This window comes from Trachypithecus francoisi, unplaced genomic scaffold (assembly GCF_009764315.1).
Source record: "Trachypithecus francoisi isolate TF-2019V2 unplaced genomic scaffold, Tfra_2.0 Lachesis_group10, whole genome shotgun sequence".
NCBI classification, from domain to species: Eukaryota; Metazoa; Chordata; class Mammalia; order Primates; family Cercopithecidae; genus Trachypithecus; species Trachypithecus francoisi.
The window spans coordinates 43,850,355-43,984,736 of NW_022681455.1; the positions used below are offsets into that span (position 1 = coordinate 43,850,355).

The 134,382-nt window shown below is 49.5% G+C and overlaps 4 protein-coding genes and 1 long non-coding RNA gene across 11 annotated transcripts; 3 read left to right on the forward strand and 2 right to left on the reverse strand.

The window, feature by feature from the left end:
- Positions 1–390: 390 nt before the first annotated feature.
- GTPBP2 (GTP binding protein 2) lies at positions 391–11,091 on the reverse strand. Of its 3 annotated transcripts, none has more exons than XM_033217285.1 (12): positions 8,787–9,089; positions 6,796–6,822; positions 6,103–6,287; positions 5,636–5,744; positions 5,243–5,440; positions 4,768–4,942; positions 4,390–4,609; positions 3,811–3,946; positions 3,619–3,677; positions 2,519–2,690; positions 1,903–2,067; positions 391–1,690 (listed from the first exon to the last, which is right to left on the reverse strand). In XM_033217285.1, exons 1-12 carry the CDS (start codon positions 8,970–8,972, stop codon positions 1,514–1,516), a joined length of 1,809 nt encoding a protein of 602 aa, XP_033073176.1. In that variant the 5' UTR covers positions 8,973–9,089; the 3' UTR covers positions 391–1,513. The 3 variants fall into 3 exon arrangements, with proteins under 3 accessions (XP_033073176.1, XP_033073177.1, XP_033073178.1); XM_033217286.1 differs by lacking the exon at positions 8,787–9,089 and adding an exon at positions 10,799–11,091 and having other exon boundaries at positions 396–1,690; XM_033217287.1 differs by lacking the exon at positions 5,243–5,440 and having other exon boundaries at positions 398–1,690; positions 8,787–9,090.
- Positions 11,092–15,317: 4,226 nt separating this feature from the next.
- MAD2L1BP (MAD2L1 binding protein) lies at positions 15,318–21,068 on the forward strand. Its single transcript, XM_033217291.1, has 3 exons — positions 15,318–15,378; positions 15,847–16,112; positions 20,142–21,068. The coding sequence occupies exons 1-3, from the start codon at positions 15,333–15,335 to the stop codon at positions 20,652–20,654; spliced, it is 825 nt and encodes a 274-aa protein (XP_033073182.1). The 5' UTR covers positions 15,318–15,332; the 3' UTR covers positions 20,655–21,068.
- Positions 21,069–24,773: 3,705 nt separating this feature from the next.
- RSPH9 (radial spoke head component 9) lies at positions 24,774–49,686 on the forward strand. Of its 3 annotated transcripts, none has more exons than XM_033217288.1 (6): positions 24,774–25,093; positions 30,475–30,640; positions 33,132–33,261; positions 34,144–34,290; positions 45,097–45,193; positions 49,462–49,686. In XM_033217288.1, exons 1-6 carry the CDS (start codon positions 24,867–24,869, stop codon positions 49,589–49,591), a joined length of 897 nt encoding a protein of 298 aa, XP_033073179.1. In that variant the 5' UTR covers positions 24,774–24,866; the 3' UTR covers positions 49,592–49,686. The 3 variants fall into 3 exon arrangements, with proteins under 3 accessions (XP_033073179.1, XP_033073181.1, XP_033073180.1); XM_033217290.1 differs by lacking the exon at positions 45,097–45,193 and adding an exon at positions 46,542–46,626 and having other exon boundaries at positions 24,775–25,093; positions 49,462–49,566; XM_033217289.1 differs by lacking the exon at positions 45,097–45,193 and having other exon boundaries at positions 24,776–25,093.
- Positions 32,217–32,957, forward strand: LOC117087277. The gene is made up of 2 exons (XR_004438744.1): positions 32,217–32,248; positions 32,433–32,957. It is a non-coding gene; the product is annotated as an uncharacterized LOC117087277 (long non-coding RNA).
- A 174-nt stretch (positions 49,687–49,860) lies between the features above and the next one.
- On the reverse strand, positions 49,861–67,881 carry MRPS18A (mitochondrial ribosomal protein S18A). 3 transcript variants are annotated; one of them, XM_033217293.1, is made up of 6 exons: positions 67,630–67,881; positions 61,072–61,103; positions 58,189–58,296; positions 54,530–54,653; positions 54,239–54,308; positions 49,861–50,567 (listed from the first exon to the last, which is right to left on the reverse strand). In XM_033217293.1, exons 1-6 carry the CDS (start codon positions 67,739–67,741, stop codon positions 50,423–50,425), a joined length of 591 nt encoding a protein of 196 aa, XP_033073184.1. In that variant the 5' UTR covers positions 67,742–67,881; the 3' UTR covers positions 49,861–50,422. The 3 variants fall into 3 exon arrangements, with proteins under 3 accessions (XP_033073184.1, XP_033073185.1, XP_033073183.1); XM_033217294.1 differs by adding an exon at positions 63,345–63,431 and having other exon boundaries at positions 49,968–50,567; positions 54,239–54,653; positions 67,630–67,761; XM_033217292.1 differs by having other exon boundaries at positions 49,968–50,567; positions 54,239–54,653; positions 67,630–67,787.
- Positions 67,882–134,382: the final 66,501 nt, after the last annotated feature.

Consider the following 134,382-nt stretch of genomic DNA (forward strand, 5'->3'; position numbering starts at 1 on the left):
TAAACTTGAAAAGTATAGGACCAGATTACCTTTTGTCTCTAAATTCTACTCTAAGTAGCTGGCACTGTGTCTCTGACAGGGCACAGAAGTGGGCTCCTTACTATTCTGACCATCATCAAGTGGCCAACTCTTCAAATACAGGGTAGCTATCTATTTCACGTGAAAGGTCTCAGTACTCTGCTCACTTGAACTACAGAAAACGGGCCACAATACTTGGTTACAACACTGGAACTCTGAACCTATGTGAAGGAGAGAAAAAGAATGGTGAATGAGATACCAGCTGGGTTCTTTCCACATTCAGGGCTCAGCAATGTTGGGGTTTCACTTGTCTCTAATCCTGGAGAGATATCTAGCCCTGGAAGGAAGCTGAGCCTGTAGCTAACGCATAAGCACACTGTATTCAATAAAACATTTTTATTCTGTACAATATATATGTGTATTTAAATATATATACATATGTATATATATATATATATGCGCAGAGAAACCTCAGCCAACAAATCCCTGAGTCCATGGGAACCCAGGACACTAACAAAGGGAAAGAAGAGTCCATGCCTAAAGAGTAGGAAATATGGCAACATCTTTCCCTTTCCTCCTGGTTCCCTGCAACAGAGGGAAGGGAACAGTCACTACAGATTACTAAAACAAGAGGGTTTAGGTGGGGCAGGAAAAGTGGGCTGAGAGTGGTAGGATGGGGAACTCAGATGCCACCAGTCTGGGAAAGTAAAACATTTGATCCAGCATGAAAGCCAACATGACCACAGAGGAAAAGGACCAGACTGATGGGCATGCAGCTGGCCTTTGGTATATGCCAAGCCTTTGCTTGGTAGCCCCACGCCTGGGCCAGCACAACAAATAGCACCTGTGGGGCCTATGAGCCGGGAGGGGGTGAGGGAGATAGGGACTGGGGAAATGGCCCTTGAGTGAAAGGGAGATAAAGCTGAGGAAGAGGCCTCAGGCCTCAGCACAGGGTGGGAACACTACCATTCACTGTCCCTGTGCCACTTCTTCAGACTCTGAGCTGCCACCACCAGATGGCCAAGAGCAGATAACCTTTTGTCCATAGCCAGGTAGAGATGGGCAACTTACATGGCCTTGAGAAGAGGTATAGAAAAAGGAGTGCTTTTGAGGGTCACCCCGTTGTGACAATTCCTGAAGTGCAGAGACCACACCAGCAAAACATGCCCAGTCTTAGTAGTGGGGCCGAGGAATTGATGAGTGGATGTAGTCAGCTCCAGCAGACAGGCCACAGGGTTGCCAGGTTTGATGAGCCAACCAGGTGAGCACACAGCTTCTGAGCACTGCCCTGAATCCTGTCTTCTCCCTCAGGACTGCCCTTTCCTGGCCACACCAAGTTTGGCACCTCTCCAGAAAGCTGGCAGGGAGCAAGTGGCAGACAGCACCCCTCTCTCCCTAGCCTATTAACACAGAGCCGCCAATGGCAGGGCAGCATGGCCGGAAGTCACCTTATATATTGTAGGGACAGCAACAGAATTGTCCCTGCCTGAAGGATTCAAAAGCCCATGTTGGCCTGGGCTTCTCCTGCAGTAATGGCTTGTACATCAGTGACATGGCCGATGCCCTTGGTGACACCCTCCCGGAACAGCAGTTTGGCGCCCACCTTCAGGTACTCTGGGTGTTTCAGGAAGCGGAAACGTACCACTGCCTTCTCGCCTGTCCGCAGTTTGTCCTGCAGCAGATAAATGGTCACTCCCCTGGCCAGTGCCTTCTGTCCCATTCTCTGCCAGCCGTGGCTCTCCACCCTCCAGAGGCCTATCAGGCCGCTACCCACCCTAAGTGGGGTTTTATTCCCATTGTGGGATCAAGGAGTTCTCTGCCAGTCTGGGGCAGGCCTCCCTCTTTTCTGACCTCTGGAGAAATGGAAGGCCAGGTCCCTCTCACCTTGGCATGGATCTTTTCCACCACTGCCGTCTGACGTACGTTGCCCACGTGTACTGTCACCTGGAATCCTCGTCGGAAGGTGGTGGCATGGAACAGTAAGACTATCTCTGCCTCAAACACCGAGCAGATGGTAGGATTCATCTCTGGGCTCACCATCACCATGCCCTGGGGAGGAACAGACCCCAGGCCCAGAAGGGCAGCTCTAACATCAGACTCTCCCTCCCCAGCCATCCCACACCCTTTATAGCTCTTGAATTTCCTCTTCCTCTACACAACTCTAAACACAAAGACTTCAAAAACAATAATCAAAACTCTCAGAGGGAATGAGTCTTTACCCACCTCCTACGTCCTCTAGCCCATCTAACGCTTTGCATTTTTAGGGTCCTGAACACTAAAAATAGTGTTCACTAAAAATAGTGTAACATAGTGATTCATATTTCGTTATCTGCACTTCATGAGTATGCTAAGCTGTTTTTATAGTCTCTGTAACTAGACCAGAAGCTTCTTGGGTCAGAGTGTGTTTTCTCTGAAGCACCTTAGATAGGTGCTCATTCAGTAGCCAGTCTCCTAGGCACTTCTGTTAGTGTTCCCTCTCCAACCCATGCACCCACCTCACCTTGCGAAGCAGGGCACGGTCAAAGTCCCCAAGCGCCAATGTAGCAGCCTGACCAGCTCGCAGCACACGACAGGCAGAGCGGTTGCGCTGGATGCTGCATACTCTCAGTTCCAGGAAGCAGCCATCATCCGTGGGGCCCACCACCAGCTGGTCTCCCTCACGGCAAATCCCACTGCAGCCCAGAGGGCAGGTGGCACAGTGTCAGCCAAGGTCCCCATACCTACTTCTCTATTAGGATCACCCAGAGCATTCCTTCCCTTCTAGGGTTGAGTCCCTCAAGTGGGGAAGAAGAACCCTAAATTCTGACTTGGATATAGGGGGGAATCACTGCCAGAGTTCAGAATCAGAAAACTAATTTCAAAAAAGGCCAGCAGTGATGGCGGACAGAGAAGCACTTGCTGGTTTAACACTGAACACCTAACCCCTGAAGAAGCAAGTTATCCCCTTGAGTTTCACTCTCTGCTTTGCAGTCTTAGGCCAGGTGCGGTGGCTCACACTTGTAATCCCAGCACTTTGGGAGGCCAAGGCGGGTGGATCACTTGAGGTCAGGAGTTCAAGACCAGCCTGGCCAACGTGACGACCCCATCTACTAAAAATACAAAAATTAGCCAGGCATGGTGGCAGGCACCTGTAATCCCAGCTACTCGAGAGGCTGAGGCAGGAGAATTGCTGGAACCCAGCAGGCAGAGGTTGCAGTGAGCTGAGATCACGCCACTGCACTCCACCCTGGGCAACAGAGCGAGACTGTCTCAAAAAAAAAAAAAAGAAAAGCAAGCAAAGAAGAGTCTTAAGTGACGCCTCTCATTTCCCTATGTGAGACGAAATCAGTTGAATACACTCTAGTTTTTTTCCTGGAGCCCAAAACCCACACTTCTCTGTCAGGGGCCTGAGATTCCCAATAGGCAGCAATACTGTTTCTTCCCTCCAAAGCCAACAGACTACCATTCTCCAGCTCTTCTGATAGTGAAACCCTAATCTGCAAATAAGCACGTCCTTTAAATAGGTTCTGTTCAATTCCAGGGTCTCCTCCTTTGAGCCAGAATGTCTTTGAGTATATGGGTGAGGGCTGAGTGGGGAGGGTAGCAAGCAAGACAATTCACCTGGAAAGGGTCCCTCCAACAACAGTCCCCACCTCTGGTACTGTGTAGATTTCATCTACCTGAAGCCAAAGAAAACGCTATCAATGGCCTGCCAAGTAGGGCTGGTGGGTCCAAAATCTCTAAACAGACTCTGGGTTTGGTCTGAAGTAGCCCCTCCCTGTTTGCCAGCCTATTTGCTGGGCAGTCACCTACCTGGAATTCCGTCAGCTGCTGCATGAGTTCCTCCTGCTCTTTGCTGTTGGTGAGTGGCGGCAGAATATTCAGAAAGACTTTGAGGAGGTCCAGACTCTCTCCAGACACACTGGACAATGTGAAGATGGGGGTGACACTATAGAGGGAGGCATAGAATGGACAGATGAAGACAGTCCAAACAGGAGGCAGAGGCCAGATCCCCATACATGGAAAGGTGAGCTTGCTCTTGGCTGGGGACCCCTCTCTCCTGTCTGCAAATGGCTCAGAAACTCTGGGCCTTCTTGTGAGCCAGTCGAGCAATGTCACACAAGAAGCCCATCCCAGAGCCCAAGGGAAACAGCAAATGCCTGGTATAGCACTTCATCCCCATGGTCCCAGGCATCAGCAATGCTCCAGGTTGACTAGTAGGGAGGGTCAAGCCCTTTAGCAAGATGTCCCTCCACAATCCCAAGCTGAAACACCCACAGAACTAAGCCAGAACTGGTCTGGCCCTGGAAGAGTGGGATATCATGCTCCTGGGCCCTGGGATCTGTGGCAGCCTTCCTAGTGGATCAGGGCTTTACAGTAAGGTGGGCTTACTTGGGTGACTGAGCAAACTGCTGGGCAGCAGTGACGGCATCATCCTCAGAGGTGACTAGCATGGGGACCTTGTGGCAGCCAGGCTGCTTGAGGACCCGCTCCAACTGTCGTACTGTCCTCTCCACTGTGGTCTTGGCACACAGGTCGATCTTGCTGACCACGATGAAGAAGGGCACTTTCAGGGCCAGGGCCAGCCCCAGATGTTCCCTTGTGGTGCCAGCTGCCTCAGAAGGACAGCAAGCAGCGGAAGAGAAGAGTGAGAACGCAGAAGGCAGGAGAGGGAAGAAGAGAAGCATTGGTGTGTCTCCAAGATTTGAGGCCCAGGGTAGGAGAGTCAGCACCCCCCTTCAGCCCTGTCCCTGCCCTAATGCCTCGTACCAATCCCAGTGTTGGCACTGACGAGGAGCAGGGCGCAGTCGGGGCAGTATGACGTGAGGCCAAAGATGGTGGTGTGTAGGTACTTATGGTGGCCTGCCAGGTCGATGAAGGTGATCATCTTGGAGCTGCTCTCACAGATCTCTTCTGCCGTCCGTGAGTCGCTGTAATTCACCACCTGGCCCAGGGCCCAGGGCTCTCAGTGCCCCCTGCCAGCCCTTCCAACCCCTTCAGAGTTGCCAGGACCTAAACCATTCCCTGGGTGACCCTGCCTCTTAATCCTGACCCCATTTTTTATTTAATTCAGTTAATTCCCCATTGATTTCCTAAGAGGGACAGAGCTTGTTCACAGTCCCCTCAGGGCATTCATCTATACTATTTCAAAAAGTCTCCACACTCTGCCCCCATCGTATGTCCTTCACTACTACCATCCCATCCTCAGAGTCTGGCCCCATTGGGTCCCACTGATCCCATGCACCTCTCCCTTGCTGTTAAAGCCCAGGATCTCGAAGCTGATGCTGGAGGTTCGGCCAGACTGAATCTCATGCAGGTGGCGGAAAAGGTTGAGCCGAGCCCGGCCCCGCCCATTGTCCAGCTCTCCCTGGGTCAGGACTCCAAGCAGAGTCGACTTCCCTGAGTCCACATTCCCCAGGACGGCCACACGGAGGTCTAGGAACTGTGGATGAATTGCCAGAGATAAGGACTCCAATCCCTCACCCCTCTCACTGAAGACTGGGTCAAGGGCAGTGACGTTCCCTAGGGAGCAACTGATGAACTGGAAGCCCCCAGGATCCCAGGCCAGGAGTCAGCCTGCCACCACAGGGCCCTTCCACAGTGTGGACATGAGGGACAGGGATGGGTGTGTGCTCACCTGTTGGTTGTCAGGGACCTTGCGTACTAGCACCTCAGTGATCTTCCGGGGCATGTCACTATCATAATCCACTTCTCTCTCTCGAAGAACGGTGATGTCTGCCCCAACCCTGTCACAGCAAGGCCACAGCTGCCGTATCTCACCTGTCCTTCTATTCCAGGCTTGCTCTGGACCTACAGACTTCCTGCACCTCCCACAGAGCTCCCAATACCTTAGCGCACTTCCTACCACCCTCCACTTTATTCCTCATTCACAGTTCCCTTTAAAACAAATACACATATCTTAATTCAAGGATCTAAACAGCCTAGGTCCAGTGAGGAGGGGACCAAAACACTAACCCTCCCCACTTCAGCTCTTTGTCAAGAGAAGGAAAGTCCCACCTTTGCCCCTCAGGCCCTAGGTAACTGGGTATGCCTGGGTCCTCCCAAGTCAAGTAAAGGAGAACTGGTGGGGAAGGGAAAGCATACTTCTCTGCCATCCGGTGCAGGGTCTTGAGTGAAGCTCGCATTTCCTCCTCAGCCAGCCCCACCAGCAGCCCATTGTCCTCTACCCCAATCTGGTAGACAGCCTCACCACGTCCCTCCTGGAGTCGCCACTTCATCTGTGTCACCAGGTGCTCAAAGCGGTACTGGGATGGATTCACCAGCTTCAACTTAGGGCAAGCGGGGTATCACGAGGTGAAATCAGAGGTGTTCCTCCCAAACCTACATGGTCCCCACCTGTTCTGCTGCAAGGACCAGAACTTTCCCTTTCCACTTAAACTCATACCTGATCCCCCTCCAACAGAACAAGGTACAGAGCCCTTAACCTGAACCATATCCTTAAACTGCTATAGACTATGAAGTTGGAAGGGTCTCAGAGAAATTATCCCATGCTGGTGGATCACCTGAGGTCAGGAGTTCGAGACCAGCCTGACCAACATGGAGAAACCTCATCTCTACTAAAAATACAAAATTAGCCGGGCGTGGTGGCGCATGCCTGTAATCCCAGCTACTCAGGAGGCTGAGGCAGGAGAATCTGAGATTGCGCCACTGCACTCCAGCCTGGGCAACAAGAGCAAAACTCCATCTCAAAAAATAGAAAGAAACAAAAAAGAAATTATCCCACACTGGCAAGGACAACCTACCCCAGCCCCTGCTTTTCCCCAGCCTAGGACTCACTTTATATTCAATGTTTCCATCTTCAGCCTGAAAAGAAACAGTGAGCAGTTACCATACACTGTCCAGACCCAATCCCTACTTCCCCTCAACTCCCACTGGGTCCAGGTAGCTAACTTGAGAAAGCAGGAAGCCCCACTGGCACTTGCTCAGGCAAGTGCCTGTTAAAGGTCAGTGGCAGACAAGATGCTCTATTCAACCCCAGCATGGCCTCTATGAAGGGAAAGCCTATAAGGAAACAAGGAGTCACCCATTTAAGCCAGGAACAGAACCCTGAATCAATCCATTCTTTGATCACTAGCAGCACGTTCTTCCTAGATGCAAGATCATCCCTTCCTCCCCACCTCCAGGGCCTCAAAAACCCGCTTTTCCCAGAAGTCTGTCTCCTCTGTGCCCAGGCTATTAAAACCTTTCTTTGTCACTGGTCTAGGAAACACCATTTCCTCCCTGCCTGCCCCTCTCAGCTGATGTCATCTAGAGTAAGAGGCTGCAAGAGGTTCTGGATCAGAGCCAAAGGGTGAGCTCAGCAATGGTCACTACAAGCCTGATGACCGAGAAGATCTAGGTGAGAGAGGAGCAGAGCTCCAAAGTTGGGGCTGAGAGGAATAGAAAAACTCAGAAAATGTAATGAAGTGGACAGACTTGCTATGGCCTTCACCTCCTGCCCCTTAACCTCAGTGGAGGTGAAATCCTGAATCCACTCCACAGTATCTTCTAGCTCCAGTGGGTAGCACAGCACAGAAGCACCCTGTTACCTGAGCCTTCCTCTCCCAGGTGCAAAGGGATATGGGATTTGCCTGTTTGGCCAGTCTGCATTTTTCTACCCCTCTCTCTGGGTATTTTATTTTTCCTCTTCCCTTCCTGTCATCATTTCATCCCTTCAAGGCTCTCTGGCACCCAGGCCCTAACAGGTCTTCACTCATAATCTCCACCTCAAGGTGTGTTAAGGAGATTTTTTTCCCCATCAATAAAAACCTTCCAAAAACCTTTTAATCATTTTTCTGGGGATGGGTGGCTTCAAAAAATGTGGTGCAAGAATGAGAGTCTAGGGCCTAGATCAGTGGTTCCCAAAGTGAGGTCCTGGGACCAGCAGCATTAGCATCACAGGGGAACTTGTAAGAAATGCAAATTCTCAGGCCCATCCTCACTAGTAAGAAAGAATCAGAAATTCTAGGCTGGGCATGGTGGCTCACGCCTGCAATCCCAGCACTTTTAGGGGGCCGAGGCAGGTGGATCACCTGAGGTCAGGAGTTTGAGACCAGCCTGGCTAACATGGTGAAACCCCATCTCTACTAAAAATACAAAAATTATCTGGGCGTGGCAGGCACCTGTAATCCTGGCTACTAGGGAATCTGAGGCAGGAGAATCGCTTGAGAACCCGGGAGGCCGAGGTTGCAGTGAGCTGAGATAGCGCTACAGCACTCCAGCCTGGGCAACAGAGTGAGACTCCGTCTAAAAAAAGAAAAAAAAATTGGCCGGGTGTTGGGGTCCAGCAATCCGAGAGATTCGATACATGCCAAGTTTGATAATCACTGGTTTAGGCTGTGTGTGAGGAACACACTGCTCTTTTCCCGGGTACTCCCCTTCTCCCTGTGGAACAAGTTTAGAAGAAGTGGTGGTTACTCTGTCTGCCTCTCGTCCCAGGATGCAGTCTCTCTTCCCCTATGGCAGCACACGCAGTTGGCTGGGGTGCTCTTCCTGGGATCCCCTTTCTCTACTTCTCTCCTGGGGTAATCTAGATCAGAAGGGGGAGTCCTCCCTCTCCACTCTTCCTCCCTCTCCACTCTTCCTCCCTGAGATCCTGTCACCTGAGTCCAGTCTTTGCCCTTCCTCTCTGGGGTTCCGGGACCGGAAAGAGGGGTTCTCCCCCCGTGCCCCTCCTCTCTGGGGTCTCGACACCGGAAGGGGGGATTAATTCTCTGGGTCCCGCCTCCCTGGAGTCATGGACCGGAAAGAGTGGCTTCTTCCCGCCCCACCACTTCTCAAGTGCTCACCTCGGGGGGCAGGTACGGGGGGTTGTTGGCTTTGCCCCCTCTGTTCCTTCCGTTCTTCTTCTTTCCCTTTGGGCCCCCGCAGCCGCTGGTGCTGCCGGCACCCCTAGCCTTGAGGGTTCCGCCCACGGCCGGGCCCCCTCCGGGCCGGCAGCAGCCGCCGAACAGCTCCGATACCCGCGAGTCCATTCGCCGCTGCCGCCAGCCCCCCGCTCGGCCCCTCCCGCGGCCGCAGCCGCCGCCGTCGCCGTCGCCGCCGCCCTTACTGCCACCGCCGTGTCCGGCCGGCCCGAGCAGAGTGGGGTGGGGCTCTGCAAAAGCTACGCCCCCCGCCTCCTTGGCCTGCGGGTCGCGTCAGAAACAGCCGCGGGGCACCACGGGATGTAGAGTCCCCAGGCCTGGGAATTCGCTGAAAATGACACGCCACCGCCCTACAACTCCCAGGAGGCATCGCGGCGCAAGTGGCCGCGGGAGTCGTCGGAGGCGTGGGGAAGGAGCGCGCCTTGGCGCGCAAAGGCCTAAGGGAGCTGTAGTCTGGATTGCAGTCCCCGCGCTGTGGTCTTTTTCTAGGGCTTGGGGGCAGTTTAGAGCCTCGCAGCCTGGGTGGCGAGGACACCAGCGTCGAAGAGCTTACATCAGAATCGACCCTTGTGGGCGCTCCGGGATTTGGCCCTTTAGCGCGGATCCTAGACAACAGGTTTTGGACCTCGAGAGCCGCAGAACTGAGGCTACTGGTCCCGCCAGCCTGCTGGCTCCGCCTCTGCCTCAGTTTCTTCCCCAATGGCCCGCGTGCGGCTGGGGTGAATCAGGGCTAACCCTAGGGCGGAGGCGGATGGTGATTAGCCAAATTACGGCTGTTATTGTTGCGATGACTATGCTACCTTTACATAGTAGTCACTGCTTTATTACCATCCAGGGGCTGGTTTTAACAGCCGGAGGCATCGCGGTGCCTGCGACACGAGACCCGAACCCGTAAACCAGCTTGCTGCCCGCAGGCTGCAAGCATACTCAAAGCGAGTATTCCTCCTCCCCTTTGTTTTGAAGCAGAACCAATCGGGAAGAACCTAGTTTGGTTTTAAACAGCCAAGACTGTAGGAGGGGCCTGGCCCCTACTTCGGGCGGGGCTGGGGCTCGGGTTGCACCAACCACCACGAGGGCGGGGCAGTGGCCGGGAATAGAAACTTGGCCTAGGGCCACAGGGGATTGTTGGCTTTTGACTTTCTTACGAAGCAATCTCCTGTTGTTTAGTGCTGTTGCACTCTACAGAGTACACACATTCAGCGACATAAGCCAGTGCACAGAACACCAGAAAGGCAGGGCGGAAAAGCAGTTACGTTGCTGAGCTGCGAGTCAGGACGCTAGGGCTCAATTCACAGCCGCATGGCTGTCTCATGACTCACACCACTCACAGTGTGTTCTCTTCTCCCCTCTTCTGGAACTGCGAGGTGCTCATACACGGTCAAGAAATTAAACAACTCAGCTGGATGCGGTGGCTCACGCCTGTAAATCCCAGCACTTTGGGAGGCCAAGGTGGCCGGATCACCTGAAGTCAGGTGTTCGAGACCAGCCTGGCCAACATGGTGAAACCCCGTCTCTACTAAAAATACAAAAATTAGCAGGGTGTGGTGGCGCATGCCTGTAATCCCAGCTGCTCCAGAGGCTGAGACAGGAGAATCCCTTGAACCTGGGAGGCGGAGGTTGCAGTGAGCCGAGATCAGGCCATTGCACTCCAGCCTGGGCAACAGAGCAAGATTCCAACTAAAAAAAAAAAAATGAGCCTGGCATGGTGGTGCACATCTGTGGTCCCAGCTGCTCAGGAGACTAAGGCAGGAGAATCACTTGAACCTGGGAAGTAGAGGTTATAGTGAACCAAGATCACGCCACTGCACTCCAACCTGGGTGACAGAATGAGACTTTGTCTCAAAAAAAAAAAAGAAAACAAAAAGAAATTAAGCAACTCTTCTCTCTAGACTTCAGTTGTCCTTGGAAAACTAGAAGCAGCAACAATGACTTACCTCTGGTGATCCCTGCGGGGGTTCAGACTTGGTAGAGTCCATGGCTTCCTCCCAGGGCCACAAGGAGGGAGGCAGGTCTACTGATCATGCTGTTCACATAGCATAATTTTCCAAAGCAGTGACAGCAGAAAGACCAAAACCTACAAAAGGGCCTAGCTGACCCTAGGCCAATTATGTGGGTCTTCAGTGGTTGAAAGCACATGTGACTTTTCTTAGTCCTGTGCCACTGAAGGAAAGGTTATGCTGTAGAGGTCTAGCCAGGGGTACAGGCCTACTAGGGAAACTGTGGTTTAGAGACAGAGACTAGAGAACTCAGTGAGAGATCTCAAGAAGGATGGGAATTGGAAGGAAGAGATAAGACCATTCTCCCAACATTCTCACATGACCAGCCTTGGGCCCTCTTGATAACCAGGGCCTGCTGCAGTTGTCTGATAAAATGTGTCCCTTCATGTACATGGATTTTTTAATTTTTATTTATTTATTTTTTTTGAGACAAGGTCTCCCTCTGTCACTCAGGCTGGAGTGCAGTGGTGTGATCACAGCTCATTGCAGCCTCAACCTCCTCTGCTCAAGCAGACCCTCCCACCTCAACCTCTGGAGTAGCTGGAACTACAGGTGCGAGCCACCACGCCTAGCTAATTTTTGTTTTTATTGTTTGTAGCGATGGGGCTCCCCCATGTTTCCTAGGCTGGTCTTGAACTCCTAGGCTCAAGCAATCCTCTTGTCTTGGCCTTCCAAAGTGCTGGGATTACAGGGATGAGCCCCACACCTGACCCAGTATTTTATTTTATTTATTTATTTAAAGACAGAGTTTCACTCTTGTTGCCCAGGCTGGAGTGCAGGTGTGATCTTGGCTCCTAGCAACCTCTGCCTCCTGGGTTCAAGCGATTCTCCTATCTCAGCCTCCCGAGTAGCTGGGATTACAGGTATGTGCCACCACACCCGGCTAATTTTGTATTTTTAGTAGAGACGGGGGTTTCTCCGTGTTGGTCAGGCTGGACTCGAACTCCTGACCTCAGTTGATCCGCCTGCCTCAGCCTCCCAAAGTGCTGGGATTACAGGTGTGAGCCACCGCGCTCCCGGCCCTATTTATTTTTTAAGGGTGGCAAGGAGGAGGAAGAGAGAATGATTGATTGATTGATTTCTTTCTTTTTTTTTTTGAAGTAGGCTCTCCTTCTGTCACCCAGGCTGGAGTGCAATGGCACAATCTTGACTCACTGCAACCTGCATCGCCCCAGAGCAGTTTTTCCACTTCAGCCCCCCAGGTAGCTGGGACTACAGGGGCGTTCATGATGCCTGGCTAAGGTTTGTATTTTTTGTAAAGAAGGGGTTTGCCATGTTGCTCAGGCTGGTCTTGAACTCCTGGACTCAAGCAGTTCTCCCATCTCGGCCTCCCAAAAGTGCTGGGATTACAGGCGTGAGCCACCATGCCCAGCCAGACCCAGTATTTTAATCATTGTCCTTTTATAGTATGTTTTGACCTCTGGTCCCTACTTCCTGAAACATACCCTTTTCTTGGCCTCCATGACCTGACACTTGTCTTTTTTTTTTTTTTTTTTTTAATAAAGACCCCATCTCTACTAAAAATACAAAATATTAGCCAGGTGTGGTGGTGGGCACCTGTAATCCCAGCTGCTTGGGAGGCTGAGGCAGGAGAATTGCGTGAACCCCGGGGACAGAGGTTGCAGTGAGCCAAGATCATGCCATTGCACTCCAGCCTGGGCAACAAGAGCGAAACTCCATCTAAAAACAAACACAACAACAAAAAAACTTTTGGACTCAATCAGTCTCTCCACCCTCAAGCAATTCTCCCACCTCGGCCTCCTAGAATGCTGAGATTATAGTCGTGAGCTACTATGTCCAGCCAGACCCAGTATTTTAATCATTGTACTTTTTTTTTTTTTTGAGGCGGAGTCTCACTCTGTCACCCAGGCTGAAGCACAATGGCGTGACTTCAGCTCACTGCAACTTCCGCCTCCCAGGTTCAAGGCATTCTCCTGCCTCAGCCTCCCAAGTAGCTGAGATTATGGGGATGCACCACCACACCTGGCTAATATTGTATTTTTAGTAGAGACGGGGTTTCTCCATGTTGGTGAGGCTGGTCTTAAACTCCCTTCAGGTGATCCGCCTGCCTCAGCCTCCCAAAGTGCTGGGATTACAGGCATGAGCTACTGCACTCGGCCTCTAATCACTGTACTTTTATAGTATGTTTTGACTTCTGGTCCCTACTTCCTGAAACACACCCTTTTCTTGGCCTCCATGACCTGACACTTGTCTTTTTTTTTTTTTCCTGTAGGGACAAGGTCTCATTATGTTGCCCAGACCAGTCTCAAACTTCTGGATTCAAGCATTCCCCTTGCCTTGATTTCCCAAAGTGCTAGGATTACAGGCATGAGCCACCATGCCTGGCCCCACTTGTCTATTTTGGTTTTGGAGGTGGGGTCTCACTCTGTCACCCAGGCTGGAGGGCAGTGGTGCAATCACAGTTCACTAGCCTCAACCTTCCAGGCTCAAGCAATCCTTCCACCTCAGCCTCCCAAAGTGCTGGGAGTATGGGCATGAGCCACCTTGCCCGGTGATTTGTCTATTTTTCTTTATCCTTCTGTGGGTACTCCTTAGTCTTCTCCATAGCTTCTGTCTCTGTGGTCATCCCCTAAACATTAGTGTCTTCAATATCCTAGCCCATTCTCATTCCACACCCTCCCTAGGTGATGTTACCCACTCACATGATAATGGCTCTTAAATACATGTCGCTATTCCAAATGGCATTCCTAAATATTTCTATTCATTGTCCTTTGGAGATGTCAAATTCAATCTGTGAAAAGCTGAACTCATCTTTTCTCCTCCTCACCTCCCACCCCAATAAACCTGGTCCTCTTTTAGTGTTTCCTCCATCCTTTTTTTTTTTTGGAGTCATGGTCTCACTCTGCTGCCCAGGCTGAAGTGCAGTGGCTTGATCATAGCTCACTGTAACACTGTAACTGTCGAACTCCTGGACTCAAGCAATCCTCTGCCTCAGCCTCCTGAATAGCCAGGACTACAGATGTGCACCCACCACACCTGGCTAACTTTTAAAATTTTTTTTTTAATTTTGCAGAAACAGGGTCCCCAATATTGTCCTGGCTGGTATCAAACTCCTGGCCTCAGCACCCTGCTTCCCTCTTTCATTGAATGGCACAACTGGCCATACAATTGCTGAAGTCAGAAACCTGCTTGTTTTCTTGTCAGTCTTCTTTTCTTTTCTTTCTTTGGACATGGACTCTTGCTTTGTCACCCCGGCTGGAGTGCAGTGGCGTGATCTCAGCTCACTGCAACCTCCACCTCCCGGTTCAAGCGATTCTCCTGCTTCAGCCTCCTGAGTAGCTGGGATTACAGGTGCATGCCACCATGCCCGGCTAATTTTTGTATTTTTAGTAGAGACAGGATTTCACCATGTTGGCTAGGCTGGTCTCAAATTCCTGACCTCGTGATCCACCCGCCTTGGCCTCCCAAAGTGCTGGGATTACAGGTGTGAGCAGCCGCGCCCGGCCTCTTGTCAGTCTATTTCTGTTCCTCCTCCTCCTTGTAAATCAATCACCAAGTTATGTTCACTGGACCTCCTAAATGTATCGAGTTACCCAATTATCACCACCCCACTGTGACTACCCTAGCAGTTTAGGCTCCTTTCATCAAGTACTCAAGTAATTGCACTACCTCTAACTGGTATCCCTGCCTCCTCTCTTATCCTCTCTGTAATCCAATCTCTACCCTGCAGCCAGGGTAGAGATTATAAGATGTAAATTTAATCATGCCACTCTCCTACTTAAACCTTTCAAAGCTTCCCCATCTGACTACAGGATCAAGTCCAAACTTTCACATGGCTTACACGGTCCTGCCATGATCTGGCTCCTGTTGTTCACTACAGCCTTAACTCTTTATAATATGAACTCTTTTCATTCCTTGAACAGAGTATGCTCTTGTCTCAAGGTCTCCTGGAGCATTGGGCCCTCCTTTTTACCTTGCTGACTTATCCTACAGGTCAAAGCTTCACACATTTCTTCTGGGACCACTCCTTCCCAGCTCCTACCCTCTCTGGGCAGGCACCCTTGTTTTTCACTTTCACGCCCCGTGTAAAATCCTTCTGTATAATTGTATCGTATCTACAGGCAGTGAACCCCTTGAGTACGGGGTCCGCGCCTGGCTTGTTCTCTGCTGAGTCTCCAGCACCTAGGACAGGGCCTGGCACGAAGTAGGTGCACAGTGAGTAGAGAATGCTGGAGTGAATGGATGCGTGAGGGTTGGTGTCTTTTGGAAAGCAGCGCTCATTGGCTGAGAACGCCTGGGTTCTTGCTGGGCAAGGGTTAGGCATATATTTGCCAGGGTGTTAAGGAAGGACCGGAGGGATCAAATCCCAACTCCACTTAGCCTCCCCCACACTGCCGTGACGCCGCGCCTTTTTTCCGGCCCAACTGAGCCGGAAGTGGAGGCGCGGGCTTCCCATGATGCCCCGCGGGACCTTTATTCTAACCGCAAGGAGTAGCGGGAGGAGGTCGTGATGGCGGCGCCGGAGGCGGAGATTCTGTCCCCAGCCTCAGTCCCTGGTAAGGCGCGGGTCCCAGAGTTTGAGGAGCCTTGGGGACCCGTTTCTTCCCTACCTCCGCGCCCTCCATTTATCCCTTGGTCCTCTCCCTAGCCCATCTTCCCTGTCTTCCGGGTGTCCTACACAGCTCTAGCTGTGACTCCATCGCTGTGGGTCGCACTGGACCCTGCTTGACTACACTTTTGACTCATTTCCCCAGATCAAGTCCCGCTGCTTTCTGAGCGGGGAGCCCTAGTTACTACCTCCGAAATACCCTCACTATCTTTCAGTCTATTAAATCTCCTCAGGCAACAGGGATCAGGAATCTCTCCCTGCCACGGCCCACACTCTAGGCTGCGGAGGGTATGGGCGTATGTCGAAGTGCCTGCTTTCTCAGGGTGGCTGGTTTGGTGGCCACAGGGAATGAGAAGACTGACTTTGGCTTTTAGGTTTTTAATTTTTCTCTCTTGTCCCTCTTTTCATCTACCAGATTTGGAGTGGTATGAGAAGTCAGAAGAAACTAACGCCTCCCAGATAGAACTACTTGAGACAAGCTCTACCCAGGAACCTCTCAACCCTTCGGAGCCCTTTTGCCCAAGAGACTGCATGGTACCAGTGGTGTTTCCTGGGCCTGTAAGCCAGGAAGGCTGCTGTCAGTTTACTTGTGAACTTCTAAAGCATATCATGTACCAACGCCAGCAACTCCCTCTGCCCTATGAACAGTTTAAGAACTTTTACCGAAAACCTTCTCCCCAGGTAGGCACAGGCTTTGGGAGCAAGTTGGTGGGAAGACTTTGTGGCTCTTAGATGGGAGGCAGGTAGAAGGGGGGTCTAAGAAATCTTCAGAGCCTGAGAGACTAAGCAGCTTCCAGGGCTTCAGTCACTTTCTCCCCATTCTAGTCTTTGGTAGCCTAACCCTCTGGCTTTTTCTCCTGTTCTTTCTTTCTGAAACTCGTGTTGGATTTGGACTTAATGAACTGGCTGTTTGCATTTTTTTCTTTTGAGACAGAGTCTCGCTCTGTTGCCCAGGCTGGAGTGCAGTGGCGAGATCTTGGCTCACTGCAACCTCCCCCTCCCAGGTTCAAGGGATTCTCCTGCCTCAGCCTCCTGAGTTGCTAGGATTACAGGCTCCCGCCATCACACCCAGCTAATTTTTGTATTTTAATTTTTTTATTTTATGTTTTGAGACAGAGTCTTTCTCTGTCGCCCAGGCTGGAATGCAATGGCGTGATCTCTGCTCACTGCAACCTCTGCCTCCTGGGTTCAAGCAATTCTTGTGCCTCAGCCTCCCCAGTAGCTAAGAGCACGTGCCACCATGCCCGGTTTATTTTTGTATTTTTGGTACAGATGGGGTTTCACCATGTTGGCCAGGCTGGTCTCGAACTCCTGACCTCAAGTGATCTGCCTGCCTTGGCCTCTTCCAAAGTGTTGGGATTACAGGCGTGAAATACTGCGCCCGGCCTGCATGTTTCTTTTTAATAGCATCCTGTTGTTGAATTTCTGTATGAACTTCTTTTTGCTTTGTTGTTGTTTTTTTTTTTTTTTGAGACGGAATCTCACTTTGTCACCCAGGCTGGAGGACAGTGGCACTATTGCAGATCACTGCAACCTCAGTCTCCCAGGTTCAAGTGATTCTCCTGCCTCAGCCTCCCGAGTAGCTGGGATTACAGGCATGCACCACCACACCTGGCTAATTTTTTTGTTTGTTTGTTTGTTTTTGATAGGGAGTTTCACTCTTGTCACCCAGGCTGGAGTGCAGTGGCGCCATCTCAGCTCACTGCAACCTCTGTCTCCCAGGTTCAAGCGCTTCTCCTGTCTGAGCCTCCCAAGTAGCTGGGATTATAGGCATGCGCCACCATGTCCAGCTAATTTTTGTATTTTTAGTATAGACGGGGTTTCACCATGTTGGCCAGGCTGATCTCGAACTCCTGACCTCAGGTGATCTGCCTGCCTCGGCCTCCCAAAGTGCTGGGATTACAGGCATGAGCCACCATGCCCAGCCTGTTTGTTTTTTGAGACAGAGTCTTGCTCTTGTTGTCCAGGCTGGAGTGCAGTGGAGCGATTTCGGCTCACTGCAACCTCCACCTTCTGGGTTCCAAGCAATTCTCCTGCCTCAGCCTCCCAAGTAGCTGGGATTATAGGCATGTACCACCACACCCAGTTAAATTTTGTATTTTTAGTGGAGACGGGGTATCGCCATTTTGGCTAAGCTGCTCTCAAACTCCTGACCTCAAGTGATCTGCCCGCCTTGGCCTCCCAAAGTGCTGGGATTACAGGTGTGAGCCACCACGCCTGGCCTACCCAGCTAATTTTTGTTTTTTTAGTAGAGACGGAGTTTCACCATGTTGGCCAGGCTGGTCCCAAACTCCTGACCTCAGGTGATCCACCTGCCTCCGCCTCCCGAAGTGTTGGGATTATAGGTGTGAGCCACCGCACCAGGCCATGAACTTCTTTTGCCTGAGGATATTAATTATTTAATTTTTGAAGTTTTTCTTTGTTCTTTGCGGCATCTCAGTTTCTTCTAGAATCCATTCCCCATTTGTTTTGTTCTGGTCTTTGGCTTTCATGTTGGAGGATTTTGTTCTGTGTCTGGTGAATATTTAAGAATAAATCGGCCGGGCGCGGTGGCTCAAGCCTGTAATCCCAGCACTTTGGGAGGCCGAGACGGGTGGATCACGAGGTCAGGAGATCGAGACCATCCTGGCTAACACGGTGAAACCCCGTCTCTACTGAAAAAATACAAAAAAACTAGCCGGGCGATGTGGCAGGCGCCTGTAGTCCTAGTTACTCAGGAGGCTGAGGCAGGAGAATGGCGTAAACCCGGGAGGCGGAGCTTGCAGTGAGCTGAGATCCGGCCACTGCACTCCAGCCCGGGCTACAGAGCGAGACTCCGTCTCAAAAAAAAAAAAAAAAAAAAAAAAAGAATAAATCACGGCAAGCTCTGTGTGCATGCCTGGGCCTTATGCCTTATGAGCTTATAGACTTCACTAAAAGGAGATTAGGTGGGAACCTGGTGATCTCTTTGGGGGGATTCCTTAAACATAGTATTGGAAAGTCTTCCCTCTGGATGGGGGAGAAATTTGGCAGATGATCTAAGCATCTTGATACAGATATTCATTCATTTCCCCTATATTCACTCTTGCCTCTGTGGTGCCTATATCACCACTTGGTAAACCTTTCTGGGGTTCTGCTGTGTGTATCAGTTTGCATCCCTTGGGGGTCCCTTCTGTCAGCACTTGGTATTCAGCTCTCTTGAACTCTTAACTCTTCACCTTCTTTCTTTTCTTTTTTTTCTTTTTTTTTGAGACAGTCTTGCTCTGTCGCCCAGGCTGGAGTACAGTGGCACGATCTCGGCTTACTGCAAGCTCCGACTCCCAGGTTCATGCTATTCTCCTGCCTTAGCCTCCCGAGTAGGTGGGACTACAGGCATCTGCCACCACGCTCAGCTAATTTTTTTTTTTTTTTTTTGAGACGGAGTCTTGCTCTGTCGCCCAGGCTGGAGTGCGGTGGCGCGATCTCGGCTCACTGCAAGCTCCACCTCCTGGGTTCACGCCATTCTCCTGCCTCAGCCTCCCGAGTAGCTGGGACTACAGGCGCCCGCCACCACGCCCGGCTAATTTTTTGTATTTTCGGTAGAGATGGGGTTTCACCATGTTAGCCAGGATGGTCTCGATCTCCTGACCTTGTGATCTGCCCGTCTCGGCCTCCCAAAGTGCTAGGATTACAGGCATGAGCCACCGTGCCCGGCAAGGCTAATTTTTTGTATTTTTGGTAGAGACAGGGTTTCACTGTGTTAGCCAGGATGGTCTTGATCTCCTGACCTCATGATCCACCCACCTCGGCCTCTCAGTGCTGGGATTGTAGGCATGAGCCGCTGCGCTCGGCCAACTCTTCATCCTCTTTCTATCTTCCAAAACTTCGTGTTCGCATTTGACTAGTGTGTAGTCTCCAGTTCTTTGCCCTTGGGAGTTTTCTTTCTTGGTCTTTCCTCTTCTTTCGTTCATTTGTTTCTTAATTTCTTTTCTCTCATTTTGTAGTATTTCAGGTGGAAGCGCAAATAAGCATGTGTTCAGTTTACTATGTTTAAGTGGAAGAACAAGTTCAAAGTCATGTTTATTAGGCCAAATAATCCTTTTCCTGTTACCACTCCCTGTACAGCAAAAATTTGTTGTCACTTCGTCATGCCACCAAATCTCTATTTTAGTTGCTTATATCTGGATATTCTCCACCTTCAGAACACTGTGTTTGCTGTTCTATATGTGGGAGAATTATGGTTTTGTACAAATAATATATTTTCCTTTTCAGTATAATGCCCTCTGAGAAAACACAGTGTTTTGGCTGTGGCGGTTCATTGAGCTAGAAATTCAGTCCTGTAAGTCTATGTACACATCCCAGCAGGGTTCTTTTCTTTTCTTTTTTTTTTTTTTGAGACGGAGTCTTGCTCTGTCGCCCGGGCTAGAGTGCAGTGGCCGGATCTCAGCTCACTGCAAGCTCCGCCTCCCGGGTTTATGCCATTCTCCTGCCTCAGCCTCCCGAGTAGCTGGGACTATAGGCGCCCGCCACCTCGCCTGGCTAGTTTTTTGTATTTTTAGTAGAGACGGGGTTTCACCGTGTTAGCCAGGATGGTCTCGATCTCCTGACTTCATGATCCGCCCGTCTCGGCCTCCCCAAGTGCTGGGATTACAGGCTTGAGCCACCGCGCCCGGCCTCCAGCAGGGTTCTTTTCAAAGGGCATTAGCTTCTCCCTGCCTTGTTCTTCTCTCCCACCATTCTTTGTCCTCACAGGCAGAGGAGATGCTGAAGAAGAAACCTCGGGCCACCACTGAGGTGAGCAGTAGGAAATGCCAACAAGCTGTGGCAGAACTGGAGAGTGTCCTCAGCCACCTGGAGGACTTCTTTGCGCGGACACTAGTACCACGAGTGCTGATTCTCCTTGGGGGCAATTCCCTAAGCCCCAAGGAGTTCTATGAACTCGATTTGTCTCTGCTGGCCCCCTACAGCGTGGACCAGAGCCTGAGTACAGCAGCTTGTTTGCGCCGTCTCTTCCGAGCCATATTCATGGCTGATGCCTTTAGCGAGCTTCAGGCTCCTCCACTCATGGGCACCATCGTCATGGCACAGGGACACCGTGACTGTGGAGAAGATTGGTTTCGACCCAAGCTCAACTATCAAGTGCCCAGCCGGGGCCATAAACTGACTGTGACCCTGTCATGTGGCAGACCTTCCATCCGAACCACGGCTTGGGAAGACTACATTTGGTTCCAGGCACCAGTGACACTTAAAGGCTTCCGCGAGTGAATGAGTGCTTCTTAATTATAAAAACACAATGGCTGAATTATCTTTCTTCATGTGGCACTGAATCACCCATCTAGTTTGGAGCTAGAGTTGCTTCCTGGTGAGAGACGAAGCAACTGTCCTTCTGATTGTCTGCCTCCCCTCCTCAGGTTTCCTGATGGGCTGATGGCATGTGGCGGTGACTGTAATCATTGCTGAACAACATCTCTGAATCAAAGGTTGATTTTCCCAGAGGGTGCTGGGTCAGGTATTTCTGTTAGGGGTTGTAAAGCAAAGATGGGTCCATAGACAGAAACTCTATGAAGGTGGCCCTTTCTGCTCCTTGCTGTGTCCTTTCAGAATTTTTACCAGGAACATAATGTGGATCTGACTTATGAATTTAAATATAAAATAAATAGATTCTTATTATATTTTCCTAAAATTGTTTTGACTTAAAATAACTTGTCAGGTTTTAGGCTATTTTGTCTTTCTCCTTGGCCTCTTCTGCTTCAGGGCTTCTCAAAAATTTATTATTTTTTTCTTTTTTGAGATGGAGTCTTGCTCTATCGCCCAGGCTGGAGTGCAGTGGCACAATCTTGGCTCACTGCAACTTCCGCCTCCCAGGTTCAAGGAATTCTGCCTTAGCCTTTGAGTAGCTGAGATTGCAGGTGCCCACCACCACACCCAGATAATTTTTGTATTTTTAGTAGAGATGGGGTTTCACCATGTTGGCCAGGCTGGTCTCAAACTCCTTACCTCAAGTGATCCACCTGCCTTGGCCTCCCAAAGTGCTGGGATTACAGGTGTGGGCCACTGTGCCCAGCCTTAGGATTTTTTAATTATGATTTTTTCTCTTCTTCAGCCCCAGGCTAGTCTAGGAAGTTAAGTGACTTTGCCAAGTGCATATGTACTTTGATAGCACAGTTAGGACTAGAGTCCTTATTAGCTATCTTTTAGCCAATGTGCTTTTCTTGCCACATACAGATTTTTGTGATGCTTAAATTCTGTATCCCCCAAAGCAGAGGTCACCTTTATGTGGGAAGATTGTAGTAAAGAACTTAGCTTGCCGGGCACGGTGGCTCACGTCTGTAATCCCAGCACTTTGGGAGGCCGAGGTGGGCGGATCACAAGGTCAGGAGATCGAGACCACGGTGAAACCCCGTCTCTACTAAAAATACAAAAAAATTAGCCGGGCGCGGTGGCGGGCGCCTGTAGTCCCAGCTACTCAGGAGGCTGAGGCAGGAGAATGGCGTGAACCCAAGAAGCAGAGCTTGCAGTGAGCCGAGATCGCGCCACTGCACTCCAGCCTGGGTGACAGAGCAAGACTCCGTCTCAAAAAAAAAAAAAAAAAAAAAAAAAAAAAAAGAACTTAGCTTACCGGGCCACTGAATGAAAGCAGTGATTTTGGAAATAGTCTGGCCTGGTGCTTGGTTTGTAGTAAACTGAGCAGGTGTGCTGAATAGTGAGAGGGGAGGAGCCACTGTGCCCGCCAAACACCTCAATTTTTGGAAGCAAGTTGAAGACAGAATCCACACTTTGCTGGTGTTGGGGATAGGTATATACATGTGTATGTATCCAGGTGGGTGACTCATGCCTGTAATCCCGGCACTTTGGGAGGCTGAGGTGGGCAGATCGCCTAAAGTCAGGAGTTGGAGACCAGCCTGGCCAACATGGTGAAACCCCATCTCTACTAAAAATACACACACAAAAAAAGGCCAGGCACGGTAGCTCATGCCTGTAATCCCAGCACTTTGGGAGGCTGAGGTGGGTGGATCACAAGTTCAGGAATTCAAGACCAGCCTGACCAATATGGTGAAACCCCGTCTCTACTAAATATACAAAAATTACCCGGGCTTGGTGGCGAGTGCCTGTAATCCCAGCTACTTGGGAAGGCTGAGGCAGAATAATTGCTTGAACCCAGGAGGCAGAGGTTGCAGCGAGCCGAGATCACACCATTGCACTCCAGCCTGGGTAACAGAGTGAGACCCTGTCTCAAAAAAAGAAAAAAAATTAGCCAGGCGCAAGTCGTGGGCACTTGTAATCCCAACTACTTGGGAGGCTTGAACCCAGGAGGCGGAGGTTACAGTGAGCTGAGATCATGCCACTGCACTCCAGTCTGGGTTACATAGTGAAACTCTGTCTCAAAAAAAAAAAAAAGGTATATATATACTCACACGTATGTACATAGTATAAGCACTTATATTATCTAACCCTAAGAACTCTGCGGTGCATGAATTATTGTCCCCATTTTATAGATAGGCCAGGGGAGATTGAGCAGTTTGCCTAAGTGGTGAAACTTGGATTCGCCTACAGTACTGCACATCCTATGTGGTTTTACTCTGAAATATTTAGCCAGGATTTGCTTTGCCAAAGGTATTAGCATCAGGAAGCTGTAAGATTTTCCTCTCTGGCTTCAGATGCTGGTGTCTGCCATGGAACCTGCAATAGGTGCTGAGTAAATATGGAATCAATGAAAGCAAAACGTCTGGGCTCTTTTCTGTGCTATGACCACTTGAAGCATATTCTACCAGCCAGAATTTTGACTTTTTCTGTCTACTGCTATTATAGAAGAGAGATTGAGCCATATCTCCCGCTCAGGGAAAGGAAAGGCTGAGGGGTCTGCCTAAAGGGAGTAGGGGTGGTTGTAAACCAGGGAGCCATAAATCGTTTTGAGATAACACATTAAGCCAAATCAACTCCCTCAAATACTAATTTTATTTAGTTAGTTAGTTGTATTTTTTGAGATAGGCTTGCTCCGTTGCCCAGGCTGCAGTGCAGTAACATGATCTTGGCTCACTGCAATCTCCGCCTCCCTGGTTCAAGCGATTCTCCTGCCCCAGCTTCCTGAGTAGCTGGGATTACAGCTGTGCGCCACCATGCCTGGCTAAGTTTTGTATTTTTAGTAGAGACGGGGTGTCACCATGTTGGTCAGGCTGATCTCATAAAAATACCTTCATAAGCAATGCCTAAGGCTGGGCGTGGTGGTTTATGCCTGTAATCCCAGTACTTTGGGAGGCTGAGGTGGGCGGATCACTTGAGCTCAGGAGTTCAACCTGGCCAACATGGCAAAACGCCATCTCTACTAAAGATACAAAAAATATTGGGCGTGGTGGCACGCACCTGTAGTCCCGGCTACCTGGGGGGCTGAGGTAGGAAGATCACTTGAGCCCAGGAGGTTGAGGCTACAGTGAGCTGACATCACACATCACTGCAATCCCACCTGGGTGACAAAGTGAGACCGTGTCTCAATCCCCAAAAACCAACAATGCCCAGACAATCAAAAAAGTAATTACCTGGGTAATTTAGACACTTATTTATCAGCTGCGGCCCAGGTCATTCTGATTTCCTGAGTGCTCTTCAAAGGAATCCAGAAATGAAAATATCAAATTAGCAACATTAACAATAAAGTCCATTTCCTGTGGCAACAAGCTTGCTGAGGAACCTGGGGACTCAAGAAGTGAATGTGGAGAAGTAGTCTAGCCCAGGGAGTGAAGCTGCAGCTGCAGTGAGGTTCTGGCCTTTCATCTCTTGCTACCATTTGGATCTAAAAACAACAGTCGGTGGTAGTTGATAGTTGATGAGAAAGGTGGTAGTTGATGAGATTGCCCCATTGCCTAGATTTTCATTTGTCACTTAGAATATTTCTATGGAAAGGGTAGATAAAGAAGACAGCTGGTGAAGATGGAAGAGAATGGATGGACCTTATTCTGTAAGACCTGGCTTGGGGTGGGGTGAGGGTGGAGGTAGTGGGGATGACAGAATCTTAATTAGAGCCAGGAGAAATCTCAAATTATTTTCTTCACAGATCATTCAGAGGTCAAGAAGTGACATGACGGGTGAAATAGTACAGTTAGTGTCAGTGTTGGGGTTTTGTTTTCTTTCCAGACCCCAGGTGCATATACGGTGAAGACTCTGTCGACTATGTGAAAGGGCTCAGGGAGGGCCAAATATCTATGGAAAAAGGCTGGGTTGGGACCTCCAACCCCACACTGTAGCCTAACAGTAGGGGAAGCCATGCTGTGGCCGTGACAACTGAAGACATCTGTCCCAAACTCTGGAAAGGAAGAGGGAGGGGGCTAAAGTTTGCCCAGGCCTCTTTGGGGAGGAGGGCTGGGCGGTAGGCGGTGGGGTGGGTGGAACCCAGCGTACTGCTAGGCGGAAGGGCGGAGCTTCAGGTCTCCATGGAGGCAGCTTCTCCTAGCAACTCGACGGGCGTTGAGCAGAGACGCTGGCCTGATGGACGCCGACAGCCTCCTGCTGTCTCTGGAGCTGGCGTCCGGCAGTAGGCAGGGCCTCAGCCCAGACCGTCGGGCCTCGCTGCTCACGTCTCTTATGCTGGTTAAGCGCGACTACCGCTACGATCGGGTTCTCTTCTGGGGCCGCATCCTTGGCCTCGTCGCCGATTACTACATCGCGCAAGGCCTGAGTGAGGACCAGCTCGCACCGCGCAAGACGCTCTACAGGTGAGGAGACCGCCGGGGCGGGGCCGCCGCCGGACCCCAGAGGGTGGCTACCTGGAGGCAGAGCGGGGTGGGCGGGTCGTAGCAATTGAAAGGGGCGGAGCCCATGGAGCCAAGGGAGATGTGGGCGGGATCTGAGATGAGTGGAATGGGGAAGGGCCTAGGGCCTGGTGGGGCGGGCCTGGGGACTGTCAAGAGGTGGTTGAGGGAAGAGGCAGGGTTGGAGAAGTCGTGGAATCTGAGGCTAGGGCGGAGCCTGAGTGGACGGGGCAATGGACGGGGGAGGTCCCGGAGGGCGGGGCCCTGCGAGAGCGTGTTCTCCGCCTGAGGAGGCCAAGAGAAACTTTGGTGCAGATGGGTTTATAAGAGAGGCAGGGCCAAGAACGCAGGTGAAGCAGTGGGAAGGTTTCTGGAAAATGCGGACCTGGAGAAGAAACCAGGTTCCAGCCAAGTGCTGGGCCTGGCTCAGTTTGGAGAAGGCTCAGACGCCCTAGGGAGTGGGTGGTGCTCTTTAATGGAGGTGTCTGCTCTGCAGCTGGAGGCGCTTTTGGAAGTGGAGAATGAATGCGGAATGGGGAGAGAGCTGGGGAAAATTCCCTGGTCACTACCATACTCCCTGGTCACTACCATACAGGACCATCCAGCCTATTTATTTATTTATTTTTGTTTCGAGACAGAGTCTCGCTCTGTCACCCAGACTGGATTGCAGTATCGCCGTCTTGGTTCACTGCCCCCTCCGCCTCCCCGGTTCAAGCGATTCTCCTGCCTCAGCCTCCCGAGTAGCTGGGATTACAGGCACGCGCCACTACACCCGGTTATTTATTTATTTATTTATTCTTTTTTTTTTTTTTTTTTTTTTTTTTTTGAGACGGAGTCTCGCTCTGCCGCCCAGGCTGGAGTGCTGTGGCCGGATCTCAGCTGACTGCAAGCTCCGCCTCCCTGGTTTACGCCATTCTCCTGCCTCAGCCTCCCGAGTTGCTGGGACTACAGGCGCCCGCCACCTCGCCCGGCTAATTTTTTGTATTTTTTTTAGTAGAGACGGGGTTTCACCGTGTTGGCCAGGATGGTCTCGATCTCCTGACTTCGTGATCCGCCTGTCTCGGCCTCCCAAAGTGCTGGGATTACAGGCTTGAGCCACCACGCCCGGCTTATTTATTCTTATTTTCGTAACTTTAGTAGAGACAGGGTTTCACTATGTTGGTTAGGCTGGTCTTGAACTCCTGGCCTCAAGTAATCCACCCACATTGGCCTCCTAAAGTGCTGGGATTACAGGCGTGAGCCACCACGCCCAGCCAGCCTCTTTTTGACTAAAGGGGAGCTTACTACCTTATAAAGCAGTCTATTCGGTCAGCCTGGACAATATAGCAAGACCTCATCCATTAAAAAAAAAAAAAAGGCAGGGCGTGGTGGCTCACGCCTTTAATTCCAGCACTTTGGGAGGCCGAGGCGGGAGGATCATGAGGTCAGAAGATTGAGACCATCCTGGCTAACACAGTGAAACCCGTCTCTACTGAAAATATGAAAAATTAGCCGGGTGTGGTAGCGGGCGCCTGTAGTCCCAGCTACTCGGGAAGCTGAGGCAGAATTGCTTGAACCCGCGAGGCGGAGGTTGCAGTGAGCCGTCATCATGCCACTGCAATCCAGCCTGGGTGACAGAGCGAGACTCTGTCTCAAAAAAAAAAAAAAGAAAGAAAAGCAAAACAATTTGCAGGGCATGGTGGTGTGCACCTGTAGTCCCAGCTACTCGGTAAGCTGAGGTGGGAGGATTGAGCCCAAGAGTTCAAAGTTGCAGTTAGCTATGGACCACTATTGCGCTCCAGCCTGGGTGACAGAGCGAGACCCTGTCTCTCAATAAATAAATAAATAAATAGGCTAGCACAGCTTATTTATTTAGGGAACAGTTAGACAAACTTGTTGGCTGGGGAAGGCTCAGAGTGTTCGGGAGAACAGTAGTATGATGTTGTGTAGAACTGGTTCTAGAGGCAAAAGGATATGGAACTTTGTTTATAGAACATGGGGAGCTACTGAGGGGCTTGCAAGAAGAGCCTGCTCAGATCAGAGTGGGCAGAATGGCCTGAAAGTGTGGTGAGCACTGTGGTTAGGAGTCCATTGTAGTGTCCATATGAATGAGGCCTGAAAGGAAGACGTAGCCCAGGGAATGCAGAGGAGGGGATGGTTGGAAAGATTTAAGTGCTAGAATTGTCAGGACATGTGAGGTTGAATAAGGATTGTTATAAAGAAGAGGTCAAGGCTGACCCCTCCTAGCTTAGGCAGCTGAGTAAGTTAAGTACTAACACCACTCAGTAGGAGAGAATTCAGGGACAGGACTAGGGAAGACATAGTGAATTTGGTGTGAGGTGCCTGAGTTACAAGGTGTTAAGAAAGTATATTAAAGTACAGATGTGGAATATAGAAGAAAAAGTTGAACTGAAGATACAGATTTGGGATTCATTTCATTTTATTCTTTTTTTTTTTTTTTTTTGAGACGGAGTCTGGCTCTGCCGCCCAGGCTGGAGTGCGGTGGCCAGATCTCAGCTCACTGCAAGCTCCGCCTCCCAGGTTCACGCCATTCTCCTGCCTCCGCCTCCCAAGTAGCTGGGACTACAGGCGCCCACCTCGTCGCCCGGCTAGTTTTTTGTATTCTTTGGTAGAGACGGGGTTTCACCGTATTAGCCAGGATGGTCTCGATCTCCTGACCTTGTGATCCACCCGTCTCGGCCTCCCAAAGTGCTGGGATTACAGGCTTGAGCCACCGCGCCCGGCCATTTCATTTTATTCTATAAGCATTTGCTGAGCACCTACTGTGTGCTGTCACGTGCGAGGCATTGATTTAGGCACCAGGAGCTCAGTGGTAAATGAAATCCTTGTCTTTGTAGAGCTTACATTGTAGTGTGTGTTTAGGGGACAGGGAAGGAAAGATAGACAATAGCTAAACAAACACATCTGTTCTATGTCAGATGATGTTAAAAGCTAAGGGGGATAGATAATACAGGATGGGCCAGGCGCAGTGGCTCATGCCTGTAATCCCAGCACTTTGGGAGGCCGAGGCAGGTGGATCACCTGAGGTCGGGAGTTCGAGACCAGCCTAACCAACATGGAGAAACCCTGTCTCCACTAAAAATACAAAATTAGCCGGGCGTGGTGTTGCAAGCCTGTAGTCCCAGCTACTTGGGGGGTTGAGGCAGGAGAATCGCTTGAACCCGGGAGGCAGAGGTTGCAGTGAGCTGAGATCGCACCATTGCACTCCAGCCTGGGCAACAAGAGTGAAACTCTGTCACACACACACAAAAAAAAAAAAAAAGAGAGAATACAGGATGGGGTACTATTTTAAATAGTTTGGTCAGGGATAGCCTCTTTGATAAGGTCACATTTGACAAGATACCTGAAGTGACTGAGAGAGTGAATTACTTACATATCTGAGGGAAGAGAGTTCTAGGCAAGTAGGCAAGTGCAAATGCACCTGTGTGCTTAGTGTGTTTGTGGAACCGCATGGAGACTAGTGTGGCTAGAGAAGAATGAATGAGGGGAGTATTGTAGGACACAAGATTCAGAGAGGTAAGGAGTGGCCTTGTGGGGCATTGTATGACTTGGCTTAATGGGAAGCCATTGGAAGGTTCTGCAGAGGAGTGACATGATGGCTTAGGTGTGAACAGTTGGGTGGGGACTAGTCCAAAGGGGGAATAGATGTGGAGGCAGGAAGACTAGTTAGGAGTCTATGGTAATATCTAGACAGTAGGGGATGGTGGCTTGGGCCAGGGTGGGAGCTGTGGAAGTGGTTGGATTCTGGATATGGACTAGGTAGTAGCTGGGGCTCTGGAAGGCAGGTGGGTAAGACTGCAAAAAGAAAAGAAGGGTGAGAATAGGTCCCTGGAAATACTTAAGACCCTGGAGAAGGAGGAAGGGAGATGTCAGAGGAAATAGAACTGGATGGAGATGCATTTGTTGGCTGTTACGTGTCATGGATGGCCTTCTCCCAAGCAGTTTCTTGAAGTGGTGGGCGCAGAAATCATGGCATAGTGGGCTGAAGAGTGAAAATGATGGGGAGGAAAGGCCCCCACAGGGCAATTGTTGTTCTGAGATTATTGCTGAGAGTTGGGAAAAAGGGAGGGAAGGACAGGAACAGCATTTTCTAGAAGGACATGGATTTGGGGGGCTGCTGTTTTAGTAGGCTGAGAAGTTTTTTTGTTTTGTTTTTGTTTTTGTTTTTTTTTTTACGGAGTTTTGCTCTTGCTGCCCAGGCCGAATTGCAATGGCATGATCTCGGCTCACTGCAACCTCTGCCTCCTGGGTTTGAGCGATTCTCCTGCCTTGGCCTTCCGAGTAGCTGGGATTACAGGCACCCGCTACCAGGCCTGGCTAATTTTTTTGTATTTTTAGTAGAGACAGGGTTTCACCATGTTGGCCAGGCTGGTCTCGAGTGATCTGCCCACTTCGGCCTCCCAAAGTACTGGGAGTACAAGCATGAGCCACCGTGCCCGGCCAGCTGAGCAGTTTTTATGTTGAAGGGGAACTGGTGGAGAGTGAAGGGCAGGAAGATGAGCAGGGGCCAGACTGGGGACCTAGGCCCAGGGTATATTTGAGAGGAGTGGGCAGGACCTCCAGCAGCAGGAATTGAGAAAGAAGGGACTGGGTGGGCCTGGTGAGTGCTCCCGAAGGGCTCGAAGGAGAAGTCCTTGAACACAGGCTGGGCATTTCTGAGAAATGGGACGAAATGGTCATGCTGTTGACTCCGTGGGCAGGCGGAGCATGAATTTAGGGCCCACCAAAACATGGGTCCACACAACTGAGAAAAGTTCAGCTACCAGAAGCTCATCTGGAATTTCATAGTCCAGATATCTAGGAAGAGGCTCATTTAATTTCAGCATACATGGAATGAATGAAATTGAATCTGTTTATCACATATGAGGGGTGTGTTCACCATTGGCACTTGGGGCTTCTTTTTCTTTTTTTGAGACGGAGTCTCACTCTGTCACCCAGGCTGGGGAAATCTTGGTTCACTGCAACCTCCGCCTCCCTGGTTTAAGCGATTCTTCTGCCTCAGCCTCCTGAGTAGCTGGGACTACAGGCATGTGCCACCATGCCCCGCTAATTTTTGTATTTTTAGAAGAGACGGGGTTTCACCATGTTGGCCAGGCTGGTCTTGAAGTCCTGACCTCAAGTGATCCGCTCACCTCAGCCTCCCAAAGTGCTGGGATTACAGGCATGAGTCACCATGCCCAGTCAGCACTTGGGGCTTCTGATGGTCTCATGACAGCATTGGGAGGAAAGGTGGCCATTTCAACAGCTTTTCCTGGGCCTAACCCACTAGAAAGAAGGGAAGATAATAGGAATAGTGGGTGAGCAGGGGAGTTTGAATCCAAGAGTGATGTGAATATTGTTGGCAGCCTGAACTGCACAGAGTGGAGCCTCTTGCCCCCTGCCACAGAGGAGATGGTGGCACAGTCGTCTGTGGTGAAGGGCCGCTTCATGGGGGACCCGTCATATGAATATGAACACACTGAGCTGCAGAAGGTGAATGAAGGTGAAAAGGTCTTTGAAGAAGAAATAGTGGTGAGTGAAGAGGAGAGCAGGAGGAGGGCCTAAAAGAGAGCCTGGGCTCATCCAGAACCCAGCCCAATAGAAATTATGGCAACAGGCCAGGCGCGGTGGCTCACGCCTGTAATCCCAGCACTTTGAGAGGCCGAGGCGGGCGGATCACGAGGTCAGGAGATCGAGACCATCCTGGCTAACATGGTGAAACCCCATCTCTACTAAAAATACAAAAAATTACCTGGGCGTGCTGGCGGGCGCCTATAGTCCCAGCTACTCAGGAGGATGAGGCAGGAGAATGGCGTGAACCTGGGAGGCGGAGCTTGCGGTGAACCTAGATCGCACCACTGCACTCCAGCCTGGGCGACAAAGCGAGACTCCGTCTCAGAAAAAAAAAAAAAAAACAACAAACTCCCCTAGGCATTTGAATTCACATTAAATTTCTAGTTGCTGCTTCTGGAGACAGTTCATGCAAGTATAAGCCTCAACAAACACCATACCTATACATATTCTCTTTTTACCTTAACAAAACTAAACAAAACAAAACATGGCAGTATGTTATACACATGATTCTGAACCTTGCTTTTTTTCACCTAACAATATATTTTGGAGATCTTTCTATATCAGTGTCTTAAAGAGCCTTCCCATTCTTTTTTTTTTGAGATGGAGTTTCACTGTCACACCCAGGCTGGAGTGCAATGGCACGATCTTGGCTCACCGCAGCCTCTGCCTCCCAGGTTCAAGTGATTCTCCTGCCTCAGTCTCCCAAGTAGCTGGGATTACAGGCACCTGGCACCTCACCCGGCTAATTTTGTATTTTTAGTAGAGATGGGGTTTCTACACGTTGATCAGGCTGGTCTCAAACTCCCGACCTCAGGTGATCTGCCCACCTCGGCCTCCCAAAATGCTGGGATTACAGGTGTGAACCACCGCACCCAACCATAAGCCTCAGTTTTATTATCATTTTTCTGTAAAATTGAGATAAGTGTATTTGCTTTGCAGGCTTGTGTGGATTAAATAAGGTGACATATTTAAAGACTCTGGCCTCAGCACTTGTTAAAGCTTAGTTTCTACCTTTCTTTTGTAAACCATTCAGGTAGGCTGCCAATGGCAAATAGGTGGCTCTGTGATTCTCTGGGGGCCTCTGTTGACATGCATTCTCTGTCGAGCTCTTCCACAAATCTCTATGAAATCCTTTTGTTCAGGGTTGCCCTAGATAGTAATTGTAACTAAATTTCATCTGTGTAAAAATGGTATGATAGGGGAAATGCTTGCAAAATAATGTTAAACTGAAGAGAAGGATATGAAACAATATAAACTGTGACTCTAATTTTGCTTTAAATATATGCATAGAGGGCTGGGTGCTGTGGTTCACCCTGTAATCCTAGCACTTTGAAGGCTGAGGCAGGCAGACTGCTTGAGCCCAGGAGTTGGAGATCAGCCTGGGCAACATGGAGAAACCCTGTCTCTACCAAAAATACAAAAATTGACCAGGCATAGTGGCTCACACCTGTAATCCCAGCAGTCTGGGAGGCCAAGGTGGGTGGATCACCTGAGGTCAGGAGTTCAAGACCAGCCTGGCCAACATGGTAAAACTCTGTCTCTACTAAAAATACAAAAATTAGCTGGGTGCGGTGGTGCACTCCTGTAGTCCCAGCTACTCAGGAGGCTGAGGCAGGAGAATCACTTGAACCCAGGAGGTAGAGATTGCAGTGAGCTGAGATCACTGCACTGCACTCCATCCTGGGTGACAGAGCAAGACTCTGTCTCAAAAATAAATAAATAAATAATAAAAAAACCAGAAATTCGCCAGGTCTGGTGACATGTGCTTGTACCCCCAGCTACTGGGGAGGCTGAGGTGGGAGGATCACCTGAGCCTGAGAAGTTGAGGCTGCAGTGAGCTATGATTGCACCACTGCACTCCAGCCTGGGTGACAGAGTGAGACCCTGTCTCAAAACAAAAACAAAGACAAAACAACAACAACAACAACAAAACACAAAGAAAGTATACCAATATATTATCAGTGATTATCTTTAGGAGGTAGGGTTATGAATGGTTTTAATTGTCTTTGGTATGTCTTTCTGTATTATCCAAATATTCTACAGTAAGCATGATTACTTTTATATTTTAAAAAGGCAAAATAAGCAACATTTAAATATGCTGATAGGATGGTATGCCTCTGGAAGAGTACACGAGAAACCTTCAATGATGGTTGTCCCCAGTGAGGGCAACTAGGGGCTCAGAGACTGGAGTGAGAGAAAGACTGATTTTTTTTTTTTTGTAGTTTTGAATATCATACCACCTGTATGTATTACGAATTAAAAATAAATAAAAGAGAGGAAGAAAATCTTGATAGGAAGGAAGGTGAGGGCTTACCCAGAGTGATCTGTGTGGCTCTGGTGTCCACTACACTGTGGTGGTACAGGTGAGATGGCCATGCAGAGGGACCTTGTGCCAGGGGTGGATGGGCACAGTGCCCTGGCAGGGGGGGCTCCTCTCCTGTCTCCTCAGGTCCAAATCAAGGAAGAGACCCGCTTGGTGTCTGTCATTGACCAGATTGACAAGGCTGTGGCCATCATCCCCCGAGGCGCCCTCTTCAAGACACCTTTTGGACCCACCCATGTCAATCGGACCTTTGAAGGTGAGTTCTCTGGGGCCCTTCTCAAGGGCTGGGGGGTATCTTTTCCCAAGCACAATAGAACATATGTCTGGGAGTCCAGCAGGGGTACTTACACACTTTATCAGAGAAGAAGTAGTTGTGACCTTATCACCTGGGAGTGACCTGGCACCAGTGATCAGTATGGGCTCCCCAGTCACTGGTCCCTGACTCTCTTCAGCCTGAGGAGTGGGAGAGCATGTAGTCCCTTGGTCCCAGGGCTTTACATGGGTCTGGGCTACCTGCCTTTTCCTATCTCCTTCCTCCTTGGACTTCCTTCCTTCCTCCTTCCTTCCTTCCTTCCTTCCTTCCTTCTTCCTTCCTTCCTTTCTTCCTTCCTTTCCCTTTTTTCCTCCTTTCCTCCCACCCTCCCTCCTTTCCTTTCTTTCTTTCTTGATGGAGTTTCGCTCTTGTCATCCAGGCTGGAGTGCAGTGGCACGATCTTGGCTCACTGCAACCCCTGCCTTCTGGGTTCAAGGGATTCTCCTACCTCAGCCTCCCGAGTAGCTGGGATTACAGACACCCACTACCATGCCCAGCTAATTTTTGTATTTTTAGTAGAGACAGGGTTTTGCCATGTTGGCCGGGCTGTTCTCAAATTCCCGACCTCAGGTGATCTGCCTGCCTTGGCTTTCCAAAGTGCTGCGATTACAGGCATGAGCCATCGCGCCTGGCTGGACTCTGTTTATGGCAGGATCTGGTCCGAGTTTGGACTGAGGGAACACTAATCCCTTTCCTTCCTTCAGTTCTCTGTCAGTGGTTGACAGGGTCTTTTGTAAGCCCTACCATGTGGTCCCAGTGCAGAGAGAAAGGGGGCTGGGGGGTTTGGGGCTAACCATCCTTTTCCTGCCTGCCACCTCTTTCTAGGACTGTCCTTGTCTGAGGCCAAGAAGCTCAGCTCCTACTTCCATTTCAGGGAGCCTGTTGAGCTAAAGAATAAGACCTTGCTTGAGAAGGCTGACCTGGACCCCTCCCTGGATTTCATGGACTCCTTGGAGCATGACATTCCCAAAGGTAATAGTCCATTACCTTGAGGCCATGGAATCTGTCCTCAGGCCACAGCAGTGGGCCATGCCACCTGCCATTTTTCTCTGAGACTGGAACCAAGGGCCTAGTGGGAATTGGTGGTTCACCATGGGTTTTTGAGGGTGGGGCTTCCTCAGGGCCCAGTTTATAGTACACACTGATGAATGTTCTTGAATTACAAAAGGTAGGATTGTTTTCCATATGTTTTCACAGAGAGGAGGTATCTCAGTGTCTCTTGATTTTTGTAGCAATCTTGAATGGAGGCAGGTTGGGAATCTTCTCCCAAATATCCCTGAAAATATTAGCCATACTTACATCTCAACTGTTACTTTTGGGAGTCTGGGATTTGGGGACTGGATATAATGCTTGGCACATAGCTGGTGCTGCTGACCCCATTTCCTTCCCTTGAGCATCTCCCGTAGAGAACAACATGTCCTCGGATGCTATGACCCAATTCAGGTGCCAGGCTCTAGGCCATTGGGGGCCAGGCCCAAGGCACAGACTCAGCGCCCCACTTCTTTCTCTTCCCTTGTTGGGTGTTCCTGAGAATGAGAAGGATCTAATGATGATGACGGCAATGATAATGACAACAATAACAACTAACTCATGAAACATGATGCGCTTATCGTATGCCAGGCACCGTACTCAGCTCTTGCCATGCCTTATCTCATTTTAATTTTCACAGCCAGCCTATTATTTTTATCCCCATTTTACAGATGAGGAAACAGGGGCTCAGAGAGTTAAACCCAAGGACACAGTAGGTGTTAAAGTGTTAGACTCCACGGCTCTGGCATGAACTGGATTGTTAAGTAACAATAGTTTAAATGACGATAGGAACTACAGGACAATAGTCACCCACACCTCTAGGGGGAAACACTTCTGAAGAGCAGTGAACGACCCAGCTGGGCGGTATCTCAGGATGGGGATGGCGACGCAAGGTCTGTGGAATCAGACAGGCTGGGTTGGAATCCTGAATTGGCCCCTTACTAGCTGTGTGACTTCATGCAAATCCCTCCATTTCCCTGTGCCTCAGTTTTCTCATTTCTATAAAGGGGAGAATTGATATTTTCTACCTCATTGAGTTGTTATGAGAATTAAATGGACTACTCCTATACCACCCTGAACATGCCTAATCTCTTCTGATCTTGGAAGCTAAGCAGGGTCAGGCCTGGTGAGCATTTGGATGCAAGAATTAAATGAGTAAACTCAAGTACAAAATACTTATAACAGTGCCTAATGCACAGTAAGGACTCAAATGAAAATGAACACACCAGCTGGGCACGGTGGTCCCAGCACTTTGGGAGGCCAAGGTGGGCAGATCACTGGAGGTCAGGAGTTCGAGACCGGCCTGGCCAACATGGCAAAACCCCGTCTCTACTAAAAATAGAAAAATTAGCTGGGTGTGGTAGCGTGCGCCTGTAAACCCAGCTACTTGGGAGGCTGAAGTAGGGAGAATTGCTTGAACCTGGGAGGCAGAGGTTGCAGTGAGCTGAGATTGTGCCATTGCACTCCAGCCTGGGCAACAGAGCAAAACTCCGTCTCAAAAAAAAAAAAAAGAAAAATACCTCAGAGATATTGCAAGTTTGGTTCCTGACCACCACAATAAAGTGAATACTGCAGTAAAGTGAGTCACACATTTTTTGAAAAGTTGTGTTTATACTATACTATAGTTTGTTAAGTATGCAATAGCATTATGTCTAAAAATGTTAAAAACAATTAAAAATTATTTATTTCATAACAATACTAATGATCACCTGACCCGTCAGTGAATTGTAATCTTTTTGCTGGTGGAGGGTGTTGCCTTGATGTTCATGGTTGCTGACTGGTCAGGGTGGTGATTGCTGAAGGCTGGGGTGGCTATGGCAATTTTCTAAAACAAGACGACAACAAAGCTTGCCACATCAATAGACTCTTCCTTTCACAAAAGATTTATCTAGCATGCAGTACTGTTTGATAGCATTTTATCCACAGTAGAATTTCTTTCAGCATTGGAATTAATCCTTTCAAACCCTGCTACTACTTTATCAATTAAGTTTAGGTAATATTCTTTTTTTTTTTTTTTTGAGACGGAATCTCATTCTGTTGCCAGGCTGGAGTGCAGTGGCTCACTGCAACCTCCACCTCCCGGGTTCAAGCGATTCTCCTGCCTTAGCCTCCTGAGTAGCTGGGACTACAGGTGTGCGCCACCATGCCCAGCTAATTTTTTTTTTTTTTTTGAGACAGAGTCTTGCTTTATTGCCTTGGCTGGAGTGCAGTGGCATGCTCTTGGCTCACTGCAAGTTCCACCTCCCAGGTTTATGCCATTTTCCCGCCTCAGCCTCCCGAGTAGCTGGGACTACAGGCACCTGCCACCATGCCTGGCTAATTTTTTTTTTTTTTTTTTTTTTTTAGTCGATGGGGTTTCACCGTGTTAGCCAGGATGGTCTTGATCTTCTGACCTTGTGATCTGCCCACCTCAACTTTCCAAATTGCTGGGATTACAGGCGTGAGCCACCGTGCCCGGCCATGCCCAGCTAATTTTTGTATTTTTAGTAGAGATGGGGTTTCACCATGTTGGCCAGGATGGTCTCGATTTCTTGACCTTGTGATCTGCCTGCCTCGGCCTCCCAAAGTGCTGGGATTACAGGTGTGAGCCACCGAACCTGGCTTAGGTAATATTCTTAATCCTTTGATGTTCTCATTTCAACCATGTTCACAGCATCTTCACTAGGAGTGGGTTCCAGCTTAAGAAACCACTTTCTTTGCTCATCTATAAGAAGCAACCCCTCATCCATTCAAGTAACCCATCATCCACTCATGAGGTTGCAGCAATTCAGTCACATCTTCAGGCTCCACTTCTGAATTCTAGTTCTTTTTCTAGTTCCACCATGTCTGCAGTTACTTCTTCCACTGAAGTCTTTCTTTTTGTTTTGAGATGGAGTCTCACTCTTGTAACCCAGCCTGGAATGCAATGGCGTGATCTCAGCTCATTGCCACCTCCGCCTTCTGGGTTCAAGAGATTATCCTGCCTCAGCTTACTGAATAGCTGGGATTACAAGCACCAGCCACCAAGCCTGGCTAATTTTTTTTTTTTGAGATGGAGTCTCGCTTTGTTGCCCAGGCTGGAGTGCAGTGGCATGATCTCGGCTCATTGCAAGCTCCACCTCCCGGGTTTACGCCATTCTCCTGCCTCAGCCTCCCAAGTAGCTGGGACTACAGGCACCCGCCATCACGCCCGGCCAATTTTTTGTATTTTCTTTAGTAGAGATGGGGTTTCACTGTGTTAGCCACTGCACTCCACTGCACTCTGCACTTCAGCCTGGGTGACAGAGCACTTGTGCCACTGCACTCCAGCCTGGGTGACAGAGCGAGACTCTGTCTCAAAAAAAAAAAAAAAAAGTCCTAGATGGCATATTCTTCCAATAGAAGGCTGTTTCATCTCCATTAAAAATCTATGGCTCAAGCCTGTAATCCCAGCACTTTGGGAGGCCGAGACGGGCGGATCACGAGGTCAGGAGATCGAGACCATACTGGCTAACACGGTGAAACCCCGTCTCTACTAAAAATACAAAAAACTAGCCGGGCGAGGTGGTGGGCGCCTGTAGTCCCAGCTACTCCGGAGGCTGAGACAGGAGAATGGCGTAAACCCGGGAGGCGGAGCTTGCAGTGAGCTGAGATCCGGCCACTGCACTCCAGCCTGGGTGGCAGAGCCAGACTCCGTCTCAAAAAAAAAAAAAAAAAAAAAAAAAAATCTATGGCTTGATCTCCTGACTTGTGATCTGTCCACCTTGGCCTCCCAAAGTGCTGGGATTACAGGCGTGAGCCACCGTGCCTGGCCCATGATCGGCTAATTTTTGTATTTCTACTTTTTACTTTTATTTTTATGTTTTATTTTTATTATTTTTTGAAATGGAGTCTCACTCTGTCACCCAGGCTGGAGTGCAATGGTGCCATCTCAGCTCACTGCAACCTCTGCCTCCCAGGTTCAAGCGATTCTCCTGCCTCAGCCTCCTGAATAGCTGGAATTACAGGTGCCTGCCACTGTGCCTGGCTAATTTTTAAAATATTTTCAGTAGAGACAGGGTTTCACGAAGTTGTCCAGGCTGCTCTTGAACTCATGACCTCAGGTGATCTGCCCACCTTGGCCTCCCAAAGTGTTGGATTACAGGTGTGAGCCACCGCGCCCAGCCTGGCCTTTTTTTTTTTTTTTTGAGACAGAGTCTTGCTCTTTTGCCCAGGCTGGAATGCAGTGGTGTGATCTCAGCTCACTGCAACCCCTGCCTCCTGGGTTCAAGTGATTTTCCTGCCTCAGCCTCCTAAACAGCTGGATTACAGGCATGCGCCACAATGCCTGGCTATTTTTTGTATCTTCAGTAGAGATGAGTTCACCATGTTGGCCAGGCTGGTCTTGAACTCCTGACCTCAAGTGATCCACCCACCTCAGCCTTCCAAAATGTTGGGCTTACTGGTGTGAGGCACTGTGCTTGGCACTGAAGTATTGAACTTGTTAATATCATCCATGAGGGTTGGAATCAACTTCTCCCAAACTCCTGTTAATGTTGACATTTTGACCTCCCATGAGTCATACATATTCTTATTTATTTATTTATTTTTTGAGACAGAGTCTCACTGTGTCGCCCAGGCTGGAGTACAGTGGCATGATCTCAGCTCACTGCAACCTCCACCTCCCGGGTTCAAGTGATTTTTCTTCCTCAGTCTCCTGAGTAGCTGGGACTACAGGCGCCCATCACCACGCCCAGCTATTTTTTTGTATTTTTAGTAGAGACGGGGTTTTACTGTGTTAACCAGGATGGTTTCGATCTCCTGACCTTGTGATCTGCCTGTTTCACCCTCCCAAAGTGCTGGGATTACAGGTGTGAACCACCGCACCTAGCCGAGTCATGAATATTCTTAATGTCATCTAAAATGATGAATCTTTTCCAAAATGTTTTAAATTTACTTTGCCCAGATCCATCAGAGGAATCATTATCTATGGCAGTTATAGCTTTATGAAATGTCTTTTTAAAATAAGACTTGAGGCCGGGCGCGGTGGCTCAAGCCTGTAATCCCAGCACTTTGGGAGCCGAGACGGGCGGATCACGAGGTCAGGAGATCGAGACCATCCTGGCTAATACGGTGAAACCCTGTCTCTACTTAAAAATACAAAAAACTAGCCGGGCGACGAGGCGGGCGCCTGTAGTCCCAGCTACTCGGGAGGCTGAGGCAGGAGAATGGCATAAACCTGGGAGGCGGAGCTTGCAGTGAGCTGAGATCCGGCCACTGCACTCCAGCCTGGGTGGCAGAGCAAGACTGTCTCAAAAAAAAAAAAAAGACTTGAAAGGTGAAGTCACTCCTGGATCCATGGATGCAGGATGGATGTCGTGTTAGCAGGCAGGAAAACGACTTTAATCTCGTTATACATCTCCTTCAGAGCTCTTGGGTGACCAGGTGCATTGTCAATGAGCAGTAGTAATTTGAAAGGCATCCTTTTTTCTGAGCAGTAGGTCTCAAAAGTGGATTTAAAGTATTCAGTAAACCGGGCTGTGAACAGACATGCTGTCATCCAGGGTTTGTTGTTCCATCTATAGAGCACAGGCAGAGCAGATTTAGCATAATTCTTAAGGGCCCTAGGATTTTCAAAATGGTAAATGAGCATTGGCTTCAACTTAAAGCCACCAGCTGTATGAGCCCCTAACAAGAGTCAGCCTGTTCTTTGAAGCTTTAAAGCCAGGTATTGACTTCTCTTTAGCTGTGAAAGTCCTAGATGTTAGGCCGGGTGCGGTGGTTCACGCCTGTCATCTCAACACTTTGGGAGGCCAAGGTGGGCGGATCACCTGAGGTCAGGAGTTTGAAAGCAGCCTGGCCAACATGGTGAAACCCCATCTCTACTAAACATACAGAAATTAGCCAGGCATGGTGGCCTGCACCTGTAATCCCAGCTATTCGGGAGGCTGAGGCAGGAGAACTGTTTGAACCTGGGAGGCAGAGGTTGCAGTGAGCCAAGATTGTGCCACTGCACTCCAGCCTGGGTGACAGAGCAAGACTCTGTCTCAAAAAAAAAAAAAAAAAAAAAGGTCCTAGATGGCATATTCTTCCAATAGAAGGCTGTTTCATCTCCATTAAAAATCTATGTTTATTGTAGCCAGCTTAATCAGTGATCTTAGCTGAGTTTTCTGGTTAACTTGCTGCAGCTTCTACGTTAGCACTTGCCACTCCACTTTGTACTTTTATGTGATAGGGACAGCTTCTTGCCTTAAATCTCATGAACTAACATTGATTGATTGATTGAGACAGAGTCTCACTCTGTTGCACAGGCTGGAGTGCAACAGCGTGATCATGCTTCACTGTAGCCTCGACTTCCCAGGCTCAAGTGATCTTCTCACCTCAGCCTCCTGAGTAGTTGGGACTACAGGTGTGTGCCACTATGCCTGACTTATTTCTTGTAGAGACAGGGTCTCCCTATGTTGCCCAGGCTGGCCCCAACCCCTTGGCTCAAGCCATCCTCCTGCCTCAGTCTCCCAAAGTGCTAGGATCACAGCATGAGCAACCATGCCCAGTCAATGAACTAACCTTTGTTAGCTTCCAACATTTCTTCTGTAGCTTCCTCAGCTCTCAGCCTTTATAGAATTGAAGAGAGTTAGGACCTTGCTCCAGATTAGGCTTTGGCTTAAGAGAAGGTTGTGGCTGGTTTGATTTCCTATCTAGACCACTCATATCAGCAAGAAGGCTGTTTCACTTTCTTATCATTTATATGTTCACTGGAGTTGCACTTTTAATTTCCTTCAAGGACTTTTATTTGTATTCACAGCTTAGCTGTTTGGTATAAGAGGCCTATCTTTCAGCCTATCTCAATTTTTTTTTTTTTTTTTTTTTTTTTTTGAGACAGAGTCTCGCTCTGTTGCCCAGGCTGGAGTGCAGTGGCGGATCTCAGCTCACTGCAAGCTCCGCCTCCCGGTTTACGCCATTCTCCTGCCTCAGCCTCCCGAGTAGCTGGGACTACAGGCGCCCGCCACCTCGCCCGGCTAGTTTTTTGTATTTTTTAGTAGAGACGGGGTTTCACCGTGTTAGCCAGGATGGTCTCGATCTCCTGACCTCATGATCCGCCCGTCTCGGCCTCCCAAAGTGCTGGGATTACAGGCTTGAGCCACCGCGCCCGGCCTTCAATTTTTTTTATTTTTGGTTTTAGAGACAGGGTCTTGCTTCATCACCCAGGCTGGAGTGCAGTGACGTGATCATAACTCACTGTAACCTCGAACTCCTGGGCTCAAGTGATCCTCCTGCTTCAACCTCTTGAGGATTGCAACAGCACACACAATAGGTGTGTGCACCGTACCTGGCAATTTTTTTTTGTTTTGTAGAAATGGGGTCTTGCTGTGTTGCCCAGGCTGGTCTCGAACTCCTGCATTCAAACAGTACTCCTGTCTCAGCCTCCTAAAGTGCTGGTATTACAGGCATGAGCCACCATGCCTGGCTCTATCTTAGCTTTTGACATGCCTTCCTTACTAAACTTAGTCATTTCTAGCTTTTGATTTAAAGTGAGAGGCGTGGGATTCTTCCTTTCACCTAACACTTAGAGGCTACTGTAGAGTTATTTTATTTTATTTTTTTTTTGAGACAGAGTCTCACTCTGTTGCCCAGGCTGGAGTGCAATGGCACGATCTCAGCTCACTGCAACCTCCGCCTCCTGTGTTCAAGTGATTCTTCTGCCTCAGCCTCCTGAGTAGCTGGGATTAAAGGCATGTGCCACCATGCCTGGCTAATTTTTGTATTTTTAGTAGAGACAGGATTTCACCATGTTGGCCAGGCTGGTCTCGAACTCCTGACCTCAGGTGATCCGCCTCCCTCAGCCTCCCAGAGTGCTGGGATTACAGGCATGAACCAATGCGTCCAGCCTCTGTAGAGTTATTAATTGGCCTAATTTAACGACTGTTGTGTCTCAGGGAATAGGGCGGCCTGAGGAGAGGGAGAGGGCTGGGAGAAGTCAGAAGACACATGTTTATCAGTTAGGTTTGCCATCTTAAATGGATGTAGTTCGTGGTGCCCCAAAACAATACAATAGTAACATCAAAGATCACTGGTCACAGAACACCGTAACAAATATAATAATAAAAAAAAGGGCCGAGTGCGGTGGCTCATGCCTGTAATTCCAGCACCTTGGGAGACCGAGGCAGCGGATCACTAGAGGCCAAGAGTTCGAGACCAGTCTGGCCAACATAGTGAAACCCCATCTATACTAAAAATATAAAAATTAGCCAGGTGTAGTGTCACACCTGTAGTCCCAGCTACTCAGGAGGCTGAGACATGAGAATCACTTGAACCTGGGAGGCAGAGGTTGCAGTGAGCCGAGATCACGCCACTGCACTCCAGCCTTGGTGACAGAGCGAGACTCTGTCTCAGACAAAAAAAAAAAAAAAATTGAAAAGTTGTGAAAACTACCAAAATGTTACACAGAGATACAAAGTGAGCACATGCTGTTGGAAAAATGGCACTGATACGCTGCTTTACACAGGGTGGCTACAGACCTTCAGTTTATAAAAACTGCAGTGTTTGTGAAGACCAATATATCAAAGTGAGCCTGTGATGATGATGATGATGATGATGATGATGATGATGATTTTGAAACGGAGTTTATTTGAGACGGAGTTTCTTGCCCAGGCTGGAGCGCGGTGACACGATCTCGGCTCACTGCAACATCTGCCCCCCAGGTTCAAGCGATTCTAGTGTCTCAGCCTCCTGAGTAGGTGGGACTACAGGCGTGAGCCACCGCACCCGGCCTTAATATTAATTTTTTTAGTGGCAGCAAGTCCTTAGAGATGAGTTGGGGCAGGCCTAGGACAGCCTAGAAGGCCAAGGCCTTAGAAGCTGCTGGTGGCTTGTGAGCAGGTCTGTGACAATAAGGCAGTGGTGCACAGGTGGCTCGAGACAGGGCAGGGCAAGCCAGGGATCATGAGGCCATCTCAGGGCTACTGCAGTGCCCCAGGGGCCAGGCAATGGTTCTGAGTGGGTAGGAGCTGCCACCAAGGAGTGACCATTTGGGCTTCCATCATACAGGAACATCTGAGTCAAGCTACTCTGAGCAGGGCCAGTGCTGTAGTGACAGATAGGAGGGTCTCCTGGACAAGTCGGGGGATATGAAGAAGTTCTATAGGGGTTGGGGCATTTCCCGCCCATCAGACACACTTCTCAGACTCCCCTCATCTCCTCCATGTCTGCTCCCAGACTTGCCAGGAGCCGATGGGGGCTGTGTGCCCCTTGGTGACAAAGAGAGCCTGGAACAGTAGTGGTGATGGAACCTCAGAGCCAGGGGCTGAGGGGTGGGCCTACAGAAGTCCTCTTCATTCCCCTAATCTGAGGATAGCAGCCCTGTCCCCTGATTCAGGGTGTGTCTGGGAAGCCCTTTGCAGCCTTCTTACCTGCAGCTGGATGCTCCAGAATCAGAAGATGAGGCTCTCCTTTGTGCTGGGTGAGAGGGACTGGTGTAGCAGCGCTGCCTTGCCCATGGATGGAGCCTCGTCCACTGTGCAGCGAGAGGGACGAAGAGGGTGATAGAGCTTCTGCAGCCAAGACCAAAGTCAGCTAGATGGGGTGGGGCCCAGCAAAGTCTTCCTAAGGGAACACCGTCAGCCCTATCTGCCCTCTGCCGTCTCAGGTAAGGTGGACCCTGGAGGCAGCTGTCTTTCCTTGCAACAGGAGAAGTAAAATGTGAGACTTTGGAGTCTTCCTAAAGGCTGCAGGGATGGGGGCTGGGCAAGGTGGCCCATGCCTGTAATTCCAGTGCTTTGGGAGGTCAAGGTGACAGAATCGCTTGAGCTCAGGAGTTTGATGTTACTTGTGATTGGTCACCATTGCACTCCAGCCTGGTGAGCCACTCTGATGTGTCCAGTGGCAAGTGAATTCATCAGGCCTATGGGAGCTGTGGGATCTGGGCCTGGCAGGTGGGTGAGCTGCAGTTACCCAAGGCCCTAGGCATCCTGCCTTGATGTCATGACCTCAGGGCTGCAGGATCAGCTGCTGGCTCCACTTCCCAGTCCACCCCACCATGTTGCTTTATGAGCTGGAACCTTGGAAGCTGAGGACTCCTGGCATTTCCTGTGCACATGGGCCTCAGGGGAGGGATGCTCCTGGCCTTACCTTGGGAAATCTCCCCATAACCTTCAGGTCCCGCCTCCTAGAACCACTACTACCAGAAGGCCTCCAGGAAGTCAGGCGCAGTTTTTCTTTTCTTTTTTATTTAACATGGTCTTGCTCTGTTGCCCTGACTGGAGTGCAGTGGCCAGTGGGACAATCTTGGCTCACTGCAATCTCCGCCTCCCAGGCTCAAGTGATCCTCCTACCTCAGCCTCCCGAGTAGCTGGGACTACAGGTGTGGACCACTATGCCTGGCTAGGTTTTGTATTTTTTGTAGAGATGAGGTTTCACCATGTTGCCCAGGTTGGTCTTGAACAACTCAGCTCAAGAGATCCACCCACCTCAGCCTCCCAAAGTGCTGGGATTACAGGTATAAGCCACCATGCCCAGCCTAGGCCCACCTTTTTCTCATGATGGTTTGATGAGGGTCATGGCGATGGAGTGGAAGTGTGGATGGTCACAGGAGAGCGGACAGCTGATTTTCCTCCCTAGTCCCCTTCCTTGTCAGCTAGGAAAAGAGTGGTCTGAGCTGCTTGGAGGCTCCCCTGCCAGGCAGGCAGCAGCTGGGCTGGGCTGCTAATTGGGGCCAAAACCCCAAGGAGGAGTTCCCTGGGACACCAGGACTGGCTGGAGGGATGGGATTTGGCAACTGTTTCCTGGCCAGTTAGGATAACTGTTTCCTTTCAGGGTCTGAGGCAGTTGTTCAGGGTGACTTCATGTGGCTTCTGAGCAGGTGTGGTTTAGGTTGGCCCTGTTCCTGGGACTCCTGCTCTGTGTCCATGAGGTAGGCCAATGACTCGACATCTTGTCCCTTGGCCAAAGTGACAAGAGACACCTTGGCTGAAGAGAGGAGGGGGAGAGCTGTTGTCCTCATGAGTTGTCATGCCGTGTCCAGGGATCTGCAAAGTACCATGGGAGTGGGTAGCTGGTTCTGGGGTGGCAGGACTGTCCTCCTGCTGGATCCAGGGTAATGACTAAGAGTTCTCTGACCTTGGGCTGCAGCCAGGTGGCATAGATGCAGCCGTGAGTCAGGAGGTTATATATATATATATATATATATGTGACAGAGTCTCGCTGCCACCTCGGCTCACTACAACCTCTGCCTCCTGGGTTCAAGCAGTTCTCCTGCCTCAGCCTCCCAAGTAGCTGGGATTACAGGTGCATGCCACCACGCCTAATTTTGTTATTTTTAGCAGAGATGAGGTTTCACCATGTTGGCCACGCTGCTCTCGAACTCCTGATCTCAGGTGATATGCCCACTTCAGCCTCCCAAAGTGCTGGGATTACAGGCGCGAGCCACCATGCCGGTCAGGAGCCTAGATTCCTAGGTAGTATCTTGCCATTCAATGCTCCCTGAACTTCCACTATATCAGCAAATAGCCACGGAGCAGCTACAACAGGCACCTGTGATGCCCTTGGAATAAGAAAGACACCTCCCTTGGGTGTTTGGGAAGATCAAATGAAACAGAGGATGGGAAAGGGAAATGTAAACTAGAAGGTGCCTTGCAAGAATCGGTGTCCTGGGAGGTAAAGGAGGAGGGCTGGAGGGCACTGCTCCTCTCCTTGCTCCACTCTGGGCTGGTGCAGAGGCCTCAGAATTGCCAGGTGCACACAGACTGGGGCTCCCTCCCAAGCAATTTCTCAGCAGCAATGCTCAGTTCAGGCAGCAGAGGGCAGCAATGGGCCTGCCTCCCTGGCTGCCTTTGAAAGCAGCCTTCGAAAGCTACTGCTGGTGGTTGTTGAGGACCGGGAAGGGGGCGAGGGAGGCAAGCATACGGGAGCCGAGGGTGGTGGAGCACATGGTGCCCAGGGTCAGCCTTCCCTTCGGGACGTGTGCAGGTGGCTCTTCCTGCCCCAGTTCCTTGGAAGCCTGGCTGACAAGTGTTCAGCCTTCTGGGCCACGCAGCCTGACTCTGCTACTCATTGATTTGATAGGGATCTGGCAACCAGGGGTTTCTCCCTCCTCCTCCTCTGTCCTCAGGCGTCTAGGCGGTATATGATTCTTACGGCCCTTGTAGGAGGTGGGGGTGCTTCTCCCACTGGAAACCCATGGCCATTTATTTTTTGTGTGTGACTAAAATTTTTTTGGTGCTCATCTGAGAGGATTTAAGCCATCTATTGCCCCCGGACAGCCCTGGTCCCCAGCCTGGCCTACTCTCCGTGGATCTTAATCCCAGAGTTGCCTTTCTTCCAGGATGGCAGGAGAATGTAATTAGAGTAAGTACGCCCCAGCATGAGGTTTCCATACTAGCAAGGTGGGTGAGACCCTGGGGGCCCAGGAAACCCAGGAGGCCCCTCTCCTGACTTACCAACCTGAACCTATCACATCCTCAAAACACAGCTTCTGGAGAAGAGTGGCTGCTAGGGGGCAGGAGGGATTCGGGGAGAGAAGAGAGCGCGGGGGCTGTGAACCTGCAGCAGCAAGTCTGCAGGGGGCTTTTCCCTGAGTCCTGGAGGCGGCGACAGCAGCTGGCTGGGCTCAGCCTGTTCAGCAGTTGCAGTAAGAAAGTGGGTGAAGGTGACAGCAAGTGCTTGGCTCTTCAGGTAGATGCTACGTGACTCCTGGCACGTTGAGTCTGTGTGTTTCCCGGGCGACCAGCTGAGCCAGGGACGAGGAGAGGACAGGAGTGTGACAGGAATGCGAGGGAGGGAGGCAGTGGTTTTCTCACTGGCTCCACATGCTGCTACCGTATTCCACCAGCACCCTCCCGCCTGTGCAGCATTGCTCCCTGCCAGGCGGGGGCACTGTATTTCCCTAGCTGCCCTGCCAGTTTCTCCTTGCTCTCTGGGTAGGAGTCCGCCCCGCTGATAGGCCTAGGCCACTCTGTCCAAGAACACTGCCCCCCGCCCCCCACATTATATACTGGCGGCAAGAGGTGGCCAAAGCCTAGGCAGGCAGGCTGGTGTGAGGGCAGGGCAGGACCAAGCCCTTGCCCAGGCATGCTAAGGTGCTGGCAGCAATGAACTGAGAAGGGTCTAGGTTGGAGGACTCCAGGATTCCATTTTCTCCAGGGCAGCACCTGGCCCAGGCAGGCTGCAAGCTGCCCTCCCTCGGTAGGCAGGTACAGATAAGGCAGTCTGGTCTTTCTTAGCTCAAGGGGCTGAAGGACTGTGTCCTATGGAGCCTGAACCCTGATGATACTCTAGGCTGGTGGGGTGATCAAGGGAGGGAATGGATCTTCCTGGGTCTGTGCTTGCTGAAGCAGTGGAGTAGGAACACTGTCCTATTGGACCCCCCACCCTCATCGACCCTAAGCAATCTGTTTTCTGGAGATGCATGACCAGGAAAGTACCAGGCTAGGAACTATCAAACTCTGAGGGCAGGTCTGAGAGGCAGAGGACTCCAAGCACCCAAAGAAAACTTAAGAGTCAGGGGAAATATTCCTTCTCAGGGGCAGTGTTCCAGCTGGAGCCCGGCTAACACAGGGACACTCTACTTTCTTCTTGATGTTGTCCAGCAGGTACTGTGTGGGCTGACAAGTCCGCACTGTGAATCTGACTTCAACCTTTGCATGGGCGATGGCACTGGGTGCTGGCCACTGCATAGTGCTAAAGTGAGCTTTGTGACTGGCTTCTCCCTGAGCAGGACCAGGGACAGCCAAACTACATACTCCCAGAAAACTCTGGTTTTGACCTGGGCAGGCGGCTGTACCCTGAGTAGGGCTGAGCTGCCATGAGGGTCAGGGGTTCCTGGCAATCAGGTTTCTTGGATGCAGGGTAGCGCCTAGTGGGTGGGGACTGAGTTGTGAGGCTGCAGGGTGTGGAGTGACTAGGGTGGACCATGGTTGGAGGTGGCCTGTGGGAAGCTGGGGCAGCAGGAGCCAAGCAGCCGGGCTGAGCTGGCAGCTGATGAAGGCCGAAGAGCGGCTCTCAGCGCATGGCTGGCTGGTCCAACACCAAAACTTTCAAAGCATTTGCCTTTCTCGCAGGGCCTGGAGCAGGGCTGTGGCTGGGCCGGGAGAGGCCTCAGTGCGCAGGGGAATAGAAGCCCCAGATCTGCATCCAGAGGCGATTTTCCCAGGCTCCTTCCTCCCACACTGTGGCTCCCTCCCTGGGTTCTGGAGCTGAATCAGGCCCTTCCAGCCAAGTCCTCATGGCTGCACGACTCAGCCCTGAGCTGGGCTGCTCCTGTGTGGGGAGGCAAAAACCAGGGCAGAACCTAGGACAAAGGCTCATTAGGGGCAGCCCAAGTCCCCTCCCAATAAGGATGGCTCCCAGTCTACCAGCTGCCAGAAAGGGCCATTGAGCTAGGAGGCTGAACTGCCCAAACTTCTATTTAAGCCTTCCTTTCCTGGTCTGGTCTAAACCAACTCGGGAGAGGCTTCAGGAAACGGGGAAGACAGAGCAAAACGGCAAGTAGGGGCAAACCACACTAGAACTGGTGACTGTACTGGGTAGTGTGGGAGGAGTCGGTGTCTCTTCCTTGGCCCAGCCCAACTCCCCTCTGCCTGTGGATTCAACCTCCTCCCCAACTCAACCTTTAGCTAGACCTGCTGACAGGAACAAAATAGACTGGTTTGAGTTTCACCTCTTTTCATTTCCTTTGCCCTCCCCCTGAAAGTTGTTTTAATGAGCAGTGAGATGGCTAAAAGGGCTGGGTGTGGTGGCTCACATCTGTAATCCCAGCACTTTGGGAGGTCAAGGTGGGAGGATCGCCTGGGCCCAGGAGTTTGAGACCAGCCTGGGCAACAAAGTGAGGCCCCATCTCTACAAAAAACCAAAAAAGTTAGCTGGGTATGGTGGTGCATGCCCATGGTCCCAGCTGCTCTGGAGGCTAAGGTGGGAGGATTGCTTGAGCCCAGGAGTCAAAGCTGAGGTTGAGTTGTGGTTGCACCACCGCACTCCAGCCTGGGCGACAGAGTGAGACTATGTCTCTTAAAATGACAAGAATAATGGCTAAAAGGCAATCGGAGTAAAGCACCTGGAGAATTAAATGGTCTTTCTCCAGTGGAACCTTAGCACCTGGGCTTGGCTGCCAGGGGCCACAGCACAAAGGGCAGAGCTCTGGCTCCAGCAGCACTCAGGCCTCACCTCCTGCCTGTCTCCTCTCAGGGTCCTGGAGTATCCAGATGGAGAGGGGCAATGCCCTGGTGGTGCTGCGCAGCCTGCTCTGGCCAGGCCTCACCTTCTACCATGCTCCCCGCACCAAGCACTATGGCTACATCTACGTGGGCACTGGTGAGAAGAACATGGACTTGCCCTTCATGCTATAGAATGGGAGCCAGCCTGGATTTTTTAAAACAGAGTCTAAACATGATTTTCTTAAGTTTCAGTGAACTTGACCCGCCTCTTCTATCTTACTTATCTCCACCTCCATCTGGTTCCAGGTTCTGAAAGGCCCACTGAGCCAGGGAGCTCATCTCTAAACCAAGTGGCAGAGGGTTGGAATGTGCTAATGAAAGAGATACTAGACAATAATGGGTGAAATGGCTGTGGGAGGTGACAACCAGGGCCCCTTTGAGGAAGGCAGTTTCTTGGATTCACACGAGAGCGGCAAGTGTGTCAGGTAGCCCACCTTGGCTCCTTGCAGCTCCCCCAGAGTAAGGAGCTCACAGCTGTCATGAAGAGGATGGGACCTGTTTGGCCCATGAATTCCTTCCAATTGACTCATTGGCCCCATCACAAGAGATCAGTGACTCAACGCTCTGCACCCAACCGGAAATGTACCCAGGACCCCCTGCACTTCCCAAGCAGTGAGCACACACCCAGTGGGTAAGCCCACGAGCCCAGTTTTTGACATTGCATTTGGGCAAAACTCCTGTCCCCAGCACTGAGCATGGCCCAAGCCCCACAGCAGCTGGCAAGGGACCCAACTGCCCTGCCTGCCTTTAGCTCCCAGCATTGCTACTGCGCAAGCCAAGGGTACTGAAGTTAGTCCCACTGTCCCCTGTCCATCCATGTCGGAGGGGCCAGGCCATCGTGGTCTGGAGTATAGTTGTGGCTGAGGGCTTATGAGTGTGCCTCTTACTCCCCAGCACAGGTGCAGGAGGAACTCTGGAAGCCCTGCTCTCTGTCACTGATACAGCTTCCAAGGTGTTCTTGAGTAGCAGACATTGTCCCTTAGAAGGGGTGACCCCACAGGCATGTGCACCCTGTTCCAGCGGGGGCCTTTTTTGTAGATGGACTTGACGGAGCCAGGAGCCCAGCGCGTCAGGTACCTGTGGAGGGAGAACAAAGAGGTGCCTGTGAGGGCTGGGGGCCCAAGCTGGAATTGGGAGAGTGGAGCACTGCCTCCTCAGGCCAGGCCACGGTTGGGCAAGCAAATCCTTTCACCAGTTTCCCTTTCCTGAAGTGCAGGGATTTTCCTGGGAGTAACTGCTGAGCGTCCTCTAAACAGATGGGCTGGGCTCTTGCTGCCGCAAGCCTGTGTGGCCAGGGTCAGGCAGCCCAGGGCCACAAGCTCCCTTGATCTTTTTTTTTTTTTTTTTGAGACAGAGTCTTGCTCTGTCACCAGGCTGGAGTGCAGTGGCGTGATCTTGGCTCAATGCAACCTCCACTTCCTGGGTTCAAGCCATTCTCCTGCCTCAGTCTCCTGAGTAGCTGGAATTACAGGTGCCCACCACCACACCCAGCTAATTTTGTATTTTTAGTAGAGATGGGGTTTCGCCATGTTGGCCAGGATATTCTTGATCTCCTGACCTCGTGATCAGCCTGCCTCAGCCTCCCAAAGTGCTGGGATTACAGGTGTGAGCCACCGTGCCCGGCCCCCTTGATCTTTATAACAGTCAATGTTGGTGTGTGTTTGCTGAGGAAAAGGCAGAAAAGAGGCTGCCTGAAGAGCAGATCATTCCTCTCTGGCCTCAACCACGGGGCGAGAAGAGCTGATGTAAGGGCCTGGAGGAACCCACTACTCTTCCCCATTTGGCTCACTCTGCTACCCCAGCCTTCAGGGAACTCCCCACGGTACCATAACCGGTGTAAGACCCCTGCCCCTCACCCAACCTGTGATGGGAATCAAGGGGTAAGGGCCCATGGGCGCGGCCCTAGCCTAGGAAGGTTCCTGTAAGTAGGAGGGGGGTGGGGAAAGATGGCTGCCGCCCATGGACCTTTGGCCTCCTTTGGGGATGGCCAGGGCCCTGATAGTTCCCAGAAAAGTGGCTCATGCCGGCTGGGACTGGGTTTTACTCTGTCCAGAATAAAACTTGGATCCTGTCCAGAAAGGCCCATCCTTCATTCTGAAAGCTCAGCCATGACAAACGCCAGGAATCCTCCCCTGCCTCCATTTTAGGTTGGGGCTCAACCCAGCTGTCTCTAGAGACCGTCAAAGAAAAAGTTTTTTTATTAAAAAAAATCAATAACCTTAGCTAAAAACTCTTAGATAAAAGAAGTGAAAAAATGATTGCTGATTTATGCAGTTCAGCTGAGCTCTGCTGGACCTTGGTCTTCTGCTGCCAGCCCTGCGTTGAGGTGCTGACCTGCACTCCAAGTGTGTGCTGGGCAGGGAGGGGAGGGCCTTCCGTGTGTCTCCCGGAACTGTCACTGCCCTGGCCAGGGTGATGACTGTGAAGGAGGCTAGCTACAGGGACTGCTTTTTTTTTTTCTTGAGACAAAGTCTCGCTCTGTCGCCCAAGCTGGAGTGCAGTGGCACCATCTCGGCTCACTGCAACTTCCGCCTCCTGGGTTTAAGCGATTCCCCTGCCTCTCAGCCTCTGGAATAGCTTGGATTACAGCGCCCGCCAAAACGCCTGGCTAATTTTTGTATTTTTAGTAGAGACGTGGTTTCACCATGTTGGCCAGGCTGGTCTTGAACTCCTGACCTCAAGTGATGCACCCGCCTTGGCCTCCCAAAGTGCTGGGATTACAGGTGTGAGGAGACTGCTTTTTCAATGGTCGGTGGTGCTGGGTGACGGAAGAGTAAGGTAAAGGGAGGGGACCAGGGATGGCCCCTTTGCTGGCCTCTCCCAGGCTTCAGAGGGGTACATGAAGAGATGGGGTATGGGAGCAGGCTCCCCAGAAGGGGTGCTCATTGAGATTTGGGGATGCAGAGGATAAGCTGAAAAGGTTCTCCAGAGCCACTGCCCTAAAGCTGTTCTTTCTCCCGTGCCTTGGAGAGGCAAGCTGGGCTTTAGCTGGCCTTGGGCCTGATGCCTGTGCCACATGGAGCAGCCAGCCGGCAGGGGGTGGGCTGGGTGGCCTCCAGCCAGCTCTTTGGGAACACCCCAACTCTAGCAAGAACCAAGTCTCTTTCCTAAACCAGCCCCTTCCTACCTCTCCTGAAGGGGCAGCAGGAGGAGGGACAAAGTATGGCTCCACCAGGCCCCAGCAGAGCCTGGGCCCATGCATGGCAGCATTAAACGAGACTCCCCTGCAAGGGAATCCATTTCCTTCGTAGCCTGAACTCCCTCTCCCGCTCAGGGTGGCCTTTTGCAACCGACAAGCCCCCACACATCATCAATCCTGTGTCACGTTAAAGGATGCCGGATGTATGGGAGGGTGCCTGGCCTAGCTTCAAAGGTCTGAGGCAGGATGGATTGTGTCCTCAGGCCTGCTGCTGTCTCTTAAAAAGCCAGAGGGGGTGGGCTCAACCCCCAAATGGTCCATAGCACAGTTAGGAGACATAGGAAGAGGTTAGCATGTCCTGCTTTCCAAGAGCTGCTGGCAGATGGCTGAGCTAGCAATGTGGGGGGTGCAGGTAGAGATGGACACACAGCCAGGGTGCTGGCATGGTGTTGGTAAAGGTCCAGCTCTGACTTAGCCTCCAGGGACAGAGAGGCAGTGTACCAGGAAGAAGCCCTGCATTCCTACATCCCACAACCCCTGCAGCCCCTTACCCTCCATGCCTGAGTTCTGGTGGGGAACAGCCTAGGAGGTTTGCTGGGGGCTGAGGCGTTTGCTTTGTGTCAGTCATCTTTGATACCTTACAGAGAGCAATTCCATTAAAAAAAGGACAAACACTGCAAATACTTTTGCACCAACCTAATATGTTCCTCACTCCAGTCTGGGAACCACCAGCTGGACAGGAGGAAAGGGCCATTCGCAGGGAAGAGGAACCCCCTCAAATCAATTCTACAGACCTGGCTCTATTCTCAACAAGGGGATACTAGAGATCTAGGACTATGTGAGTGTGCTGATGCCAGAGAGGAGGGAAGAAGGGAACTTGCAATGGGACAGCTGCTTGAATGTCAGACAAGAATCTGCCCCCATTCTACAGGGTCCTGCTTAGACTAAAAGGCAGACAGAGTGATTCCAGGGGCTGGGGGCCATCCTCTCCTTCTCTATATGAACTCAAGGCCTCGTAGGCTGCCACATGGCGCTGTGTAGGTTGTTAACTGTACAACTCTGGGGAGCACTATTTGTGACCTAGTCTACATGGATATTACCCTGAAGCTGTCCAGTGTGCGACCTGCACAGCTTTATTCAGTGGCACTAACCCAGGAGGCCCTCCCATTTCTAAGGCCTTCTGTCCTCTAATAACCCCAGCACTGGAGAGAGCTGGGATACTGAAAGTTTGTAGTAGTACTAACGTCCCCATAGCAACCCAGTGTGATGTCATAAATGGGGGATTAGCACATTCTAATGCCCAATCAGCAGGCCTCTACCCTCCTTGCCCCTTTGCTAAGGGCACTACAGGGGAGGAAAGAGGCTGAGGCAAAAGAAGAAGCAGAGGAAAGAGGCTGAGGCAAAGAAGGCAACAGAAGAAGCAAAGACTGCAGCAGGGGTAGACTGATGGGGGTGGATGCTCAAGCTGGCAGGGAATGGAACAGACAGCCAAGGTGCATAGCTTTCCTGAGCTGTGGGATGATTTCCGGCAAATAGCTTCCCCAGTGGAAGCCAGTGAAGGCTAAGGGCCCGCAGAATGCTCAGGTTGTTCACATCCAGGCTTGCTTACCGGTTGAGTTGAGGTTTGCTCTTCGGAACAACTCCTTCAGGAAGCCGAGGCCTGTGATTTGGTAATAGACCTGAGTGGGGGGAAGATGGGATAGTCTTTGCAGCTCCCTCTGCAGCTCTGAGGGGGCCAGAGGGAAAGCCCAAGGGAGTGGGGAGGTTGGCATTGGGTGGTCAGTATAATTAACATTCTGGATATCCTCTTTTCTTCCAGGAGGGGCTGAAACATGGGGCAGCCGGGTAGGGAGAGAGCACCTGCAGCCCTCTGCCTCTCTTGGTCCCCAGGGCCTTCTACCTGCTCGGTGGGCCATCTTCACACACTCCTCAATCTTGCGGTGTTCTTCCCGGCATAGGCCTGTGATCTTTCGCGGCAGCATGCCTCCATGAGGCCGGATGAACTGGCTAAGCAGCAGAACATCCTAGTGGAAACCGAAAATAGGGGATGAGGGTCAGCTGGGCTTGCCTTTGATGCTGGGAAGCTAGGGCTTCATGGTCTACAGGGGAGGCTGATGTCTCCTGGGAACCTGGCTGAGATCACTTTCTCCACACAGAGTTTTGCACACTGGTCTGCTACCTTCACCCAACCAAGGTTAATCCCAACTTAGTAAGATTTTCTGTACCCCATTACCAACCCCAAGAGCTCCCAGCTTCTCTATGATTTTTTTTTTTTTTAAGGCAAGGGCTCACTCTGTTGCCCAGGCTGGAGTACAGTGGTGCAATCTTGGGTCACTGCAATCTCTGCCTCCCAATCTCTTGCTCAAGTGATCCTCCCACCTCAGCCTCCTGAGGAGCTGGGACTACAGGTGCGTGCCACCATGCCTGGCTAATTTTTTAGAGATGGGGTCTCGCTATGTTGCCCAAGCTGGTCTCGAACTCCTGGGCTCAAACAATCTGCCCACCTTGGCCTCCCAGAGTTCTGGGATTGCACCCCTACACCTAGCCTCATGAGATCTTCTGATAGACTAGGTTAGAGAACAGAAACTCTTCAAGAAGTGTCACCAATCTTTTATGAACCTGAAGCATCTTTCTTGGATAAAATGTCTGCTCAGGTGGGGTTAGGAGGCATGCCATATGTTTCCACACAAGAGGAAAACCTGTAACATTTTAGACCTTAAGGTCTATATACCACAAACCAGAGTATATGCAAACAGCCCCTCCACCTCTTGCCATTCCCTCTGAAGTGCTAGGAAGGCATAAAAGCCAAGGAGGATGGAACTAGGGTTGTGAAGTTTAATCTCACATGATCTAGGCCCCCTATAACCAGATCTGAATGGATCCTTGGGCTTCCTTCAGACCATCACATGCTCACCAAGCTGCTTGGGACAGGTCAAAGGAACAGATAAACAGAGCCAGAATCAAGAAAAGGGACCACTTCCCTGCTAGGTCTAAAAGGTTACGATTCCCAGACTGCTTGAGCTCGGGAGTTCGAGACCAGCCTGAGCAACATAGCAAGACCCCATTCTCTTTTTTTTTTTTTTTTTTTTTTTTTTTTTGAGACGGAGTCTCGCACTGCCGCCCAGGCTGGAGTGCAGTGGCCGGATCTCAGCTCACTGCAAGCTCCGCCTCCTGGGTTTACGCCATTCTCCTGCCTCAGCCTCCCAAGCAGCTGGGACTACAGGCGCCCGCCACGTCGCCCGGCTAGTTTTTTGTATTTTTTAGTAGAGACGGGGTTTCATCATGTTAGCCAGGATGGTCTCGATCTCCTGACCTCGTGATCCGCCCGTCTCGGCCTCCCAAAGTGCTGGGATTACAGGCTTGAGCCACCGCGCCCGGCCGAGACCAGCCTGAGCAACATAGCAAGACCCCATTCTCATAGAATGGCTTAAGGGGTTAAAGAAAACTCGCCATTCCCCTCCCTGCAAGTGCCTGGCATGCCAATCTTAGCAGTCAAGTTCCACAAACCAACTTGCTGCCCTGGCAGGCGCCTTGCTGCATAACTGCAGATTTGTTTTAATCACTGGACAGTTCCTGAGGGACCCAGGCCTTCAGTTCCCACCCCTGTACTTTTCAGAATCTGATGAAAAGAATTTGGATTGGATTAATCCAGGGCTAATCAACTGGGCTGGAGGCCCCAGCCCTCCACCGTAGGCTGCCAAGCAAGCTAATAGCTTTGTGCAGCTCAGGTTAATGGTGCTCTGAGTGGAAAGGGGTAAAAGGAAAAACAACTTTAGCCTTTACCTCAGACGGGATTAGATTTCTTCTGCTGGAGAGAGCCAAGTATGTTTCCTGGAAAAAGCTGGTAGGAAGAGTGCCCTACGGTGGCTGGGCGGGTGTGGGGTTTGCTTTCCTATCAGCAGCTGAGGTTCCAAGGATGCCCACAACCCCACTCACTTCCGCATGGTGAGCAGCTGGAAACACTGCCCCTTGCCTGTGTGCTTGCTTTCTGTTACTCCAGGCGGCCATCAGGAGAAGGGCCCCACGACAGAAAGAACCCCCCCACCCCTCAGGGTGGCCTCAAGCCAAGGCTTCCAGCCCACGAGATTAGTTGGGTCACTCTGTTCAGATCCCACGGGCATGTGGCTTCTCCTGCTCTTATCACCTGACCAGGATCTCTGCCTTTAGTCATCCTATTCCACAAAGGGGCATAGGGACAACTTACAGGTCAAACTGGCCCAGAGCCTGCATCACCTGAAACCCAAAAATAGGGTGCTTCATGTCACCAGTGAGAGCTCTGAAGAACAAGTAAGGATTTCTTCAGGGCTGTGTCCTTAGTCCCACGCCCTCCCCATCTCTGGGGAGGAGGTAGTGTAGTCATTAGGAGCACAGGCTCTGCCTGGGCTTTCGTCCCTGGAGTTTGTATCCCAGTTCTGATACTAGCTGGGGGATCTGAGGCAAGTTCACTGACTTCTCCATGCCTCAAATTTCCTCATCTGTAAAATGAGGATGAAACCAGTACCTACTTAATAGGGTTATTGTGAAAACTAAGTGAACTAAAACAGATAAGTACTCAGTGCCTGACAGAGTATGCACTCAATGTCACTTGTTGTTATTATTCACTACTTTCTTCTTTCCCTGGAAACGACTGCACTAGAAGAGCTTGAGCAATCAGGTATCTTTACAGCTCCAATACAGAACGACAGGGTGACGTGTTCCCAGATCACAGTGAGAACCAAGAGTCTGTTGAAATACACCTTCATCATAAAAGAGGAAAGCCAAACCCAGATCATGATTCCATCCCACAAGAGGACAACCCCTGTGAGCTGAGTTAAGGGCCCTAGTGGTCTGAAGCACAACCAGACCACAAACTCAATCAGTGGCTCTCAACCCTGGCTGCTCATTAGAGCCACGGGAGAGCACTGAAAAAATGCTCAGGCTCCACCCCCCGAGGCTGATTCTGCACCGTGACCTCAGTCTCCCAGGCTACTGAAGATGGTGATGGGTCTTCTTCAGAGGGAGAGCTGCAGTGAATGAGACTACATCTACGAAGTGGCTTGGGAGGACCTGGTGGAGCCCATGCATCATTTTTTTTTTTGAGACGGAGTGTCGCTCTGTCGCCCAGGCTGGAGTGCAGTGGCCGGATCTCAGCTCGCTGCAAGCTCCGCCTCCCGGGTTCACGCCATTCTCCTGCCTCAGCCTCCCGAGTAGCTGGGACTACAGGCGCCCGCCACCTCACCCGGCTAGTTTTTTTGTATTTTTTTAGTAGAGACGGGGTTTCACCATGTTAGCCAGGATGGTCTCGATCTCCTGACCTCGTGATCCACCCGTCTCGGCCTCCCAAAGTGCTGGGATTACAGGCTTGAGCCACCGCGCCCGGCCTGCATCATTATTTTTTAAAGCTCCCCAGGTGATTCTAATGCGCAGCCAGGGTTGAGAACAACTGGACAAAATGCTCCCATCTCTGGTGGTTCCATGAAATGCAGCAGTAGCTAAAGCGGGGGGACACTGCTCCAGTTAACCAGGCAATCTGAGAGCTTCATGACACACGGAACTGAGTGTCTCTGTACCCAGACTCACGTCATAGTTATACTTGTGCTTCAGGTTCCAACGGCAGATGGGGCACTGGCCAGAGGGGTTAGGAGGATTTGGACTGCCCTTGGGAGTCGCTGTGAGACGGCCTTCAATCTAGGAGACAGAGAAAGAGAGCCAGTGTGAGAGACAGGGCCTGCGTGGAGCCACATTATCTTTGCACAAACCCCCAAATGATGGGAATGCTGGTGAAAGTTTACCTTGGGGGTTCTTGTGGGAGTAGCTAAGAGGTTTCTCTGCCTGAACTGTGGTGTTTACTCTGTAGCTGCTGTATGCTAGGCCTTGAGATAGCTACAGGGATGTGGTTTGGTGGCTTACAGGGGTAATGGAAACCATCTGAACTTAATACCAGTGGCAAGAGGGAGGGAGGGGTTTGCTGTATCAATTGAATGCTACCTTTCCTTCCTCAAAAGAAAAAACAAAGGCACCAGAACACTATACTTTTTCCCCTCCCTGGCTTTTGGGGGAAAGTAACACATGCACATGGTAAAAAGTTTCAAGTGGCACAGGGATATAGAGTCCAAAGAAAGCATCCCTTCCATCCCACATGTCCTCCTAGGGGGAAAATGCAGTTCCCAGCTTTATCTTACAGAGCTAAGGCTATGCCAGTGGGTCTCAACCAGAGGTGATTTTGCTCCCCAGGGGACATATGGCAATGTCTGGAGACATTTTTGATTGTCACGTCTGGGGGAGGGAGTGCTACTGGCATCTAGCAGGGATGTTCTAACCATCCTCTACTGCACAGGACAGCCCTCACAACAAAGAATTACTCAGCCCCAAATGCCAGGAATAGCAAGGCTGAAAAAACCCAGGCTGTGCCATATAAGCAGATATGCAGGCACTCCTTCTGTCTTACAAAAGAAAGGAAAAACTAACACGATACAGATGGGAGGATACATTTCCCTGTCATGCTCCTTGCTTTTATCATTTTGGATGCCACCTTTTAAACCATGCTGAGGCCAAGTGTGAAATGACCTCCCTATCGCTGCTGTATCCTGTGATACAGTTTTGGAATTACTAAGCGCAATAAACCAACGATCTGGGAATTAGCTCCAGTTGCAAGAGGGGAGTTTAGAGAGCCTTGCTGACTGAGGCCATAGGTTATGAGAGTGAGGCTGGGACGGGTCTGGGAGGCTTTGGGAGGGAAGCAACACTGTCTCTTGGGGGAGAAGTGGCACAGGGGAAAGGGGCTGGAAGTACTACTTGGCCGTGCAGGGCACTGCTACCCTCCTTCTGCCACGGCAATCACAACTATGCCAGAAACTGAGATGTTAGAGAAAATTCCCAAGTACATGGTAGGCCTTGGGAGGCAGGTTGCAGTGGGTCAGGGGTTGGGGGGTGGGGAGAATTAACATTTATTGACTCCCCATTATATGTGTAGCTCAGTGCTAAGAATGGTTCACATATATTAGTTCACTTAACCTCCAGAATCTAGTGAGGTAGGTGTCTGATCTTACTTCATAGGGGAGAGAATAATACCCAGTCAGCCATGGCCATGCTGCCAAAGGCACGGATGGGCTCTTCCCTCCCCTGAGGGCTCTCATAGGCCACAATGCCTCCACATCTATTCTACAAACAGCAGACTCATGACCCACATGAAAAACACTCTCTACTCAAAAGTCAGATGTATTTCTTTCCTCCAGTGTGGAGTTTATAGAGTGAATGCTTGTTTTGGCTTTGAATCAAGAAGCCTAAAAGGTACCCTAAGGGGACTGGGGCGGTCCCCTAAAAAGAACTGTTTTAAGGCTAAGTAGTGGAAAGGCAGAGGGAGCATTCTAGGGGGAAACCTAATGGACTTGTCCTGGGAATAAGACTGCCTTGGGAAGGATTGAGCTCGGCTGGCTACCTAAAGGGTTAAATCTCTGGTTGACATGGAAGTTACAGAGGCCTCTGGGAGCTCTGTGGAGTCGCTGAGGATTTCTTGGAGGCATAGAAGGCCATGTGAAAACAACGCTGTTGTCTTTTAAGGATTATAGGATAATCTAGGCCCCATGACTCCCCAAGGAAGGGAGGTGGGATGGGCCCAGGGAACGAAAAGGGGAGTGGGTAGATGAAGAATTGTTCCAACTTTCTTACCAACAGACAAGCCAGGGTGCCAGCTAGGAAGGCCAGGGCCGGGAGAATGTCACTTTTTTTTTTTTTTTTTTGAGACGGAGTCTCGCTCTGTCGCCCAGGCTGGAGTGCAGTGGCCGGATCTCAGCTCACTGCAAGCTCCGCCTCCTGGGTTTACGCCATTCTCTCGCCTCAGCCTCCCGAGTAGCTGGGACTACAGGCACCCGCCATCTCGCCCGGCTAATTTTTTGTATTTTTTTAGTAGAGACGGGGTTTCACCGTGTTAGCCAGGATGGTCTCAATCTCCTGACCTCGTGATCCGCCCGTCTCGGCCTCCCAAAGTGCTGGGATTACAGGCTTGAGCCACCGCGCCCGGCCGAGAATGTCACTTTTTAAATGCATCATATAAGGAGTAGTTTAGTCATTCTAGGCAGAAAAGAAAGGAACTGAGGTCCAGGCTCTTAGCTCTGGGTCAACTTACTGTGGCTCTCTAGGCGTGCAATAATGCCTTAGTTTCCCCTTCGGGAAACTGATTCATCACCCACCAAAGAGCTTATCAGCAAAGGCCTCTGAGACCTTGCTATACAAAAGGCCACTTTAATCAAAGAGCAGATACCTCAGCCCAGGCATAGCAACTGTTCCTGATTAACCACACTATAGCGCACAGCTTGAAAAATAGTAGACTGTGGGATTTATGGTCACTGAGGGAGCTGATTCTGGAGCTGGGCATCCAGTTTGGGCCCCTCCCTCCCTCAGAGGAGTGGCCAGGCAGCTGCAAGTGTTAAAGAGGTTATACATGGCCAACTCAATGATACTTACTATAGTTGTCTTCCCTTCTTGGATCTCCACCACTACAGAGATAAAGGGGGAAAAATTAGGTCAGCCATTTAATAAGGAACAGAGAGTTTCAAATAACAGCTCAAATTCTACATATGTGGAAAAAAGCAGCCTTCCGTCTGTACTCTCTCATGGTCTCCACCTGGAACAGAAAGCACGCAGGTTTCACCCCACTAGTGCCAAGGCTCTATGCCCTTGAGGCGGGGTGGGGGCAAGCCCAGGATGCCCAGGTAGCATCACCTCTCTGGTATGGGATTAAGGAGTTCCACACTGTTTTTGCCTTTCTATGCAAAGATTTATCTTGGTTCTATCCAAAGGGATTGGTCAGATCCTGTCCTACAGTGGCTAGCAATAAAAGAGGGTGGGGTAGCGGTATCTAGAAGACCTTCAAAAGTACCCAAGCAGTGTGTGTTCCTACACAAAGAGAATCAGATAAGAATGGTTTCTGCTTTGAAGAATTAACAATGTAAGATACAGCACTGAACTAACACTATTCCAGTGGCACCCCAGTGAATGAGCAAAAAGACAAATTCACTCCTAGAACACATCCTGAGGGTCGTGAGTGAAATCCTCTCCTCTTCTCCCTGCAGGGTTGCATTTTATTATCTATACTGGAGAGGGCTGATGGACAGGTAGGAATAAGGAGCATGAAGATACTGGGTCCAAGAAGAATTTCAAGTATTGCCATTCCAAACGGAGAGGGATGCCCTCCGTGCTTTGCCTATTTAGGAGAGGCAGTCAGAAGAGAACCTGAAGGCAAGACAACCAGTTGCACACATCTGTCAGGCTAAATACATTTCCTGTCTTACTACCTTACCTAACCAAGATGCAGAATGACAACTTCAACCATCATTCAAAGAAGAACCGAGCCAATAGCCCACATTTCGGATAATATAATCAGATAGTTCTTGGAGATACTCCCTTGCTGACAGTTTCTTTAGAAAGACAGAAGCCAGACTGGGTACAGTGGCTCACGCCTGTAATCCCAGCACTTTGGGAGGCTGAGGTGGGAAGAAATACTTGAGCTCAGGAGTTAAGAGACCAGCCTGCGCAACGTGGCAAAATCCTACAAAAATTACTAAAATTAGCCAGGCATGGTGGCATGCACTTGTAATCCCAGCTACTTGGGAAGGTGATGTGGGAAGACTGCTTGAGCCCAGGAGGTTGAGGCTGCAGTGAGCCATGATCATGCCACTGCATTCCGGCCTGAGGGACAGAGCGAGACCCCATCTCAAACAAACAAACAAACACCAATAAAAAGAGAAGGGACCATCTAAGGAAAAAGGTAGTTGTAACCCAACCAGAGGCCCATGGCAGCATCTGTGATCACTGAGCTCTGTGACCAACACTTAATTGGACACAGACTGCTTGGAATTGTCTCTTATTTGTCTTCTGGGCAACCCATTCATAAAGACTCACTGCTCCAAAACAACCAACCTGACAGCCTCTCAGTGTCCAACACCAGACATAAAAAGGAATAACAATGACTAGAAAAGCCCTGAGGCTTTCTCTAGAGAACACTGTAGTTATTAATCAATTCAAAGACAACCTAGGTTTTTCAATGTAAAAGAAAATGCGTCACCTCACACACAGATCTACTTGTACAGAACACAGACCAACCCAAGAATGGGATTTGAGTAAGACTCAATGTGGTCCTCAGTCTGGAAGCCAGCATAGCTGCAGAGGGAAGGTCACTGCAATACGTCAGTCTGCAGAATCAACCTACAAATGGAGGATGGGGAGAAATGAAGGGAGGTAGGAGGCCGGCACATCCCCAGTCCAGTAGGGGTTCCAGGCACCCTGCAACTCTGCAAATTTGCAAAAACCAAGTTGAGAGACAACCTAATCTGAGCAACAAGTAGGGGGGAAAGTTTCCAAGAATCCCCAAAGGAAACAAAAGGAGAGACACGTTCTGGTACCACTGGAGTCAGCAGAAGAACAATGCCCTGAAACACAAGTGGATAAACATGTGGTTCCCTGCTTGGTGGAGGCACTTGGGTCCTAACCATGAGGTAAACAAGTCTAACAAAACACACATCACTCCCGGCAAAGTACCAAATCCTGAAGTCATCCCACTGGCCCCTGGAAAACAGATCAAAGCCCATGGCAAGCTCCACTGTTCACAAGCTCCCCCTCCACACAGCAACTCTGAGCCAGTGAATCATCTTACTAGAAGCCAGTGGGTAAAACAATAGGCAGATGCTTATCTAACAGAGACAATCTGTCAAACCAGAAGGAATGACTTGAGAACTCACGTTGAACTGACATCGATCAGGGTGGTGTCTTAGTGCAGGAGAAGGCCCTGTTGGAGCCTGGGGAGGCCCTTAGTAGATTTTAAGCCTCTGGAAAGAGGAGATAGGAATCAAAATAGTATTGATTTACAGCGTGCATACAAAAATGTGTCAAAACCAAACAAAACCTGAGATCCATTTTGTTCCTGGCTGCCTCCCTACTCAAGAGAAGCGGGGGTGGCTAAGAAAAGCTGGACTGAGAGATTTAGGCACTAATAGAAAACTTGTTTAGAAAAAGATGGAATCACCCTTGTGTTCTGCGATATGGCAGTATCTAGTAAGCTAAGCAAAGAGATGAAGTAGTTTTCTAAACTAGAACTAAGGGCCAAAATCTTTCCAGATAAGCACTTCTCATACACATGAAATAATTTGTCCCACATGAGGCAACACATTTGCTGGGCACTTGTGGACTGTACAGCTTCGTTCTACCTACTGTGGAGAGTTACAGTAGAATAGAAGCCGCAGTCTTTGCCCTAGAGGAGGAAAAGAACTAAACTCTGTATGGGAACTTGACTGTAATAAAGTCCATGCCTTGTAAAAAGGTCCTTTGAGTACTTCAGTAAATACTTGCCTAGGATGGAGTCCAAGATAACTGAATTATAATAGTCTAGAACAAATGGCATTGTGGTGAGATTGCAGTGAATGCAAAAGGAGGAGAGGGGGTGACACCTATAGTCTCAGCTACTCAGGAGGATCACCTGAGCTAAGGAATTAGAGGCCAGCCTGGGCAACACAGCAAGACTCTGTCTCTTAAACAACAACAACAAACATGGAAAATGCAAAAAACCTTGATGGCCACATGAACAGACATAGTGAACTGCAGCCATGTAAAGACCTAACTGGTTATTAAAAGAGGAAGTGAAAAAGGATGAGGAGTGCAGGGCACTGCTGAAGTGCCCAGAGACCAAGGTCCCTCTTGGAGAGGATCTGTGGAAACCAGGGCCCAAGCAGAGTAGGAAAGACTGGAGTAACTGATGGCTGGGCAGTGGCCCTAATAGTCTTATGTAGGGTCAGGGAGAGGAGTGCCATGTTTGGGATGTGTGCTTGCATTTCTGGCCACTGACCACCTTTCGCAAACACCTTCCTGCCTCAAGCCCTGCTTCCTCCAGTTCATCTTTAATTCTACCATTGAAGTTTCTGGTTCCCTCATCACCTCCCTTTCTTTCCCTTGGACCCCTGAAGGAACGTCCCTCTGACCTATGCTTCAGAATGAGGAGTTAGCAGGTTACTCTGGACTATGTCCCCTGAATTCTTTAAAGACGCCAACTCACTCCTCTCTCAAAGCTTTTATATGGGACTGCCCAACCTGCCAGGCATATCCTTGTCTGAAATGTTAGGTCTTCCAGAAGGCCTTCTTAACTGACTGAAAGAGATGAAGCAAATTCCCTTTGGCCTTTGCTCAATTCAATATACCCTTCTCTAAGTGGCTGATAGATCATGACTTAATTTATATATATTTTTAAAATTTTATTTTAAATACATTTCCTTCACAAGGACTCTAAGAGGGATAAGGGAGGAATGAGATCCAATATAGTCTCTGCTAAATCTGGCAGTGCCAACCATAAAGGCATTAAACAGTCTTTGGCAAGTTAACTGCTAAGAGCTTTCAGGGAAGGAGGGAACAATAAGGAAGGCCCTGCCATGGAATACCAAGGTGATGTTACTGGTGGAGAGGGAAGAGGGCTGGCTCCACTTCCAACTCCATGACTTATTAGACATGTGATGCTGGGCAAGCTATTAAACCCCTTGGGACTGCATTTCCTCATTTATAAAAATGAGGACAGTTAATATCCACCTTTAAGGTGTTTTTGAGAAAACTGAATAAATGTATGTGGAAAACCTAGCACAGTATTTGAAGCAGGCACAGTAAGTCACAATTTCTATTTTTGTCCTCCTTCAGTCTTGCTTTTTCCATAATAATCTTTTTTTGGTTTTGTGTATCTCTCTGGTCAAACTTTAAACCAGGCTTTCTCAACAGCAGCAGGACTGCCATTTTGGGCCAGAAGGTTCTTTGTTGTGGGGAACTGACTTGTGCATTATGTTTAGCAGCATCCCTTACCTCTACCCCCCAGATGCCAGTAGTACCAGTTGTGACAACCAAAAATGTCTGCAGACATGGCCAATTGTTCCTGGGGGACAAAACTGCCCCCCCAGTTGAAACTTTAGACTGAAAGTTTTCATAGACAGGAAAACTGGTGCTCAGTCCTCATAAGCTGACTAAAATCATGTATTATTATCTGATACTTCGAAAAGTAAGATGCTTGAATATTTTCAGCAAGAGACCCAGCTTCTTTCCCATACATTTAAATTCTATGTGTACAATATTGTTTGAGTGTCACATATACCAGCTGAGACTAGTCAAAATTAGTTATATGTACAATACTTTATGCCTTACAAATAATGGATAGAATAGCAAAATAAAATGTTTTCATTTAAAAGCTTTGAAGACAGGTTATTCTTAAGAATATAGAATATGGCAGTGCCTTCATGTAGAATCACATTAATTCAACCTAACATTTAGATGAAGGCCTTCAGAGACCCATTTGATCCATTTTTCGTGTTTTTAAAGAGGTAGGGGTTCTCACTATGTCGCCCAGGTTAGACTCCAATTTCTGAGCCCAAGTGATCCTCCCACCTTGGCCTCCCAAAGTGCTGAGATTAAAGATATGTACCACTGTACCTGGCTTACAGTCCATCATTCCACAAACTCTCCAACTGAAAAAATTCTTTAAGACTCATTTCAAATATTTGTTATTAAAACAAAACAATTCCTCTTGCTTTTTTTTCTGGATAGCAAAATCTGCCTCAACTCTGAATTTCAAAAGACTATGCAAATTGTAGCCAATAGTGTTTGACACTTGGTAGACTCCCCCAAAATGGTATGGAGATGTGCCTATTTTGCAGCATGGGAACAGATGAAACATCCAAATTCTTTCTATCATCTGCATGATTTCTTTAGCGTCTTTATTAATGGATCTACTAATGGATAAGTTAACCAGGCAGTATCCAGACTTTTTTTTCTAGCAAATACTCCCCTTACGGGCTGAATTCTTCAAACATACCTGCTATTTCCATTTCTTCATCAACTATCTCTTTCAATTCTCCAAACTGGATTCCTTGTTTGCCACTCTATTGAAATTGCTATTTGAAAGCTACAAACAGACCTCTTCTGAGACAAATCCAATGGCCCCTTCATTAGGCTCTTCTTTTTAGACTTTTCTGCTCTCTCTGACAACAATGATCACTCTTTTCCACTGGATACTTCTCAGCTTTCGTTAAAGGATATGCTGCCCAATACTATGCCAGATCCTCAAAAAACCCACATCTCTTCTTTTGCACATCACTCATCCTTTCCTGCTTCCAGGAGTACACAAAGGAAGGCTATGTCCTAAAAGACCATTTCACTCTCCGCCAGATTCCATCCTTTTGTGAGCCTGCTCAAGACACATCCTCTTTATGAAAACTTCCAACTGGGTTTGCTGTTTCCAGTAACTGAGTCTCCCTGTACTTCATCACGTAAAAGGCTAACTTGCATTTATTGGAGTGTGCATATACATAATCTCATTGGAACCTAAGCTTTTCAGAAAAAAGGCTGTATTTTCTGTCTCCAGAATTCCTTCACAGCTTGAAGCACATAGCACTTGGCATTTAGTAAGCTCTCAGTTGATGCTCGACTCAGGCCGCTTTCCCAGATTAAGATTAATGAAAAGCTGAACTACCATTCTGCATTTGCCTATGTCTCAGCTATTCAATGGCCTTTCCACTTTGGCCTCCCCTTCACAGGGAGACTAGCGGCCAGGGCAGAGAAAGCCGCCATCAGATCACAGCATTTTGAGAAGAGAAAGTGGAAAGGGAGGCTCTGGGGGGGTACCCAGATGGCCTTCCTTCGTGATCCAGAGACTCTTTAATAAAAGAGACTGTGATTCGGAGAATATAGAAGGGAGAATTAACATGAAAACCCTTTCCAAAAACTTTTCTGAACCTTGGGACAGGTTTCTTTTCTGCTCCTGCTAAGCATGCAGGCTTTTCTCTTCGTCCTCCTCGGTCTCGTGAGGATACTCACAAGGGGCAGGAGATCAAGATAAGGCACCAGGGTCTGGAAGGGGCTTTTAAGCACGCCTGGGGAGCCGGTACCTCCTAAGTTTCAGAATCGCACGAAGGAAAGGGAGGAAGGGGCGCACCGGGGCTGGCGGAAGCAATCTCCGCCGCTCTTCTCAATTTCAGGAGGTTGCTGGTACGCATGACTCACCTTCCCTGAACCCGCGAGCTGGAAGCCGAGACCAGCTGGTCGCTGCCGGGCCCGCTAGGAGCCCACGCAGAAGCCGCCCACAGGCGGACACCAGACCCTTGAAGGCCGCCATCTTCAGAAACCTACCCTGACCTCTTGTCCATTTCCGCTTCCGGAAGGTGGCGCGCGCCGCCGCAGTGGTGGGGCAGGAACGGCGGGGGCGGGGTTGTAGTTCGTTTACTCCTGTCACGTTTCTTCTCTCACCTGTCTGCTTTGGGGTAAGAAGAGAGGCTTCTGCGTCAAGCCTATATTTCGTGTTGAGGATCTAGGGGAGGTCTTCTAGCTCCTGTCTGCCAATGCCTGCAAATCTTCAAGGTTGCATTCGTTTCTTGGAAGGCTTCCTTAGGAAAATCGCACGCAACACCCCTACCTAAGTATTTAAAGTTTTCTCTTCACTGCACGTCAGCTGTGGACTTTCAGCTTCTGTGACTGGGCTAGACCTCTACAGGAGAGGCTGAAATGGTTAGGAACTCTGGCTCTGGAGTATAGGATATCAGGCAGACCATGGATAGAATTGATACCACCTTCTTCCCTGACCACTGCCACACTGATCTTTGATTTGCATGTACTTTGACCTCTCTCTAGCCCCAGGGCCTTGACACAAGCTGTTTCCTTTGTCTACTCTTTAGTTGTCTAGTTAGCTTCTACTTATTTCTTAGAGCTTGCCTCAAACCTTATTTCCTTATTTGCTTGACTGCCCATTCTCAGCACCAGATGCCTCTCTGTCTTAGTGCTTGGGACAATTTCAGTTTTATGTTTGTTTTGTATGTGTCTTCTCACAGACTGTAAGCTCCATGAAGGCAGGAACATTGTTTTCTGTTGACTCTCACATCTCCAGCACTTAATATAGTTCCTGACACATAATAAGAGTACAATATATACTTGTTGAATGAATGAGTAGAATCTATTTTATAGGGCCTAGGGGAGGACTAGACCCTGAAAATTAGATGTGATAAAACATAAGTGATCGACTGGGTGTGGTGGCTCATGCCTGTAATCCCAGCACTTTGGGAGGCTGAGGCGGGTGGATTACCTGAGGTCAGGAGTTCAAGACCAGCCTGACCAGCATGGTGAAATCCCATCTCTACTAAAAATACAAAAATTAGGTGGGTGTGGTGGTGGGCACCTGTAATCCCAGACACTTGGGAGGCTGAGGCAGGAGAATCGCTTGAACCCAGGAGGTGGAGGTTGCAGTGAGCCAAGATTGCACCACTGCCGTCCAGCCTGGGCAACAAGAGTGAAACTCCGTCTCAAAGACAAAACCAAACCAAACCAAACCAAAACAAAACAAAAGTGCTCAATAAACATAAGCTAGTTAATAGAGCAGTTATGGAGATGACTCTTTTCACAAGTTGGACTCACTTGTGTTGTAAGGAAGCTTATGGTACCAAGGAGAAAATACAGCTGCCCAGTTTTTCCTCTTTTAGATTTGTGGGACATATAGGATGTTCCTCTGGAGCTCCATAGGGAAGGAAAATCATTCACAACTCAGTTCTTCCACTTGGAAGGATAATTTCCACCTTCCGTAATAAGCCTGAAGAGGGATTTTCTAGTTATCCATCTCTGATTCATAGATGGGAAAAGTCAGGCTTATTAAATGACATAGGATGTTTTCTGATGAGTGGGAGAGGAGCCCATCATCCAGTTAGGACCATCACCCTAGTAGGCTAGGAGGATGCAGAGCAGCTGCTGTATGGAAAGTTTGAGTGGCATCATCATAGACAGGGAGAACAGGAGAAATGCAGCATTGGGGTACATTAAAACATCTCATTTAGCAAAGGTAAACCCGGTGAAGGTGAAACTTAAAAGAAAAGTCAATCAAGGTGGTAGAGACTGACACATGGATTAGGAGTGAAGCAGAGGGTCTTAGTGGGGTGTAGGTCTAGGTGTCCCAGCCAGGATCAAGAAAGCTTTGACTCTCCCTATATCTTCCAAGTTTGTTCTGTATAGATGACCTTGAGCTTATGGATGTATAGATGACCTCTGTATAGATGACCTTCTGTGTTTGTACTGCATCCCCTGTTTCTTCACCCATTTCCAACTTCCAGGAATCTGGTAGAGACAAAGGCAGCAACAGAGCCCAACCCAGGGCTTGCTTTGGACATAGTGAGCTAAAGCATTTGAATGCCAACCCTCTTCTCATTATCTTATCTTAACTTATCATAACCAAATTTTATTTTAAAAAACAACTATAACAGGTAACATGTGATCATTGTAGAAAAATGAAACAATAAATAAAGTGAAAAGAAAATAAATGTCATCTAAAATCCAGAGATAAGCATTGTTTACATTTGGCAAGATGAAATAATACTGTGGATATTCTTTGCCTTATAATATCTTATTTTTCTGAGTCCATTTATGATTAGTCCCTACAATTCTGTGAGACCAGGTTTTGATCAGGAGACTAGCTTTAAAAAACAACAACACATCATTTAATTAAAGTATTACCCTGCCGGGCGCAGTGGCTCAAGCCTGTAATCCCAGCACTTTGGGAGGCCGAGACAGGTGGATCACGAGGTCAGCAGTTCGAGACCATCCTGGCTAACACGGTGAAACCCTGTCTCTACTAAAAAATACAAAAAGCTAGCCGGGCGAGGTGGCTGGCGCCTGTAGTCCCAGCTACTCGGGAGGCTGAGGCAGGAGAATGGCGTAAAGCCCGGGAGGCGGAGCTTGCAGTGAGCTGAGATCCGGCCACTGCACTCCAGCCTGGGCGACAGAGCGAGACTCCGTCTCAAAAAAAAAAAAAAAAAAAAGGTATTACCCATGAAAGAAAAATACACAGGCTGAGTACAGTGGCTCATGCCTATAATCCCAGCACTTTGGGAGGCCAAGGAGAATGGATCACTTAAGGCCCCAGGAGTTTGAGACCAGCGTCGCCAACATGGTGAAACCTCATCTCTACTAAAAATACAAAACTTAGCTGGGTGTGGTGGTTGGCTCCTGTAATCGCAGTTACTCAGGAGACTGAGGCAGGAGGATCACCTGAACCCTGGAGGTGGAGGTTGCAGTGAGCCGAGATCGTGCCATTGCACTCCAGCCTGGGCAACAGAGTGAGACTCCATCTCAAAAACAAAACAAAACAAAACAAAACAAAACAAAACAACCACAAATCATCGGTGTACTGCTTGATGAATTTTCACAAAGGGAACACACTACCCATACTGGAGTGGAGTGGCATGTTCAAGCAGAACATGACTGGCACTCTAGAACATCCCCTTGTGTCCCCTTCCAGACACTACCTCCCAAGGATAATCATTATCCTGACTTTTAGCACGATACATTACTTTTCCCTGCATGTGACTTTTATATAATATTCCACTGTGAATATGCCATATTTTTAAAAATCACTTTTTTTTTTTCTGTTGATAGAATTTAGATACTTTCCACTTGGGACTACTACAAACAGTGCTGTAACATTCTTCTACGTGACTCTTGGTGAACACAAGAACAAACTTCTGGGGGCTGGGCGTGGTGGCTCACGCCTGTAATCCCAGCACTTTGGGAGGCCGAGATGGGCGAATCACGAGGTCAGGAGATTGAGACCATCCTGGCTAACATGGTGAAAACACCTCTCTACTAAAAGTACAAAACAATTAGCCTGGCGTGGTGGTGGGCACTCGTAGTCCCAGCTACTCGGGAGGCTGAGGCAGGAGAATGGCGTGAACCCAGGACCGGAGCTTGCAGTGAGCTGAGCTTGCGCCACTGCACTCCAGCCTGGGCGACAGAGTGAGACTCTGCCTCAAAAAAAAAAAAAAAAAAGGAACAAATTTCTTTGGGGTCTATCCAGCAGTGGAACTGTTAGGTTGCAGGGCATGCCTATGCTCAGCTTTAGTAGAAGATATTGCCTTGACAGTTTTTACAAAAGCCTTTTAAAATTAAATTAATTTTTTTTTGAGAGAGTCTTGCTCTGTCACCCAGGCTGGAGTACAGTGGCATGATCATGGCTCACTGCAGACTGGACTTCTTGGGCACGGGTGATTCTCCCACCTCAGCCTCCTGAGTAGCTGGGACTACAGGCACATGACACTACGCCCGGCTAATTTTCTGTATTTTTTGTAGAGGTGGGGTTTTGCCATGTTGCCCAGGCTTCTCTTGAACTCTTGAGCTCAAGAAATCTGCCTGTCTCAGCCTCCCCAAAGTGCTGAGATTACAGGCGCAAGTCACCATGTCTGGCCCAAAGGCCAGGCTAGATACTGCCAAACAATTTTCCATAATGATTGTACCAGTTTACTCTGGTATCAACTGTGTGTGACAGTTCTAATTGCTCCACACCTTGTCAATATTTGATTTTTTTTTTTGTCCTTTTAATCTTGCCATTCTGGTTGGTCTGTAGTAGGCTCTCACTGTGTATTTATTTTACATTTCTCCGATGCTTAATGAAGATGAGAAACTTTTCATATGTTTATAGACCATTTGTTTTTATTTTTTATTTATTTATTTATTTATTTTTGAGACAGAGTCTCAGTCTGTCCCCCAGGCTGGAGTGCAACGGTGTGATCTTGGCTCACTGTACCTTCCGCCTGCTGGGTTCAAGTGATTCTCCTGCCTCAGCCTCCCGAGTAGCTGGGATTACAGGTGCACCCCACCATGCCCAGCTAATTTTTGTATTTTTAGTAGAGACAGAGTCTCACCATATTGGCCAGGCTGGTATGGATCTCCTGACCTCAGATTATTCACCTGCCTCGGCCTTCCAAAGTGTTGAGATTACAGGCGTGAGCCACCACACCTGGCCAATAAATTTTAAGCATGCAGTTTAGATAGCAATATAGGCCATTTAGACATCTCTTTTGTAAAATGTATGTTTAATATTTTGGCTCATGTTCTGTTGGGTTGCCTGTGTTTTGCTTTTCTTTTTTCTATTTATTTATTTGTTTATTTATTTAAAGACAGGACTTCTGTGTCACCCAGGCTGTAGTGCAGTGGCACATTCGTGGCTTTCTACAGGCTTGACCTCTCGGGCTCAAGTGATTCTCCAACCTCAGCCTCCTGAGGAGCTGGGACTATAGGCATACACTATGATACCCAACTATTTGTTTTTTTTTTTTTTTTTGACATGGAGTCTAGCTCTGTCGCCCAGGCTGGAGTGGAGTGGCATGATCTCGGCTCACTGCAACCTCAGTCTCTTGGGTTCAAGCAATTTTCCTGCCTTAGCCTCCTGAGTAGCTGGGATTACAGGCTCCCGCCACCACGCTCAGTTAATTTTTATATTTTTAGTAGAGATGGGGTTTCACCATGATGGCCTGGCTGGTCTCAAACTCCTGACCTCTGGTGATCTGTCTACCTCAGCCTCCCAAAGTGCTAGGATTATAGGCATGAGCCACCGTGCCCAGTTTGATACCCAGCTTGTTTTTAATTTTTTTTATGGAGACAGGGTCTCACTATGTTGCCCAGGCTGGTCTCAAACTCCTCCCCTCAAGCAATCTGCCTCAACTTCCCAAAGTGCTGGGATTACAGGCATGAGCTATAGCTCCCGGCATGTCTTTTTCTTATTGATTTGTAGTTCTTTATATGTTCTGGATACTTATCCTTTCTTGACTATATGTACTTTAAATGTCATCTCCCTCTCTGTGGGTTGCCTTTTAATTCTCCTGTAGTTTTTTTTTTTTTTATGAGGAGTATTTAAAAAATTTTAATATGTGCAATTTATCAGTTTTTTTCTTTTATGGTTGATACTTTTTGTTTCCTATTCAATTCTTTTTCTCGCTGGGCGTGGTGGCTCATGCCTGTAATCTCAACACTTTGAGAAGTTGAGGCAGGACGATTGCTTGAGCCCAGAAGTTTGAGAACAGCCTGGGCAATAGATGAAACCCCGTCTCTACTGGAAATACACAAAAAAATTAGCCAGGCATGGTGGTGCATGCCTGTAGTCTCAGCTACTCCAGAGGCTGAGGTGGGAGAATCACCTGAGCCCGGGAAGTCAAGGCTACAGTGAGCCATGATTGTGCCACTACACTCCAGCAGCCTGAGTGATGAGAGTGAAACCCTATTTTTAAAAAAATATCTGGGTATGTGCATGCAGTCCAGGTTACTTGGAAGGCTAAGGTGAGGAGGGTCACTTGAGCCCAGGTGTTTGAGGTTACACTGAGCTATGATGATGCCACTGCACTTCAGCCTGAGTGACAGAGTAAGAAGGTGTCTCTATAAAAAGTAAAAAATAAATAATAATATTTTTGTCCTCTTCAAGATTATGAAGGTGCTCTGTCTTTTTTCCTGAAAACTTTATTGTTTACTTTTCACATTTAGGTCTTTAAGTCACCTAGAATTGTTTAGTTATGTGGTCTGAAACTGGGATTAAGATTCATTTTTCCCCTATAGTTTCAGTATCTAACTGACCTAGCACCATTTAAAAATTTCACACTTTTCCTTTTCTTTTTTTGAGATGAAGTTTTGCTCTTGTCGCCCAGGTTGGAGTACAATGGTGCGATTTCTGCTCACTGCAACCTCCGCCTCCTGGGTTCAAGCGATTCTCCTGCCTCCGCCTCCCGAGTAGCTGGGATTACAGACGCCTGCCACCACACCTGGCTAATTTTTGTATTTTTAGTAGAGATGGGGTTTTACTGAGTTGGCCAGGCTGCCAACTCCTGATGTCAGGTGATCTACCTGCCTTGGCCTCCCAAAATGCTAGGATTACAGGCATGAGCCACTGCGCCTGGCCCAAAATTTTTTCTAATATCTAACTTCCTACTCCAAAAATAGTATGTTCTATTTAATTAGTGAGTCTTTTATTCCCTTCTCCCTAGTTGAGTATGCTGTGGATTCTTTTTGTAAGTACAACTGTGCTGTGGAATAAAAGGGGGTCAGGGCCCTTGTCTGAGAGCTGCAGATGGTTAGCTGCCACCCAAAGGAAGGGTCTTTTTCTGAGCCTAAGTCTCTAGGGTTGTTGACAGAGCCATTCTCATGCATGAGAAGAATTATTTCCAGCTGCAGTGGCAATCCTGGAACTCGAAGAGCAGCAATGACGCTGTATACACATGTAGGAGAGAAGGGAGGCTGAGGAACCCCTTTTTATTTCTGGACCTCTCTTTATTTCTTCTACCACCTCCTCTTCAGAGGAGGCCAGTCCCCTAGGTTCCACCCCATTTCCCAAGGAGACCGCCCTTCTTTCTCCACATCTTGTCCTGGACTCTGTCTTAATTCTGGAGATCAACTTACATCCCAAATAAACCTTCTCAATGAAGATGTTCAGGGAAACCCACAGGAGATGAACCCAGAAATGTTCATTTTGCCAAGGAAAACTTAAATTCGCAGCAGGGATGATGTGGTCGAGTGATGTGCTGCTGGCTCACAGGACAGTGAGGCTCAGGCCAGAGCCCAAGAAGGAGTTAGGTCAGCCCATCTATGGCTTCAGGGCTGGGGAGGTTCTGGTCCCAGCTGTGGATGGATGTGCTCTTCCAGCCTTCCTCTCACCTCGCCCAGGAAGAGGGGTCAGAGCCAAGAGCAGCGCAGATGTGAGCCATGAAGGAGCAGAGGCAACGGAAAGGGGAAAGGGGCGGGAAGGTGGAGGGAGAGTTGATCTGATGGAGACCACGTGGGGCTGGGGGAACTGCAAGGGAAATCAGAGGAAGGGGCTGGCAGACTGGAGTGACAGTCATGTTTGCTTTTTCCTAATTAATGCAGTTTCCTTACAAACCCCCTGCTGATTCCCAGCTGGTCGACTCAACCATAACAACATGTGGCCTGCCCTGCCTAGGCCAGGAACTGAGGCTTGAGCCTCCCAAGAAGGGTCTGGTTTCATCTGCAGCCGCTGCCCTCCTCCGCCTCAAGGGCTCTGTGCAGATGAAGGAAGGGACAGCACCTTAAGCTGGGGAGAGAACTGCGATGGGGAACGGCCTGGGCCTGGCTGCTTTGGGCTGGCCTGGTGACACACCTCTGTTTCCTATGACCTTTATAAAGGGCAGTTCCCTCCTGTTAGAGCTCTGCCTCCCAAACAGGTATGAGCGGGGGTGGGGTGGGGAGTCCTTGGACAAAGAACCCCTTGCCTGGTGGTGGCTGCTCTACAGGTGTGTCCTGCTTGACGCAATAGGCCTGGAAACAATTGGGGTGTGTCTAGAGTCTCTGCTAATTCAACACTTTCCACTGCTTTTTTAGTGCTGTTTGTCTTTTCACGAGGACTTTTACTCTGCCCGAGTTACTCATTCTATCCACACATTTGTTCATCATTTATTTTGCCAATGGGTATCAATTGAGGAGCTACTATGTGCCTTTTATAAACAAATGATGACATGCACTAGTGAACACTCTAGGGGTGAAAGCTTTTGTCTGACAAAGAAACATTTTGTAAACTCGATGGTTGCCCTGGAATTTACTTGCTCTCTCTCTCTCTTTTTTTAATTTAAAATTTTAACTTTTTCATTGTGAAATAAGACCACATCCAGGAAAAGTATACAACTTAAATGTACTGTGTAACTGATTAATTATAAAGTAAACCTGATTCATTTATATGCTGGAGCATTAGGCTATGCAGCTGCCCTAATATGGATAATGAGGGAAAACACAAAAAAGAAGTGGAATTGGGAAGAGGTAGAGTTAGGGACCTTCAGATCCCAAAGCCCTCTGGGAAACTGAGGCCAGAGGAAGAAGGCCCCAACCAAAACTGCCTGCCGCAGGGGAGGAGGCCTGCTGTGGCCTTTGGGTGCACTCCCAGGCACGAGCCAGGACCCAGTCCAAGTGAGAGGTTCAGGCTGTGATTGGGGCCAGTGAGGCCTGCTCAGCTCAGGTCTCTCCCAATGTAGGCAAACCCTGGCCAGACATTTTTGCAGAGTGCCAGATGCCCTTTCGGAAAAGGCCGCGATGTCCTTGTTATGTGAAGAGATGCACCCAATTCCTTTCTCCTGGTGTCCACATGCAGTTTTTTTTGTGTGTAAGGAAAAGGTTTTAGCTTCTTAGGACAGTTTGGAACTATTGTCTATTTTTACTAACACATACAAAATGGCGCCCTGGGGAGGCACTCTCCTGTGTACATCCCTGTGTGTCATCTCTTTCTTCCCCTATGAAGAAATACATAAAAGCAAGCCCTAGTGAGGTGGCTCATGCCTATAGGTCAAAGCACTTTGGCCGGCCAAGGTGGGAGGATCACTTGAGGCTAGCAGTTCAAGCCTACAGTGAGCTATGAATGTGCCACTGTACTCTAGCCAGGGTGAGACCCTATCTCTACACAAATTTAAATTAAAATTTAAAAAAAGATACAGGGCTGGGTGCAGTGGCTCACACCTGTAATCCCAGCAGTTTGGGAGGCTGAGGTGGGTGGATCACTTGAGGCCAGTAGTTCTAGACCAGCCTGACCAACATGGCAAAACCCCATCTCTACTAAAAATACAGAAATTAGCCAGGTGTGGTGGTACACACCTATAGTCCCAGCTGCTTGGGAAGCTGAGGCAAGAGAATCACTTGAACCTGGGAGGTGGAGGTTGCAGTGAGCTGAGATCCCGCCACTGCACCCCAACCTGGGTGACAGAGTGAGATCTTATCTTAAAAAAAGAAAGTTAAAAAAAGATATATAAGCAGGAGGAAAGCACTGCAGACGGAAAATCAGGCTGTCCCCTAACCAGCTGGCAATATACAACCAGATATGCATGTTCTCTGTTTCTCCATCTGTAAAGAGTCCCGTCTGGTTCTAGAATTCAGCTTCCATAAACAGGCCCATCATTGGTCCCTAGAGTGGTGCAAGTTCAGTGTGTAGCCTCCTCCCTGCTGTGCTGTTCTTCAGGTCTTACCCGCTTTTATCCTCAGCAATCCCCTCAAAGCCGATAAGCCCCAAAGCCACAGCAATACTCTTTTGAGCTCTAGCCTTTAGTATCCAACTGCCTACAAAAGTTTCTGTCTGGTTCTTCTGAAGGAGCTTAAATGCACAGTGTCTAGGTAAGGGTATCAAAACCTTCTTCTTTTTTTTTTTTGAGATGGAATCTCACTTTGTCACCTAGGCTGGAGTGTGGTGTCAGGATCTCAGATCACTGCAACCTCCGCCTCCCAGGTTCAAGTGATTCTTCTGCCTCAGCCTCCCAAGCAGCTGGAACCACAGGCATGGCTAAGTTTTTTGTATTTTTAGTAGAGATGGGGTTTCACCATATTGGCCAAGCTGGTCTCGAACTCCTTACCTCGTGATCCACCTACCTCGGCCTCCCAAAGTGCTGGGATTACAGGTGTGAGCCACTGTGCCCAGTCGGCCATTACCACCTTCTTAATAAATGCCATCCCTGATGTTGGTCTCCTGGTTACTCACAGAGTCATCATCAACTGCCCTCCCCTCAATTTTCACAGTTTTCGCACATTTCATAAATTTCAAAGTTACCTCATTATTTCCCCCTCTTCGTTGCTGTTTCAATTCCCGCCACCTTCTAGTACCTTGGTTTTCCCATTGCCTTCAGGCTCCCCACCTCCAATCTGCTCTACTACTATGGTTTAACCTTCCTTCTTTCCTTCCTTCCTTCCTTCCTTCCTTCCTTCCTTCCTTCCTTCCTTCCTTCCTTCTTCCTTTCTTTCTTTCTGTTTTTTTTTTTCTTTTTTTTCTTTCTTTCTTTTTTTTTTTAAGACTGAGTCTTGCTCTGTCACCCAGGGTGGAGTGCAGTGGCCCAATCTCAGCTCACTGCAAACTTCACCTCCCGTGTTCAAGTGATTCTCGTGCCTCAGCCTCCTGAGGAGCTGGGACTACAGGCGTGTGCCACCATGCCCAGCTAATTTTTGTATTTTTAGTAGAGATGGGGTTTCACCATGTTGGTCAGGCTGGTCTCAAACTCCTGACCTCAGGCGATCCGCCCACCTCGGCCTCCCAAAGTGCTGGGATTACATGCATGAGCCACCGTGCCTGGCCTCGGTCTAATTTTTCTTAACACCCTTGGTCACTTTCCTGCTCAATGACTTCTCACTGCCTACCATTGGCCTTTATAAGGCTTACTTCTGGTGCAGTCTTGGTCTTCTCTCCAAAGGTAATGAATCAGAACCTGTAATGGTGGGGCTCTGAATTTGTATTTTTAGGGAATGCTTCTCCTAGAAGACTAAAAGTCTGAGACCTGCTGATCAAAGTGACTAAAGTCCTAGCTCCTGAACTTAATATATGGAGCCTTTCGAGATGTTGCATTCCCTACCTTTCCCACGTTTTCTCCCCTCCTCTCCCACACAGACCCTGAGAACCCTCTCCATGCTCATTTTCCTTCCCTCCATTACTCATCTGCCAGTCAAAGCCTCCGCTTCCTTCAGTCTTAGCCTGAGTCTTGCCTTCTTTGTCAGGACTCCATCTGATCTCTCTACAGATTCTTTCATTCCTTCTTGCCACCCCAGAGCTCGTCTGCTTTTATCTCTGGCTGCTTGATTACATGCTCTTCCACATTGGCCAGGTCATTATGGGTTGTAAGTGGCAATCATCCCAGCTTGTAGAAGGACGTTTATTATCTCTTACAACCAATCCAGGATGGGCAGAGTTCAGTGGGGCTTCAGGGCAACTGCAGCCAGAGCTGCCAGCACCTTCAGGCTCTTCGTCTCCTTCTCTCTCTCTGCATTTTCATTTCATTCACTCATTATTATTTCTCCATGGGGCTGCCAGCGGTTTCTGGCCTGGAGACAGAGGTTGAGACACTAGTATCGGCAGGCCCCAATTGACCTATATGGAGAAAGTGCAGGAAAGGAAAAAGAAGGGGCGTTTTTTTCCAAAGAAGGGGAAAAGGGAAAGTGCTGAGCAGGAAAACTAATGTGTTCACCACTGTGTTAGTTAGGAGTTAGCTCAGCTACGCATGACAGGAAATGTAAAATAGCAGTGGCTTAAATAGATGGCAAAGGACTCTGGAAGTAGTCAGAGATCCACACTCCTTCCAGCTTGTTGCCCTGCCCCCTCATAGTCCTAAATGCTTGTTTAAGCTCCAGCCATCATGCCTATATCCTCCATAGAGCAGAAAGGAGAACCAATCTGCCATCCTTTAAAGACACCTCCTAGAAATTGTACCCACCATGACTTATATCCATTTGCCAGAACTTATTTATATGGCTATGCTGAGCTGCCAGGGCTTCTGGGAATAGCCTTTATTCTGGGCAGGCGTATGGAAGTGGAAGGCCTGGGGGCCCTAGAGTTGTTGCTGACCAGCTGGGTCAGATTGGGCCAGTCCATTCACCTCTCTGAGCCTCAGTTTCTCTTCTTGCAAGAAATGGTGTCCTGGGAGTCACCTGTGGGATGGACTGAAGGTGGGCCCTGATCAGGCAGTAGGATTGGCAGGACCTCCCTCAAAAGGCCTGATCTGAACCCTGAGGGAATCCCCAGGTCCTCCTATAAATTGTCAGCCCCACCTGGAGGGTGCTGTGGGCATCACCAGAAGGCCAGGAGATCATTTGGGCCCCAGGCCAGGGACAGGCATGTAAGTGAGAGGGGACCACCTTAGGATTCAGCTGGCACGGGCCCCTGCTGAATGCTACTGTCCAGAATGGTTTTCCTCGAAATCCTGGGAAGGCCTAGGGGGAAAGAAGTATCACAGAGTGGTCGCAGGAGAGGGAGAAAGGAGATGGCTGAAGAGGCCTGGGGAGTCCCTGCTGATGTGGTGGGTAGGGGACCTGTGCTTCTAGCACTGGGTCTGTCTCTGATGGGCGGTGGCACCCCAGGCTCATCCCCAGACTACTCTGGGCTGGAGTGACCTCAGTGTAGGCGAAAGGCTGGGTAAAGGAGGCTGTGAGCCGGCTTCCAACTTTATGATTTTGTCACTGGAGAGCTAAAGTACTTTCTTAGCATCTCCATCCCTGGGGCTGGGCGGGCACAGAGTGGGAGGTGGAGCCAGGGGAATGCAGCTTCCTCTTCCCTTTCTCACCCTGCCCCTGCCATTACTGCCAGTGCCACTGCAGCCCTCCAGGAAGACTGTGCTTAGGTGGGGGTGGCAGGGGGTACAGGGCGTGAGAAGGCTGGGGGGCAGGCAGGACAGGGGCAGTCACAACATTCCTTCATTAATATTGTTCATGACTTGAGGAAACCTCTGAGTGAACTTTGGATCTGATGGTTTCAGGGTGAATTTATTAAAGTTGAAGGTATTCATATTCAAATAATATAAACTAGATTTTGCTTGGTACATGGGTACTCATGCCCATGTGGTATGTGTTCCACAGACAGCTCGTGTGTGCGCGTGTGTGTGTGTGTGAGAGAGAGAGAGCTGTCATAACTCGATATTTGGAACAATGCCACGCTTTTCCCTTTGCTTACAGTTTCCTTTTGACCCCAGAGAAGAGTTTTTTCTTTTTCTTTTTTTTTTTTTTAGTTCTATGAGCAGCTATCCAGAGAAGATTTTCTGATGCATTTGTCACTAGGAGTTGCCAGGTCATGGAACGTGAGAACCCAGGGGAGGAAGTGGAGCCAGCCTCTCTGCTTACTCCTACTGGGTCATTGGGAGGCAACTGGCCAGAATGGAGGGAGAGAGAGAATGTTTCTTTGCCTCTTTTTTTTTTTTTTTTTTTTTTTTTTTTTTAGCCCATCTGACCTTTTAAAGGGACTTATGCCCTGCTGCCTTTCTCTCAGAAACTGCATGCAGGTTTGAATGAAGGCAGAGAGGGGGATGGGGGAACATGGACCATTAAGGAGGTATCCAGCTCACTGCTTCCAGGCTAGGTTGGTCCCCAGATCTCTGTCGGGGTCCAGGCTCAGGGCCATTCCATCACCTTAGATACCAGGGATGTGTCTGAGGTGATGGAATGTTGCTGGAAACCTGTGTATTTCATCTGCCTCAGGCCCCTGAGTCTCTGAGATCTGAGGGTCTCTGATGGGTGGGCTCGCCCCTCATTCTTACACCAGTTCTGGAAGGCAGGAAAGGGCAGGCAGAGGGGGTTCTTCTTTTTGGAATGAACCCTCCTATTCCCACTAGCTCCAGAGAGGACAAGTGACTTGTCCAAAGTGACCCAGCAAGTCAGAGATGGAGTCCTAGTCAATCAAATGACCTGACTTCAATTCCAAATAGAGGGATTGCATTTGCTCTCTGGTTGGGAGGAAGGGGTTTCTTGGTGGGCAGGATACTCCTGTTGTTCTATTCGTTGTCACCTGCCGAGACTGAGAAGAACCTGCTCTGCCCCCTCAAACCTGGGTATGTCCAAGGAGCAGGTGGTGGGGAAAGAGCAGAGTGGGGAAAGAGGGAGGGAGAGGCCAGGACAGTGGGAGGCTGAAAGTGAGGAAAGGGCTTGGGGACAAAGGGAGCTGGAGAATGAGCAAATGAAGTCCTGGAAAACTACTTGTGTCCCCTCCCCGGCCTCCCTGCCTGCCTTCTCCACTAGAGACAGTCATTTAGAATAATGAGTCATAATTTGATTACATTATCTTCCAGCCTCACAAGGTAAACAAGGATCTCTCCTGGAAGGAAGGAACGGGGTGGCCCAGGCTTCTGGCAGACTCCCTGGGCCTGGCCTGGGGTTTTCCCCTCCTAAAGTTGTCCCTCTCTTCTTGAGTGTGCTTGAAACACACGTCTGGGTGGCTTCAGCCGTGTGTTCCACTAACATTTACATTCTCTTTGTGTCTTCTGTCCGACCCCTTCCTCCCCTCCCTGGTAATGTCCTTGCCATGAAGCCTGCACACCGTGTAAATATTTAAACCCATCTATTATTTCCTGTTTATTATCAGTATAAATCCTGAGTTCATTCATTGAGCATCTGTCCCCTGGTATCTATCTCAGAATGGGAGGCCTGAAGCCAGGGCCATATGTCCGCCCTTTTCTAGGAGTACAGAGTCACTCAGGGCAGCTGGATTGCTAATTTTGTCTTTTATTTATTTTATTTCTTTCTCCAATTTAAAAATTGTGGTAAAATATACGTAACACAAATTTTGCCATCTTAACCATTTTTTTTTGAGACGGAGTTTTACTCTTGTTGCCCAGGCTGGAGTGCAATGGCACAATCTTGGCTCACTGCAACCTCCATCTCCTGGGTTCAAGCGATTCTCCTAACTCAGCCTCCCAAGTAGCTGGAATTACAGGCATGCACCACCATGCCTGGCTAATTTTTTTGTGTTTTTAGTAGAGATGGGGTTTCTCTATGGTGGTCAGGCTTGTCCTGAACTCCTGACCTCAGGTGATCTGCCGGCCTCGGCCTCCCAAAGTGCTGGGATTACAGGCATGAGCCACTGCGCCCAGCCCATCTTAACCATTTTTAAGTGTATAGCTCCAGTAGTATTAAATAAATTCACACGGCTGGGTGCCATGGCTCACACCTATAATCCCAGCACTTTGGGAGGCCAAGGTGGGTGGATCACCTGAGGTCAGGAGTTCGAGACCAGCCTGACCAACATGGTGAAACCCTGTCTCCACTAAAAATACAAAACATTGGCTGGGTACAGTGGCTCATGCCTTTAATTCCAGCACTTCGAGAGGCCGAGGTGGGAGGATCACGAGGTCAAGAGATCGAGACCATTGTGGCCAACACGGTGAAACCCCGTTTCTACTAAAAACACAAAAATTAGCTGGACATGGCGACACGCACCTGTAATCCCAGCTACTTGGGAGGCTGTGGCTGGAGAACTGCTTGAACCTGGGAGGCCGAGGTTGCAGTGAGCCAATATTGCACCACTGCACTCCAGCCTGACAACAGAGCAAGAATCCGTCTCAAAAAAAAAAAAAAAAAAAAAAATTAGCTGGACGTGGTAGCGGGTGCCTGTAATCCCAGCTACTCAGGAGGCTGAGGCATGAGAATTGCTTGAACCCGGGGGCAGAGGTTGCAGCGAGCCGAGATTGCGCCACTGCACTCCAGCCTGGGTGACAAAGTGAGACTTCATCTCAACAAAAAAAAAAGAATACATACATTCATATTGTTGAGCAGCCATCCCCACCTTCTATCTCCAGTATTCTGTTCATCTTATAAAACTGAAACTCTGCATTAATTTATACGAATTCCCCATTCCCTCTTCTTCCCCTTCCTCTGGCACCAACCTTTCACTTTCTGTCTCTGGATCTGACAACTCTAGGTGCCTCATATAAGTGGAATCATACAGTATTTGTCTTTTTGTAACCGATTTATTTCACTTAGCATGATGTCCTCAGGTTCATCCATGTTGCAGCAAGTGTCAGAATTCCCTTCCTTTTCTTTTTTCCTGAGGCAGGGTCTCACTTTGTCCCCCAGGCTGAATGGAGTGCAGTGGCATGATCTCACTCACAGCCTCTACCTCTGGACTTCAAGTGATCCTCCTGCCTCAGTGCCCGAAGTAGCTGGGACTATAGGCTTATGCCACCATGTCCCGTTACTTTTTGTATTTTTTTTTTTTTTTTTGAGACAGAGTCTTGCTCTGTCACCCAGGCTGGAGTGCAGTGGCACAATCTCAGCTCACTGCAATCTCTACCTCCTGGGTTCATGCCATTCTCCTGCCTCAGCCTCCTGAGTAGCTGGGACTACAGGCACCCGCCACCACGCCCGGCTAATTTTTTGTATTTTTAGTAGAGATAGGATTTTACCATGTTAGCCAGGATGGTCTCAATCTCCTGACCTTGTGATCCACCCACCTCAGCCTCCCAAAGTACTGGGATTACAGGCATGAGCCACCGTGCCTGGCCTACTTTTTGTATTTTTTTTTGTAGAGATGGGGTTTTGCCATGTTGCCCAGGCTGGTCTCAAACTCCTGAGCTCAAGTGATCCACCCACCTTGGCCTCCCAAAGTGCTGGGATTACAGGTGTGGGCCACTGTGGCTGGCCATTCCCTTCCTTTTTAAGGTTATATTCCATTGCATGGACAAACCACATTTCACTTATGTGTACTTGGGTTGCTTCTGCCTTTTAGCTGTTGTGAATAAGCTGCTATGAACGTAGGTGTACAAACCGGCTTTCATTTTATTTTATATATATATATATATACTTTTTTTTTTGAGACGGAGTCTCGCTCTGTTGCCCAGGCTGGAGTGCAGTGGTGCAATCTCGGCTCACTGCAGTCTCTGCCTCCTGGGTTCATGCCATTCTCCTGTCTCAGCCTCCCGAGTAGCTGGGACTACAGGTGCCCGCCACCATGCCCGGCTATTTTTTTGTGTTTTTAGTAGAGATGGGGTTTCGCCTTGTTAGCCAGGATGGTCTCGATCTCCTGACCTTGTGATCTGCCCACCTCAGCCTCCCAAAGTGCTGGGATTACAGGTGTGAGCCACCTCTCCCAGCCCATTTTATTATTATTAAAACCTACTTTTTATTGATTGCTTATTACATGCTCAGGACCGTGTAGACTTAATCACTTAATTGTCACAAGTACCTCCTAGGTGGCAAACATTCTCTCCGTTTTATGAATGAAGAAATCGAGGCTCTGAGAAGCCAATTCATTTGTCCAAGGTGAGGAAAGGGGAGAGCCAGAATGAGTACCTGCTTCTGTTCTTTAACCACCCTTTCACTGCATTGTGTTGATGATGGACATGAAGATGGGGTCCAGGGTATATTGCCTGCAACATCTCCCTCCCCTCCCCAACAGAAAGGGCAGACTCTTCCCCTGACCATCTGCCCAGTGAGATTGGGAGTGAATCCGTCCTGCCTGGATGATTCCGTCAGCGAGTGTTCTCATTCCTGGCTGCTCATCAGCATCAACCAGGGAACTAAAGATGATGCCCTGTCCTCTCCCCGGAGTTAACAGAACAGTTGAATTGAGCTCTCTCAGGGCTGGAGCCCGGGCAGCAGCATTTTTTAAAAGCTCCTTAAATGGTTCTGTGTGCAGCCAGGGTTGAGAACCACTGGGCTAGAGGAGAGGGGAGCAAGACTACAGGAGAACTGGTTCCCCGTCCAGCCTCTTTGACTTTCCCTGTGAACTGCTCCACCACTTTCCCAAGAGTGCCATTGGGCTATGAATGCCTTGAATCCCGTGACTCAGAACCCCTGGAGTGCCTCCCTTCTCTTCCTCCAGAGGTTCTGTTTGGTGTGTGTGTGTGTGTGTGTGTGTGTGTGTGTGTGTTCCCTGTGTGACCTAGGGCCTGGATGGACCTATCTACATGAGCCAGACCCTACAATGAAAACAAGTTGCTGACGGGCCTCAGGCCGCCAGAAATGAATTTCCGTCACCTCCCAATCAGGGGTGAGGGAACTGAGGGGGAGGGCAGGGGTCAGTGCGTCATCAGAGGGTGGAGAGAGGAGGAGGGGAGTACACAGGCCCCACAGGGCGGGGTCAGGGAAATTAGCCTCTGTGCCTGCCTCAGCTCTTTTGCCTGTGACTGTGGCACAACTCCCGTGGTGTTTTGCCCCAAGCTCCACCCGTCCCGAGTCTCCCTGAGCTCTGGTTAAATCCAGGGTGGTGTCCAAGCCTGGAGAATATCCAGGCTGGGCTCTGCCCTAAGGCATCCAGCCTCTGGAGCTGCTTGAATGGGGGCACGTTGGGATGAGGGGGATCTGTTAGCCTGTCCTGGGGATCTTCCTCCAAGCCAGCCTTGAGTCAAGACCTCTAAGATCCATGTGGGACTGGCAGCCTGCCAGCTCAGTGCCTACAGCAACATGGAGGAAGGGGCTGGGAGTGCAGAAGAAGACCTACCTTGGGCACTGGAGGACAGGGGTTCAGCCACTGCTCTGCTGTGTGCCCCTGTGCATCACTTCTCTCTGCGCCATGACATCTCCATGTGCGTTAATTATAAAGGAAGGGTTTGGGCCAGATCCCTAGTTCTCAAATTCAGTTGCACTTTGGAATCTTCTGGGAAGCTTTAAAAACTACCGTTGATGATTTCATCCTCCAGAGATGCTGATTTAATTGGTGTAGTTTGTGGCCTGAGCATCAGGAGTTTTAGAAGATACCCAAGTGAGTCTAATTTAAGGCCATGTTCCAGAAAACTACTTCCTAGCCACAGATGCATCATGGCACCCATAGAACATGATAGTATTTGAACAGCACACTGTTTCTTAGTTGCTCTGTGCCTCAGTTTCCTCATCTGTACAATGGGGATAATAATAGAACTTACTTGGTAGGGTTGTTGTGAAGATTATATGAGCTAATGCACAAAGGCATTGAGAGGAGCACCTGGCAAGTAGTAAAATGCTCAATAAATGTGAGCTGTTTTTACTAATTACCCTCTGGCTCTGCTCCAGATCTGGCCCAACTTCCACCCTCTGCCTTATCTCTCCATGTCCACACACCTCACCAAAGTGACTCAACCTGGTAAACATTTACTAGGGGTCCTCTGTGTGAACCATGCTGTGCCAGGTGTTGAAGAAGGGATGGGGTGCATTTGGAACCGCCTATGAAGCCGGGGACCCAGAGATGCGTAAAACAGGTTTTTGCTCTCAAGACTCACAATCCAGGCCGGAAGAGGCAAGCATGGAAACAGACCTGGCAGAAACACTCCAGGGGTGTTTAATACGGAGGATACTGTCACTCTTTCTGCTTTCTAGGGACATGGCATGGTTCCTCTTGGGGAAATGATTCTTTTGTGGGAAAATCACAGCAATGGGCCCTTTGTGCGAAAAAGGCATGGCTTGATTGTGTGAAGATGAAATCAAGAGAGTGATAATTTTGCATAAGATGTGAGGAAGCTGGCATCTATCTCTGAGACAACTGGCCAGATAGGAGGGCAGATGGGGCCCTCGGAAGAGGGCCAGTGGGTGAGGACGACCATTAAAGAAATCTCCAGGCAGAATTAAGCCATATCTTGATTTTTAAAAAGTATTATTTTTGTTTGTAGTGGTTTATTTTCATATTTTAATTTTTTTTTTTGAGATGGAGTCTCACTCTGTTGCCTAGGCTGGAGTGCAGTAGTGTGATCTCAACTCACTCCAACCTCTGCCTCCCGGGTTCAAGTGATTCTCCTGCTTCAGCCTTCTGAGTAGCTGAGATTACAGGCACGCCACCACGCCCAGCTAATTTTTGTATTTTTAGTAGAGACAGGGTTTCACCATGTTGGTCAGGCTGGTCTCGAACTCCCGACCTCGTGATCCACCCACCTTGGCCTCCCAAAGTGCTGGGATTACAGGTGTGAGCCACCACGCCTGGCCTTTTAAAATTTTAAGAGTGTGAAAGTATATATAGTGAAAAGTCTCCCTCCCCCCTCCCCTCACCAGATTCTTATGTGGTTTCCCAGAGCTATTCTAGGTATACACAGCAAATGTATATCAACATGTTTTCCTTTCCCCCACTCCCACTCCCTCCCCCTTTCTTTGGTAAATATGCCATTCACAATATTCTGCACCTAGCTTTGTATTTATTCAGCATTTGCTTGCACTGTATTTATTTAGTGAGCATACCATGAGCAGCAAGAGCTTCCTCATTATTTTTTCTGGTTTTTTGTTTGTTTCTTTGTTTATTTTTGAGATGGATTCTCGCTCTGTCATCCAGGCTGGAGTGCAGTGGCATGATCTCAGCTCTTCTGCAAACTTTTCCGCTTCCCGGGTTCAAGCAATTCTCCTGCCTCAGCCTCCTGAGTAGCTGGGATTACAGGTGTGCTGCCACCATGCCTGGCTAATTTTTGTATTTTTAGTAGAGACGAGGTTGCGCCATGTTGGCCAGACTGGTCTCAAACTCCTGACCGCAGGTGATCTGCCTGCCTCGGCATCCCAAAGTGCTGGAATTACAGGCATGAGCCGCTGCATCTGGCCTCTGTTTTTGTTTTTTAATGTGTCAGTATTTTACACTGCTAAATGTACATACTTTAATAAAGCACAATCCTATGGTTTTAAAATAACAACAGGGAAATGGTTTAACATACTAGGGTTGGTTTGCCTAAGCCATTGCTTTTAAAAAAATGGTTTCACTGGGCCAGGTGCAGTGGCTGATGCCTGTAATTCCAGCAATTTGGGAGGCCGAAGTGGGAGGATTGCTTGAGGCCAAGACTGTGAGGCTACAGTGAGCTATGATCACGCCACTGCACTCCAGCCTGGGTGACAGAGTGAGACCCTGCCTCAGAAAGAAAAGAAAAAAAAAATGCTTTCACTGTACATAATATATGTGTGAAGTGACCATAAATACTAGAAACGTCTAGAAATACTAGAACTATATTTTGGAAGAATGTAATTTGATATTTATTGAGTATAAAAGTTTCTTTTTTTTTTTTCTGAGACAGAGTCTCAGAGTGCAGATCTTGGCTTACTGCAGCCTCTGCCTCCTGGGCTCAGGCAACCCTTCTGCCCCAGCCTCCTGAGTAGCTGGGACTACAGGCATGCACCATCACGCCCAGCTAATAGTTTAAAAGTTTTGTGCACAGTGTAACAAACACAATTTTTACAAATCTGCTTTGAAAGTGTGGTGGTCATTTCTTTGGGTTTCATACTATTTTCTTCATCCATTGCATTTTACATTTCTTTGTGTCTGGTAATAGCTCAGTTCATCTAGTCCTGGAGTCTAGCTCCAGTCAGCCCACTTTTACCTGTTTGGTGAGGACTATAGAGCCTGCTTCCTCTTCCATTACTGTTGTTAAGATTCCTGTTGCCAGATGTTCCTCCTCTCCAGTAAGGTCAGCTATGAGCAAAGTGTCATCAAACATGGCAAAGGAAGTTGCAGCTGGGTAAGTTCTAGTATTCAAGTAACTTCTTTTAACTTCTGCTAAAATAGTCTCTTTCTAGCAACTTCAGGCAACTGTACATGTTAAAAAAGCTGCTTACAAAGCAAATGTGCAGGCATCCAAAATGTTTCCAAAATAGGCAAATGAGATCATAGCATAGAATTCAAGCACGCTTTCCTGGAGAAATGCATAAATTCCCTTTCTGAATTATCTGTGAATTTTGGTGATATCTTCAGTGACCTGGCTAGCGGCTTGGGTCTCTTCTCCAGGAGGTCCAGACTGAAATCTCAATGGAACACAAGGGTGGCAGAGCCACAGTGGGAGCCGCAGATCCTTTGTGGAAGCATCTGTGGGTGGTACTGCAAACTCTGCTTTAACCCTACACATTACTGTAGTATTTCTCAGCTTCACTAAAGGAGAAACGACTGCGGTAGTAATTGAAACTGTGTTGACAGTCGTGGTTCTAAATTCACCAAGTTCTCTTTCATCAGGAAGGCCGATCTCTTTCAGAAATCTCCTGTAATATACCAGAGGTTCCGTGGTTTTGAAGCCAGCTACCATCTTCCCAGTGTCACCTGTCCCCTCATTATTATGATTTTTTACAGCTGCACAATGTTCCACTATGTAGATGCACCAGGGTTTGTTTACCCAGACTCCTGTTGTTTTACCTTGGTGCTGAACTTGCCTCCTGCTCTGCGCTGCAATTTCCCACTATACAGTGAACCTTTGGGAAAGTCTGATGCATAGATGTGGGCTTAGGGGCAGATGGCCATAAAGCAGAGGGCTTCCATGAGGAAAGGCTTGGGAGAATCCCCCTGGTTTAGCCCTCAGAGGCGCTGAGAAGGGCTTGGCACTTTCCATAATCTATGGGTGGGGGCACCAGCCTTCCCACTGGGTGTTACAGGAAAGGGTAAGTCAAGGAGGCCCAAGGTCAAGAAGTCATCCAGATTTTAGATGCCTGGGTTGCTCAAATAATGGCAACATGTGGTGCCTAATTAGAAATTCAGACAAAGATAATAGTACAGGCAGAATTCAAGGTCATAGAATGCCACAGCTGGAAAGGGCCTCAGAGACCACTGAGTACTCCTCCTCAGAATCATAATAATACAGAGTTAAAATTTATTGAGTCTTGCATGCTCTGTAGCATTCCAAGTGCTTTTTATCTATTAACTCATTTAATCCTCACACTATTTGAAGAAACTGAGACACAAAGAAGATACATAGCACAGCCAGGTTCACAAAGCTGGTATGCAAAGCGCTGGTACTAAAACCCCAGGAGCCTGTCTGGGGCCTATGCTCTTACCCCTCACACATTCTGCCTCTGTACACTGCTGAGGAGACAGCCCAGGGGGAAGTCACTCAGCTCTTTGGTGGCAGAGCCAGGGCTAGAACCCAGGACCCCTTTAGGTCCTCCTTCCAACACACCGCCTCAGTTTGCCTGATGGGCTCTGAGGGGCCCCAGTGAGGAGAGGGGCAGGAGTCAGCAGGGGTGTGGCTCTGGGGGTGAAGAGAATGGTTGTGATGCCTCCGGAAGAGTGGTGGGGCAGCCTGGTGCCTGCAGACATGCAGACCCTCTGATGTTGCAGGTGGGTCTAGGATGTGTCTTGCACCCCCCTGATGTTGACTACTGAGATGTACCTGCCTCTCAGTACTCTCTCCAACTGTGGTTTTTCTCCTCGGTGGTGTTTCTTTGGCCTGAACTGGCTCTTTGCCCTGTCTCCAGGCCCATTAGGTCCTCTCTCCCCACCTGTCATCAGCAGCATCACTGTACCAGATAAGCAGGGCCCACCCACAGTGTTTTTGGGGCAGCAGGGGGAGCATTTACTCAAGAAACACAAATAAACCACATGCAGAGTAGAACTGTGTACGCAACGAGGACTCCATAAATGCTCTCAGCATCTCCTGCTGAGGTCTAATGCTAGTGACTTGGTAGTGATGGCTTTAGGACTCTTTCTGACCTCTTCCAAGGATGGGGCACTTTCAGCTACTGTTGCTGCAGGTCTGATCACCACGCGGGTCTGTCTCAGACCCAGAGGCTACACGCACTGCACAGGTGAAGACCCAGGGATGGAGCAGGGTGGCAGCTCCTCCGTTTCCTGCCTGGACTGTGTGCACTCACCACATTTTTTTTTTTTTTTTTTGAGACGGAGTCTCGCTGTTGTCCCACAGGCTGGAGCGCAGTGGCGAGATCTTGGCTCACCGCAACCTCTGCCTCCCAGGTTCAAGTGATTCTCCTGCCTCAGCCTCCTGAGTAACTGGGATTACAGGCGCCCGCCACCGTGCCCGGCTAATTTTTGTATTTTTAGTAGACACAGGGTTTCATCATGTTGGCCAGGCTGGTCTCAAACTCCTGACCTCAGGTGATCCACCCTCCTCGGCCTCCCTAAGTGCTGGGATTACAGGCATGAGCCACCATGCCCGGCCTTTTTTTTTTTCTTTTTTTTTTTTGAGACAGAGTCTTGCTCTGTGGCCCAGGCTGGAGTGCAGTGGTGTGATCTCGGTTCACTGCAACTTCTGCCTCCCAGGTTCAAGTGATTCTCCTGCCTCAGCTACTCTCCTGAGTAGCTGGGACTATAGGCATGCACTATTACACCTTGCTAATATTTGTAATTTTGTAGAGATGAGGTTTTTTCATGTTGGCCAAGCTGGTCTTGAACTCCTGACCTCAGGTGATCTGCCCACCTCGGCCTCCCAAAGTGCTGGGATTAACACTGTGCCTGGCCACTCACCGCACTCTTTACTGCCCATAGTTCTGCATAACTCTGCTGGTATTGGGCTTGCCTGGGGGCCGTGGGCAACTCTAGGGCATCTCAGTCTTTTTGGCACAGGGCCTGGCACATAGTAGGCACTCATCAAGTTTGTGGGACCAATGAGTGAAGCCACCAGGCTACCATCCTGCGTCTTGGATGAAAGCTACATCATCCTCTATTCTCTGTCTGGCCCTCACCCGAGTCTCCCTCCTCCCCCCTCCTTCCTGACTCCCAAAGGAACTTGCAGTTTATCCAGCCTGTCCTTTTTATTTTTAAACAGCTTTATTGAGATATAATTCACATATCTCCCAACTCACCCACTGAAAGTGTACAATTCAGTGGTTTCAGCGTATTCACAGACTTGTGCAACTGCCACACAATCTGTTTTAGAGCATTTTCCTCACCAGCCCATCTTTTGGCAGCACCCATTCTGCTCAGCTTTCAAACACCCACAGGTCTCCTCAACTTAGAAAGAGCCTCCCTTGACCCTGGTCTGCACTTTCTGGACATTGTGCAATATGTTTCCTTCCTTCCGTGACTAAACCACTTGAATGAGTGGTTCACACCCACTGCCTTTATTTTCTCAGAATCAGTAAACATTAGAAAAAGAATGTCTATGAGGTACGATGCAAGAGCTTTTCATATATATCATCTCACTTAATCCTCCCAAACACTCTCTGAGCTGGGGATTATTTTCACTCTTTTAGAGGTGAGAAATCCAAGGCCAAGAGAAAGTGACTTGCCCAAAAGACTTGGACAGGATTTGAACCCAGGTCTGTGTGAGTCCAGAGCCAGTGCTTGCTGCACTGCCTGTTGTCCCTGTGGCCAGTACAGCTGCGAGGTCCAGCTGTTGACCTTCACACTTGTCACTTGCAGGTGCTCCTTTCATCCCATCACCCTTCCTGTTCCAACAAGATTGGTGCTCTTCGCGCTGGGTTCATTCTCTCCAAGCTTTTGTTCAAGCTGGTCCTTCCACCTGGCATCCTTTTCCTTCCTCTTTTCTACCTTGGAATATCTGAAAATTCCCTTAAAAAAAAAAAAAAAAAAGATCTGGCTCAGATCTCCGCACTTTCTCCACGAGAGCTCCTTATGTCTTCGACTCAGCCTGCCTGCTCTCCGGGCCTAAAGCTTGCTCTCTTCCTTATCTAACAGCTTGGTTTTGTTATTGAAATCAAGGCTGCAGTTTTTAATCCCCTTGGACTCTGGAACCACATTGGTACCTCTTTTTTTTTTTTTTTTGAGATGGAGTTTCACTCTTGTTGCCCAGGCTGGAGTGCAGTGGTGTGATCTCAGCTCACTGCAAAACCTGCCTCCTAGGTTCTAAATGATTTTCCTGCTTCAGCCTCCTGAGTAGCTGGGGTTACAGGTACCCATCACCACGCCCAGATAATTTTTGTATTTTTAGTAGAGACAGGGTTTCACCATGTTGGTAAGGCTGGTCTCAAACTCCTGACCTCAGGTGATCTGCCTGCCTTGGCCTCCCAAAGTGCTGGGATTACAGTCGTGAGCTACCTCACCTGGCCATACTGGTACCTTATAACCTCCACCTTGCTGGGCTGTGAATAGAGCAGGTGTCCAGTAAGTTTTCTGAAAGAAAGGAAGAAAGGAGAGAATAAATGGAGGGAGGAAGGGAGGGTGGAAGGAAAAGAGGAGGGGAGGAAGGGAGGGAGGCTAATGTCTGGGAGGTGATGGTGAGGGTCCCAGGAGACACGGCTGTGAAGGCGTTTTCAAATGTGAAACCCATTTTAAGGGCAAGGCAAAAATGATCTCTCAGCAAGGGGCCTCCCATATGCTGTGTGCTCAGTGATGACTGCATTAAGTTGACTGGCCCCTCATCCCTTGCTGGAGGTGGTGCTTGTGTCCTCTTTTGGCTGACGAGTCTCTGGAGAAGGGAGTAGACCACGTCTACTCCTAATCATTCTCCTGGGCTCAGTAGAGGGCCTGATACGGAAGAGAGCCCTCCAAAAATGTTTAGCGAAAGAATGAATTCACTTGTGCTTTCCCAAATGCATCCTCAGGATACAGGATAAGCTCAGTTGCCTCATTCTTTCAAAAAATGTTTATTAAACACCTACTATATATCAAGCATAATTCCAGGTATTTGGGATACAGCAATGAACAACACAGATTTGCCTGCCTGCATAGAGTTGACATTCTAGTGGGTGAGAGAGGAGATAAAGAGGAAAGCATAAAAATAGGCACATTATAGGGTATATTAGAGGCTGATAAAGGCTTTGGAAAATAAGAGTTGAGGAAGATAAGGAGAGAAGACAGAGTGTCAAGGGAAGTGTGGTTACAGAAATAAATAGCTTGGTGAGGGTAGAGGGATTTAGGATCAAAAGCTAAAGGGATATGAGGGCGTGAGCCATAAGGATATTTGGGGGAAGAGCATTCAAGGCAAAGAAAACAGCTGGAGCAAAGGCCGTGAGGCAGGAGCGTGCCTTGAGTGTTTGAGGCCAGTGTGGCTGGAGCAGAGGGACCGAGAAGAGTAGGGGGTGGCGAGGAAGGAGCCTGAGGTCAGATCGTGTGGTGCTGAAGGCCATTGTGAGGTCCTGGCTTTTCCTATGAGTGGGAAGGGAGTCACTGGGGTGGGTTGGGCAGAGGAGGGATGTGGTTGGCTTAAAAAGAGTCAAATAGAACTCTGGTTACTAAGTGGAGAGTAGACTGTAGGGTCCCAGGGCAGGAGGGAAACCTGCAGGAAGGCCACTGAAGTAGTCCAAGGGAGAGGGGTTGGGAGCTTGGTGCGAGCGGTGGAGGTGGCTGGGAGTGGTGGGTCCTGAATGTATTTCAAAGGTTGAGCCGACAAGATTTCCTGATGGCTGAAGGTGAGAGGGAGAGATGTCAAAGGCGGATCCAAGATTGCTGGCCTGAGCTGTTGGAAGGATAGAGTTGCTGTTAGCGGAGATAGGGAAGCTGTGGATGAAGCATGTTTGGAGGAAAAGATCAGAGGTTTGGCTTTGGCCGTGTTGAGTCTGAGATGGGCTGCTGGGCTGATGCCTGCATGGTTGACTATTCAAGTCTGGAATCCTTTGATCTGGGTGAACGTAACACTTGAGCAGGGCTGCTGCTGTTCCCTTCCCAAGGCAGGTTGGTGCTGTTCCCGTGGACTAGGACTGGGCAGGATTTGGGGTGGGCCTGCTTCTAAGGCTTGGTGTCCTCATTCATAAGATTGATATACTACTACTCATTTTGGGGTTACTGTGTGTGTGTGTGTGTGTGTGTGTGTGTGTGTGTGTGTGTAGTGTTCAATGAGATAGTAGAGGCCGGGCGGGTGGCTCAGTACAATCTCAGCACTTTGGGAGGCTGAGGCAGGCAGATCACCTGAGGTCAGAAGATTGAGACCAGCCTGACCAACATGGCAAAGTCCCGTCTCCACTAAAAATACAAAAATTAGCTGGGTGTGGTGGCGCACACCTGTAATCCCAGCTACTTGGGGTGCTGAGGCAGGAGGATCACTTGAAACTGGGAAGTGGAGGCTGTAGTGAGCCAAGGTTGCACCATTGTGCCCCAGCCTGGGTGATAGAACAAGGTTCTGTCTCAAAAAAACAAAAAACAACAATAAAAACAAACAAACAAAACACATAGTAGACAGTGCCTAGCACAGAAGAAGCACTCAGTGAACGGTGGTTAAAAAATAGCAAAGAGCTAACCTGGATTGGCTGCTGCAGATCAGCCATCAAATGGGTTAAGGGGGTGTGGATTCGAGGAAAGGCTAAGAATGGAGGCTGGGAGCATGTGGGATGTGATTTCATTGTTCCAGAGGGACTAGAGCTTATCGGGCAACAGGAAGGGGAATGACTTGTGAAAGGGGGTGTAGGGGCCACCCAATTGCAGGTGATGGAACAGTCCCTTGGGTTAGGGCTCGGCAGCTGTTCTCTGTGTCCCAGCCAGGATAATGAGGGGGAGGCTGTCTGGGTGCCTGGGGACACAGGCCCTTTGCAGTAGCACCAGTAGGAGATATTAACCAGTTCTTCATTTATTAAAGTTCTTCAATTATTAAAGTCTTCTAAGGGGAAAATCCAGGATTTCCTCAGCTTTTCTCTCAGGCCCAGTCCATGGCTTGGTGTGCAGCAAGTCTTTAATAAATGTTAGCATTGACCAGGTGCCATGGTTCACGCCTATAATCCCAGCACTTTGGGAGGCTGGGATGGGTGGATCACCTGAGGTCAGGAGTTCGAGACCAGCCTGGCCAACATGGTAGAACCCCTGTCTCTACTAAAAATACAAAAATTAGCTGGATATGGTGGTGGGTGCCTGCAATCCCAGCTATTTGGGAGGCTGAGACAGGAGAATTGCTTGAACCTGAGAGGCGGAGGTTGCAGTGAGCCAAGATTATGCCACTGCACTCCAGCCTGGGTAAAAAGAGTGAAACTTCATCTCAAAAAAAAAAAAAAAAAAAAAAAATAGCCGGGTGTGGTGGCAGGCACCTGTAAGTCCCAGCTACTTGGGAGGCTGAGATGGGAGGACTGTTTGAGCCCAGGAGGCGAAGGTTGCAGTGAGCAGATTGTGCCACTGCACTCCAGCCTTGGTGACAGAGCTACATCCTGTCTCAAATATGAAAAACAAAACAAAAGTTAGCATCTGTTCTTTCCTCTCGATATACAAAATGGTAGTTAAACCTTATTTTCAAGAATTGCTATGAAGATTACACGCAGTAGTATATAAGGAGGCATTTTTGCACAGCGACATTTAACCCCCAGGGTTCAGAGATGTCAGATAACCTGCTGAATGACACAGGTACTAAGGGGTGGAGGGAGGTTTGGGACAATGGGAGCCAGTGAGAGCTGTCAGTGCCTGTGGTGGGGGTCTTCGGCAAGTTTAGAAAATGAGGAGGGCAGCGCTGGGCAGAGAAGAGGGCAGGTCAAGGCTCCAGGCAGAGCGTGGTTTTGAGAGCAGGCCTCACAGTAAGGTGTGTGTGCTCGATTCAGGAACTAGAGAGTGAGATCCCAGAAAGTGGGGCAGGTAATGGAGCCAAGGGGAGACCTCTCTTGAAGCTTCTTGCCACTCTTAGAGATGAGGGAGCGAATGTTTTTGGGCACGGACCAGACCGTATCTCCCAGAACTCTCTTGGCAGCCTTGCCAGAGGGGTGCTCTTCTCCCATTGCACAAATGAGGCTGCTTAGGCCTGGAGAGGGTAAGGACCTTGCTCAAGGTTGTACAGACTGACAGCGACAGAGTCAGGATTGTGACCCAGCTTTGCTCAACTACAAAGGCTGCCCTCTTTCCACTACACCATGAGGTCACCGTGACCCCCAGGAAACAGGGGGATGGACCATATCAGATGACCTTTTAAGGATCTTTGCCAGCAGAAACATTTTCTCAATCTCTGCTCCTTGGTCTCCCTCCGCACTCACCCCTGCCTCCTCCCTCTCTCTTCCCTCCTCATTACTCAACCAGCAGTAACCCCACCAGCTATCTATCTGTGGGCTGGGGGAGGAGGAGGCCAGCAGCTGTGGTTACTCAGATTAACCCTCTGCTGCCTGCCCACCTCCCCTCCACCCCATGGATGTGTTGGTGAGGAACCCCCCTCCCCCATCCCCTGCAGGCAACCACTGGCTGAGGGGCACTTCCCAGAATTAGCCACTGTGAACAGCTGGCTGGGGGGCGGGGGTGAGGGCTAGGTGGTAGAAAGGAAGCTAATAGCTTCCAGATGTGCCAAGGCACGAGAGCCTTGAGAGCTTCAGTTTCAGTGGTCTCCTGTGACTGGGATGGGTTGGCCTTCATGTCCAGGACTCCAGAATTACCAAGGCAGCCAGGCAGATACTGACTTTCAAGCTGCACGCAACTCTGTGTGCAGGGTAAGGCAGACCTCCAAGCTGCACCTGCAGGAGCCCCAGGAAAACCCCTGCAGCCCAGCTGCTCTCTGTGGTATTAATACTAATATTATCTACCATGTCTACACTGCCAGAGGCATAGGCAACAGAGCATGGTAGTTTCGAGCGCAGGGTTTGGATTCACAGTGCTTAGAATCAAATCTCAGCTCAACCTCTCACCAGTTCTGGGACCCAGAGGAAACTGCTCAGCTTCCTTAGCCATGAAATAGTTTCTATTTCATAAAGTTATTATTAGTATTAGACGAGATAATCTATGCAAAGTGCTTAGCACAGTGCCTGGAACGTAGGAAGTTATTGTCATTTAGAGAATACCTACCTTATTTCAGAGGCTATGCAATTTTATCCTTGCAACCCTGCAAGTTAGCTATGAGTAGTCTTACTTTTATGAGGCTATATCAAGGCTCAGAGAGGCTAAGTTACCTGTCCAGGATCACACAGGTGTCAAGTGCAGGACTGCAACTTGAACCCAGGCCAAATGAACTCTAAAGCCCGGGCTCATTATCCTGTGCCCCTCCCTATGTGCTTCTTTACCATTTTCCCATCAGCAGAAAGAGGTTGTAGGACCTGCTGGGGGCTGAGGGCATCATTTTCTGTCCTGCTTATTGAAGAGAGGCGTGACCCAGAAAAGTAGACAACAGCTTGGGGGTTCAGAGGGGGCCTGGAAGAAGGCAAGTGCCTTAGAGGAGACAACAGGGATAGGAAATTTCAGGAACGTGGAAGGAGCAGAGGACAGAATATCAGAGGTTGGGAGAAGTCCAGGTTGTCCTAGGGTGCCCTCAAAGAGTATCCAGAGCCCCCATGAGCGGATCCTAAGGGGCCACTGACTGCCCTTTCCCTGGGTGTGTTCCTTGCTTTGCCAGTTGCTGCTCCCCTTCTGCACGTCTTCTCCTTGGCTAGTGCAGGGTGGTGGAGGGTCTCCAGAATTCCCCTTTATGGGATGGGGAGGACGAGAGACCAGGGAGGAGGAGAACCAAGAGCGAAGGGGCTGGAGCCAGCCAGCAGGGAGGCCCGCCATTGGCCCAGCTCCCAGGGCCTGGGTCTGAGGACGATGGAGCTGCCTGCCCCTCACTATTCCCTCCCACTGCCCCCTAGGGCTCCTTGGCTGCTGAGCCTGCCAGCTGGGCCCCCGCCAAGCCAAACAGCTGCCAGGGGGAGAGGAAGAAGCATTTCCGAGCAGAGAGGCCCCTGCAGGCTCCTGCTGAAGCCTAGAATCCCCCTTTCTCACCGCCAAGTGAAGAGGGAATCTGTGCACACGCACACAGGCATGCACGCATGGCACCGGGGAGCCCAGGCGCAGGGCCAGGGGGCCTGGGACATGCAGGGGCAGGGCGGTGGGGGTCTGGAAGCAGGCTTGGACAGGGGCCATGGCTGTGCCAGGTAATAGGGAGTGTGGGGAATTAAGTTTGGCTCACTCTGAGGTCGGGGGAATGTAGTGGGTTGAATAGAGACCTCAAAGTTTATGCCCACCTGGAACCTGAGCGTGTGACGTTGTTTGGAAATAGGATTTTTGCAGAGGTAATGAAGGTGAGGATTGAGATGAGATCATGCTGGATTAGTGTGGGCCCCAAATCCAATGAAAGCGTCCTTCTAAGAAACAATTAAAAGCACCGAGAGATGTGGTGGGGACAGCCATGTGAAGACCCATGTGAAGGTGGCGGCAGAAACTGGAGCCCAGAGCCAAGGGATGCTTTGAGCCACCAGAAGCTGGACAGGAACTTGGCCCTGCTGGCGTCTCAATTTCAGACTTCTGGCCTCCAGAACTGTGAGAAAATAAGTTTCTGTTGTTTTAAGCCACCAAGTTTGTGGTCATTTGTTATGGCAGCTCTAGAAAATGAAGACAGGGAGGCATATGGCAGAAGCGTTGGGGTAGGGGGAGTGGGTAGGTGGAGGCTTGATAAGAAAGCCTTAGAAAACAGGATACAAAATATTGACGATTTATCTTGCCACTATTCTGTGTCAGGCACTTTTAAAGATATTTATGTCTATCCTCACAATGACCCTGCCACGGAGAATTATGGTTCCCGTTTTACAGTGAGGTTCAGACCCAAGTGAACTCCATTTAGTTAGGATTCCAACCCAGGATCCTCTGTCTCCCAAGCCTGGCCTCTGTCCACCTTCTTCCAAGGGTGGTCTCAGCAGCTTTCAGGGCAGATGACACTTGCTTCAAGTTGGAGGGGTCTCCAGGAGTCCGAAAGGGGAACATAATGATGCTCTACTGGGAAACTGGGGAAGAGGCCATTACCCCCACTGCTCTGGGGGCCTGCTGTGCTGGATGCCCTGGAAAATCTCGACTCACCATGATGTTCCTGTAGGCCTCAATGACATGGCCAACGGTCTTTTCATGCTTCTGCGCCCTATAGAGGGAGGTATCCTACTCACCTCATTCCCACTATGACAATCACATGACTCCCTCCACTACCATTGCTGTCTCCATCATTGCCACCTCCATCACCACCGCCATCACCTTCACCATCATCCCCTTCACTGTTACCATCACCACCCTGAAACTGCTATAATGGCTGTCACGACCAGTACTTCTGTGTTCACGTCACCATCTCCATTACAACCCCTCTACCCCTCCACCTCTACTACCATCACTGCGAAATGGTGGAGAGGTGAGTGGCAGGTAAGTCACTCAGGGAAGGACAGAGCAGCCGAGCAGGATTTAGCAGGGGAGGAGGAGGAGTTGGGATGTGTCTGGCTGACAGGCAGGGCCTGTAGTGAAGGACTACCCTAGGTTCAGCCTTGTTGAGAGGGAGGTGAGTCTGCCTGGCTGGAGTAAACACTTGGTAGGACAGGCTGTCTTCACGGGCGTTGGTTTGGGTGGGTGGAGGCTATTCCAGCAACACATCCTGCCCCTGCCTGGCTCACGATGGTCTCTGGGGGATGTGGATTTGGCGGGTCCCTGGCTCCTGGCCACCTGCCTGGCCTGGCCATGGCAGTGAGGTCATGAGAGTGGCTGTACTGGGAGTACTGGGGAGTGGGGTGGGAAGGAGGGGTGCGCCCTGGCTGGGAGAGGAAGGCCTCTCTCCCCTGGCTGACTCTACCCATAATGATGAAGTAAGCGCGAGCCTGGACACTGCATCTCCCCAGACTGCCCTCCCCCTGGCCTGCCCAGCTTGCCCTGGGCCTGGGTTCTGGGCACTGTGGGCTGTCTCTGCCAAGGGCTCTGGGTTTCCCGTTCCCTGGTGACATCTTGCTAGTTGGATCAGCCACCTGAGGGAATACAGGGCCCAGAGGCTCTGATCTGGGTGTAGGGAGAGAAGTGACTGTGGAGAAGGGCGTCCCATTTCTCCACTCTTCCTCCTTGTTAGGCTCAATATGACTGTGTGCGATGTAGGGAGATGTTGGCAGAATGTTCCAGAGATTCGGGCCCCATCCGCTCCCCTCACCCCTTCCCTGCACATCTGGCCATCTACACCGCCTTTAGAGACTGGGGACTGGCCAGCTCTGGGAACAGCCTCTCCCAATCCTTCCAAGCCCCTAAACTGCCCAAATGCCCAGCTAATCCCACCCTCTAAGATCTCACTTGAGAGCTGCGGGAAATGGGAAACAATACTATCGTGGGATGTGTTTATCTCTGCATCAGGCGTGACAGCCCGGCAGACAGGCTGGCGACTGGAGGGGCCAATCGGCCACTGAGTCCCTGAGACAGGAGGTCGGAGGCTGGAGTCAGTGAGAGCACTGGGGAAGGGCCCCGGCTTCCACCCACACCCTGGAAAATGGCTGTGGCTGAGCCACCTCTCACTACAATCACTCCTGGGGGAAGGCCTTTTACTGGCTTAGGAACGACTTTGGACTTCAGCAGGACACGGAGACCCTTTGAGCACCATAAGATAGTGACAGCTGGTGTTTACTGAGTGTTTACTACATATGGAGCCCTGTCCAGGCACTTTATATGTGTCCACTCATTTAGTCCTCCAAATATCACTATGAGGTTATTACATTTACTGTTATATGTATTTCACAGTTAAGGAAATGGAGGCACAGACTGGTAAAGACATTTGCTGAAGGTTACGATGATGGGAGGTGGAGCTAGAATTTGTGTCCAGCTCATCTGGCTTCAGAGCTCATGCTCTTTACTCTGGGGTGGAGTGGGGTGGATTTTTTGAGTCCCTACTCCAAATCTGCAGACCCCTTCTTCTCCAGGGTCCCTACCTGGTACGGCAAACAGCATAGAAATGGGAACCAGGAGGCTTGGGGCCTTGTGCCTCTACCTTGCTCTATGGCTGAGGGCAAATTCTTGCTTTCTCTGACCTCAGTTTCCCCATCTGCCCACTGTGCCAGCATTGGACTGATCTAGGGATCACTGAAAGCCCTCCTGGCCTGACATCTGGAGCTGCACTACCCCAGCTTGGAGCTGTTTCTGTTTGTGGGGCCAGCCTGGGCCCTGGGAGTGGCGGGGAGATGGGAGTTGGAGGGTGGAACCCAATGGCCCGGAGCATCCCTGGGTGTCCGGACAGCTCTCACATGGCCCCATGGCAGCCACCTCTTTGTGCTTCAATCAAGAGGAGCAGCAGCAGCACAGATCAGAGACAACAGCCAAACATGCTCACTCACCCACAGACCCCTGCCTGGCAGTGGGGTGGGGAGAGGGTCCACTGGGATCCAGTTGCCACCAACCCTGGACTCCTCCAGCATCTCCTGACTGGGCCCCTCCCCGCACAAGTGGTGATAGGAGTAGGCAGACCCTCACCCCCTCTACCCTCCTTTCAGAGCAAGGCAGAGTGTGGGCAGCAAGCATCTCTGATTATCCTCCTCACCCCATCCAGCCCTTTCTTCCTCTCCTAGCCATACCTTAGATGGCCTTGCTTTTTATCCAGACGCATTTTCTGAGCTTACTATGTGCCAGGCACTGTGCCAGGTGTAAGAAGACAGGGATGGAAAAAGCTCAATTCCTGCCCTCAGGTGCTCACAGCCTAGTGGGAATGAACCCTAACCCATCCCTCATTCCCTGCCTTCCATGCTTCGCCACTTGGAGGATCATCAAAGGCAGAGGGCAGAGGGCAGAGGGCAGAGGGCAGAGGGCAGGGGAGGGATTCTTTAGGGCCCAAAGGCCAGGGAAGTTCTGGAGGCACCAGAGCAGGCAGCAAGAGTGGGAGCTGGAGCCAGCAGGCCCTGGGAGGAGTGCACCTGGTCCTGAGATCCCTTTTTGGGGATGACTACCTAGGCTGCTTGAGTGGAAAGAGGATGGGGATATTACCTTTCCCCTTGCTGGAGGTGACTTCAAGCAGGACCATAGCCTGTTTGCTGAGCTGGAACCCTAGAGTCTGTTAAGGCCAACTTGAGTTTGGTAAGTAGATGATCCCAGAATTTTAAGAAAAAGAGGAACACAGAGCCACAGAGCTGAGATGAAGGTAGCGGAGGGCAAATTTCCACGTGGGGAGTGAGGCTCACTTAGAGAAGCTGGTGAGTCTGAGGTGGTAGGTCTTGTCAGGTTCATCTCTTATGAAAAGCGATTGCAGTAACTTCAGCTGTGAAATGGGGGATAATCTCATGTAAAATATTAAGTTCATTCATTCATTCACCAACAAAGTTTATTGAGTGACTACCATATTCCAGACACTGGAACTTCAGCAGTAAAAAGGCAGCCTCAGTTCCTGCCCTCTTGGAAATTGTGTTCCATTGGAGAGAAAGACAATGAACCAATTTTTATATGAAAAATGATTTCAAGTCGGGCGTGTGGCTCACACCTGTAATCCCAGCACTTTGGGTGGCCGAGGTGGGTGGATCACAAGGTCAGGAGTTCGAGACCAGGCTGGCTAACATTGTGAAGCCCCCATCTCTACTAAAAATGCAAAATATTAGCCAGGCATGGTGGTGCGTGCCTGTAGTCCTAGCTACTAGGGAGGCTGAAGCGGGCGAATCATTTGAACCCAGGAGGCAGAGGTTGCAGTGAGCCAAGATTGCACCACTGCACTCCAGCCTGTGTGACAGAGCGAGACTCTGTCTCAAAAAAAAAAAAAAAAAAAAAAAAAAAAAAAAAAAAGATTTCAATACAAATCTGAGAAGTGGTGAAGGGAAGTACAGGTTAAGTTGCTATGCTATGACAGTTTATCACAATTGGACTTGCCTGAATCTGTGTGATCCAGGAAGGCTTTTCAGAGGAAGTGACATTTAAGCTGAAGTTTACGGGGATGAGAACAATGTGTCAGGATTAGCTTCAGCTGTATGTAACAGAAAAGCCCCAAAATAAGAGTGGTTTAAACAAGACAGAAGTTTAATTTTCTTCCATAAGTGAAGCCCAGAACTGGGTGGGCCAGGGGTGATGGAGAATCTCTATAGACACCACAGGTTCCAGGCTCCCTCTAGCTAAATCCGTAGCTCCCCCATTCTCACATACTCAGCTTCCATCTCAATCCAGAATGGCTTTTCCAGCTCCAGCCATTATGTTCACAGTCCAGTCAGCAGGAAGGAAAAAGGGGAGAGAGAAGAAGAGGATATGCCCCTTCCTTTAAGGACACATCTTTGTAGGTGGCACACACCATTTCTACTCACAGACTTTTGGCCAGAGCTCAGCCACATGGTTCTCCTAGCTGCAAAGGATGCCGGGGAATTTGTCTTTATTCTGGGCAGCCATGGGCCTATTACTAAAGAAGAAAGGGAGATAGCTAGACATCTATGCCACAAGGAACTATCCAGGTGAAGATGGGAGTGCTAGAGTTGAGACTGCTAGGGTGAGGGCCTGGCATGTGCAAAAAGCCCTCAGGCAGAGAGGACATTGAGAATGACTCAAGGATCCCAGGTTCTGCTGTGACCAGTATAGTGGCTGGCGGTTGCATTTGCTAAGCTAAGGGACCTCAAAGAAGGAGCAAGTTTGCTGACCAGGATGAGTTAAGTTTGAACCCGTTGAGTTGAAGGACCTGTGAATCATCCGTGTAGAGAGGCTCATGGACATGTGGGTCTGGACTCAAGAGACAGGTCTGGGGTAGAGATCTACCCAGGGCATTGTAGGCATACTGGTGGCAGCTGCAGCCATCAAAGAGGGGGAATGAGAAGGCCCAGGGAGCAGTGAAGAGAAGAGAAAAAGCCCAGGGCACAACCTTGAGAACGCTGGGAACATGCTCACCCTCATTTTGAGTTTCCCTTTTGGGGCATTGTCTCTCCTCCACCTTGTGGGATGAAAAACCAAATGATCTACTCTCCTACTCTAGAGTTGGAAGGATCTCTGGAGACTCATTGCACCTGGCCTTCCCTTTCACCTCCATGGGGCAGCCGAGGGGTGGCCATCTGGTCAGACTCTTGGGTCTGGGCATCTTGAGCATCCTGACAGTAGGATGGAAGGGGCCTTTGGACTTCAGCCAAGTCACTTCCGTCTGGTTTCCAGCTAGGTACTCCAGACTCCCAGTTGATTCTCTGACCTAGCTCCTTAATATTTTTCCAGTGAATTCTTTTGCTTTTTATTTTTTTTCTTATAAGTGCTAGAGGTGGTTTCTGTTACTTGCAAACAAAGAGGAGCCAGTGAAGGAAAATAAGATGGACAGGACTTCAGAGGGGCAGGAAGAAAGCCGAAAACCGGGAGCTAGGTTTTACAAAAATAAGCGAAAGAGTATATCTTGAAGAAAGGAGTAGCCAGTAGCGTCAATTTTTATTTAGAGAGTGTCCAGTATGTCTGTATAAGCATGGGAGAAAAAGGCAAGAAGGAAACACAGCTGTTAACAATGAGGAATAATGGGGGGAGGCTTCGATAGATCTTTGTTTCAAAGGACAGGAACCCAACTCATACTTGCTTAAGACAAAAACAACAACAAAAAAGTAATTTATTGGCTTATATCACTGAAGAGTCCAGGGGTGAGTCTATCTTTGGCACAGCCTGGACAATGTCTGCAGGGCTTGGTCTCTGCTCTCCTCTGTGTGGGCTTCCTTCTCGTGCGTGTTCTCCTTAGGCAGTACTCCTGGAAACTCTTGGAATATACATACCCATTTAGCAACTTCGGAGGGAGCAGAAAGCCATTCTTCTTCCCAGTGGCTCCAGTAAAATTCCAGGATTGACTCTGATGGGCCTGATTTGGTCATATGTCCTTCCTGAACCAATCGTTATGGATAGGACTTTTTTTTTTTTTCCCTGTGCTTGAGTGGTCTGAATCTTCCCACGGAGATAGGGGGATGGAGTAATTTCCATCCAAGCCACTTTTACTGAGAGTGTAGGGATTGCCCAAAGTAAATCAAGACATTATTATCAGAAGAAAGAATGGGCCCGGGGGATGAAAACCCAATCTGTATCCCCATTGACTGGGGGAAGGGTATAATGACTGGCTAGGTCTGCTCACAAGGCCATGCTTGGAGGACATGAGGCAAGGCCACTTGAGTCATGCTTCCCCGAAACCATGGGCACTGGGCGGACAAAACTACACTTGAACACTGTAGGTGGGCAGAAGCAAGAACAGCAAAATAGCACAGGTTACGAACGGGTAGGTTCAAATCTAGAAATCCAGATTTGAATATGAGCTTTGCCATTTGGTAATTTTTAAACTTCTGAGCCTCAGTTTCTCATTGGAAAACTGGGTCAATGCAGGAAGAGTGCCTGTAGAATTCTTATGAGAATTAAATGGAATACTCGACGTAAACGATTTAGCTCTGCTCCTGAAAAAGCCAGTAAATGTTTGCTGTTATGATAGTGGTCTTGAACTTCCATGGGGGAGACTGTGCCCTTGATAAGGGGTCAGGCTGTCCTCGGAGCCCTCTTCCTCATGCCATCAGGGCCTCCCCAGCACAGGCCTCAGAACTCACTAACATGTTGCTTAATCAAAGCCTGGCCAGATTCCAACCCCAGGCATGAAGGAAAGAGTAGGGGATTTGGTGTTCGAGTGTGGTCACGGTGGGTCCTGATGGGGCTGGGTCAAGGCTACCATCAGGACCCACCGTGGGGAAGAGGCTGGAGGGCCAGGGATTGGCAAGGAGGAAGGGGAGGGGTGATTTTGGCCAAAGCCAGCAGGGGTCACTGTAGATCTAAGTAACTTCAGGGAAGCGGCAGGGCCACCCATGGGCCCTCCCACATTACTACCTGCCTTCATAACTGGGATACAGGTCTTGGACCAGTTCTGGTCAGAGGGTTTGGGATTGGACTCACACAGTGGGAGGTGGCTGCCTAGGGCATCTGCCCTTGGTGTCCCCACGGGCCTAGGCTGTCTCTCCTCCATGGAGGCTCTTCACCAATGGGGTGTGGGCCTGGCATGCCACCGGACTCTGGGTTCCAGCAGTGCCTAGTAAGTGTATCTTGAGATGCTCCCCTATAAAGAGCTCTGAGATTAAATGGATTTCCTTGTCTCATCCCTCCTCTCTGAGGGCTGTGGCCCAGATTCTCACGTTAGAGGCTCAGAGAAGTCCCACAGTCAAGAAAACCTGTTAGACTGTGTTTAACTCAGGTTTCCTGTGCTTATTTGAGCCCTTTTGCCACAACACAGTTAGGGAAAGCTGGCTTAAGGGTGGAAAAGGGGGCGTGCTTGATACATTAACCTTCCCCAAGAGCATTTGCCCTCCAATCACACTCCCTCCTCCACCCATTGCAAGTAGTGTGTGACACATGTCTGTTGTAGAAAAATAGGGGAAAAAACTACAAAGAAGAAAGATACCCATCCCCCACCTCCTGCTCCTTAGTCCCTTCGCAAAAGAGCTCTGGCCACTGTCCTTGGTCTTCCTAGAGAAAGGGCGATGATGGGGCTCCCCTCAAGGCACACCCACTTCTACTGGGGAGAAGCCCCGTGAGGAAAGGGCCCTTTTAGAGGTCATCTCATCCACCCCTCTGTCTCCTCTCTGCGCTGATTCTTGCTTCCCTCTCTTGCTGACATTCCCAGAGGAAGAGGGTCGGTGGTGGCGGTTTGGAGGGTGCTGAGGGGCGCAGAGTGCAATTCAATATGTAGATCATCAGGGTGGAGGGTGAGCTTCCTTTTTAGGTGGGGAAACAGGCTCAGAGAGGGACCATGACTTACTGGGGTTTCACAATGAGCTAGTGGTGGAGCCCACAGATCCTGGCCCCAGACCAGGCACCCTCCTCCTCCTAACCCCCATCCCCAGCTCTCAATGCCAAGAGGCTGGAGAGGGCCCTGTGCCCTCTGAACAAGGCTGCGGTTTCTTCTGTGGGACTGTGGAGCCACCCAGGGTGTGTGGGTGCTGTGCGCGCGCACTACAGTTGTGTAACAGGCTCTGGGGCGTGTGCACGAGCTCAGTAACCTGATGCAACAGGGAAGTTGTGGTCCCGTGAGCTGGGGTGTGGGCGCTTGGCCGGTGCCCAAACCACAAAGAGTATTTGACTTGTGGCTGTGGAGGCCAGGCATGGGGGTCGCACAGTTGTCTGCGTCAGGGCTTGTCTATCCCTGGTTGCCCACATCCTGGTCCCTGTGGGCGCGGGGCTGGAAATGGGGCTGCCTGGCCAGGTGACACTGTGGAGGAGGGGTTGGGGCCTTGCCCCTTCCTCATCCTGTTTGCCAGGATGCCTATTGTGATGAGGGTAGGGGGCAGGCGGGGCTTCCTCCCTGTGATTCCATCTCTTCCTGGCTGTAACCCCCCAACCCAGTTCTGCACCCTGCTCTCTCCAACAATCCTGGAGCCCTCACCACAGAGTCAGGTCATTTTGCACAGCAATATCTGCCTCTCACTCCCTCCACCCCCTTGAGTCCCACAGCCCTGCCCTCCCTACATAATAGGCTTTCCTGCGCACCCCAAATTGGGAGAAGCAGAATGGGGGAGGAGAAGAAGAGTGGCCACCTTGCAGCCAGCCCAGATGCTGACTTTCTGCTGCCACTTCTGAACTGAGTGACTGAGAAAGATCACTGTTTCTTCTCAGCCTCCGTGTGCTCATCTAAGAGGTGGGGGCAGTGATACTCCTGGCTGAGAGTGGTGGAAAGATAGTGTGCTCCTGTGAACAGGAGCCCTGAACTCTTGAACTCTAGGGTCTAGGAAAGAACCCATGAAGAGGAGTTGCCCCTTCATTCTGCTCCGTGTGGATTGAGCATTAGGGTACCCGCCCTCCTCCCAACCCCCCAGCATTTCTGTCACCAGACAGGGTGGCAGGCACTTTGGAGAGCCAGGATCCTGGGAGGAGGTGGCCCATGAAAGCAGGCCCTATCCTGCCTGCCCGTGGCCACCTGTGTACCCTCTCTCCCATCTTGTCCACAGGGAAGTGGGGCACATGCATTTCTTCTGCTCCTTTCCACTTGCTCCAGCCCTTCAGAAAGACAACATCCTTGGGGGTGACCAGTGGGTTCCGGGGATGCAGGGTTAGGTGATGCAAGGAGGGCATCTATGTCCAGTGTCCTGACTTTCTTCCCTGGCTGGGCTGTACCTGGCACCTTGGGGCTCCTCTCCAGTGCTCCCAGGATGCACTGGATCTAAATTGCTTTATTCTGCACTAACCACCTGATGTTTTGATGATCTGTTTATGCATCTACTTAAAAATAAAAAATGATGCACTTTGGGAGGCCAAGGCGGGAGGATTGCTTGAGTCCAAGAGTTTGAGACCAGCCTGGGCAACGTTATGAAACCCCCATCTCTACAAAAAATAAACAAATTAGCCAGGTGTGGTGGTGCACACCTGTAGTCCCAGCTACTCAGAAAGGCTGAGGTGGGAGGATCTCTTGAGCCGAGGCAGTCAAGGCTGCAGTGAGCCGTGATCATGCCACTGCACTCCAGCGTGGGTGACAGAGTGAGACTCCTCCATTCCACCCTCCCCTGCCCTCGGAAAAATAAATAATTGATGACACTTACATAGTGCTCACTATGTTCCAGGCTTCACATATGCTAACTCATTTCCTCCCCACAGTGGAGATGATATGATTGTTCTCCTTGAGGAAAATGAAGCCCAGAGAAGGCAAGTGCCCTGCTCAAATTTAATTCACTTGTGTTGTCTAACCTCAGTCACTGTCCTATCACCCTGTTTTATTTTCTTCAGAGCCTTGCTTGGAAAAACAGTGATCTATTGATGTGTTTGCTTGCCCATTGTCTGTCTCATAGACAGCACGAGACATCGCCTCATAGAGAGCAAGCTCCCTGTGGGCAGGGCCTTCATCTTTCTTGTTCACATTCCCAAAGCCTAACAGATGCTTTGAAGAAGCTCAGTGAATATTTGTGAAAAGAATGAACCACTGGCCCACTGAATGGAGACTCCTCGAGGGTGCACTCTGTGATTATTCATTTCTGTTACCCCCACACTTCCTAGCACAGGGCCTGGCACAGTCACAGCACTCAGTAAACTGTTTGCTGCGTGAAAAAATGAATGAATGAATGAATGAATGAATGGAAAAAAATTCCAGAGGACTCAGTTGCTGTCGCTCTTCCTTCCAGACTCTGGGAACTAGTGGAAAGTCTTCAGCCACAGGAGATGTGGGAGAATATTCTTTCTGGATCTCTGTTTTGGTGTCTCTGTGTGATTTGGTATGTGTGCACAGAGTGGGTACACAGGGCAGAAAGCATGAGAAAAAGATTGGAAACAAAATAATCTCTGGGAAATGACTCCTTGAATAATTACTTCATGTCCAAAGGCAAGAGAAGATAGAAACAGAATGTGTATGTGTGAGCTCAGAGGAGGCCCCTAGTAAGTGTTTGATGAATGAGTGAGTGAGGCCTTTGAAGAAAGGCCCGGGCCATGATTTTCTCTGTAGTCCCAGACCCTAGGATGGGCCCAGACTAGAATATGATATGTTTGCTGAATGAATGAATGAGCGAATAAATGAATGCACACATGAGTACAAAGGAGCATGGAAATAGGTAGAAAGGGTAAGTGCTGCAAAGGACCTCAGAGCGCTGGTGAACCAGACCAGGGACAAAGAGTCCAGCCTTGGTCCTTTGCCCATGAGTCAGGGTCTGAAAGTAAGGAAGGGATCTGGTGAATACTTAAAGCCTGATTTCCCAGTCATTCTTTCCAGATGATCTGTGTGGGGTGTTGTGCAGAGACTAATAGTAATTGTAAAAAATAATAAGAGCTCTGCCAGGTACAGTGGCTTACACCTGTAATCCCAGCACTTTGGGAGGCTGAGGCAGGTGGATTGCTTGAGCCCAGGAGTTTAAGATAAGACCAGCCTGGGCAATGTGGCGAAATCCTGTTTCTACAAAAGATAGAAACATTAGGCCAGGTGCGGTGGCTCAAGCCTGTAATCCCAGCACTTTGGGAGGCTGAGACGGGTGGATCACGAGGTCAGGAGATCGAGACCATCCTGGCTAATATGGTGAAACCCCGTCTCTACTAAAAAAAATACAAAAAACTAGCCAGGCGAGGTGGCGGGCGCCTGTAGTCCCAGCTACTCGGGAGGCTGAGGCAGGAGAATGGCATAAACCCGGGGGGCGGAGCTTGCAGTGAGCTGAGATCTGGCCACTGCACTCCAGCCTGGGCAACAGAGCGAGACTCCGTCTCAAAAAAAAAAAAAAAAAGATAGAAACATTAGCCAGATGTGGTGGCCCGTGCCTGTAGTCCCAGCTACTCAAGAAGCTGAGCCTGAGGAGGTTGAGGCTACAGTGAATCATGATCATGTCACTGCACTCTAGCCTGGGCAACAGAGTGAGACCTTGTCTCAAAACAAACAAACAAGCAAACAAACAATAAGAGCTCATATATATCGGGCACATACTATGTGCCAGGTTCTACTCCAAGCTCTTTACTTGTTTTCAGTCATATCATCCTTTAAGCAACCACATGAAGTAAGTATTTTTCTCGTTTTAGAAAAAAGGAAACTGAGGCACAGAGATGGGCAATGTCCTCCACGATCGCATAGCTAGCCAGTGAGCACACAGTCATTGCTCAGGCTTGCTGGGGACAGCAGCAGCTGCCCACCTGTGTGCCTAGGGGAAGGTGCTTTGTGCTTGGGTCTTGCTCTGGTTCTATCACCTCTCCAGGCCTCAGACCTTCATTTGTAGACTAGGAACATAACATTTTGATGTTCTGGGACATGGAAATCAGAGGACTTTGTAAGCTATAAAGGGCTATCAGGATCTTTTAATGGAAATTTCCTCCTCATAATCATGAATCACCATAATCTTCATCATGATCATGATCATGATCATCTCTAGACCTGGCCTCCTGCCATTAATATGCCAGGCTGGGCTGCAACCCTGGAAATCCTGGTAAGACAGACAAACTTACTTCCCACTCAGGGATAATTATTATCTAATTTGGCTTCCACTTATCTCTTATTTCCATTTTTCTTTTCTACCTTCTAAGACTTGACTCAGCTCCAGCCCCAGCTTCTCTTTCCTCAATTATTGGTCTCCCAGCCTCTGGGCTTTTCCCCATCCCTATTAACTAATTTGCTGAATATGTAAATCAAAACTTGTTACTCTCCTGGTCTTGTGCCAAGAACCAGCTCTAAACTCTTTTTATGAGATGAAAGGCATTGGTAACGTGGTCCCTGGAAACAACTCTTTTGCAGTCACCCCCAATGCCCTCCAGCCATGCCACATGGCTGGCAATTCCTGTAATAGAGTATTATTTTCATGCCTCTTTGCTCTTACCTGTGCTGTTCCCTCTGCCTATCAGGTTCTTTCCAACTTTGTCTCCATAGTGAATTCCCACGTATTCATTTTACCATTCAGAACAAAAATGGCATTATTGTTTTTCCCAGTTATAAGAGTGAAGAGTGCTCATTGTAAATAATTCAAACACTATAGAATAAACTAGAGAAAAAAAAGGAAATGTTTCTTCTTCCCATAGTTTCAACAATTGGAGATAACCACTGTTAAAATACTATGGTTAAAATCATGAATGTTTTTCTATGCATATATACACATATATCTTTAAATATGTATACATACACACATATTTGCAAACATGAGATAATTCATTCTATATGGTAACCTACTTTTTGCCCTGAGTAAAATATTTTGAGTATCTTTTCCTGTGAATAAGTAGTTTTACATAATAATTTTTTGTTCTTGAAAACTGAATTCCAATTCAAATGTTTATTCTCCTGGAAGGCTCTCCTGGTTTCCTACTTCCCTCCCAGTCCCCACCCACAGTGCCCCGCCTCCGAGGACTCATCGTACCTTGTACCTCTTTCTTTGAAATCTTTGCCAATTATAAGGTCATTAACTGATTTAAAAGGCAAATGCATAAAACAATAATTATAAATCTACGTTAATGGGCACACAAGGTATAAAGATGTAATCTATAAAAATAATAATATAAAGGGGGAGGAATAGCTAGGTAAAGGAGCAGAGGCCGGGCACAGTAGCTCACGCCTGTAATCTCAGCACTTGGGAGGCTGAGGCATGAGGATCAATTGAGGCCAGGAGTTTGAGACCAGCCTGCATAACATAGTGAGACCCCATTCAACAACAACAACAACAACAACGAATTTAAAATTAGCTGGGCATGGTGGTGCATGCCTGTAGTCTTAGGTACTTGGGAGGCTGAGGCAGGAGAATCACTTGAGCCTAGGAGATGGAGGCCTCAGTGAGCTGTGATTGTGCCACCACTCCAGCCTGGGTGACAGAGTGAAACCCTGTCTTTAAAAAAATAAATAAGCAAGCTGGGTATGGTAGCTTATGCCTGTAATCCCAGCACTTTGGGAGGCCAAGGTGGGTGGATCACCTGAGGTCGAGAGTTCAAGACCAGCCTGGCCAACATGGTGAAACCCCATCTCTACTAAAAATACAAAAATTTGAGCATAGTGGTGTGTGCCTGTAATCCCAGCTACTAGGGAGGCTGAGGCAGGAGAACCGCTTGAACCTGGAAGGTGGAGGTTGCATTGGGCTGAGATTATGCCACTGTACTCCAGCCTGGGTGACAGAGTGAGACTCCATGTTAAATAAATAAATAAATAAATACTGTAAAAAAGGAGCAGGGCATTTGTATACTATTGAAACTAAGTTGGTATTATTAAAACTAAATTGTTGTAAGGTTAAGATGTTAATTGTAATCACAAGGTAACTAAGACAATGACTAAAAAATATACAAAAGAGGAAAGAGAAGTGAATCAAAATGGTACACTAGAAAAAAAATCAACTAAATACATAAAAGGTAGTAATGGGGGAATTGGGGATCAAAAACACACAAGCATACAGAAAAACAAATAACTAAATGGAAAGAAGTAAATCATTCTTTATCAGTAATTACATTAAATACAAATGAGTAAAATTCTCTTACTAAAAGGCAGAGATTGGCAGATTGAATAAAAAATGATACACTGTCTACAAGAGACTCATTTTAGATATAAGAGCATAAAGTGATTAAAAGTAAAAGGATGGAAAAAGATATCCAATGCAAATAAATAGTAATCCAAAAAGAGCTAGGATAACTATATTATTGCTACACAAAATAGATATTAAGTCAAAAAAGTCCACCAAGAAGATATAACAGTTATAAACATATACATACCTGAAAACATATACATACCTAAACCCAAAATATATGAAGCAAAAATGGACATAATTAAAGGGAGAAGTAGGCAGTTCTAAAATAATACTTGGAGACTTCAACACCTCACTTTCAATAATGGATAAAACAATCAGACAGAGAATCAATAAAGAAATAGACAACTGAACAATGCCATGAGTCAGTTATATCTAACAGAAATATATAGAACACTTCAATCAACAACAGCAGAATAAGCATTCTTCTCAAGTATACATGGAACATTCTCCAGGATGGACCATAAGTTAGGTCACAAGATAAATATTATTAAGTTTAAAAAGATTGAAATAATATATTTTCGATCACAGAGGGATGCAACTAGAAATCAACAACAAAAGGAAGATAATAATTTTAGAAATATGTAGAATTCAAACAACACACTCTTAAACAACTAGTGGGTCCGAGAAGAAATCACAAGGAAAATGAGAAAACACTTTGAGAAAAATGAAATGAAAACACAACATACCAAAACTAATGGAGTACATCAAAAGTAGTACTCAGAGAGAAATTTACGGCTGTAAATGCCTACATTAAAGAGAAGAAAAATGTCAAATCAATAACCTAACTGTACACCTTAAGGAACTAGAAAAAGAAAAGCAAACTAACCCTAAAACTAACAGAAGGAAGGAAATAATAAAAATTAGAGTAGAGATAAACAAAATAGATAATAGAAAAACAATAGAAAAAATAAACAAAACCAAACATTGGTTCTTTGAAAAGGTCAACAAAATTGACAAACCTTTAGCTAGATTGACTAAAAAAAAAGAGAGAAGACTCAAGCTACTAAAATCAGACATGAAAGTGGAGACATTACTATTGATTTTATAGAAACAGAAAGGATTGCTGGGTGAGGTGACTCATGCCTGTAATCCCAGAACTTTGGGAGGCCAAGGTGGGTGGATCACGAGGTCAGGAGATCAAGACCATCCTGGCCAATATGGTGAAACCCCATCTCTACTAAAAATACAAAAAAAAAAAAAAAAAAATTAGCCGGGCATGGTGGTGGGTGCCTGTAGTCCCAGCTACTAGGGAGACTGAGGCAGAAGAATGGCATGAACCCGGAGGCAGAGCTTGCAGTGAGCCAAGATCACGCCACCGCACTCCAGCTTGGGCGACAGGGTGAGACTCCATCTCAAAAAAAAAAAAAAAAAAAAAAAAATAGAAAGGATTATAAGATAATACTGTGAACAATTACATACCAACCAATTAGATGACTTAGATGAAATGGACAAATTCCTAGAAACACAAACTACCAAAACCAACTTAAAAGGAAATAGAAAATTTGAATAGAGATATAACAAGTGAAAAGATTGAATCAGCAATCAAAAACCTCACAACAAATAAAAGTCCAGGACTAGATGTCTTCACTGGTGAATTCTACCTAATATGTAAAGAAAAATTGACACCAATCCTTCTCAAACTCTTCCAAAACATTGAAGAGGAGGGAACCTTTCCAACTCATTCTGTGATGCCAGCATTACCCTAATACCAAGCCAGACAAAGACACTACAAGAAAACTATAGGCCAATATACCTCAAGCATGGAGATGCAAACATCCTCAACAAAAAACTGGCAAACCAAATTTAGCAGCATATTAAAGGGATTATTCACCATGACCAAGTGGGATTTATCCCCAGAATGTAAGGATGGTTTAACATACAAAAATCAGTCAATGTAATGTACCACATTAATAAAATGAAGGAAAAAAGAACCACACACGATTTTTTCAGTTGATACAGAAAAAACATTTGAGAAAATACAAAAATTTCTTGATTAAAAACACTTAATAAACTAGGAATAGAACTTCCTTAACATGAAAAAGGTTGTATATGAAAAACCCACAGCTAACGTCATATTCAATGGCAAAAGACTGAAAGCTTTCCCCCTATCATCAGGGATAAGAAAAGAATGCCTGCTTTTGTCACTTCTATGCAACATAGTAATGGAAGTTCTAGCCAGAGCAATTAGGTAAGAAATAAAAGGCACCCAAATTGGAAAGAAAGAAATAAAATGATCTCTGTTTGCAGATGATATGGATCAAATACCTAAATTTAAGAGCTAAAACTGTAAAACTCTTAGAAGAAAACATAGGTGATCCAGGTGTGGTGACTCATGCCTGTCACCTCAGCATTTTGGGAGGCCAAGATGGGAGGATTGCTTGAGCCTAGGAGTTTGAGACTAGCCTGGGCTGTATAGTGAGATCTCATCTCTACAAACGAAAAAAAACGGGAAAATCTTCAAGCCCTTGGATTTGGCAATGGTTTCTTTAGTATGACACCAAAAACACAGGCAACAAAGGAAAAATATAGATAAATTGGACTTCATCAAAATTAAAAACTGCCACTAGATTGTACATGTAAAATAGTTAACATGGTGACTATTTATGTCATACATATTTTACCATAATAAAAAAAGTGAAAAAGAAAATAAAACAACCTAAACTAGGAAACACCTCATAACCCCCCAAATCCAATTTAAATGTTTATTGTCCTAGAAGGCTCTCCTGGTTCTCCGTTTCCCCTTCAGCCCCTGTCCACCGTGCCCTTCCTCCAGGGACTCATTGTACCTCACACATCTCTTTTTGAAAGCCTTCCTACTTGTAAGGTCATTATCTGTTTACAAGTTGGTTACAAGTTGGCCCTGTCCCCCTATCCCATGATAACCCCCTCCAGGCAGTGTAGTCTGGGTTCACATTTCCACTCTCCCTAAGGTTAAGTTCCTTAACCACTCTGGGCTGCTATATCCTCATCCTTAAAATAGGGGAGATGATGGCACCTACCTCACAGGACTGTGGTGAGGAGTCAGCAAGGTCATGCACTAAAGGTCTTACTTAGAAGGATGCCTACTACACAAGATATGCTCAACCAATGTTTGCTATTATTATATGGGCCTGGCGAAAGGCAAATGACTACACAGGTTGTAAAATGCTCAGTGACACTCCCTGCTCTCCCCTCTGCCATCCTTGGGGCTGTACATCCATTTCTGTACATGTATATTTGAATGTCCAACACGGGGAGAGGAGGGAGCAAGGCCTTTGCACCTCTTTCCTGGCCCTGTCCTCTGATCTTGGCTCAATTCCCCTCCCTCCACACTGCAAGTTGGCCTGGGTCCCTGCTGTGCTGGAGTGGAAAAGATTAGACCAGCTTCCCTCCACCCTCTCCTTGGGGTGTTGTCCCCAGTGGCAGCAGAAGCCCCACTCTTCTCCCTTCTCTCTGGCTTCTGCCTGCCTCCAAAGTGGGCCTTTGGGTACACCCAAGTTGGGGAGGATGGGAAGAACCCAGACTTGGGGGTTAGAGTCAGTCACTGCTATCCTATCAATCAGGGCCCTTTCATCAGCCGGAAACAGCTACATCCGGCTGCCCCAACAAGTCCAGACGGGGGTTCCCTGCCCTTCCCCAGCTTACCCTTCTTGCCCCCCTTCCCCAGCTGACAGTCACTCTCACCCTTTCCCGGATGTAAGGGACAGGCTGCGGCAAGCCAGGGACACACTCAGTTTCCCTTCCCTGCTGCCCCTCCCTGGCGTGACACCTACCTCTTCCCCCTCCTCCTCTCCCCACCCCACCCCTGCCCCAGCCCATCTGCCATAAGTCCCCAGGACCTGGCTAAGGCAGGGGCCTGGAGGGGGAAATCAGGAGTCCACCTGTGGCTGACTAATTGGGCCTGAGCTCCCCGGGCAAGGTGCGTCAGTTAGAACCCTGGGACAGCAAGCCTGGGAGGGGGCCCAGAGCACAGAGAGGGAAGGGCACCAGCCCAGGGCCATACAGTGCTGAGCTGGGACCAGAACCCAGAGTCTGGGTGCCTCCTTTTCTTTCCTTTATCCCCACAGCCTCAGTTTCCCTCTCTGTCTACTGTCTGGTAGGTCTCTAGACTTCCTTCGAGCTCTGATATTGTGGGCCTGCTTGGAGCCTCTCTCTCCTCTCCCACTCCCAATTTCTCCCTGCTAAAGTGCCCAGGTTTACTGGTGGGGTGGTTGGGGGTGGAGTGAGGGAAGCCTCACTTCTAGCAGGTTCAGGGAACCTCTGTTTCAACAACATAATTCTCGCTGTTGACCAAGAGACCAGAAGCTATTGTGTGGGGGAGTGCCTGGTTTGGCAGTGGCCAGATTGTCTCTGCTTTGTTCACAGCTCAGTGCTCTGCCCACTGGACCATCCAGCCTGACATTTGACTTGCCAGCACCTGATTGTTCAAGGCAAACTCAAGGTGTGGGAAGGATGTGTAAAGATATGGAGGCAACAACCTGTGCAGGACACATGGAGTCAGAAGTCAGGATTCCCAGCAAAGCAGGTTGGGGAAGGCCTGCTGAGCCATACCCAGAACCCAGGAATCATGGGGTCCAGACTGTGATGTGCCCTGCTCTGGCCCCTTTCAAGGGTCCTGAAAGTCAGAGAAACCTTTCTCTTCCCTCTCTCACTTCTTTTTTTTTTGAGATGGAGTCTCACTCTGTTGCCCCGGCTGGAGTGCAGTGGCATGATCTCAACTCACTGCAACCTCCACCTCCCAGGTTCAAGCGATGATTCTCCTGCCTCAGCCTCCCGAGTAGCTGGGATTACAGGTGTGCACCACCACACCCAGCTAATTTTTGTATTTTTAGTAGAGGCAGGGTTTCACCATGTTGGCCAGGCTGGTCTTGAACTCCTGACCTCAGACGATCTGCTGGCCTCAGCCTCCCAAAGTGCTGGGATTACAGATGTGAGCCACCATGCTCGGGTTTACTTATGACTGGCCTACTTGAAAGAGTAAAAGAGCCTTACTAAGGTCACAGTCCTAAAGTCTTCCCTCTTGCCCAGTGACATGGACTGAATTGTATCCCCTCACATTCTTATGTTGGAGCCCTAAACTCCAGCGTGATGGTATTTGGAGATGGGCCTTTGGGAGGTAATTGGGTTTAGATGAAGTCATGAGGGTGGGTTCCCCATGGTGGGATAAAGTGCCCCTATAAGAAGATACCAGAGAGTTTTCTGGGTCTCTCTCTCTCTCTCTCTCTCCATGTGAATGCAGTGAGAAGGTGGCCGTCTGCAAGCCAGGAAGAGGGGAGAATCCTCATCAGAAACCAAATTGATGAGCACCTTGATCTTGGACTTCCCAGTCTCCAGAACTGTGAGAAATAAATATCAATCATGTAAGCCACCCAGTCTGTAGTATTTGGTTATAACAGCCCGAGCTGCCTGAAACAGACAGCATCGCCAGACAAGGCTGCAGGTGGGTGGAGGTAGGGAGGCTGTGGGAGCCCTGAGGGGTGCTCTGAACCTGCCAGGTTCTTCTCCTGGTTCTACCCTTCCCCCATGAGCGCATGACTCTAGGTGAGTCACTGGGATTTGGCCTCTCCGTCCGGACAATGGGTCCTCACCCTGCCCTCTCTGCTGCAGGTGGGTGTGGGAATCTCCAGGAAAAAGAAGTGGGTCTCGGGCACAAGATGGTCCTTTAGCTTCTACCCATCCCTCACCCCAAGGCTGGAGGCAGCTGCTGCCACAAACACGATTGTCAATCAATCCGGAGTCAAAACACCTCCATCTCCAGAGAACATCTGACACAGGAGCAGGCAGGCCGTGGCCCTGCCCTCAGGCAGTTTACTGTTAGAGCCAGCCGGCCCACAGATGGGGCCAGCAGAGCCCCAATTTAAACCCCAGGAGGAGGGGAAGAAGCCCCCCAAAGCCACAGCCTAGACTCAGTGGCTGGCCAGATGCATCTGCAAGTCCAAAGGCAGCTATGGCCCTTTGTCCTTCTCTCAGCCCCTCCCTCATTGCTAGATGAAAGTCCTCTGCCTCCCACCAGGATGTGAGCACAGTGAGGCCTTGGGTGCTGCTATCCTGGGGCCTATCAGAGTGCCTGTACATGGGAGGTGCTCATCTGGTGAAGGAAGAAATGGCTGATGAAACTCAATTCTTGACTGCTTCCCTGTTTTCTCAACAAAGCCCCTCACCTGGGGCTTTGAGATGGGGAATATTACAAGGTCATGGGCAAGAGTGTTTTGGGAGGGATGTAGGGTACAAAAGAAGAGAGGGAAAGAGATGTATTTTCAACCAGACCATGGGTGAGGGGCAGATTTGGGTAGAAACTTCAGAGAGTAGAAGACAGGGGTGTCTAAGAGGTCCCCTGGAGCTGTGGGCCCCCTCCTCCCTGTGGCCTTCCAGCTGAAGCTGGAGGCTATGGGCATGGAGTATCCTGAGGCACAAAAATTCCTCCACCACAGCCTTGCTGGCTCCATGTCTGGTGTTGGTTTGAGGTGCCAGGGTTCTCCGTTTCAGAGAGTCTAGTGCCTGAAGGCTTGGAAGGGCCGAGAGAGGCCCTGAGGCCAAAGGCCTTGTAGGGTGACATGGTGGGGGGCACAGGAAGGTCTTGCACAATGGGTGATCCTGGGTGTAGAGGATGCCTTAGGTATTCCTCACCCCCACCCCTGCCCCTCATAAGAGGTTGCCAGATAAAATACAGGCTTCTCAGTTAAATATGAATTTCAGAGCCCTCAGCTCTGGGACTCCCTTCTGCATAGAGAGAATAAGCAACAAATAAATGTTTAGTATAAGCATGCCTCAAATATTGCATGGGCCAATGGGTGTCCTGTATTTTCATTTGTAAAACTTGGCAACCCTACCCCAGTGTGCACCCTGGCCTTCATCAGGGACACCTTTCTCCGTCCAGGCTGCCTGGCGTGGGGAAGGCCCGAGTGGCGGTGGGCCAGCCGCCCTGCCACAGGGGAGCTAGGAAGGGCCTGGGATGTGCAGGCTCCATGGCTGTTGCCCAGGTACAGGCAGTGGCTGTAGTGAGCGGTGAGGTGGGGCGTGTGCTTAATGGGGGAGGGGAGCTGGGCAGTGGCAGAGCCAGAGAGACAAGGGAAAATTTTTTTGTGGGTTCCTGCTCGTTCCCTCCCCAGACTCACTGCCACCGTGGGCCTGAGTCACCAGGAGAAGGGGCTGGGACAGATAAAATTTTTCCACTCAGCCCCCAGCCCAGTAACCTGGCTCACCTGATCGACACCGCCCATTCAGAGGGAAATTCCAGGCCTAAATCCTGTCCGGAATTCTCTCTCTGGCCAGCCAGCCTGCAAAGGGGTTGGGAGCTCCCGGGGCTGGGAACATCTGCAGCAAGGGAACCGGCTCTGGGACTCCCTTCTGCGTAAAGAAGAGAGAGAGGGAAAACGAGAGAGAGAGAGAGAGAGAGAGAGGGCCTGCGGAGGGAGGGCCGATGTGGCCACAGCTGGGCCCACCGCGGGCTGGGCCTGGGAGCGGCGAGGATGTGAGAGGGAAGCTGGGGCTGTGACCACATGTGCCAGATTTCTCCTGAGACTCAGGGTCCAGCTGACACCAATTTAGACCGTCTCAGCCCCTGTGTGTGTGTGTGTCTGTGTGTGTGTCTGTGGTGTGTCTGTGGTGTGTGTGGTGTCTGTGTGTGTGTGCCTGTGTGTGTGGGGGGGTTTTGGTGTGTGTGTGTGGTGTCTGTGTGTGTGTGGTGTCTGTGTACGTGCGTCTGTGTGTGTGCCTGTGTGTGTGTGTGGGGGGGTGTCTGTGTGTATGTAGTGTGTCTGCATGTGTGTGTGTGTCTGTGTGTGTGCCTGTGTGTGTGTGGGGGTGTCTGTGTGTGTGTGTGGGGGGGTGTCTGTGTGTGGTGTCTGTGTGTGCCTGTGTGTGTGTGTGTGTGCCTGTGTGTGTGTGTGTGTGTGTCTGTGTCTGTGTGTGTGCCTGTGTGTGTGTGTGTGTGTGTCTGTGTGTGTGGTGTCTGTGTGTGGTGTCTGTGTGTGTCTGTGTGTGGTCTGTGTGTGTGGTGTGTGTGTGTGTGTGTGTGTGGTGTCTGTGTGTGGTGTCTGTGTGTGTCTGTGTGTGTGCCTGTGTGTGTGTGGGGGTGTCTGTGTGTGTGTGTGGGGGGTGTCTGTGTGTGGTGTCTGTGTGTGTCTGTGTGTGTGTGTGGGATGTCTGTGTGTGTGTGTGGTGTCTGTGTGTGTGTGTGTGGGGGGGGTGTGTGGTGTGTGTCTGTGTGTGTGTGTGTCTGTGTGTGTGTGTGTGTGTGTGTGGTGGTGTGTGTGTGGTGTGTGTGTGTCTGTGTGTGTGTGTGGTGTCTGTGTGTGTGTGTGTCTGTGTGTGTGTGTGGGGGTGTGTGGTGTGTGGTGTCTGTGTGTGTGTCTGTGTGTGTGGTGTCTGTGTGTGTGTGTGTGGGGGTATCTGTGTGTGTGTGTGGTGTGTGTGTGGGGGGGTGTCTGTGTGTGGTGTGTGTGGTGTCTGTGTGTGTGTGTGTCTGTGTGTGTGTGTGGGGGGGTGTCTGTGTGTTGTGTGGTGTGTGTGTGTGGGGGTGTGTGTGGTGTGTGTGTGTGGTGTGTGGTGTCTGTGTATGTGTGTCTGTGTGTGTGTGTCTGTGTGTGTGTGTGTGTGTCTGTGTTGTGTGTGTGGTGTCTGTGTGTGTGTTGTCTGTGTGTGTGTGTTGGTGTCTGTGTGTGTGTGTGTGTTGTGTGGTGTGGTGGTGTCTGTGGTGTGTGTCTGTGTGTGTGTGTGTGGTGTTGTGTGTGTGGTGTCTTGTGTGTGTGTGTGTGGTGTCTGTGTGTGTGTGTGTGGTGTCTGTGTGTGTGGGGGTGTCTGTGTGTGTGGTGTGTGTGTGTGGTGTCTGTGTGTGTGTGTCTGTGTGTGTGTGTGGTGTCTGTGTGTGTGTGTGTGTGTCTGTGTGTGTATGTGTGGTGTCTGTGTGTGTGTGTGTGGTGTCTGTGTGTGTGTGTGTTGTCTGTGTGTGTGTGGTGTGGTGTGGTGTGTGTGGTGTGTGTGTGTGTGTGTGTGTGTGTGTGTGGGTGTGTGTGTGGTGTGTGTGTGTGGTGTGTGTGTGTGGTGTCTGTGTGGTGTGTGGTGTCTGTGTGTGTGTCTGTGTGTGTGTGGTGTGGTGTGTGTGTGGTGTGTTGTGTGTGTTGTGTGTGTGTGTGTGGTGTGTGTCTGTGTGTGTGGGTGTGTGTGGTGTGTGTGTGTGTGTGTGTCTGTGTGTGGTGTCTGGTGTGTGGTGTGGTGTGTGGTGTGTGTGGTGGTGTGTGTGTGGTGTCTGTTGTGTGTGTGTGTGTGTGTGGGTCTGTGTGTGTGGTGTGTTGTGTGTGTTGTGTGGTGTGTGTGTGGTGTCTGTGTGTGTGTGTCTGTGTGTGTGTGGTGTCTGTGTGTGTGTGTGTGTGGTGTGTGTGTGTGGTGTCTGTGTGTGTGTGTCTGTGTGTGTGTGTGGTGTCTGTGTGTGTGGTGTGTGTGTGTATGTGGTGTCTGTGTGTGTGTGTCTGTGTGTGTGTGTGTGTCTGTGTGTGTGGTGTGTGTGTGTGTGGTGTGTGTGTGTGTGTGGTGTCTGTGTGTGTGTGTGTGTGTGGGAGTGTCTGTGTGTGTGTGTGTGTGTGTGTGTGGTGTGTGTGTGTGTGGTGTGTGTGTGTGTGGGTGTCTGTGTGTGTGTGTGTGTGGGTGTGTGTGTGTGTGTGTGTGGTGTTGTGTGTGGTGTCTGTTGTGTGTGTGTGTGTGTGGTGGTGTTGTGTGTGTGTGTGGTGGTGTGTGTGTGTGTGTGTGTGGTGTGTGTGTGGGTGCCTGTGAGTGTGGGGGGTGTGTGTGTGGATGCATGCTCTTCTTGCCACACTGCTGGTGGTTAGAGGGCCTGCAGTTACAGAGCTATTGCCGACATAAAGCCCCTGTTCTTTAGCCCAGTCTGTGTTCAAGGCCCTTTGTGTGTACCTTCCCGTGGTTATCCGCTGCTGCTCCCTTCCGTGCCCTGGGCTTGACTCCAGGTTCTCAAACTTAACTGTCTTCAGGAACCAGACAGGTAACTGGGGACAAGGGAAGTGGACTGGGGCAGACAAGGATGGGGTTGAGGGCAGGGCGATGGGAGGAGGTGTGCTACTCAACTTCTCAAAGGTTGTTGCATTTCTGGAATTTCACTCCAGAAGCCTATTCTCCCACCCCCAGCCCATCGTTTACCTTCTGGCTGTGGTGATGGGCTGCACCTTTTCCGAGGACTCCGTGCAGGCCAGTGCGGGCAGGCCGGACGGAACATGTCTGAGGACCGGATGTGGTCCACAGGGTGCCAGTTTGCAACCTTCTCATCCGGCCAAACTGTACTTTTTGCTGTTCCCTTGTATAGGACTCTCCTATATCTGCCTCTGTGCCAGAATCGGGCTCAAATTATGGCTGTGCTCATTTATTATAGCTATGTGGCTTTGGGCCTCAGTTTTCTCATCTGTAAAATGGATATGTTAATAGTATCCACATCTGGTGGTAATATGAAGAATGAATGTGTTAACATATGCAAAGCACTGGGAAGTATGCCAGACACATAGCATCCAATAGGTATAAACCATCATCACTATTATTATTAGACGGTTCAAATACTGCCTCCTCTGGGAAGCCTTCCCTAGTCCCACAGCTGGAATTAATCTCTCCCTCAGCTGGGTTCCTACTGACTCTTTCTGCCTTGTGTTACAATTAGTGTCTACATGACTGACTCTCCTGTTGGAGTGTCACCTCTTGGAGGCCAGATCCGTGCCCCACTGATCTTTATGTTTCTCAGTCATTCATTTAGCAGTTACTGAGTGTCTTCAATAGCCAGGCATTGTGCCAGGGGGTAGGAGATATGATGGTGAGAAGATATGGCCCTTATCACTTGGCTCTGTGCCTAGGTTAGTGTTCACAGAGAGATTCTGGACTTATGGAGACACTGCCTTCCTGCCACCTAGTGTCTCCTTGCATCCCTGTGGAATGGGCTGGGATGGTGGAGCCCAGGCTCAGCTGACAACCCCAAAGGCAGCTCCACCTACAATGTGATCCCACCACATTGGGAGGGACACAAGCAAATAGACACATGTCTCCTTGCCGTCCCTGTGTCCTCCAGGTGGGAACTGGGATAGTCCTGGCAGGTTGCGGACCAGCTCTGTGCCCGTACCAGGTGGAGACTCCCTACTCCTGGATCAACCCCCAGCTCCTGTACTACTGTACCCCCAGAGACACTCCGTCAGCTCCAACCTCAGGATTCGGGCCTCAAATCCAAGATGTGACTGGGAGAGATAACTGAACTAGACATTTACAAGCTCTAGAGTCAGACTCCCTGGGTATGACTCCCAGTTATTGGCCTCTTTGGGCCTCAGTTCCCCATAGAGGAATCATGTGAGTTAATACCTGGACAGTTCTTAGCATTCGTATGGGTCGTTTTCACTAGACGGGGGCGTAGGAGCCCCAGGTTGGTTACTGACCCACTCCTTACTCCCTGTGATCAGGGGAGAGGGTAAGACACCTCTGAAATCTGCCTGCAGGGGCACATGGTGTAAAACAGGAAGGAGGGACAGCTTTGTCTCCCAGACCCCCAGCTATAAGTGGGATCCTGAGCATGCGGCTCAGGGAGGCCCTGGCTACAGAGTCCTGGTAGGGCATGGACAGGAGGGGCCTCCCACTTACACCCCAGCAGGATCCATCAGTGGGCCTCCCAAGGCAGTGGAGTGGGGAGGAGGTGCTGAAAGACTGGGCTTGGGAAGCCTAGCACGGGACCCCGGCCTCCCCTCCCCCACCAGGCCAGGATGAAAGCTCCCTTCTCTAACCCCTTAAGTCCCTGGTCTTGGTCCTCATTAAAAACTCTAATCCTCCAGCCCCCACTGCAGATGCAGAGGCCTCCACTCCCAGGTCTGGTAGGGAGGGGACAAGTCATAGTCCCTGTCCCTCTGCACAACCAGGCTGGGCCTAGGCACCTAAAGTAGTGGTCAGTGGGCATCTAGGGACCACTGGGACCCCAAGACACAGCTTCTGGGAAATGGAGGAGGGAGAAGACAGGCTTCTGAGGAGAAGAGTCCTGGGAAAAGAGGGATAGGAGGAGGAGGTGGTGGCAATGTCCTGACCAAGTGGGAGAGTCCCTGGCAAGAGACACTTCTCCCTTCCTTTCACCCTTGCCACCCCGGAAATCCCCTGCTGAGGGGTCCTGAGAGGGTAGTCCCAGGCACCCAGCTCAGGGCATCTCTGCTGGAATGGAGCAATGAAGGCCCAGGATCCAGGCCAGGGGCCCTTGGGGCCTCAGTTTCCTCTGCTCTCCAATGGGGCAGATCACTTCCTCACTTGCTCCTGCCTCCCCTCTGGGCCAGCATGAGGGCAGAGGGAAAGGCCAAGAGGAACATATTTGGCAGGTAAGCATAGCAAGTGCAGGAGGAGGCAGGGGTCAGCGTTTGCTAAGTGTTTGCAATTGGCTCCTGGTCCCTGTGGCCAAGTGCTGGCCTGCACTATTTCCACTGGTCCAGAGGTTCCCAGTGAAGTGTGGAGCAATATCATTCCTTCCCTTTTACCTCCATTCCTCTGCCGAGAGCAGCTTCTCTAAGCCTTTCCCTTCCATGCTGCATTAAAAGGACTTTGTTGGGAGGCCCAAGGTTTTCCAGGTCTACCATTGTCCCCCCATATCTACCAGGCCTCCTGAGTTGGGGATGCTGGGCTGGGGGCTATTGGGAGCTCTGGGAAGGGAAGACAGACAGCCTCCTAGGCTAATGGGCCAAGGCACAGCCTCTGTCCCCAGAAACCACGTTTGGAAATTAGAGAAACACACACTCGATATCATCCAGTGTTGGCTGAAAGGGGCAGGTGGTCAATTATGTAGACCTCATACATAGCTGTATTTCATCAAAAGCGAGATGCTCAATTAAATTACACACCACTAAGAAGGAAGACCGCTGCTAATTAAACTCTGACACAGTGCCTTTTTGTTATTGATCGCAGGGAACATCCTGATTTCAGAGATGTTAAATGTGGAAAATGTGTGTCAGAGAATCAAAATAAAGTTAAAAAACATTTCTATCAACATTTCTCTTGGACACATATTGTCCATAGTGTTCTGCATCTTGTAGTGTTTACTTAGAAGTGTTTACTGAAGTTTCTGAGATTAGGCATAAATGTATGATGTAAAAGATGATATAAGCCATCGGCACAGGACTTGGTATAAAGTAAACTGTCATTAAATATTAACTATTATTGCTGTTGCTATTATAAGTACAAGGACTTTATATGTATATGAAAGTCCTTCGGCTCCTGAATCTTTCATTGTCCTAGAGGCTAAGGTCTGAGGACACCAGTGGCTAGAGTCAGAGGTGCCAGGAAAGCTGAGGAGGCAGCCTGGAGGAGGTGCTGTTCCATGTGTGAAGTCTGCAGTGTCCCTATAACCTTTGGAGGCATCAGAAGAAGCCTGAGCCCAAAGGCTACCTTTGCCAGTTCCCCAGAAAAGTGAGGCCCCTGACTTATTACCCTTATGAGTCAATCAATCAATCATCCTATCAATCCACTCATTAAGACACTTATTGAACACCTGCACCGTGACAGTCACTGTGCTAAGTCCCTCCTTCAGCAGCCCCCACCTGGCCCCTGCCCGTTAGGAGCATCCAGGCTCAGCTATTCGAACTGGCACATCAAAGGGGAATTGGCCCTGATCCCTCATCAGAGGCTTCTTTCCAGGGATCAGCCTGAAGATGTGGAGCTCCTCCCCTTCTCTCACCATCCCCAGTCTCACCCACAATAGGGGAAGGGATCTTCATTTCCTAGGCACTTCTAGGCCTTTGTAGAGCCTGCTTGCTCTGCCAGGACACTCTTGGTTCTGTGCTGTGCAAAATTCCTCTCTTTCCCTTTCTTTCACAACAGGTTTCAAGCCCCTTCTCAGAAAACCTTCTTTGAAAACATCTGTCCTCCACTCAGCTTTCCTGCCCTGTTTCTTATGCTCTCAGAATATAGTGTATACCCTGCAGATTGGACCCTCCTGTGGTCTGGGCTTCTTTCCTGCCTACCTGTCCCATCTCACATGGCCAGTCACCAGTTGTAAAAGGACAGGAGATCTGACACTAGGATACTGACTCACCTTCAATTCATAGCATTTTACCTCCCAAATTTGTACGGTGTGCTATTGGGGAGCTAGGCACCGTGACAGGCGCTGGGGTGGCCCTGCCCTCAGAACCCTCTCAGCCTGCTGGGCTATAATGTCCCCCCACCTCCACCACATCACATCCCTCTTGCTTTGAATCCCAGCCTCATCCAGTGGGGACCTATGGTGCCTGTCCTTCATCAGACTGGGGTGCCCCCCTGAAGGGGGAACACTCTGTGGTGAACTCTTGCAGGGGGCCCTTTGCTCCCCTCCAGCTGCAGAGCACCGGCTAACCTTGTCCTCACTCCCCTGCTAAGCAAGTAGGCCCACGGTTGTTTACGGTTCAAGTGCAGACCCCAGGGGCCGAGGCCTCTCCAACACCCAGAACTGAGCTGTCCCATCCTCAGCTTTCCAAGAACAGGCTCTGTCGAGCACACATGGTTGTGAAACGATCCTGCTGGGCTCTCCAAGAGATGAGGCCATTTATGGGCTGAGTGGGCTGCTGTGGGCTGCCAAGGGTCAGGCTGGGGACCTGCGTGCGTTGAGACTCTGGTCAGTCTCCTCTCTGCACAAAGCCTCCAGGAGCAAGGGCTAGACACAGATGGGCATTCTTCCCAAGTTTAATTTTGAATATGCTTAAATCATTTTAAAAGCAGTCTTGCCATATCAGGAACCCCAAATTAAACTCACACCTGTGTTCCTGCGGGATAGGGAGCTAAGTCCTTCCCACTAGGGCTTCTCCAAAGCAGAAGACACAGAGAGGAAATAGGCTTTCCAAGTCGGAGGGCAGGACAGGTTGCATAATTTGTGGGCCCAGTGAAAAATGAACTATGAGTCCCACATTGTGCTGAGGAGGGGGTCTGTGGCCTGAGAGGGGAAGGGCCCTGGCCTCTGCCACCCTGGAAGGCAACATCACAGCCAGGAATGGAGCCTGCCGCTCCTACTCCTTAACCGGTGCTCACCCCAGGCCTGGCTGTGCCAGGAAGGCCTTGTTTCCATCCTGGGCCTTCACTTGCCTTCCCCCTGCTTATTCCTGGGCCTCCAAAAAGCTTCTCTGTGCCCCAAGCTCTCCTCTTCCAGGAAGTCTTCCTTTCCTGTTTGGACAATTTTACCTGCTGGCTAGTCCCATGCTTCTTCCCCTTTCCAGGCTCTCTCACAGCTTTGCCCTTGACCTTCTGAGCCTTTGTTTACTTTTTATGTGAGTGACAGAGAGCAGCCTCCTTCCTCCCTTGACCATAGTTCTTTGGGGGTCTCCTTCATCGTACTAGGAGCTCTCTGAGGATAGGGCAAGCTCTCCCTTCAGACTGGGGGTCCCTGGGGTTGGAAGTCTTTCTTGGGACTCCCCCTAGGCTTCCCTCTGCAGGCCCAACGTTGCACTAGAGGAGTGACTGGGCCTGCTGTGGTGCCCACTTGGCTGTGTGTGTGCACACGTGTGTGTGTGTATGGTGTATTGCATGGGGAGTGTTTGCTTCTGGTTTTCTGTCACCTTCCCTGTCCTTTCCTGATCAGATCCTCTGAGTGAGGCTGGTTAGGGAGATGGAGTGGAATGAGGGAGGAAGATGAGGCGGTATGGCACCCCAGCCCTATGCCCGGCCAGGGCTCCAGTGGAGAGTGGGCAGTGTGACCTCCTTTCTGGGCCTCCTGCTGGGGTGTGAGGGAGGAAGGCTGGTCTTGAACTGGGGTCAGGGTGGAGAGGGGCAGCCTTTCAGCTGAGGTCCGTCACTCAGAGGCAGGGTCCGTGGCATTTGGCCGGCAGGGGAGAAGGGAGGGAATGTGAGGAATAGGCTGACTCAGCAGTTGCCCCCTCCCAGTTCCGGGGACAGGCACTGGGGGAGGACTGATTGCTGAGAACATGCAGATGGTGGTGGCAGTTCCTCTGGGTTGTGTCTTGAGGGGAGGGCTGGGGAGAGATAGGAGTCAGAAACACCAGAGTCCCCCAGAGATACTGGGGAGGCATGAAAAGGAGCCAGGGGAGGGGAACCCAGGAGAGGGTGCCTTTTGACATTGCCATGGCTATGAATATCAGTGACATGCAAAGGAATGCCCCAAATAGGAAGAGGGCTCCTTTGCGGGGATGAGCGGGGGACAGTATGAGGAGAGGGCTTGGCTGGGGGCAATGGGACCTGTGAGGGAGTGGAGGGTGCTAAGAGCGAGCCAACAGCGGCCAAGCTCAGCCCAGCCAAAGGGGAGGTAGACGGCAGGCCTGCTTTGGCCGAATCTAGAGCTCCTCTTTGCAACTTGATCATAAGCTTCATTAAGGCAGGGGCCGTCTCATAACATCTCTTAATTATCTGACAACCCCTCCACAGGGCTGGGCACATATAAGCATTGTGCCCAAGTTTAATTTTAAGTATACTTAAATTATTTTTAAAGCAGTCTTGCAATATCAGGCACCCCACATTAAACTCACACCCATAATCCCAGCTATTTACTTTTCTCCTTGTACCTTCCAAAATCTTTATAGGCATGCTTACGTAAGGGTGACTTAGGTAAACGCGGCCTGAGTCAGGCTTTTCCACCAGCTTTGCCGGGTGCACTGGCTGACGAGGTGTAAGTGTGTGTATCGGGCTCCTTTGCTCTGAAGTAACCCTCGTTTGCAGGCAAGGAGAGCTGGGGGCACCCTCACTACCCAGTCTCCGTGCTCTTCCCTCTGTTTACATTGCTGCCAAGCGGACATCTGCTTCGTTTATCTTCTTACCTGAAATAATTTTGACTCATGCAAAAAGGGGCTTACTTAAGATTTACCAGAACAGAATACTAACTTGGTTTGGGGACTGTGTGTGTGTGGCAATGGCTGGTTGATTTCAGGTAGTGATTCCCAAACATTTTGAGCTGGAAAACCCTATTTGAACACTAAAAAACAAAAACAGAACCTTCAGAGAACTCCAAAAGACAGTGATTGTATAACAGATATTCATCATCTGAGAAAAATTCATGAAGACAACCAACTGTGGTAAAGTCAGAAATAATTTGAAATTATCACATATTATTGATCTTCACAGTATCTGCATAAGTTTGAAAGAAAAATAGCAAATGCATTCAGGAATATTATTCACTTGACTATGTGAGCAAAGATGTTCATGATAGCGTTATAATTTAAAGTCAAATAACTAGGGTCTGTGGGGAGATATTGTCCCCTACTTGGGTACTTGATTCCGCCATGTAAATGCAGCACTGTACTGTATAGAACTGTGTGTGTGTATGTTTGTGTGTGGAGGAGGGCGCATGTGAAGAATGGGAAGGGATCGTATTAGGACGCAGTGTTTTGCTTGTGAAAATTCAGTGGTCTCTAGGGGAGGAGGGGGAGGTAAGTGACAGGAAGGAGCTGTGCAGGTGGCTGAAATCTGTGGGTGCTGAGAAGTCCCTTCTGAGAGCAAAGTTAGTGTCTGGCTTTGAGTTCAGGGATGGGGAGAGGAGGCTGAAGAGGCAGGCAAGAGCCAGACCACACAGGCTCCGGTGGGCCATGTGAGGTAGAGACTCCTTATCCTTAGAGAGGAGATGTCCTCTCTGCGTGTGGTGTGAGACACAGCGGGAAGTTCCTCCCTACACTAAGATCCTTCTTGCTGTGTTTTTTTCCCCATCCCCTCTTCATTTCTCTGCATTTGATATCATTGCTCGCTGGGCCCAGGGCAGCTCAGTGTAGATCTTCAATCTGCAGTTCCAGGAACTCTGTTTCCCAACCCCCAAAATCTGGGCCTGAGGTCTGACAAGTCCCAGAAGAGCTGCGGGGATTACGAGGCAGGATGTGTGAAATCAGGGCCGTCCAGGAACCTGGAACTTGATGGCAGCAGGAGGAGTGGAGAAGCCAGGCCTGGGACTGACTCCCATTCCCCCAATTAGGCATCTGCCCCCTCCCTTGGGGGGCTGGGAGCGGTCAGCTCCAGGCGTCCCCACGTCTCCACGGCATCTTCCGCTGCCCGTGCTCTTCTGAGAGTAACGTGCTGAGGGAGCACTTGTGAGCCATGGGGGCAGGAGTTGGGGCAGGGGTCAGGGTGCTTTTTAATTTCTCGTTAGCAATGACAGCTGTAGAACTCAAGCAATTAAGGAGGACGACTCCCCCAGGATGCCAGAGGGCCCGCTCCCCCAAGCTGTGCACAACTTCCTCCCTTCCTCCTTTTCCACATCCCCCCTCACCCCCATCACAGGCTTCCCTTCTCTGGGCCCAGGAAGCTGTGAGCCACTGTTCAGGGGGAAGAAAGGGGTGCAAAAGGTCTCCTTCCAACATGTTAGCAGGGAGAACAGAACCAAAGGAAGATGGAGGGGCTCCTGGGTCTGGAAGCTGCTTCTCTCTCCCTATGGTCCATGCCTGGGGGTGGGCCGGTTCTGTGGAAAGGGGTCCACTCTCTTCAGAGTTGGTATTGAGGATGGGGACATAAAAATGATCAAAGGTTGGCTGGGTGTGGTGGCTCACGTCTGTAATCCCAGCACTTTGGGAGGCCAAGGTGGGAGAATCATTTGAGCCCAGGAGTTTGAGATCAGCCTGGGCAACATGGTGAGACTCAGTCTCAAAACAAACAAACAAAAACAAACAAGCAAACAAACAAACAAAAAACCCGAAAGAATAGCAATTTTCCCTGTGCTTCTAAACTGAGTATCATCCCAACCCAGCCTGACCCTTGGTGGGTTAGGAGAAGGGTCTCAGGAGGGGAGGACGGAGAGGAGCTGTTCTTTATTTTCTAAGATCTATAGGGCATTCAACTTCTGTTGAATTTCTTCTTCATCATTTGGCTGGAGCTTTTCAGCAGCCTACTCCGGATCCTGCCTACCGCATGGACTTGTTCTGTCCCCACCTGTCGGGGGAGGGTACATGTGTTCAATGCTATTCTTTTATTAACATCAGTCCTGCTGCATGGGCGGGGACATACTTTTGGGTGCAGGAGCAAAGCTTTATATCCCTTTCCAAACATCTCACTCCACCCAGTAGCTGATACTTGAAACCCTACCAGTAATATTTGCCTCCTTTACGGTCATCTCCTTGTGAAATTGCAAATACCCTTGGGAAGGAAACCTCTTCAGCGTGAACAGAAGATCTGACAACTGATATTGATATGGAGTAACTGGGGTGGGAGGCATGCTGGCCAAGATTCCCAGGGATGGGGAGGAGTTGGGGGCAGAGGGTTAAAGAGAAGAGTGGACAAACTTCATAGTTTTCCCCTGCTGCTGGTTAAGTCTTTAGAGCCTGGAAGACTGACAGACCAGGCTGTCTTCTCTGACCTAAAAGAAAAGACATCCTTCTCATGTTCATGGTCATGACCATTGCCATCAACAACCTCATATGGATGTTGAATACCAATGATGCCTCAAAGATATTCAGCACATGGCCCTTGCTCTCAAGACGCTCACAGCTCACTATGGGGCACCCTGCTCACCTGAGTGTGCAGTGGTGAGCCTATGAAAGTTTTAGAGGAAGGGCTTACATGTGCCAAGTGTTATCTAAGGGAGATTAGCCAGGTGGTGGTGACCAAGGTGGATTGAGCACAGGGGAGAAGAGATGGTGAAGCTTGTTGGGAGCCCTTTGCCATCACACAGGTGAGAGCTGAGAGGCCTCAGGTGGGCTGATGGCAGTGGGAACACAGATGCTAGGACTTATGGAAAGGCATTTTGGAAAATCAATCTCCAGGGCTCTGACTATGGAGAGGGTAAGAGAAGGAGGTATTGAGCTTCAGCCCAAGATTCAGAACTGGGGTCCCCCCAAAAGATGGTGGCAACAGAAAGGGAAGTCTGTTGGAGCCATGTTTGAACGGAAGGTGAGTTCTGGTGCAACATGCTGCATTAAAAGAGAGGTCATCCTACCCCATGCCCCACCACATACAAGGCAGGACTGAAGGCAAGCTGTGCATACACAGAACGCAATTTCTCTGAAAGAACTTATACAAATATCAGCAGTCCTTCAAAGTGATCAGTACAAGAGGCTAGGCAAGTTTTCCAAAGAGCTCGCTTTGATCAACAATTTTTTACTTATTTGTGGGGTATTTCCTGTGTGTCCACTATGTGCCTGACACAGTCTAGTGTAGGAGACATGTAGACTGTTGGTTTCTGCCTTCAGGGAGCTTACTATCTAATTAGGGTGACATTAAAGTCAAACTCATAAGAAAGGGTCTGTGTATCTATGACTTCCCATCATATTGAACATAATAGCTTTTTTATTGCTGTGTAACAAATGACCACAAACTTAGCACCTCCAAATAACACCTGTTGATTAGCCTACAGTCTTGTAGGTCGGAAGGCAGGGACAGCGTGAGTGGGCTTTTCACTCAGGGTGTCACAAGGCTGAAATCAAAATGTCAGCTGAACTGAGTTCTTTTTGTTTTTGTTGTTGTCGTTGAGACAAGGTCTCACTCTGTCGCCCAGGCTGAAGTGCAGTGGTGTGATCATGGCTTGCTGCAGCCTTGAACTCCTGGGCTCAAGTGACCCTCTTACCTCATCCTCCTGAGTAGCTGGGACCACAGGTGTGCACCACCACACCTGGCTAATTTTCAAATTTTTTTTTGTAGAGAGGGGGTCCCACTATGTTGCCCATGCTGGTCTTGAACTCCTGAGCTCATGTGATTCAGGCGTGAGCCACCAGGCCTGGCCACAGATAATCTCTCATATTTAGAGTCAGCTATGCC

What these genes read in the sequence shown, in the direction of transcription:
- MAD2L1BP (XM_033217291.1), top strand. Translation starts at nt 15,333, where the DNA reads ATGGCGGCGCCGGAGGCGGAGATTCTGTCCCCAGCCTCAGTCCCTG. An exon ending in GTCCCCAGCCTCAGTCCCTG is followed by an intron (nt 15,379 to 15,846) that starts GTAAGGCGCGGG and finishes TTCATCTACCAG; the next exon opens with ATTTGGAGTGGTATGAGAAG. An exon ending in ACCGAAAACCTTCTCCCCAG is followed by an intron (nt 16,113 to 20,141) that starts GTAGGCACAGGC and finishes TTGTCCTCACAG; the next exon opens with GCAGAGGAGATGCTGAAGAA.
- GTPBP2 (XM_033217285.1), bottom strand. Translation starts at nt 8,972, where the DNA reads ATGGACTCGCGGGTATCGGAGCTGTTCGGCGGCTGCTGCCGGCCCGGA. An exon ending in AGCAGCTGACGGAATTCCAG is followed by an intron (nt 3,678 to 3,810) that starts GTAGGTGACTGC and finishes CTTTGGCTTCAG; the next exon opens with GTAGATGAAATCTACACAGT. An exon ending in GTTGGAGGGACCCTTTCCAG is followed by an intron (nt 2,691 to 3,618) that starts GTGAATTGTCTT and finishes TCTGGGCTGCAG; the next exon opens with TGGGATTTGCCGTGAGGGAG.
- RSPH9 (XM_033217288.1), top strand. Translation starts at nt 24,867, where the DNA reads ATGGACGCCGACAGCCTCCTGCTGTCTCTGGAGCTGGCGTCCGGCAGT. An exon ending in CCGCGCAAGACGCTCTACAG is followed by an intron (nt 25,094 to 30,474) that starts GTGAGGAGACCG and finishes TATTGTTGGCAG; the next exon opens with CCTGAACTGCACAGAGTGGA. An exon ending in GGAGCATGACATTCCCAAAG is followed by an intron (nt 34,291 to 45,096) that starts GTAATAGTCCAT and finishes GTTTCCTTTCAG; the next exon opens with GGTCTGAGGCAGTTGTTCAG.
- MRPS18A (XM_033217292.1), bottom strand. Translation starts at nt 67,741, where the DNA reads ATGGCGGCCTTCAAGGGTCTGGTGTCCGCCTGTGGGCGGCTTCTGCGT. An exon ending in AAGAAGGGAAGACAACTATA is followed by an intron (nt 58,297 to 61,071) that starts GTAAGTATCATT and finishes TCTGTCTCCTAG; the next exon opens with ATTGAAGGCCGTCTCACAGC. An exon ending in AGCACAAGTATAACTATGAC is followed by an intron (nt 54,654 to 58,188) that starts GTGAGTCTGGGT and finishes GGTTTCCACTAG; the next exon opens with GATGTTCTGCTGCTTAGCCA.